The sequence below is a fragment of the Amphiura filiformis genome, chromosome 3 (assembly GCF_039555335.1).
Source record: "Amphiura filiformis chromosome 3, Afil_fr2py, whole genome shotgun sequence".
Classification (NCBI taxonomy): Eukaryota; Metazoa; Echinodermata; class Ophiuroidea; order Amphilepidida; family Amphiuridae; genus Amphiura; species Amphiura filiformis.
In genome coordinates, this window is record NC_092630.1 from 40315093 (window position 1) to 40430938 (window position 115846).

The 115846-nt window shown below is 36.6% G+C and overlaps 1 protein-coding gene across 1 annotated transcript; it reads right to left on the bottom strand.

Moving 5' to 3' along the window:
* Positions 1-15686: 15686 nt before the first annotated feature.
* Positions 15687-94562, bottom strand: LOC140148504 (constitutive coactivator of PPAR-gamma-like protein 1 homolog). Its single transcript, XM_072170489.1, is given in 17 exon segments — positions 15687-16201; positions 16756-16873; positions 19650-19743; positions 21689-21905; positions 22845-23051; positions 23698-23809; positions 25125-25386; positions 28407-28560; positions 29191-29433; positions 29991-30021; positions 31649-31806; positions 40315-40367; positions 44981-45055; positions 45058-45202; positions 49975-50057; positions 53050-53334; positions 93929-94562. Coding segments are annotated over 17 exon segments (3300 nt in total). The 5' UTR covers positions 94551-94562; the 3' UTR covers positions 15687-15760.
* Positions 94563-115846: the final 21284 nt, after the last annotated feature.

Here is a 115846-nt window from a genome sequence, read left to right on the forward strand (position 1 = left end):
ACCCCATACACAATGCGAGTTGATGCCTTAACACCTCTCTCATTCGAGTGGAACTGGTGGGCTTATTGATACAATGTAAAAACAACAAGAACTAGACTTAGCTGTGGTCTAAGACCACGAACACAGCCGTGTTGTGACCCTTATTGACCTTTGACCCCAAAATATATGAAAGTCCCATAGACATTGGCAAGTGTCAATGTACATTTGCATGTGGCATCACTATGCTATGTTACTTGTGGCAGAAGGGGCATTTTGAAGGTTTTTCGTCTCAGACCGGAAGTGACCCCTTGATGACCTTTGACCCAAAATAAAAATACCACATATACACTGGGTAACCACAATTCATATATGAACATACCGTTACTGTCCTTTGTTTTCTTAGCTAATAAAATTTTTTGAAGGTATTTCATTTTATACGAAGTGACCCCTTAATGACCTTTGACCCCAAATCTGTGTACACCCCATATACACTGGGTAACACCAATGCATGTGTGCAAGTGGTATCACTGTCCCACGTAATTTGTGGAAGAAGATGCATTTTATAAGTATTTCGTTTTATACCGGAAGTGACCCCTTAATGACCTTTGACCCCAAATTAAAAAATACCACATATACAATGGGCAACCACAATTTATGTGTGCATATACCGTTACTGTCCTACGTTTTCTTAGCTAATAAAAATTTTGGAAGATATTTCGTTTTATACGGAAGTGACCCCTTAATGACCTTTGACCCCAAATCTGTGTACACCCTATAGACACTAGGTAATTACAATACATGTGTGCAAGTGGCGTCACTGTCCTACGTAATTTGTGGGAGAAGATGCATTTTAAAGGTTATTTCGGTTTATACCGGAAGTGGCCCCTTAGTGACCTTTGACCCATATAAGAAAAATATCACATATACACTAGGTAACTGCAAATCAGATGTGAACATACCGTTACTGCGCTATATTTTGTTTAGCTAATAAAATTTTTTGAAGGTATTTCGTTTTTTACCGGAAGTGACCCCTTAATGACCTTTGACCCCAAATCTGTGTACACCAAATAGACACTGGGTAATCACAATGCACGTGTGCAAGTGGAATCACTGTCCTCGTTATATGTGGGAGAAGATGCATTTTGAGCTGAAATTACGTTTTTGACCTCTGTGACCCCTGCGTGACCTTTGACCCCACAAGTTTCATGTGACATGTAGGGGCACGGTCAGTGATCATTGTGACCAAGTTAGGTCAAAATCGATGTAAGCATGTGAGTGCTAGAGCAAATGTAATGGTTGACAGAAAGAAAGAAAGAAAGAAGAAAGAACCTGTAAGAAAAAAGACACAGCCGTGACTAACGTCACGGCTGTGTAACTAGCAAAGGTGGGTGGTTTTGTCAAAGCTATTAATGTATGACATTTTAACATGCACAGTTGACTTTGTACTTCCACATTTTAATAGGCCCATGTGGAAGTGATAACCCAGAAAAACTGATATAATAAATTTGTGAGTGCACGGAAACATCCAGTTGAAATAAAAATTCCTGAATAACATTTAATTCAACAATACAAATTCACCCCATTGTTCTTAATGACTGCATATATACCCCATCAACAATAGCTGATGACCCTTAAAGGCCCTTTCAGTGATTTCACAGGAACATTAAAAAAATGGAAATTTGTCAGAGTTGCTTAGAAATAAAGAATAAGTCTACAGAATTTCATTAAACCACTTTTCCCTGAATACATCGACAAATTAGTCAAAAACAGAAGGTTTAGAAAGGTTTTCTACTTCAACTCAGATCGACTCGAGAAAATCGAGATTTTTAGTACAGTCGCCACCAATCGACTGGAAAAACTTCCTAGTCCAGTGTTTCTAACACGGGGAAGTAGAGTCTAAATTGATTTAAAACAGAGTAACAGGCGCTTAATTTTTGTAGTAGAAAACAAAATAAGCAATTAAACGTCACCGAGGCAAACTAACGGTCAATTCAAATATGAAAAACAGTTAAAATTGTGTATTTTGTTTAAAATAGTAGCTTCTGGTGTAAGAAGTAGTAGAAACAATACGCAACGCGTGTTGGTCTGGAGAGTGAGCTTCTTTCGATCTCGAGTCGGACTTTTTGTACTGTCAGTATCAAAAGTCCAGATTCATGTAAATGCTTTATTTTGTTTAAAATACACGGCTTTCGACCGAACCACTAGCAGGCTATGTTAGCACATCTATGCCAATTACAAAGGTACCAAAATCTGAATTTTGATGATTTTTACGATCGTCCGGATGAGCAAATCACTGAATGGGCCTTTAATATATGATTTCGGTCAAATTTTTATTTGGTTATTCTTCATTACTGTCAGGAAAGTTTTTACTGATCATTTTAAGCCAAACTAAAGAGGTAAACTGAAAGAAAACTCACAATCTTAGCCACATAACTGTGGTGTTCAATGGGGGATTAAAGTCATAAGATATCCTAAATTTGGCTGAATCCAATTAGGTGCAAGTTGGGATATGTGTAAACATTACAAATGAAGAGCCAAAAAAATCGGGCTTGAAATAAATAGACCAAACTCACTGTAAAAGATAGTATATTATGGCTTCTTCGGTACCAAAATAAAATGGTGTCTAGCTCATTCACTTATTGGTCCAATGCCCAAAGTGGTATTCATTAACTCCTGCTGGGGTCCATAAGCAATGCCCCAGCAGGTGTCCACAAGCTCCTGCATGGGGCTTTACCAGTTGTAATCCATACACTCCCTATGGAAGACATGACCTTGATCTCCCACACAGGGGATGTAGATTTCAAATGGAGTCGCCCATTCTGGTAACCCCATTTGGAATTCACACTCCCTGTGTGTGAGATTATGGGCATGTCTTCTACATGGGGTGTATGGATTTCAACTAGAATTACCATTTGAGCTTTTTTGTATGGCTTAGCATGGCTTTCCTTGGACACGTTTTCTTAATTACGGTAATCAAGATATAAAAACCTTTGGAATGCGACAATGTCCCACAAGTGGCTCTAATCAGTTTAGGATTTGGAAATCAACTATTTAAATCAAATTTCTGCAATATCTGAACAGAAAAGAAAACCAAATAATGACACAAGACACATGTTACTTTCTAACAAAGCAGATTATATTCTTGCAAGGTTAACATCAACAAGCTTCAGATACAAAAACAAAAACCTCTTTGGGTTGGTAATAAACAATAGAATATATATTACTAAACATCTCAATTTTGGCTGCCTTTTTTATTTTTTTTCCAAATCATTCATTGGCTGTAGGCGCAGCAGACATGAGCTACAAACATAAAACTCTATCAACAAAAAAATAGCTCTGATAATTATTTTTCTCTCTCTCTTTTTTTCAATGCCAGCTGCTCGCTTTTGGCGAATGCTTCAGACAAATTAATGTTTTCAAAATAACTATATCATCTGAAATGATCAAATATATTTCTGTAATATATTGTATGCTAAATGTCAGAAAGTCAAGACCTTACCGAGTGAAAGGTTTTATCTAATGAGATCATCATTTGCAGATGTGGATCATTAGAAGCAATTTACACTTTTTTGTGTGTGGAAAATGTAGCCTCTCAATGATCAATAAGGAAAAGTCGCTATCAACTGAAGGAGCAAATACAGCACGAGTCTTATTACCAACTATACCATCATCATTGCCATTCATCTGATATTATGTCACACAATTTGTCTGAACCATCCTCCTTATATAATACTGTCCTACAGACAAGCATGCCTCCATTTATCTCTGTGACATATTTACACAGACAACCTTCTTACATTACTGTACTATATATAGCAAGGCATAACCCAACCTCAAAGTCACACACGATCTAGTACTCTCTCTTAGATCATCTGCAGGAAGCCAACATCATTGCTGGGCTATTCTTGACACTAATCTGCAGGATGCAAGCTTAGTTGTATAAAATACAATACTGTGCTATTCTTTGTACTAATTTCATAACCTAAGCTAAGCACTTGGGAGAGGCTGTTTACATTACCATTCAATTAGCTTCCTCAAAGTAGAATCATCAGCGCTGTGGTATGCACTTACATGTATTATCAAAAATTAGACTCAAAGAGTGAAGACTCAGAATTGACCCATGCATAACACTATGGTAAATCCGCCATGTTAGATTGTCACAATTGAGATCAAAATATCCAACAAAAATGTGCGTCTTCCATTAAAGGTGTGCGCTTGTAGCACATTCTGGGACAACAAATTACATACAGAATGAACATGACTGAGTCGGTACTCTTTGTGCCTTATCTCCTGGAGCATCATACATGTATATGAATGTCTCATATCCTTAAACATGATTCAAGCATATCAGTGGGACCAACATCACATACTGCACTGAAAACTGACATCACCAACTTGAGGAAGGGAAAGACATTTTAAAAATCATTTGGTGAACTACCTCTGGCCTTGCTTAACATACAGTTTATAATCTTCTAACACTTTGTTCTACCACTAACGCAAGTAGGGCCACATTGGGCATAGATCATATGAGCCTAACGGACACACATAACACAGTTCATGAATGTCACACACTTTGACTTGAAGTGGGTTAGCCTTGCTTATATAGTTTCAAACCCGTTACATTCATCAGTACTATCTCTTATAGAGAATAACTTTTTTTTTATCTATATACATTATATAAATTCCAATCCATACAGCTTTAAGGCAGGGCTTGTGTTTACAAGTTTTACAGCAAAATATCAAGAAAAACATTCATCACACTGTCATATTTCCTACACATAATGTGAACACTTCATGTTAATGTGTAGTATACACGTTTCTTACGACTACTTGATTGGGAAAGAAATGCGGAAAGGTGATATTCAAGATTTCCCTAGTATTGGTGAACAGAAACTGGAAGCATTTGTTCCCAGTTATTACCATGCCCTCTTCTTGCTATAAATGTATATGATTTTTAATTCTTATTTGCATATATACAATCAAAAATGAGTGTGTATAATACAATAAATTTCTTTCATTTGTGCACAATACGCAAGATTTGTCCCCTGCAAATGGGGATAACAATCTGCTTTTATAATTTATTAGCAGCACCCATACAAAGTTTTTGCACCATAGAAAAATCTTGAAAATGTATGAGAATGTGCATGTACAGTTATACATATAATACAAGAGAGGCTCTTTAAACTGTGTGGAAAGGCTTGTAGAGCAATTAATGGACAGTTCAAGCTAGATGGGTCTGTTTTGATTGGTAGAGTTGTAAACAAGTCATGACTTGTGACTCGAGGTCATGACTTGTTACAAGAGGTCAAATGAGCCAACTCAAGTGATATTCAGCTGACTCGACCCCATTAACTTTGTTTGTATAGTGTCTTGACTTGAGCTTTTTGGTGACTTGTTACAATCCTGTAGATTGGTTCTCACTTGGTCATCATTGTGTCAGATTTTAATACTGTATGCGCTGATGTTTTCCTTATGGAACATTTTGTTGTCATGAGAAATTTTTGAGTTGTTTGTTTTGCAGAATTTGTTGAGGATATTGGAACTTACATTTATTTTCTCATTTCTATGACCATTCACAGAGATCTATCCCTCACCAAAAAACAGTGTGCTCAGTAATTGACAGTGTGTGTATGGGATTGCACCTGATATTGATCCTACAAGGTTGTCACTTTCCTAAACAGATTACCACTTCAATTACTGTACCGTCCATTAAAACATCTCTTTCCACAACTATAGAACTATCTTAACCAACATACGAGTTGTAACTAGACCTTCAGGATATGACAGTGTGAACGATACAATCTTTGGCACCAATACGCAACTTTAAAATCTTATTTATGAAAAATACATTTATTACATCCTTCCAAAAACGTTATTACTTACATCGTACCAAACAAATACACATAGCAGACTGTGCTATAGACAGCCTGTATGCTACTGACCTAAGCCCTGCCTTGGCGAGTTACCTCTAACAAGTAAGCATTTGATGCTTATGCTTCTTACATGACCAACCAAATATGATGTCCACCTTGCAAAACAGAGATATTTATTATTGAGTGGCAAAAAAAAAATTGTCTACTACAAAATGAGTAATATATGTATGTAAATATTGACTTATGACTACAGGTGACATGCAACACAAAGGCACAAAGAGACACTTGTGTCTTCTCTGGTTTACGCACAGCAATGATTAAAACCTAGTCTTTCAAAAAAGTACCCCTTGGATTAGGCTGGTATGGAGCTACAGCTATCTCGTCTTCCATGATGAATCAATTCCACATTGAAGAAAGCAAGCTTTCAATTGAAAAATGATTTCTTGAAAAGTATCTTCATTTCCTGAGCTCAGAAAAATTTCCTGAAAATTTACATCTCTGGTGTTTCTACTGACAATAATGCAAAACACAGGATTTGCTGGTGCACCGTTACCAACATGCCTTTTACCATTACCATTACCCAGGCTGTTTCTCCTGAACACTATGCTGTATTCTTAGTGCTATACAACACAGTAAAAACCTACTCAAGAGAATTTGATTTGATGTTTGATTTTGGCAAGCCATGGCGATCAAAAAACCCAGTATGGGTAGTTTCTTTGGAGCTAGATAACTGTTTTTATGTCCAAAACAGTCAACATTCTCATAAAAACACACTATTATGATACAAACAGTACAATCTTGTTGGGACTGTCACATTATGAGATAACAAGAAACATATCTTCACTTGTGATGCAATCATGCTCCACTATCCTTCCCAAGAAGACTTTCTTGAAAGACGTAAAAAGAAGAGATGGATAATATGCTACATGGAAGTGCCTCAGAATTCCTGGAAGATGAGACTGTTTTTGGTCGATATTAATTTCAAAAATAGATCAATTTACTTACTGTTAATATTCCACTTTTTCTTGTCAAAATAAAGAACTATAATAGTTGTTTGCTTATCAAGTTTGTAATGATTCTTTGAATAATCATCTCTTTTAAGGGAAAATCAGATAACAATGCGTAGTAATTCGCATTTCTATACCTCCAGTTCTGTTCCAATGGAGCCTTGGGTTTAATTGGAAAAGGACAAATTCAAGGAATTCTGAACCTTTGGGATTCTTAAACACAATTAATGGAAAAATGCATAATTTGAGAATAAACTACATAGCCCAGCATCAAGAAAATTTTAAGTGAACTGCCCTCATCTTGATCTTAAGCACAGCATTTATTAACATTCTGATTGAAGTTTCCATCCCTTTGGACAATACTATCCACATAATATATATGTATACAGCATCACCTTAGGACCTCACTTAAGGTATGTGTAATGTCTGCAAGAAAATGTGAGGTATTAGAAATTGACAAGTAGCTAACAGATTTGTTGTACCAAAATTGAACTATCAAAAATAACTATAATATGATACAACCTAATGAGCGAATGAAATGTGTATTGACTACCAATATGGTCATGACCTGTGTAATTTTGCTAAAAATTACATTTAATTATGTTATGACATGTCCTCAATAATGCATCAACCCTCTGATGCAACTAATGAAAGGAATATTTGGATGTTTTGACATTTCATACACAATTCATCACTCTTTCAAATCCACTGAATAACAATTATATTATCCGAATTGAGAAGTGGTAAACAACAAACTGTTCATAAGCTACATTTGGTAACCAACTCAGCTGTACTGCTAAACTGAGATTCGGTTACATATTCAAACAATTAAAACCAGATAAAACCCCTGTCTTGAGTCTGCTAGAAAAAAGATTTATGTCACCTGTAGCTGTGCTTGAGTTTCTCAAGATGGGTGCACTTCACATATTAGGTTTAAAGTGAATAAACATGCATTAGAAGCACAATTATACTAAAAATAACAACAAGTTTGCATTGTATTTTTTTTCTTAATGCTTACCATTGCTTGAAAGTTCTCCCAACCCAACATCTTTTCTTCCTTTTCAAGTTCCCCTACGTTTCTGTACAATTGTCATCAAATGACAAGTAACATTTCAGAAAAAACAAAGTCTGTCTCAAGTCTGATAATAACAAAAAACAAAATGATGGAACAAGTATTTTTTTAATAGATGGTCTTATACTGCTCAGCTGAAAATTAATATACATGGCAGAGACTGGAATTTACATCTTGTTCTCTGCTAAATTACTTTACGACACACTTCCTTCCACATTTATCAATGACCAGATAAGAGACGAGACTGCAGAATTCTACATATTCTTCATTTAGTTACAAGTTTCAACAAGATCATACAGTTCTTTTTAGTATTTCATTTCCAGCTAACAAATGTAATAAACATATCAAAACAAAAAAATACTTTCAAGGACGTTATTTCTTCTCTACAATAGTCGACCAGTTACAGGCAAAAAACTTGGGAGGGTGTAGAATTTGGTAGTAGCCATAATCTGGTGGTCACTGTTCATGGTACCATTTATTTTCTTTCTGATTTACCGGTATTCATTTTTTTCTCCTGTTCATGGGCACTCGGGGGTTGTCGTATGGTAACTCAAACTTGTAAACACAGGAGTTCCTTAAAGCATGTCTGGAAAAGAAATTTACATTTTTAGAAGATATTATACTTACATATTTAACAATGATAATAATACTCTAGTTCAATCTGTAGGGCCTTGACTACGGCTTCCCTGATTACATAAAAAAGGACTTGCTCTCATAGACATAATGGGTAAATAAAAAGGAACAAACTATATTTGTAGCATATTGGAAACCTGTTGTGCTTATCTATATTATCAGACAGCATGGCAAACTTCCACAAGTGTTGCAAGTCATGTCACACTATGGTCTTCAAAATTGGTATCACAAATAGCAAAACTTCTTCATATGTAACATTTACATACTTCTTGAGTTGTCATGGTAAATTTGCTCCCAACAAATCACTCCAATATGCGACAACAGGCTCTTCCAGTTGAAATCCATTACACCCCCTATATGGATGGAAGACATGACCATAATATCCCACAGGGAGTGTAAATTTAAGATGGAGTGAACTGCATGGGTTACTCCATTACTCCAAATCTACACCCCCGTGTGGGAGATTAAGGTCATGTCTTCCATAGGGGGTGTATGGATTTCAACTGGAATAGCCCAATATAGAAGTAACACACTTATTGCATGTCTCTATATACTTACTAAAAAAACAAATACTATATCTATAAAGGGTAGTAGTTACTAATCCTACGTACACAAAGACTCTACAGGGAAATTTGATACTTGATAACAAATATGGGATATATCTACTGTTACTTTCCTAAATATTAACAAAAGTTATGAATACTTTTTACTCAATTTTATTGCCTTTAATGGGACTTATTAGGGTTAAACTTGATGGCATCTTTCCTTAATACATCTAAACGAACCATGTACTGGTATCATCATCAGATCTCTCTTTACACAGAAATACTCAATACATATGTGTTACTGAACTGATTAGATCTGCTGCTAGGAGTTAATAAAGTTAAGGAGTTTCAGCAACAAACTTAACATATACAGGCATATATTTATTATTAGACTACAGGCCAATTGGGCAACTAAAAATAATACAAACTCAATATATGAGAAAAATCATTTAGCGATTGGGATACATAGGATTCGTTAAAATATGTTGCAATTGCTGAACTACGCTGCAAATCAAAATTGAATGATCTCGAATGATCATCCAAGTCCTAATTCCCAAAAGCATTCAACAATATACAATGTCTAATGACCCAGAGCACATTGGTAAACCTCAGGTGCTCCTGCATTGTATCTGGTACCTCATCAGATCATCATCAGCTTGGGTACTTGCTAACAACTGCACAGCTTTGGAAAATTGGGTTATTCCAGTTGAAATCCATACACCCCCTATGGAAGACATGACCTTAATCTTCCACACAGGGAGTGTGAATTTCAAATTGGGTTACTTGAATTCTTCACCCTGTGTGTGGGAGATTATGGTCATGTCTTGCATAGGGGGGTGTATGGATTTCAACTGGAATAGATCATTGGAACCACAACTGATCCAATCTGAATACTTTATATCACATCAAACAGTCCAAGACTGCAAAGGCAAAGGAATCACATTCACAGTTCCTTGAATGATATCAAAGCAGCCCTATGGTCATTGAATGGATATTAGTTTTTCAGCTGGCAAGACAGTCCCACCAGCATCTTAAAGCTTCCAAGTTGACCTCACAATTTGTGTAGCTGATACAAAAAGAGACCACAAGTGGATATGAGGCCTCCCTATTCCTCTGCCTTAACCGTCTTGCTAAGGATCAATGCAAGGAGCCAATTTCAAAGCGGCTGATTTATGGACTTGCCATTCACCTAAAGGAAATAAAATTACATAAAATTTGTATGCAAATATAGGAATTATCAGCATTGCATATCAAAGAAAACCCGGTAACTCTTTACCCTAATTCATCAATGCCATCTCCTACAGCATAACATTTCTTTTTGCTACAACTAAATCAATCATAATCAATTTTCTTTACAATCATTGGGGCAAAACCTATTGAAAGAAAGCTTAATAACAGAGCATTTTACATTCCCTGAATAGCTAGTTAGCATACAGAGCATATACCTAAGGTCAAGTACAATCAATTTTAGCTTAGAGAAACACACAAACAGGTTATAAAATGGACTATAATATAATTATTAGATGCTTAGACATGGGGCAGCGCAACAGGCTGTTCAAGGCTTGCAGAAAGGGGGATAATTTTTGGACAGATTAGAGGAATGATTCATCACTCTCAAAGTCCAGAGCAAGGGAACGAAAGTCCATGCTTGTAAAGAAACAACTTTGCTTGAAAACCGTAAGATAGCTTTGTTGCCTGTTCACCAGGTTGAAGAAGCAACAAAATGATTGAAACATGGCAGATTGGGTGTGGTGAATAACCACACAGATTATTAGTTGCTCAATCTGCCATCAATTGTTTTTGTGTACTCTTACCCCTCCCTACTACCGGTTGATTTGGTAATAAATTTCCATGAACAGTCCAGAGCTTGAGCAACTTGATTTGAATGAATCATCCCTCTATTCGTAATCACTGTCAAATCGTATTGCTCGAGTTTCGCTGCATATAAATCAAACATGATCAAAAAATGATATAGGGTTGTTTTACATTTTTAGTATTATTTCTTCTTTTAATACATAGTAACATATAATACACAATGCAGGGACTAAGTTAACTACACATATCCCCAGGATAACACCAATTAAGCATAGCACAAGTGCTATGTTTTGAATACAATGCTTAGTTTGTCCTACAGGTTCTTTTTTACAATCAATAACTAAGTAAGGCCTCAGTTTGTTCCGACTTAATATTTTTGCGCAAAATGGACATGATGATTCCATTGATACATTGTGCAACAGATCACATTGTAACAAAGGAATCTATGAGAAGCATTTAACTGCACAGAGAAAACATTTGTTAACATCCTGTGATAACAGTCAGATAACATCCTTATGAAAGGATAATCTACCTAGGAACAAAGTGGTATCAAACGTTGCTCTGTGCAGAAAATGACTCGGCAAATCAATTCAAAACATTCTAAATTTAATGCTCAAAATGGTTTTTTTAGGTGTCATTAATTGCTACCATAATACATTAGAACTAATGTCAAGCTGTATCAAAACATACTAGTTTGACAAAAGTGCTAGTTTGACAAGAGTTCTCAAATGGTAGACTCACAATCCTCATTAGATGGAGTTTTAAGGTGGCTGTGTACTCTCAGACATGCATGTAGTAAAAGTGCAATAACTTTGTAATTATTCGCATAAAACATATAAAAGTATACATTTTTATGAAGGCAAGACATCAATAAATCTTAATATAAATACAGATTTGGGGTAAAAACAACAATTTTGAAGAAAATCACAAAAAAGTGAGTTTTTGGCAATATTTGTTAGGTACATCATAACAAAAAAACACTCTTTCCAAAATATTTTATTTTGTTTTTAGCTCAATCTTGAGGCTCCATTCCAAAAACGGTTTTTTTATTGTTTTGATATTGGCCTTATTTTTTGAGATATTGACCATATAAGGCATCAAAATGAACTTTTTAAAATTCAAAACGCCTATTTGCACAAAAATGATGCCCAAAATCGGAAATAGACCAAAATATAAAAAAATGAGAAAACCGTTTCTTGAGTCGATCATGCTTTTTACGATGATCATATTTGCTTACCTATAGACGCTGTATTTATTGAGTTATCGTGTACCTAAATCGTCATTTTACCGAGAAAATGAACATTGAAATAATGGCCGTTGAAGTTTAAAGCGGTCACATTTTGCACTTCCATCGAATCTCACAGGAGCATGCGACAGTTTTCGTTTTTGAAACTTATATTACGTGAACATCGGGTAAATCCACAGCCCCTTGAGAAGTTTGAGCGAAATCCATTCATAACTTGATATTTAAATCGGGGAAAGAACTTGAAAAAACCCACATTTTATCAGCTAAAACGGAGCCATTTGACCACTGGGTTTTTGTGAAATCAGTGCTTCCGTGGTGTTTCCATAAGATGCGCCGCGCATGCAGATAAGCGTCGCATATGCGTCAGCGTATTTGTGCGTTAACAAATTGCGCGATACGCAACGCGATGAGTTGTTGCTTGCGCGTGTACCTTGCTGGTACAACAAAGATTTTCTTTCCTTTTCAATTTCAAACACGAGTGGAATAGTGAAATAAAATCCTTAAAATATTGCAGTTGGAGTTTACAAATCTGGATTTTCATTCCTTGTATTTATAAAAAACATAACAAGGTACAAACATATCATAAAAACTCAATTTTGAGAAAGAAACAATGGCTAGAGTACACAGCCGCGTTAAGAGCTTGTTGTCATGACATGCTTATTGCTTAGGTGATGTACTTGTGCCATAAGAACAGAATTCATCCACTGATATGAAAGCACTTTCAAGCTAGCTGTATAACATGGTAGTTTGGACCCCCCTGGATACCATTATGAGCATTACAATTCAGATGCCGAAGTATAAAATACACCCAACCCCACCCTGATGGTTCAGGCCTATTAGGCATAGCATGGTTTCATTGAATACATTACTTTGTTAGTACTCAAGCAAAAAATGGAAGAATATTGGAATATAATAGTAATAATCATTACATATTCATCATCTGGACGTTGATTGAAAGTTACTTGAAAAAATGCCTGTACAAGGTTGGTCGCAAATCGTTTGGAAAGCAAGTGACAGATGGCAGTGTTTCATACCTTGCGGATCCTGAAAGTGCTTGAGAGCCTTACAATTACATACGTACGGGGTTAATCTATTTTATAAACTACAGATCAAATTTCTTGCATGCGTTATGCTAGAATTGCCAAGAAATACAAGCATAGAAATAACAAGGCTCTGTTTGCGCACAATGACCTGAGAGAGGCACTGCATGACCAATAGAACACATCAGCAACACATCTTTCATCTAAATGCATCACAGATGTAATTTTGATGGATTCTAATCATTCAGAATTTATGTCCCATTATTGTAACCTTTTTGAACCTACAGTTGGAATTTTTCATTCCCAGTCACGTAACAAGACCAACTGGTGATGGCATTACAAAAGAAAACAATCTATAACGATTTGTATCGTACTTTTCAATGCCATTCGAAAGTTGCGTTTCATTATCAAAATACATAGCGCTTATTGGACAATCAGCTTGACATTAAATCGGTCATTATCATTAAAAGCTCCTCTCATCATGGTTGCTACAAACAAAGCCCAACAATCAGATCCAAAAAAGAAAAAGAAAGCTAATATCTTTTTGGACCGGAAACGCCATGATTTAAGATACTGCCATAGTCTTGTCAACACATTTCATTATCTTCAATACGCTGGAACTTTTCCCAATTAGTGTAAATTAGTTATTTCATTGTTAATAATAAAACTCATTACCTGAGAGTCAAAGTTCCAATTTGTGCGTGATTCATATAATGAAAGCAGGTGAGTAAACTTTGGACGGCAGCTATCTTGTCTCATAGCAAAGGCACTTGTGTCTCTCCCTGGGTTGGTTTGTTTTAAATCGTGACGATTATGGGCAGAAATGTTGCATATAGTGCAGTCATTACTGCAGTCTATATATATGTGCTACCATTATGCAGCCCACCCGCCACCCTCCCAGTTACCCTGTTGGTAAATATATATTATGTGAAATATATAGTGGGTTCTTTGGTTCAAGTCCTCTTATAAAGTACAAAAGCAAACAGAAAACTCATACCCTGGGACTCAATTGCTATGACGTGCATGTATGATAACATCTCAAGTGTAAGTTGCCATCTGTTATGAGATACTGAAAACATTTGAACCACTTCTTGCATGTTTAAAATATACAAATAGATCATTCAAATTGAGTCCAAGAAAATGATTATGGGCTTACTTAACAAAATAACAAGAAATAAAAATATATCAATAAATCACTTTCAAAAAATGGAATAAGAGAGAAAAACTATTGACACAGGCAGTGCAAATTGTTTTCTCACAGTATGACACACGTTACAAACATAGTATTCCAGCATCAGTCAAAAATAAAATCTTAAGTATACTGGAAATATTGTGACATAATTTGCCTAACAATTTTCTCTGCCTTAAAACTCGAAAAGGGCAAAAAAACTATGATCCTCGTTCATTCAACATGATGGAGAGGAAACGAACTTACTGTATACAGACTTGAGAGAGAAACATTAGAAAAATTGTACATAAGGCGATTAATCGTGAAGTAAAATAAATCTTACAAATCTACAGGTTTTTTTTTTTCATATGATTTTTAAGGACAATCTATACATGACAAGAAGTTGATTTCTTGTTTTTGTTTTTTTTCTTCTTTGCTCAAGTTATGGGAAGCTGATGAGTACATATTTTTTTATATATAATCTTTCAGAGTTGTAATGTAGAAAGGATAAACATTTAAATTGGCTATATCTCTTACACTCAATTTTAATGGTTACTAATAAATGCAAAGTTTGGCCAAGTGGGTAAAAATTTTGTTTTTTGTGTGGCGTTGGTATAGTTGGTCTTGTTTATTCAGCATACAATTGAATGAACACAACAGCAGGCCTATACAGGAATTGCATGATGTAGTCACACATCATGTAAGTTGGGAAAAATATTGCTGCTGACAGAGTTATCTTACAAATGTGCTACCAAATCCATTTTAGATTTATACGGTCAAAATTCACTCAAATCCTTGAGTTCAGTGTGACCAGAGAAAAATGTGTAACTTCAGCATAACCCATCGTGGTTAGTTATTATATGTACATCACCAACCTACAGAGATGAGGAACGGTTATTACACTTTTCTGTAGCCTACACTGAAGCCAACACTGAAGAACTGTAGTTATTATGAATGTGCAATATCGCAGGGTGAATACATTTGACCAACTATCCAGGATGTTGAGATATTTAGAGTTGAGACTGAATACCACCACAAGCTGATGCTTCCTGAAGTCAGTCCTGTTTTCAAGGATAGTAGTAGTAGTAGTAATAGTAGTACTAAGAAGCATAATTGTAGATATCTCGTACAAAAAAAAAAGATTGCCACATTGAAAAATAACCCTTGAAAAGTAACCCATGCCTTACATACTAATCACTCTCATACAAATCACTTTGTGATTTATCACAGCACACCTCATATACAACATTGATAGATATGGAAAAAATGAATTCTCTCACACTTTTGCCAACCCCATGTATTACCCCATGTATTATCCCTGCCCATCCCCCCTTCCCAGCTTGGCATAAACATTGTATCAAAATAGAGTTGCCACCAGGAGGCTACGGCGTCTTCCCATACTCTGTGGTACTAACACCGCTGTCTGGACTGGTCACATGTTCCATGCCTCCGTTAAAGCGAGTATGTGTGGTGGGCAGGTCGTAACCGCCCTCATGATAACTTGATATAGGTTGTTCATGTTGTGCAAAATCTGCACTAGCTAACTGGAAGTCCCCGCCGCCACCTGAATGCCCTGTTGGTGACAGAGATTCTTTAGCGTCACTGAATGCTGCACTTGGAACGCCTTCATCAGAGCTGCTCAGGTCACTTTCATCTTCATCCGAGCTTGAAGTTGTGTCTTCTTCTTTTCCTTCATGTCTGCCCGGTGACGGTTCCTCCTGTTCTATTGTTATACCTCTCCCTCGTCCACGACCATCGCCGCTGCCTCCTTTTTCTTTCCTCTTTTGTTTCTTTGGTCTTGCAAGTCTTTGTCCCCCATAGCCCTACAAAAAGATATCATCAAGCAAACATTTTATCATCAATGCACACATGTATGGTCATTAGATTGGATAATAAATACCAGAAAAGTTTACTTCTTACATGGTGAAGAACATAAGACCAAAGCTCTGGATATGTAGTAAAAAATTAGTAACATTTTAGTCACTACATTCTTCCAAATTATTGAAACTGACTTTAGAGATTTATAGAATCTTGAGTGTAGCACTGGCTTGGTTGCTTGATCGCTGCAATTTTGATGAGCGGTGCATATACCTGTGGCTGCTTCATGGCCATCAAATCCAGCTGACATATTGGGCTGTATATCGGAGGATAACAGCCAGCACTCAGCCTGACTCCACTTGTAATCCGCTGATCTTCTTGGGTTCAATTCTTTCTTTTCCTTTGAATAGCAATTCAGCACATGCACCCATACGAAGCAGCTGGGCTATCTCAGACAGCACTGAGCCTGAGCTAGTGAAATGTGAACTTTCAAAACTGATTTTACTTAAATCACTTTTTCCTCTTTTTTATGTTCTGGAAAATTGCTTAAATATCTTACCCCTGGGCCAGATGATGTTGAGCCATTGCCATGATAGCCGCCCCTACTCATCCCACCACGGCCACCACCTCCCCTTCCACCTCGCATACCTCCACTTCCAGACACAGAATACATCCCCCTGTAAAGTCGCAAACAAAAGAGAATAAAATACTTCTATAAAAGCATGCATTTAAAATTGAAATGTTGCATACCGTTGCAGGGACTGCCTTTTGAGGTGAGCGAGAGCAAACGCTCTTTACTGCTATCCTTAAATCTGATATAGGAGAGTGATTTTTAGCTCTCCTTAGTTGACCATTCTCTCCTTACATTCTATTGTATTTGTAAATGCTCTAAACAGCTCTCCTTGAAGAGCTAATTAATGATCTCCTGTAAATTCCAAAAGACAGTCCCTGTCGTTGTGATCACAGCATGTTGCCAAATAGCATTCAACTATAAACCTACTGTATTGTATTATTATGTCAATACAGGGTAACATCACAGATTCATTTCCCAGTGAAAAGCTGTTTTGCCCTTTGTTCTGTATTGCAAATCACGTAAAGCACTCCATGTTTTTAGATGGGGACAATAATTATAATAGTAACATGCATTATGCAAAAAATTACATCGATATGAACCTCTACACTTGTAAATTCATTGCTTCAATCAAACTATTTGAATTTGTTCTACTGAAGTACTCATTGGTGCATGATAACAGGTTCAGTTAGTTTTTATATCTTCTCTTGGAACACCTGGCTCTCAAGCTGACACCTGGCTTTCAAGCCTTACTACTCAAAGTTGATTAAAACATGTCTCAAGACTCATTTGAATTTCTTTGTCATCATATCAAAATGGTTTGCAAATACATTGTATTATGGATATCAATCACACATCTGTTTTGAACAATCACAATGAATTTCAGGTGCAAAAGACATGCATACTTGATATATCCCAGCACATCAGCAAAATACATGCCTTAAATTCTCTGGAAAATAAAAACCTTACATACAGTACAAATAAATATACTTTGCAAGGTATACAATAAGAACTAGAATTTCGCGGTTCTCGACGCAAAGCGTCGGCCGCAATGCCTCCACCTTGACTTGACGCCCATCATTTTAACTGGTGCAACTTCACTTGACCCCAAAATGACATTCACATTCTTATCCTCAATTTGGTGGCTGTTCCCACCAAATTTCATGAACCTGCAGCAGTCTATGGCAATTTGACCCCAGATGACCCCAAAATGACCTTGACATTTTTTTCTTCCTACAGTAGTCGTTCCCACCAAATTTCATGAACCTGCAACAATATATGGCGATTTGACCCTGGATGACCCCAAATGACCTCACAATGACCTTGCGATTACTCAAATTTTGCGCTGAAAAGCAAATCAGGTCAAGAACTTCTGGATGTGCTACTCTCCACCAAGTTTCATCACTGTAACTCGTACAGATCTGTGCACAAGGTTATTTTGCTTGATATGCATAAATTATGCAAATTAGGTACTTAATTACCATATTTTGCAACAAAAACCTGCTAAAATTTGGAGACTGCCAATTGCCACCCCTCCACCAAATTGCATCACTATACGCCTTACCACTTCCGAGAAATTGCACTCGCAAGCTCGGACGGACGGACAACCAGGAAACATAATACCTCCGGTGGAGGCATAAAAAGTGAGAGTTAGACAGGATATTTAAAAGCCCCAAGTAGCCTGTGATTCGGGATTGTAACAAAAGAAATTCAGGTGCTGTGGGTCCATTGCCTAAACTGGTACACTTTGTATTTTTCATTCAAATAGTGCATTCACCTTTCTATATGGGGGCCCTCTTCATTGTGATCGTTACTATCCTTATAATACTCTTCCTTGGCCTTTTTGAGTAAGTTGTTGACAAGCGTTTTCTGATCATTAACCCTAACCCAACTAGGTCTCACTAAAGCTCACTATTAAAACCACTCTGCGTGCATGCATTCCATGTGACTTGATGACGCAATCAGCCCAAGACATATATACCCATGGAATCGTTGGCCGGGCCAACGTCACCTGTGTGGCTACATGCTGGGGATCTTCTGCGTGGCATGCGAGGGGTCCCAGGGTCGAATCCCGGGGGTGCCAAGTGACTTTTCTCCTCATCTTCTCTCCTTTTTCGTTTCTTCTTTCCCTTCCGATAGCAAAAAAACCATGGGTAGGGTTAGGGTTAAAGAGCTGCCTATCCGCATCCAGTCCGCTTTTCTTCCACTTGCGCTCGTACCGGCGACGTTGACGGCGTGCTAAATGAATTTTGTGGTTGTACCAGAGTTTGCGGACCTTACGCTGTTTATGTGGTTGCATGATTCTGGTAAATGGACAAAGTATGGGAGTGGCTTCAATATTGATGCAGTAACAAGGTTTGGAAGGGAAAAACCCACAAGCCTCAGCACACCTTACAGGACTTTACTAAGATTGGTATATTTCGAAACTATGCATGATAGCGTAATCCAAAATCCCACCAAGAGAACTCAAGCATTGAGAGATATAGGAATACAAATTATGATATAAAATTATACTTTTCCGATTTTTCTCACTATAGTAAAAATTTCATTTGAATGAACACAGCTGCAAACATCGTAACAATTGTCCGCGTACACTGTATGATGAACGCCCACATGTGCATAACACGTTAGTGAATCAAACCATACCAACACACTAGTGACTAGTTAGTATTGTCATTAAATATCCAAGATTGTGCGTTTGTGTTGTATTCTGAAATATGGTCACGAGTGGATATGTACAGCTGTTAGCAGTGTGTTGCTTAGGCATTGATTTATTGTTCCCTGCAATAAATGGGAAACAAAGTGTATGTACCTAAATTTCCCTTTATCACATTACATAACTCAATTATAAGAAAATAAACAAAAGTAGCTGTGACACTTACCCCCTTCCCCTGGCACCGTCACTCCCTGCCCACTCCCCTACAACAACTCCAGCTACCTCCAGACGTCCACCTCTCCCACTTACATGTCTCTTGGCTGCAAACACAACCATCACAAAACAAAAATAAAGAATAGTTTACACAACCTTGTATTGGCATTTTGGTAAGTAACAATCAGTGCTGGGCTCATTATGTGCTTGCATTTGAACACTTGATAAATCTGTATATAACACAAGACATTTACTGTTCAGTGGCAGCAGTGTTCGAAATAAGCACTTATCCTCTTGTCCAAATATCATTGGGGACAACCATATTGAGCTGTGCACTTATCCCCTGGACAACCACTATTTGGATTCTTGCACTCAAAAACATGACATATATTTTGGGGACAACCAAAATGTTTTGAGGACAAGCAGAATTCATGCTTTAGTTATCCTCGGGACAAGCTCCATATTTTCCTTATTTCAGACACTGAGTGGCAGTCAAATGGACTTGCCTTAAGATATGAGCTTGAACACTGGCTTCTAAAGATAATTTGAAAAGAAGCGAGTTTACAATGGAATCTGCCATCCATGTCACACACCTTCTGATGCATATATGACCCACCTCAAAAGGTGCATGACAAGTGGCGAGGACAATTGTAACATTTGCTCTAAACTTTAGTCATGCATATTACAAACTGGATGAAACACATGATTTTAGCATGCTTTTAATACAATGAGTTACTTTTCTGGAACAAATGAAGGTTAAAATGTTTGTTACATGTCAACAATTCAACTTTATACTTCTAAAAGATGCTTAATTTTCAATCAAAGTCAATCAAGCATACATTTCTCTTTGAAATTCTAAAAATTTGTTGGGAACTATTACAACTACAACTTTTTTAAAGGTCAACTTCTCTAAATCATACAGGGAAAATTAGTGTTAGTGTTAATACTATGACTTAAAAACAGAGGGATGTTTGGCAATAATAGGGTAAAAAAAACACTTATGAGAGTGTTCCCAATAACAATAAATGGATATGGAAATGGCATGTTACATGAGGAAACAGAACTTTCAAATAACTAGTGTGTGAAGACAAAAATGTTAAATTAACATTGCGTGGACAAAACATCAAAACTTTGGCAAATGCCAATAATAGAGCTCTGCCAATTACGGCATCTACAGTCTACATACCTATAACTGGGACCTAACACACTACATAACTAATGAGTGAGGTATACACACGTCTGCCACTATATAACTTTTTACCTCAACATATCTATACTAAGCAAAACAAAAGGCATGTTGCATCACACATTTTATGCATAAAGCTATCCCTGCACTTTCTGCAGTTAACAGAAATATCAAAGTTTCAATTTGTGTTGATGCAGAACAAAATGGAAAAAGAAAAATCAAATTAGGATAATTGGTGTCTGCTACTCAGTAACATAACATTTTGAAATTAAATACTCGAGTTGTAACAATAACTGAATTTTGGTCAACATAAAACGAAATACTCTTCATTTCAAACTGGATATATATTGGCAAGTTTTTACTATAGTTTTGTTCACTGTATTACTGTAAGTTATACCATTTTTCCAAGTATTTAACATTCGTCTTTATCAAAAAGACCTAATGATAGCAGTCAAATAACTGCAACTGATAATAGTGTTAATATTTATACCTATTTTCTTATATATCCTTGTTGGAAGGTAACAAGTTTTGTTTGAATTGTATTGTTTTCTTTATTGTGAGGGCTCTCACTGAAATTCCTCTAACAGGATAGTCAGGAATTCTTCCACTTAGCACGTGTGAGAGAAAAGTGCAGGCATTCCTTGCACCTGCTTGTGTGTAAACAATAGATCAGATTATAACCACAAAGGATTTATCTTTGCTATGAACAAAAAATAAAAATGAAGTAGGTACTCATGTCACTTCCTATGTATTGGCATTTCAGTAAGAGCCCCATTAGGAACCTCTTCACGTAGGACTCCTGATTTAAAGGTTTGGTACGAAATTCTACACAACAAGTATTTGAAACTTTCCCATGGAGCACTCACCCATCATGCCCCTCCCTCTATTCATCGGATACTGTGGCATTGGGGGCAACGGTGCTCCTGCCGGATGGAAGTTGTAGAAGAATTCGGGTGGCGGTGGTGGTGGCCCGTGTTGGTAGTGTGGGGGTGCCATCTGTGGGATCACTGGACGGGCAAAGTTGGGATGCATGCCTTCTAGTATACACTGCTTCATGCGCTCGACTTTACCAACCTGGTCCATCTGTGTATTACAAACACAATTTACATACAGAGGTTATTCACATTGATTCATTTTGTTTTGAATCTTGTACTATGCATAATCCAAAGATACTAGTTTGGTACAATATGACAAGTTGAGTAAAAAAATTAATTTTAGATCATCATGACAGCAGCAGAAGCACCTGTTTGTGGTTAATATACCGTATTGTCTGCAAAAATGCTCCCCCTCTATTAAACGCCCCCTCCAATTTTTCAATGAAAAATTGACCAAAATGCAAACATTTCCATGCCATATTTTGTGAGTAAGCTTAAAACTTGCATCAGTCATGTCAGTGACGATCACAAAATTGAATGGACAAAACTTATGACTTAAACTTCCATCCATTTCATTGCCTAATTATGGTAGAATTTCGCTAATTCCATGCACTTACAGGTGTAATTTTGTTGTAGTTTACCACAAAAATAATAATAATAAGCAACAGTTACTTTGACAGTTATAAGCAAATAGGCATGGGCAGTACTGGGCACCCATAACTCAAAACTGATTTTTTTTTCTCATCACTTCAGATGTCATTCTTAATGTGTAACTGTAAAAGTCATCAGTGGTGTGAAGAATACTTAAGATAGTTACTGTATAATGCCCTCAACTCATGCAAGCATAAATACCGAAACATCTTCATTTTATTGGGCAAGCTGCGTGCCATGAAAAATGTTAAAACAGTTGGTGCCACCTGAAAGGCAATCAATTTAGTACTAAACAGGCTGATGTCACTCAGTTTCACTCAAAAAACCTAAAAAAGCATGTGAATAGAGGCCAAAAAGCCCCAAACGGGCTGTAAATAAATAAAAAAACGTGGGAATTTGGACTCACAAAAAACATGAATTCAGGCCAAAACCTGAAAAGTAGCATCTGTGACTAAACTTTTTAATTTTAATTTTAATTGAAGTCTAGTTTCCTTACCTTGCCATCACACATGTCTCTGAGATTGCTACCTGTCATAGCCTTGGTCAACTTGGACTGGAAGAGTTTCCCATCAAAGAATAGCCATGGACAGCATAACTCCCATGGGATGGGTGCACCACAGGCATCATTGGCAAACAGGGCAGCCTCTACACCACGCATGAATATTGCAGCCAACTGGACTCCCCTAGGGGTGATATTGTGTACCTGCAGGAGACAAAGAGTTATTTAATTTGAGACCTGACAGCCTGACTAGGTTACTCCTTCAAGTAATTTACACAAAAGGTTAGGGTTAGGATTATGCTTAGGATTAGTTTATGTGAAATAATTACATTGCGCATCTACCCATGATTATATAGACACCAGTACAGATCAAAGGACATCTTAATTGTCATCACAAAATTAACATTCTTTACACTTTCAACAATAGTTTTGGTTACCCAAATTTACTTGGGTTTTGCATGGCATTTTTGTTGTTATTTTAAAAATTTAGATATCGCTTGTCAAAAACTCATGAAATTTCTGAAAAATGTACCATTGCCTATACTTTTGTACAGGATCATCTGAGCATCTGAGGGACATAACAGTAGGTTTTCCTTTCAAACCCTTTGAAACCTGTAGTTTGTAGCCCCATGTCCACCCTGTCCTGAATGAAGGCAATCAGAAGAAATCAACAGTTTACTATCATGTTCCTATGTCCTGTGCGAAGAAAGCTGTCCATCAAACAACATCACACTGCTAATAAAGGCTAATCAAATTTCTTGCTATGTTAACTTTGGTGTGAGAGATGAGATGCAATTAAGGGCTGAGTTGGCCCCTTCAAATTGCATGATAGTTAGTGCAGTCAACTTACTTTCAAATCCATGAGTATTCTGGGTTGGTTTAGTATTGGAGAGACACTCTGGGCTAGAAAAGCATCCAACTCGTGGCGTCTTAAAATCGGCGGAGTAAAATGCAGCATGTACCTGTCAATATGCAATTAATATTTAGCAATTATTAATCATCAAATAATTATTATAGTTTATGTCCACTAGCTGTAATCTACCAGAGAGTTCTGATAAGACACTATTCAGACTACATGGCATGATTTGCATCAGTCATTTTTAGCAGGCATGAGACTGCACTTTCCTAAAAAAAACTGAAAAAACTGAAAATGCGCGTGAAATTGGGCAAAAAGTACCAAAAACAGGCTGAAATTAAATAAAGTTGCGGAAATTTTGACTATAAAAAAAACTGAATTCAGTTTTAAACTGAAAATTCTCATGCCTGTTTTAGACAGCATGGTAGGATTTACATCAGTCTGCCTTGGTCCAGATGCCATGATTTGCCTCATAGTCATTGTCCACTGACGATTAGCCAGTCATTATGATGATCTGTGGCCATGTATCAATATTTTTTAAAGTTCAATTTAATAAGTGCTTCATCAGCTTCAATAAAAATTAAGAACAAGCACCAATTCATTGGTCTGATCCTTTATGGAGTGTCTCTCTCTGGAAATGCCAACTTATTGGGTCCTAATGCCAGGTTATATACTGTATCAATGCAGTTCTATACAATTCGCGCAGAGTGTACACATACGCCTACAGGGCGGTTTGTCGGCACGCTTGAAGCGCAACCGCGTAAAAGCATTGATGTCACTACCGAACTTGAGGTGAACCAAAGAATAGCATGTTATCACATTCATTTAATTTAATTTAACATTATAAAGTATGTTTTACTAAATAACCATTCTTAACCAATATAGCATACACACTATTTGGGTCTTTCAGACTTGGGCTGAAATAGTTTTCAAGAACTCTTTTTGTGAGCCTGATATCATTGGGCTACCCTGTTGGATAATCAACACATTTATACAAGAGACACTTGACTTGACTTGCACTGGGGGTACCACTGATAATATCTGGTTCTGGTAAGAGGACATTGTGCTTAAGCATATATTAAATCTCAATGCACCACTTATCACACAAAATCCCTCTCAGGCAAAACTCTCTCTCTCTCTCTCTCTAGGTGCCATATCCTAAGACGTTGGCGATCATGTCATGCCACAATTCTCTGTTATAAGCCATCTCCAGAAGCTCTGTTGCTTTATGTTCAGCTCCCCTTTCTTTTAGCCAGTCTTAGCCAGTCTTTAGCCAGGCAAAACTACCACTAACTAAAACCACCCATTCATTCATTTCTGCAGTACACCTGATATATAATGCTAACTCCATTGCTGCGTACTGGTGTAACTTCAGCTGTAAAAGTAGTGATAAAAACAATGACACAAAAACACAAGCTCACCTGAGAACGCAACATAAGACAATGGCATGCCTGGGAACATAGGCTGTCTTCAACATGGCAGGAGAGTCACTGTACATACACGATAAAAACGCCCTCAATCTCATGGTCTTGTCTTCAGGCTCTCTACCAAGCCAAAGTCTCTCTATCTGCGGCACCTTCCACTCCAAGGGTACATCCTCTACTAGGTCTGGTTTTTGGATGGTGTTCTCCCGTCGTATACTCCACTCTTTGATGACCACTTTGGGCCTCTCAAATGATGCACCTGTGGACGCAATACACAGCAAATGTTAATTCTGATCCGGAGTCGAGGCATTTTCTGTATTTATCTATTCATAATAATCAAAATTTTGATAACAATATAACTTCTTTGACCCAAAGCAACCCCATAATTGTCTATCTGATCACAACCAGGTGTTATTTAGCACCTGGTTTCAATGATTGTGTAAGCTCATTATGTTCCGGTTGTTCACTTACTACAATATGCTTTGCTTTGGACCAGACCAACATGATGAAATGGTAGTCTTCCTTCGCATTAAAAGGCTTGGATAGCAACGTTTTCAGATTTTTTGTGGGACCTGAGATACGAGGAAAATTTAGATTTTTCTGAAATTCACAATATAATACACATTTTTTACACAACAAAAATACTGTGCAAACGTTGTCATCTGATTCCTTAATCTTGCTCCTTTAACATGGTTTCTTTGTAATCTGTGCACATAGCCCATGCATGTCATGTTTCAAAGATACCAAAATGATTATTTTTACAAAATGAAACCTGCATGCTCTGAAAACAAAAATCCCGACCCGACCTGATTTCCATCATTTTATGGAAATAAATGGTAAGAGTCTCTGCTTTTTTCTAGAAAATACCACATTTTTAATGTATGTGTATCCCTACGGCAAATTGTGTGCTTTGCCACTTCCAAAATCTCATAAAAGCACCAAAATCAACCACCCTGAATCCCAGATACCACAAGAATAATGGTTTTAAGTTCAAAATTAACCAAAGTGGTGAGATATTTTTCCTCAAAGCATATACCACTTAGCTTGTCTTTCCGATACATCTACAATTGATACACTCAAACGATTCCAATGCAAGGTATCATAAACACATTGTGTTACACTTAATATAATTGAAGCAGGTACACGCCTATGATTGTAAATTGATTCTCGCAGTAACATAATTATCAGCAAGATGATCAATTGCAAACAGGTAAATGTAGTTTGATACGCCATGAATATTCCACCCATATTTGCCAGTCTGAATAAACACACCATTTCAATATACCAAAATAAAGTACATTATTCAACTCAAGACGAAAGTGTAACTTATTTTTCAGTGGTTTAGATTATCATCCCGATACACGACACTTGCATGTATAAGGCAAATTTGATTTAATTCGAGCCAACTAAATTGCACTTAGGAAATGACATCAATTTAGGTCACATGCATTAGCCCTATAGACATGCATGTACATAGTCTTATTGTCACTATTAAATTAATGCAACTGTTGTTTGCATGTTGTGTGAAAAGGAGGTTCTGATGTATCCAGAGCTGCCAATATTCTAAAACACCTTTCAGTATAATCGAGACTTAAAATCTGCATTTTCCATACAAAATCAGTATTTGTATAATTTTTTTCAGCTCATTTTTATAATTCTTGTTTTTTCCCAGTATATTTGAGTAAAATCATTACAAAATACTTCAAAATAGTATTAGTTAACAGCTCTGTATATATCATGATACATTAAATGCCAAGGGTTCATTTCATGCATCTTTCACAAACCAATCCCCTCCCACATACACCAAAAGTCTAGTGCTTCACAAATCTGTCAACTATATTGGACCATTTTGACAATACAGATATGTGACCTGTTGCCACAAAATCCAAATCGTTTTCAATTTTTACTTTTTGATAAAGCTGTATGGAATGCTTGAAAATGACACAAAATGTATTTGGTATCATATATACCTTTGAAAATATTTCATTTGTCAAGGATTCTTTGGAAATTAGTAGTATTAATGTAATTCTGAATAAAAATGGTTAATTTTTCTAAATGTACAGGACTAAATGGGGATTACACAAAGTCTCCATGTGGCAGGCACTTGCTGATTAAATAATTCTGCCTTTCTCAAACACCTGTATCTTTCAAAGAAATTCAAAAATTGGGATGGCGGACCCAGATAGGTCATCCTAATATACGAGACAATTTTTTTTTCACGACCTTAAAACTATCAAAGCTTATTTTCAGATTTTGTTAACAATCTTTTATAGCAAGTTATTTTCATAGGTGTTTATCTCTAAAGCCAGATCTGCTGCCAGGAACGGGGTCACACACTGACTTTATTGTTTCGGTATTGTGTATTAGCAATACCAAGTCACATGTAGGTTGGTTTTAAAACTTGTTCTCACTTTCTGCTGGTTTTTACTACCATGTTTTCCTTTCATCACCATGTGAACACAAACAAAGATTTCTCATGCGTTAATGAATAGCACATGAATTTATTTTGCAAGCACAGAGTTTGTTGATTTTGTGCTGCACGTACTTAATTTCAGCAGCAGTTTGCTTTCATACATGGACCAGTTTTGTTTAACAGTGATTAAAGAATACTAGGACATGTTCACACTTACTTAACACAGTGGATTCATACACTTCCAACTGATTCTATATACTGTTTTTCAATTCTCTACTGAGGGTTCCTCAAGACATAAGCACTAAACTCACACCTTCCTCAAATGAGACAGGCTTGTTAGTGCACTTACAAAGTCTACTTTTCCAAAACTCCCTCAGTGTACCGCCATCATTTCCCAATCTCTGGTCATACTTACAAATTGAGTATTGATGAAATAATGCTTCACTACTACATAAACACATAATGAATTACTTAATGATAAGGGGGCACGGTGGTACAGTGGTACGCCTTCCAACTCATGATCGGAAGGTTGTGGGTTCAATCCCCAGCAGAGCGAATGTGGTGCGCACTTGACCTTTTGTTACCGAAGTGAGTACCAGCATAATATATAGTACTGGGAAGGTAAAACAGACTTGTTGTGCGAGAGAGGAATGGCAAACCTCCCATAATAAGTTAATTCAGGAGAGTCTGGCTTAAATGCAAAGGCAAAAACTTTGGCCTTTGAGTATTGCTCCAGTATGACCTCTGCCTACTTACCTTTACCAAACCTAATGAACCAACAATGTACACGAGTTAAATGGATTGTAGTGAAAATTGACAAGAGCATAAATCTTTCCACTTAGTAGCAGGTGTCGTAAGTTACCTACCATTTTCTGCACCCTCTTTCCTGACATGTTCCCTGTGCTGGGTGCTGAATAGAATACTGTACACCTTCTGACGGATAGGACGGAATAGCAGGACTGATGGCGGAAATTCACCGCTCATCTCGTCTTCTAATGTAACTCCAAATTTCAACTCGCCCTGTATGTCGAACACAGACAATAAGAGACAAAAATTTTGAATGGGTGTAGGAAAATTGAAATGGAATGAATCCAAGAACCATAAAATCCTAATTAGCGCCCATCACCTAATAAGTGCCCCTACCAAATTTTTAAAGAGACAACTGTCTAAATACGCCCTTTTGATGTACCTGAACAAATAAAATTTTTAACTACCGAAATAAATTTACCATTAACGCTGTGACTTTGAATTATGACCGACTTTAACTTAAGATACAGTATTTTGAATGTCTTTACATACATGTGCATTTGTATGGCAATATGTACAGGGTTTTGAAATCAAACATCATATTTAGCTTCACAAAAGGCAACATATGGCGCTTGCCATGTGGTGAAATTAGGTTATTCGAACAAAAACAATTCACAATGCTCAGATTCATTCATATGCACATTTGAACTATCTCAGTTTTCTCATCACTATTAATATATTTGGAAACCTATTCCATTTAAACATTAAGTTTTAAGTGCTGTTTACACAGACTAAATGCGTGGAATATGATATCCTAATCTCAATCTGGTTATTACCCCACTACTAGCCCTTATTTTCCTACATCAACCTGATCAATAAACTCTTGACGAGTTCAAATCTTACCTCGGCCAAAGCCTGATGGACCTGTGACATCATAACCCCCGTCTCATGGCGATGCTTGGAGATCCTTAGCACCTCAGGTTTTACAAACGGCCTTGGGGGCGCTGAAACCAGAAGGCAAGGAGGCACGGGCTGTTCCATCAAGGATGGTATGGAGGACTTGCTAGAGGTCTGGGAGCTTGGGGAGGATACATCAGTTTGGTTGTTGGGAGGTCTAGGTGGGGTTAGCTCGCCGGTCTGGGGACCCTGAGAAAAACACAACACGACAATGAAATTCATGATTACTTTATCTAAATTTGTTTTTTCTTTCTTTCTTCAGCTGAAGAAAAACACTGGTTTAATATAAGTTTGGTATGAGTTTCAAAATTCTGCTTTGCTAAGGTGTGTAGTCTACTAGACTCTACAGATGCAATTATGCAATGGGCAGAAATCTGACATCGTACTCTGGTTGTGCAATTTTTTTTTGACATTACAATATTTTTACATTATAACAGCATAAATAGTGCTATAGTAACATTACTATGACATTATTTATCTAAAACTCCATATAAAAAGACACAAAAAATGACATCAAAACAACTTGATTTAAAAAAAATTATTTACCCGCTGGTATAAGGTGAAAAAAGTATATTATGATCCAAAGCAAGACTTAGTAAACATTCATTTATTGCAAACTTCTAAAACTCAAAACTTGTTCAAGAACAAATAATTCATTGTGGACTCAAATTCAGATCTTTGACATACAATAGCTTTCTAAGCTTACAATTTCATATCAATTTAACAATACCGGCATATAAACATACCTGAGTTGATGATCCGGTAGCTACTTCTGAGCTGTAACACAAGAATACAAGTGTTGCTAGTATTAGAGACCCCATGGCAAATAATGCACATTTCTTTAAAAACACAAAAACATTTGATAAAATTTGATTTTGGTAATTTGCAATTAAATATTGCAATGATGCTGCGAGTAAATTGCAATTGACCTCATTATAATCCAATTGGTACTTCTTGTCTAATAAGGGCTGTAAACAGAGGTTCTGCATGCTTTGATCGATTGACAAAGGATTTGAACTAGTGTTCCATACCATCATACCATAATGCAGTTTATTCAATAACTGTTGGGATTAATCTATGGTGCACATTATTTTCAGTGGAATAAACTTGTGATTAAGTTGTTTTAAGGGATCTAGAATGTGCGTTTATGGCGTTTCAACAGTATTTTTTGTGGGACATGAGAGCACCTCAGACGTATCGAATTGCATTCTGAATACGAAAGCATGTCTTTCTGATATCAAATAATATTCATTTTTTGAAATTCACGATATAATACAAATTTTATGACAAATTATTAAAATTTGATATTTGTCAAATTTTGATATATAACAGTCCTCGAAATAAATTTTATAAATCTAATGATATATTCTTAAAGTGTATGTAGCTAGGAGGAAAAGCCGACGATCAATTGAAAATTTTGACCTTTTATATTGAAGATATGAATTTTTTCCCCAAAAAGACCTTTTTTTTTTTTTGGTGTTTTGGGAAAAAATCCATATCTTCAATACTGAAAGGTCAAAATTTTCAATTGATCGTCGACTTTTCATCCACCCTATATACACTTTAAGTATAAATCATCAGATTTATTAAGTTTACTTCAAGTACTGTTAAATATCAAAAATATCAATTTTTAATGATTTGCCATAAAATGTGTATTACATTGCGAATTTAAAAAATCAAAATTATTTGATATCAGAAGGACATTCTTCGTATTCAGAATGCAATTCGATATGTTTGATGTGCTCTAATGTCCCACAATAAATACTGTCCAAACGTTCATACCCCTTCCCTTAAGAGCTTTTGAACAGAATTAAGCATTCTGCTATGAATGTGGGTAACAGCTTCACATGCAGGACCTCTATAATACATGTCATTGGAACTGAAAACTTGACAGGTATGATTGTGTGATTTTCCCATGTCAGTTCTAACACGAACACTTCTACATCATTTTTCTAAAATTTTAATTCTCTCAATTTTGTGCAAAACTAAGTTGCCACTTTTATATACACACCAGGATAGTTGTACACCATCCCTCCATCATATGTGCAAAAAAATGGCAGGGGAAATGAATTGCCATTGATGCCATCAACAGGGGTAGCGTTAACCCCCGATCGGGGGTGAATGACCCCCTAAATTTAAAAAATATTAATTTTTCACCCTCTATATTGGGAATATGTGCAAGCTCGGGGTGAACTCTAACCCTCTACTTTTGGACCTTACTCGTACCCCTGACTACACTGCAAAATATTTTTCACCCCCGAGATTTAATTTTCACCCCATGTATTTGGATTTTCTGAAGCTCTGGAGTAAAAAATACTGGCAAACAACCCGACTTTCGAGCCTTAATGCTACCCCTGGCCATCAACAATTAAGAACCTTGAAGTAACTAGCCAGCTAGCCTTACCTCTCTCCCTGTTCCTGTTTCACAGTTGCATAGCCTTCCTCCTTCACTCTTTCTAGAGCAAGATCTGACATGTGTTTTGCCAGGTCCTCCTCTAGTTTCTGGGCCTGGGTTTGCTGCTGCTCAGCTGTTTCAACAACTATTTGTGGAGTACCAGTATCCTGTAAAAAAGAAATGTTACACATTATCTTTTTAAGTGATTTTCCCCATAAAACAATACAAATATAATGAGAACTGCTATGTCATCAAAATTCCACACTCCTTGCACTGTGGAAATTAACAAAACAATTGTAACAATGGTAATGGTAAAAGCATATACAAAACGAGCAAGACCAATATATTGTATTGGCATATTTACGCTGGTTTCGTATTAATTTAGCTTTCTTCAAAAACGCTATGCTTGTAAACGAGGTTTTACGGTACTTGTCACCAACTGATACACCATTGGATGGTGTTCTATCATGTTCGCTTTATTATTTTTAACATACCAGTCTATCACAGCATATACTATGCTCAAAAAGCATAGCTGCACATAAGAGGCAATTTCTTGATGGAATTAGCAATATGAGAGAAAATCAATAGGTCCCATGGATAGGGAAATGTGCCTATTGATACCTCACTCCAATTCCAACTTGATTTCACCAGATATATAGGAATTTGCATGAAAAAGTAAGATTTCAACAAAAAATGACAAATTGGCCTATTCACTACGTCCCATTTGAAAGATCACACTGCAGCATGATGGCTTCAGAGGCTTAGCAATGTGTTGGTATGTTTGATGGAAAAAGTAATGGGAAATGCTGTCATTTTTGAAAGTACCTTTTGTCAATTACATGTAAATGGATACAAGGAATTAAGTTGCATTGTGACAAGTGAGGCTTCATAATGCACAAAACAAATTATATCTATCCAAAGTGCTCATAAATTTTTTATTTATTGAGTATTAAAGGGTTGTGGTCCGTTCTTTACATGTTCTGTTTTCTTACATCTTACATCGGGGCCTTCCGCCTATCATTAGAACTATTTTTTTTCCAAAATTTGTATTGCTATTGCTACAGCAGTTTTGATGTGAGAAGGAAAATTGTGTATAACAATGCCCCATATGAAACTAGTACTACTTTTGGTTGTGGTTACCACAATCCACCACATTTTTGTTCACACCAACTAAACGAAACATAACATGTGTGTTAATTTTTACTGGGGTAATGAGACTTGTTAATTTCTTGATGAATTTGCAACTTATTTTTAATATAGCAATACTTTTTGTGCCCAGTTTAGTTCTTTAACCCTTAGGCTATTCCAGTTGAAATATATACACCCCATATGGAAGACATGACCTTAATCTCCCACACAGAGGGTGTAGATTTCAAATTGAGTCACCCATTCAGGTAACTCCATTGAAATTCACACTCCCTGTGTGGGAGATTAAGGTCATGTCTTATATAGGGGGTGTATGGATTTCAACTGGAATAGCCCATCGTGCACTAACAGTGGGTACTCAAACAACACGAGGTCACTGTTTGAGCTCTTAATTGTTGAATGAAGCTAATTGAACTATGCAATTGGAAATGAGGCTATTTCAGTTCATAGCACTTTCTTCATCTCATAACACAAGAAAACGGAGGAAACCATTTAAAATACATGACTGACACTAGACACGAAAAAACTGTTACAGGCGGTATAGATGGGTACAAAAATCTGCAGATGCGTTATTGTGATTGCACTAAAATGACGGGGTTTTCCTTGCATTTATTCCACCAGCTTACAGCAAAACCATTTTTCCCCATGTCAGCAGGCCAAACCGCATTTTGAGTCTGCATATATTCCTTGGAATTTCAGATGACATTCAGCTACAGTACCTACATATTTGTGTCGCGAAATAAAACCTACCACTTTTCTCATACGAAGGGATATGATAATTCCAATATATTACCTAATTGTAAAAATGATACAACGATAGCCCCAATGTGCCTGAAACTAATCGTAGAGATAATATGATTCTATTCCATTTTTAGTGACATAATATTAAAAATTAGAGATGCTTCTCTCCGAGTGTTTATCCAGCAAAGTTTTGCACTACTATGTATCGTTTTGAAATGTTCATTATTAATTTTGTAATGAGACACCAGATATAATCAAATTATATATATCCTGGATCTACCTTGGTATCAGTACATACGTACATACTGATCTACCCAATTGAAACATGCTTGGACCTGCTTTCAAACTAGAAAACATAGACGACGAGAAACCAGTACTGCTGAGAGATCAGAAGTATTTCAAGTTTATAATTTTATGTTTCTCTGGGCATAAAGTCAATATTTGAAGTGGAACAAAAATAATACCCTCCCGAAGCCCAAAACAATTTGCATTTGGATCATAAAAATAGCTACAGCTCACAACGGGCACATTTCTCTACATGTATGGTCTCCCAGTCGTGGTAGCTGTTCAGAGTTTTTGAGCCAAGCTATATCCTCGCTGCAATCCGGAGCTCTTTGGTGTTCACTTTGTAAGTACCCTACACAACGACCAAATCCACAAACTAGGAAGGAATTGGAACGTAACAGAGGTGTGTATTGTTTGAGTGTGAAATTTTTAGGGGCATTTGAGAATCTGTAAAAAAATCAATTATACAAATTACCAATGAAAAGCAATTCCCAGATTTAATGGATTAAATTGATAAAATAACCAAATAATGAAGAAATTCACCATTAAAAGTAAAACCAAAATTGGAGTTTTGCCCCTGACCCTGACATCTATTTTACCCTTACCCCCAGGCCTGGAAATAATCTATAGAACTTATTCCCAGGAAATTTTAAGGTTTTGGAGGGAAATTTTGGAATTTGGAACAAAATGTTATTCCCCATGTAAGAAATTCATATAAAATTATGGGAAATATCTTGGGAATAAATTTTAGCTGGTCATGCTGGGAAATACACATTTTTTCCAGCCCAACTTACCCAACCTTGCAAACACCTTGAGGAACACTTAACGATGTTGGGCAGGAAAAACCTCTTACGTACTTAAATGTGGTACTTTTGGCCCTTGAACATTAAAAAAAAAACTGCCAAGAGGTTACATAGGTTTTGCTTTCAATATTTTCAGGGGCCAATGACACATAGGAGGGTTAGTCCACCCAACGACAACTACCATTCTCAAATACCTGGTCAGGACAAATCATCAAGAGACACCCTTGAGCCTCTACATCACACCTAGAACCACAAATATTGCACCAGGTGACAGTCAAGTCGCAGATCCTACATTTTTCACACATTGTACTTTTCATTGGGGGAAAAAATGAAGAAAAAATCATGACCTGACAGCATAATTTGCAAGCATCATCACAATAATGACAATGTGACAATCACACTTTATGATGTGAGTGACACTGACAGTCAAGTCATAAGAATATTTAGTGCTGTAACATCATACATCACTAGGGCTCAAATTTAGCGGGAATCACAGACAATATTCTTGTAAAACAGGACCTTTTTTGGAATAATCTAAAAACAATGCATGTTGTATGACACAACTGTCAAAAATCCATTCTCTTGCTAAATTTGTTTGCAAGTGTCGAGTAAATTGAATCTTTTGCCTCTCCCTGTTCACCCAATTTCCCACTTTACATGCAAAGCCCAAACAGTAAATCTTGTCTGATCTGCAACTTATTGCCACCACACTGAACTCAAAAATACAGCGATTCAGAGTTAAACACAACATAGTGAGTCAAATAATTGCATTTGTACAGGTGAGCTAACTTGAATATAACTTGAACTTCGGCACCAGACAACTAATCAATACCACTTGAAATCAATGTATCTTGCACACTCTGGAAGACAAGACTTTAATGTTGGATAATAAATCAATGTTCTTTGTAAGTACTCATGGTCCTGATCGATTCTACCAAAGCTAGCTACAAAGTGGGTGATTGATTACGAATGGGGACAAACCATGTTTTGGGAAAAAATATTGTGTTTTTGGACAAAAATATTGTGTTTTTGGACAAAAATATTGTGTTTTTGGACAAAAATATTGTGTTTTTGGACAAAATATTGTAAAGCTACTTAATTTCGCTAGCACTTAATTTTGCCAATTCCCAATGGCCACCATTTTTGTGGGTATTTAATTTCACTAATCCAGGAATTCATCTTTACAATTCAATGTAAATCTGCCAAATTCGCAGGTATTTAAGTTCGTGAATTAAGGCTTCTAGCAAAATTAAATCCGAAGCGAAATTGAGCGGTTTTACAGTACCAAATGAGATGTTTTAGGGTGGAATTGTGTATAATGTGGTATGATTAGCAAAATGGTTTGTAGCTTAAATTTACTTTTTACACTAAATCAAAATTTTAAATTTATCATATTTTTTTATAAGAAATGACAGTAATTATATCTCAAGCAGCACAAATCTAATTTAAACAGGATGAATGGGTTTTTTTAGAATATCACAGCTCGTTTTATATGAGCTAAGTAATGAATACACTAAATTGGTTTTGCTTGAAAAAAATGACTCATTTCTCTAAAAACTATGTCACATATGTAGGTCTACATACCAAGTACTACCACATGAAATGCAAGGACTGTATTAGGACCAGAAGCAATGAAATTGCCAGATCTTTGGGTGATATTAAATATTGTGACTTGTCATCATAACCTTTAAAAACATGATAATTGAGTTTAAACTTGGGGAGTCATCCTCTAAGACCCCAAGGGTGATGCAGCTGGGTCAATACCTCAAGTTTTGTATATTGTTTCACATACATGCAAAGAAGTTGCACCCTCATTTTTCCTGTTTCAATAACTCAAATAGTGTACCTTAAACATCCATGATTATCTATTTTAGCTCAAGAACCACAATGAAATTAAATATTATATAAAAATACTCATGAATGTCCCTGTTCAAGAAAAATGTTTAAAGACCATTTCAAAATTCAGAAGACCAATACTATTCCAGATGTGTATGCTATATTCACAACTCAATATTGAAGCACTTCATCCAAAATGTACCCCATAGCTAAAAATAGTTGCACGGCTTGTCCAATTATTTCACATTGACAAATGTGGGTTAGGTGTTGAACTTTTATCTCCCATGTTTTGGGATTAATAAGATAAAAAATGTTTTCTAACAAGATCAAGAAGAATTTTTCCTTTTCACATTGTTCCATTATGCTGACTAGATAAATCTCTTCAATCCACTATTACATAGTACCCATTTCTTTTTCCCAAGTGCCATTTGGGAGATGTCCAAACAAAATAATAAGGAACAATCGCTTTTATTCGGTGAGTGGGTAATATGTTCCTTTCCTTGTAGGGTTAAAGGCATAATTCTGTTCATTTTATTAGGCAGTTGTAACCCTCTAGCATATGTGAAGAACTGTAGAAAAACAACTCTTCTGTCAAGTTCTCTTTAACACTCGTTTTGAAAATACAATGTAGATTCCGACCACTTTCTTGTATTACATGTATACATCTACTGAGAAATATTAAAATCAAATTAAAAAAGACAAACAAGCAGACAAGAAAAAATTTCTTCATCACTATGCAAAAGGTTTTCAGATAAAATGTAGACATAGGAATTCTGGCTATGGTACAAGTATGTAAGTATACAAATGGACAACCTGAAACTTACAGAAACCAAACAAATATATTGCTGTATTCCAATATTGATTGAGAATATTTCTCTTAGTATTTGCAATCAGACACACACTCAAATCATATTTTTTTTCCGCTTCGCCACAAGTTAGATGCATGTAGGCAAAGTCGCCATCTTGAAACGAAAAAGAACGGAGCGATTTTTTCTGAAATTTCTTGTTCTGTTTTATTCCTTTTTTCTACCATTTGCACACATGATGATTGAAGCATATTGTTAAACCCTGAGCAATAATAAAGCAGAGCTTCCATTCTTCTCATTGCTGCTTGCTGCCGTTTTAATGAAATACTCTTCATCAGAACAGGAGTGCAAAGAGTTTTTTCAACAAGAGGAAAGAAAACCTGAAATCATGTTGAGACATGCGCATGGAAAAACCAGCGTAGGTAGTACGTATGTACACACATTATACCGGGTCGTAATTCACCACAGGAAGGTAAAGATGGAGAGGGATTTGGTGCAAGGCATATTGTAATCATGTCAGAATAAAAAAAAATATATGTAAACTCTACATAAATTACACACCTCCAGAAATTTGCATTTTGCTGCAAATTATATGCTATTTTTTTCTGTAAACGATCAGGCAAATAGGCATATATTAGGCGCAGTTCCTTTGTAATGCCGGTTTCTGCGTTAAATGTTCATCTTATTTTGGCTTTAACATGAAAATAAAAATAACTCGTCAACTATGTAATTTTCTGCTCACAATAATTAAAGCGTGATGAAACAGTGGTACAATTGGATAACAAATTTCGGAGCAATAGTTTGGTTTATTTTTTTGCCGATTGGCCCGATCTATCAAAATCATTTTTAAGAAGAGAGGTATCATCAATCAATGGTGGCATATTCATTCATGCTACTTGATTGGTTTGTGTGTGGGGTAGACTAGTTTGCATTTTAGAAAATCAAAATTACATATGAATGGGTTTGCTACAATATAGACCCCCACCCCACTCGGGTCTACCAATTATACCCACCCACACTATTACCAATGTCATTCAACATTGAACACATCTGCACATCACATTTGCCCATAAATCCTTACAAACACACATCCCATGCACAAAAATGTATACCACTCTCACCAAACACGTAAATATTCTTACACAATAAACGATCACCCTACGCACCCAAACCGATCACCCTACACCCTAAGCACCCACCCATCCACATATTCATTAAGAGAAAGAGGAGTGAAACATGTACAGACACATACCTTCCCTGATTCATAAGACATACATACAAATGAACACTCATGATTTCAAAAAATTGGTTCAGAATTTAGGGCACATCTTATGCTCCCACACCTCCTGTACTTATGTTCAACAGCACTTTTTTTCCCTCTCTGGCTACTTGGGGTAACGGCTGACTCATACAAAGATTAAAACCCTTTAAAACTCCTAATGATACATACAACTGTTAAGCTCTCGTCAATTATGGTAAAGAAATGCTGAATTTCGACTTGAACTAATTTCATAGCAGTAACTATTTGGTGGCAAGCTTCTGATACCCTTACAACAATGCTGAATAAATATGTTTATTTGATCAGTAAGCCGTTTGATTTCCCCACTGTGCAGCTCCAAATTTGCAAGATCAACTTGCCGATCACTGCCATATGACCTACTTCTGTACCTATAAGGCTCTTTTTGCTCCACCCAATATCAAATTGGGCTATTCCACACACAAAACCCATCCCCTGTGTGACCAAAACTGGAACTAAACACTGTTCCCATGTGAAATCGGCAGAAATGGATGCCCGGCATACCCTTCAGCTGGGTAAGTCACACATTTCACCTTTTCTCAGCCAGAATTGATTAAAAAATGTTTCCAACAGGAATTTGGTATGAAAATGATGCCTTTCAAATGCCTCCAGCAAGGGAATAACGGCTAGTGTGCCTGCTGGAATTGAAGATGCGCTATCAGGATGGTGTTTTATTCCAACACAATGGTGCATTTTTTTTTTTATGGCTTGCACTTTCTGTGGGGGTATAGAATTCGCGTAGAAAAGCTCAACTTGGGAAGCCATTGTTGCATCTCAAATGACAAATCTCGCTATCGTGCAGTCCCTTGCAGTATTGTAATGGTTTGTTTCTTGCGGGATTATTAGCTAGTGACACAAATTGACCCAATTAGCCTGATATTATCTCACAACCCTATCTTAAGGGAATGAAGTTAAGCATCGGCAACGATTCACAGGACTTATTGAAACCTGCACAGGGCACAAATCAACTAGTAATATCCACACCTATACGACCCACAATTCAAGTTACACTACTAGCAACACAAAACGACAAACAGTATTAACGCAAGTATCTAATTCGAGTATCAGCAATGAGTTTCCAATAAAATAAGTGCAGATTTGTATGTTTACCGAATCCGGTGATATTTGATTACTTTGTATTAAGCTGACTTTGAACACATCACACTTTCACCTGTTGGCAAACAGCTTCATCTAGCTTGATTACCAGTAGTTTGACTTGAACAGGTGCAAAATGTGCTAATTATGGGAGGTGGTCTAGTAACACAATTCATGTAATGTAGGAATCTTTGGCTTGTTATAGTCATTGATTGTACAAGTAGTCACTGTACTAGTAGGTCTTGGAAGTTGAATACCTACTCAGTAACAATATCCTTTCTTGTATCTATTGCTAACCAACAGCTACCTTTGGGTTATTTGACAAAAAGACAGCAATTGGGTTTACCACTTGTCATCTAATCTGACATCAAAGCAATGAATACCAATTTGGTAAGAGTGAAACTATTTATTGGTACCTTATTTGCTTGATACAGTGACCAACCACAATAGATAAAGTTGACGAATCAATGATTTGAATAAGATCCCCCATCACAAACCTGACAACCAGGGACAAGTAAATTGCGCGAAACTTTTTTTCCGTGCAATTGGCTATTGTTTTTCCTATGGGCAGGGATACAGGATTTGCACTGAAAAAAAGTTCTGTGCAATCTCCGCGCAATTTGCTATTTTTTTCCGCGAAGTCGCCTGTCCCTGCTGATAACCTACCTGTGTCTCTCCTACATGGTTTGATCCAGCAGTATGGAAGTTAAACTTGGAACCTGTTGGGGAGAAACCAGAAACAATTCATATTAAATTGCTATTTCAAACCAATGACAGGCAAACAGAGAACAAATTCACTAACATTGTAACTTCTGAATACTTTAGTTTATGTATCAAATAACACAAATTTTGTTTTTATGATGACATCCTATTCCATGATGGATAAAAGTTATGAAAATATCCAGAACCTTTCATTGAGTGTTTATACAATCATATAAGCAAAGGTGCTCGGAATATTAAGCATTCTACTGTATGTGGTACAAAGTACACAAGAGAACAAAGGTAAAGATGTTCAACTGTGACATAAAAAACATCTTATGGGAGAGAGAAGATGAAACTATTAATAAGATTAAACAGACAAACATTGGGGTTTGCTTGCAACTTGATATATCCAAACAGAATCGCGAGACTCGATCTCGGCTTGTAGAGTTACAAATTTTGTTTCAGGGCCATTACACTCCATCCACTTGAGGACACTATCAAAAGTGAACAGGATGCCTCGACTTTGGATAAGCAACAGGAAAAGCAAAATGGTTGAAAGATGAACCATTAGGATGCACACAGCATCCTCTTTGTTTCATGGGATTTCCTGAGAGGTAGTGGCAAGTGGAAGTTCAACCTTGAGTTAGTGAGTGTATGGATATGTCGGACTTCTTGGCTCTTATTATGATATGCTGCGCAATAACTATACATCAAAGACGTTCCGGTAAGATTGATGCTACTCCGTCTCTGTTATGACCATGGTCTTTTGCCATTTTGCACACGTTTTGTTATTTTTACAGCAATGTTTGGTAAAGTGTTATTTTAAACTGTTAATGTTCCCCGTCTCAGAGGGCATAGACCTGAATGAAACCCTTAAGGGGTTGGGAAAGAATATGATATAAGTAGTTTGTGGTTGTATGGTATGCAGTGAATGTAGTATGTGGTTAAATGATCCAAAATTGACTTCTTTTGTTAGTATATTTTGAATTAAATAAGAAACAATATTGTAAACACTATCCAGTCATTCCAAAATGAGTCCCCAAGTAACTTCTGTAAATATCAAAAATTACTTCAGAAATACTAGAATACCCAACAATCCAATACTTCAATATCTTGATTCATACCTCCTCCTCCCCTCTCATTTATCATTATCCCTTCAGTGCACATGCAAATGTAGCAATGGACAAATTATCACCAATCTTAATGGGTACCATTAATGGTCTACCCTTAAAAGGTTTATCAACCATGATAATGAGGCAGGATAATTCATATGTGGTACCATCACAAAAATACTGAATAGATAAAATCACTCATTTCCATTTCTAAAAGATGATGGTGTTGACAGATTCTCATCAGTGTCAATCCCAGTCTCAGTGATTTTCTGGTCGCAATTTGACCGGGAAATTTGCAATTCATGAGCCCTCCAAGACACAAGCATGCTTGATAATCATGCCTGTTCGTATACCCAGCAATATTTCCAACTCAATCGCTTACCACGGTATCAAAGGATATTATTTGAAATGAGATAGCTTCTTCCTGATCCAAGTTTGAATTGGAACAACATTACCCCCTGAGGAAAATAATTTGGTATGACCACAGATGTACACTTGTTTGTCCCTATTTTGTCTCCTATTTTGAAAATGATCAGCTGGTTAATCCTTGTCTAGAAGACAATCTTGAAGTTTCAAGATGCACAATTCAAAAGGCTAATTTTAGTCAATTAAATGCTAATGAGCTTTTGAATTTCCTAAAGCTATAATAAAAAGAACAACCCATGTTCTCTTGTCAAATGACAGAGTTGGTTAACAAATTTGATGGCAGTGTACCCAACACTAGCAGCAACTGCACAAGTGGACGAGCAGATGTGGTGATCGCATCTCACTCGCAATTTTTTTGCCCGTCACCGTTTGCCCTGAATACCTAATTTCCCCCTGACAGTCATTGCCATGTAAATGTCATTACATTTACCCCCAGCGCACCTGTAAACTAGAACAATGAAACCAACGGGCTTTACAATCACTCATTCATTCCTTCCATTACCAAATCATAACATGACAAAAGCCAGGCATTATTTAAGAAGAGGTCATTAACAAGCCAATCTGTGCGCAACATCTATTGTCGATCTATAAGCTGGCTAGCGACTCTTGGGATTAATCTATGCCGATACCCTCTAGCTATAATACGGCGATACTATCAAAAGGACTGTTCCCCTGGGGGGCAACATAGCGACAATTTCAAAGTCAACATGGAACTTTCTTTTTTAAGGGGCTCAGCAACAAACCAACATTGAATCAATTGCCTTGGGTTGCATTGCATGGTCAGATTGAGTGGTTTGTTAGTTAGGAAGCAGGGCATACTTTTCATTAAGTCAGCTTGCCTGCCTGGCTGGCTGTCTCACCTGTCTGGCTAGCTGAATATGTGGTGATAGGGTGGGTTCTATGTACCGTCAATATTAATCCAACTTAACAGGTCCAACAAACCACAAAATGATACCTGACCACTGACTTCTATTTTGACAAGATCACTTACTATTTTAACCTTTTACTGGGAGCTTGAAGTCAATAAGAAACTGGAACCATAGTAGCTTTATCAAATTCTCATCTAAATAAGGACAGATTTAACGGACCATAATCTGGCTAATTATGAAGTAATCGAGAGCCCTAGAGTGTCCAATCAATTTCATCAGTTTTGCCTTCACTCTTTAACATGGCTAGACTGGAAAGACTACTTGTCAAAGCCGTGGACTTGAGATGGTAAATAATCAAGAAATGAAAATGTGTGATTTAATCATTTTTTAAACTTCTACACTAACGACCACAATGAGTAGGTTTGTATGCCTACTTCACCCTATTCAATGATTCCACTCCTTTGGGCTCCAATTGGTTCAACTGCATTGAGCAATCAATGACTTTACATTACAAAAACACACCACGGCTGTGCGCTTCTGCAGATAGCGTGTAGGGGGACGGGAGAGGAAAGGGATGTGTGTGGCTATTCATACTCATAATTAAGTGAACACTTCTGATTTCACCTCTCTGTGCGGGCGTCAAATAAACTATAGGATATTGTTGCCAGCTCTTATGATTATGCAATATCAATTTGATAATAAATTAATGTATGTATGTATGAGCTTATGTGGGGGTGTGTATGTGCAAGCAAATTTGTGGATGTGCAGGGGTGAAAATGTGGGGGAGGGGGAGGGGGTGAGTGTGTCTGTGTGCATCTGTACGCATCCACAAAAATGCACATCAATCGCTCCTTTGCACACGTATGTACACAGCAATACCCAAGACATTATCCTGTGACCTCAATATCAATATCACATTCCCTTTAGGCAAGGTTGGAATAAATGGTTCCGTGGTTTGAATAGGAAAATCATGTTAGATTGTAAACCAATGTGTCCCCTCAGGTTTCAAATAACGCACTATGGTTTTTGTATCTAATGTTCCCCAACATGACTGGCACTGAGTAAGTGTGCAAGGTGGCAAGGGGGATATATCAATGAAAATAAACACCACCCTATTGGATGTTTTCTCAGGCTTGGGCGCATATTTTGTAGCCAAAAGTAATTGCTAATAAAGTCTATTTGGGAATGTTTTCAGGAAGTAAAACATTTTCGATTTATAGGAAAATATTCATTCAAAAAATCAATATTATGCTTTAATTATAGTATTTTTAAATTAAAGCACAATATACAGGCTGCATTATAATGATTGGTACCCATCAGTTTCTAGCAATTATGGTCAGACTGCAACATCATACCCACCTAATATGTAGATCAATGTTATAAAACGATATGAAACTTATAAGTCTCTAGTCATTTCAAGAGTATCCAATTTTGCATTTGGAAGCAGCAGACTTTTTCAAATAAAATAAAACCTGATGGGTACTGTACCTATCCTGTTCATACAGCCTGTATAAATGCAGATAATATTTCCTGGTGATAACGGTACAGGCACCGACTCATGATCAAAGGGTTGCTGGTTCAAACCCCAGGTGGTGCTATGGTGTTATGCACTTAGACAATGCCATTACATCTTGTTGTCTCTCTCCAACAGTAATAAATGGGTACCGGCATATAGTGCTAGGAAGTTAATTGGATTCGTTGTGCGGGACTAGTAGTGAACCTCCCACATGTTACTTTGGGAGAGTCTGGCCCATATACCAAGTAAAAAAAATGGACAGTTCGTCCTGTAACCATTACTCCGGTACAACTTGCCCTTTTCTTATCTCCTTGTCTAAGATGGGTACAGGTAGCTTAAGCTTTTCCTCTCTTTTTTTCTTCGACTTAAATCAATGAGGTAGGACAAACCAGTACAACATTTAACTTCAAATTTTGAAATAGGAGAGAACAAGTTACACCACAGATCTTCAGTGGAAATTGTACGCCCCTTAAAAAACGACCTAAATCCTACAGTAAATGGACAGCTTTTTATTTCCAGATGAAAAAATAGAACCCATTCAACCTTTCCAATGTAAGCAAATATCGTGCAAAAAAGTGTGGTACCAACAGCTGGGATGGGACGTGGGTTGAGGTCCCAGCCCAAGTTGTGCAGTTTTTAGTGTATGTAATATGCAGTGCATTGCAGGCAACTAAAAGAAAAGTATGAGTGATTTGGGGTACTGTTACCTTTCCCTCTGGGTCTTGTCCACGCCTCCCTCGTTCCATACCAGTAATACTCAACACTGGTCTTAAAGCGTTGATCTTATCCTCTGTCTGTGACTGCGACTGTTTAAAGATGTCTAACCCGATGGCATGAAGGTCCCTATAATCTCGGATGTTGCGCCGCGTGGCAGTAACTACGCCGACGATGGCATCGAGTGGGGGTAGAACTAGATGCTGAGCCCTCATCTAATACAGTAGACATGAAAAAAAAAGGAAAAGAAAAATCATATAACGTTGCCATACTGAATAACTGCTACGTCAAGTTATGGCGTAGTATGTCGGGCTTTCTCACAATTCCTATTTTTGACATGCATTTTACGTATAACTATTGCACAAATTTCCCCGCATTTCTGATTAAAATGTTGCCAGTTTTGACTGACACTGCCAAGAAATTGATGGTGAATTATAATAACAACATATCTCACACTATGACCCAATTTTCATGACCAAAAAATGGCAGATGCCGTTTGAAACTAGTGCAATGCAAATAAAACCTAGCAATATGCCTCAAACCATACACAGGGGGTAAAAAAAATTCACCTGATGTCCCTCAAAAAATGTGTAACTCTGAGAGACCCCAAATAAGTTTTTGACTCTGCATGCTTGTACTCGTTTTCGTACCAATGTTGGCCCTACATATGGGGACAAACCCGTACATAGTTTTTTGGGTGGAAATTGTGAAGCGATTTCTGGGGATAACATTAGCAGACAGCACGTTGAGACATGAATTCCTACCTTACCATACGTTGTAAAGGAAAAAAGAAAACCTAGTTTGCTCGAGAATCGTATTGCCCAAACCATGTATCGGAACATGGATTAATGTGCATGAGGTTGGTATTGCCACAGCCAGAGGCCGATTTAGATTATTTATTTGGGGTGCTTGAGGAGGAGTGACATGGTACCCATTTTTAACGCTTTTAATTATTTATAGTACGAAGAATACTCATGTTGTGAAACCATTCTCTTAGCTCATCTAGTTACATCTTTAAACTCAACATTATGCATACATGTCATCAATTCATTTTCAGAATGTCAATGAACACTTGCGCCATCTTTTCTCTAATGGCTAAACGCGGTAAAGTGGCCTACCATGTTCCTCTCTACGGGCCAATTTTGACAACGTGGAGTACGGAAATCCTAGTATGTGAAAAGTTTGGGGTAGTTGTACCAGGACGCACTCCAATATGTCAAACTTCCCAGGGGTTCTTAATACGACCCTATCGGCACACACACACAATACATATGTCTCACACCTGCTCGGTAACTTACTACTACGCCATACTGTACAGGTACTCTTAATATCATTGTGTCAAACAGTGCACTCACCATAAACATACATACACGCATTTGCTAGAAGTCGTCTGACGGCGGAAATGTGCACATGGTCCATATGGGGTACAACTCCCCAACTGCACCTGGCTACATTGCATAATTCAGAAGACTAGTTGTGCTCCTATTCTATTCAACCCCCCAAAAGGGCACCTAAGGTTGATGAATCATGACAAGTGAGGCGTCCCCCTCTAGAGTAGTTGCTAGGACTAGCAATTGCTAGCTCTTTGCATGGGAAGGCAGGTATGCATACAAGTGTTTAGAGATGTATTCCACACTCCATTAGAATTTTCTCATCTTGTTATAACATACTCATGGATCATAATGTTTACTATCCGTTTTCAGTGCTGTTCAAGCCCTGGGTTTTTGTACGAGTGCAAAAGCAGTAGGTGGCGAGAAACACGATGGTAAAGTCGCGACTCCATCTTGATTTTTTCACACGTACGATATTATGCCTTTTTCTGTCATGTTTCTTCTAAAAAAGAATAATATTGAGACGGTCTCGTAGAATTGTGATCATGATCACTGAACTGTGAAACACTCGATTCACTGTCTCCAAAAGAGTTTAAATATAAGTTTTCGTCATATTGATAATATATATGCTAGATCACGTTTGTACAAACACTTGTCAGTTGTTTTATTAAAATGATTGCACATATTTGCCATACACACATACTTCTAGAACTTTGCCAACAAAAATGAAATTGAGGACCAATAGCATGTAGGCCTAAATAATTTAAAGAGAAAAACAGATTTGGGAAAAGTTTGGAATCCAAGACAAACTTGGTATTTGGACGAAACTTTGCTCTCCCAAATTATGGAAATTTTGGTATCTTTGCTTTTTGGGTATTTACAACTATCTAATTAACAATTACCACCACTCCTCATTGTTTCAGTACTAATCAGCACTTAATTGGTCATTAATCTTTGACTTAATCAACAGAATCATACAAATATCACATATTACATACTGTGCATCTTCCCAACCTAAGAAACTTTAAAAATCTGAAGCACTGCATTGCAGCACAATATCATCAAACGACTGACCGACTCCAGGAAACACAAAGTTAATCAACCCTGTCTCGGCAATTTGGTTTATATATTCACACTTTTCTTGCCAATTTGCTATGCCAGTCAATTTAGTCCATCCAACTGTGTGTGGTACATGTATGACCACAAAATACTGCCAGCAGATCGTTGTCATCACATCATTCTATTGGTTTTCCATTTTTATTCTCTCTCCAAGGTTCACAAACTAAACAAGACAGTAGCTTAGCTGGCTTTTACCTGATTCCCCAAATGACCCATATCTTGCCTGTCCACCTCAGCTGGCCTCCAGGCCCAAACATACTTGCTATTCTTTCAAACATACGATTCAAGCTCATCACTCCTGACGTCGGTATTCATGATGTGTCGCTAACACGGGTCATTAGAAAATGGATATTGTCGTCAAGTTTTTATGGTGCACTTTCTCATACTAATCGGGACCATTAATGAGCTCCCTGAGCACATGAAAGAGCCAGTTAATCATTTGGGTGTTGTTAGTCAAACGGGGACCATGGACATACAGTTGTCTATGTAAACTTGGATAATATTGTACAAAGCACCTTGATATTAAAACACAATGAGCACATTCATATGATTTGTTGCACCGACAGGGTTGTTTCCAATGCAAAATTTGTGCCCAGGGATGCCAGTGACCTGAAGTGACTTTGCAAGAAAACCCTGAAAAAGTGCGCAAATTTGCTGAAAATAAATAAAAAGTGCAGAAATTTGGAGTAACAAAAAGTTGTAAATCAGGTAATTACCTGAAAACTGGCATCCCTGTGTACCTTAGTTGTACTACTTATAATATGTTAGGTTCTAGGGCCTAGAGCAAGCTTCTAGGGTCCACAGTTGAAGCTAGGGCTCAATTTTTCTATCCCACTTTGAAAAGTTTAATTAAAACATGGAAAATTTGAAATGCAAATTTCACTGTAATTGAGTTCAATTTAAGAAACTACACTGGCATTTTTGTGTTATTTTTGCCTTTTCTCAAAATTGTACTACTTAAGTAAGATATGTATATAGGGGCCTAGGACTGCAACTACTGCAGAAATTCAGCAACTCAAGGCAAGTAGTTATTGATTTAATGATCAAATATTGGTTTTCCTCATTTGTAAAGTTATAACTCCACAACTGTTGTCTGTGCTGAAATAAAATTTTCAGCGTAGTAGTCGTAGTTCTTGCCCCTATAATATACATATCTTACTTGTCACCAATGCGCTAATTTGAAAAAGTGCAAAAATAGGCACAAAATGGTTGAGGGTCAATTTAACATACATTCATAAATCCATGGCTGGTTTGAGGGTGTTGGTCAGCCAGTTAATCATTTGGGTGTTGTTAGTCAAACCATGGACATGCAGTTGTCTATCTTGGATAATATTGTACAAAGCACCTTGATATTAAAACACAATGAGCACATTCAAATTTGTTGCACTTAGGGTTGTTTCAATTTTGTGCCCAGGGATGCCAACCTGAAGTGACTTTGCAAGAAAACCCTGAAAAGTGTGCAAATTTGCTGAAAATAAATAAAAAGTTTTGGAGTAACAAAAGTTGTAAATCAGGTAATTACCTGAAAACTGGCATCCCTGTGTACCTTAGTTGTATTGGTCAAATGGCAAACTTAAATGTTAGTTATCCATAAACTTAAAATGTTTATGTTGGTCAAATGGCAAACTTAAATGTTAGTTATCCATAAACTTAAAATGTTACTTACTTTCAATCACAATTAATAGCATTCAAAATGGGCTATTTCAGTTGAAATCGCATACACCCAAAGCTTTAGCTAGAGACCCGTACGGCCGTAAAAAAAAAGCCTTTTGCGATATATACAATGACGTTGAATGTTACAAACCACTGTTAGAAGCCTCCAAATATCTATAAAGAGGTTACAAACCACTGTTAGGAGCCTATAAATGTCATAAAAAGTTACTTTATGATGCGTTTTTCGCAAGTTCGACCATCAATGGGTGCCAGAGATGCCAACAAACCCAACATTAACATCCAGAAAATAGGGAGGATTCGGCAAACCGAAAGTAGGGAGGTTTCCAAAATTATATGCAACTTCAAAGGCACAAAACTTGCCAGAAATAGGGAGGTTGTCAAATTTTGGTGTCAAAATGGACAAAAATAGGGAGCCTCCCTCTAAAATAGGGAGGGTTGGCATCTCTGGGGTGCCATATTGTTTTACTTGTTTACTTCTGGTTTGGTGAATAGCCGGTTTCAGTCGTTGGCGCGCTCTTCCAGTGGGCGCCTACTTTCAAATTCTGGCTAATGCCCTGCATACACACTCATGTGAAAGAAATGACCATACTCTTCCACACAGGGGGTGTAGATTTCAAATGGAGCTACCCATTCAGGTAACCCCATTTGAAATTCGCACTCCCTATGTGGGAGATACAGGCCATGTCTTCCATAAGGGGTGAGTGGATTTCAACTGGAATTGCCCAATGACACAACCCAGTCTTGGATTTGCTGTCACTGGTCTCTAGGTTGCAGTGACACCTACTTGCTAGATAGTCCTACTTCACAGTGAAGCAGGCCTGTCAACCTGTAATGTGACAGCCCTAGATATATATAATACATACCCTCAAACCATTGAGTGGATGATCAGGCCCTAGGACGTGCCAGTGAAATAAGGCAAGGTCTTCTGCGGACAGAATATGGTTACCTGAGGGAACAATAAGAGAACACAAAAAGTCATCATTACAGTTAATATTTATTACCCACCATTTCCAATTTCCCACTGACAAATTTCTCTTGAAGCCCTTGCCAGAATTCAATTCACTATTTCATTCATCCTTTAGGAGGTCTTGTATTATTTATAAAAAAACCAAATAACTTTAAGGCATAATATCCCAAGACTAGCTTCATTAGTCTATTGCTCGATACGATATCATATGGATAGCACAGAGAATCTCTTAACACATAGTACATGCCCTGATACTTCTTGATTTCAATGAAAAATCTTGAAAATCTGTATGACACGATGGATTAGAGGAACTCATACTTTGCGCTTAATATTTCCAAAGTTTTCATCCAAATATGATCCGGAAAGGTACAAACTTATAAATCTTTTGGCTGATGTCAATTCCAGAACATTCATAGAACAATTGTGAGAAATATTGCAGACTACCAAAATCATTGAAACTGTCGCTATGAGGGTTCATTCAATTCATTACAAATTACACCAGCACTGTTTTCCGACAACGTTATTTTATTAATTTCCCACCCTTCCTCTGGTGCACAAAATGCTGAAAAAGAAAAGTTATCAAAACTCATATTGGAAAACATGTGAGCGAGGGCATGTGCTGGCATGTGTGTGGTAGTTGGTACCATACGTAAATTCGTTAGGTTATAAACATCTATCCTCTCCCATTTTTTCACCCATTTAATTTTTTCCCTTGAACAGGACTTGCTAGAAAAAAAAAATAAGGTATTAAAATCATATACAGCAAAATTGTCAAATGCAGTCATGTAAAATATATTTTTTAATGCAGTCATGTAGAATATGTTACGAAAGAAAAAACTAAATTATAAAAGCAAGCAACCTGCGTAGTCACCACTCTTGAAATCTCTGTGATCACAAAGCTAGCAAAGTAAGGCACACATCTAAAGTCCCTTCTTTCAGAGAGGAGTCCTGGACTAGAAAAGGCGGTAAAATGGAAACCCTGGGGTAGCGTCTTAATTCCATCTGCTAACTGAGCTCATGAGAAGTACTCAGATTACTGGTAGCAAAAACAAATATGACCCAATTTCTAGATTGTTCTGGGCAGACATACAAACAAACACGCACACATACACTCATGAATTTTCATCGGAACATGTAGTAAAATGTTAGAAATAAAAACCCATGCGTTCCCTTTCTGTTAGTTACATTGACATTGTAACATACAATTCTCTTACTTATTAGCATACAGCTGACAGACACCCTGATAAAATTCGTCATAAAATCTTGACAGAAGAATGAAAAAAAAGTACTTTTACCTCTTTTGACATAATCTTAATGTTCTGTAAATAGGGCATGCACAATGCCTATTGTGTAAAAATGTTCTTGCCTGATAGTGTTATTACATTTCAAACACATGCTCACTTTTGTCTCTTCTTTGTCCAACTTCCACACATTTTGTATAACTTACGTATTATAAGCACTGCTTTTGTGGTATAAAAACTGAGAACAAATCGAACCAGTTAATGACAAAATATCTTTGAATAAATATGTAACAAATTTGATCTTTAAAAAAAATCATAACGCTGAATTCTTCCTTTTGACCGGCAATTCAGAGTATATAGCCGACACTAAAGACATTTATATTGTAGTGAAAGGCACCACAAGTGAATCTTGCACGCTAACTCTATTAACCTAGTTGTAATGTATTTAGTCTGGTGCATGTCAGCATCTCTGTCCCCCGTCTGATTTTATGAATTTCTCTTACCATGCCAAGATATGGCCACACACAATGGGTTAAAAAGGAATAAATAATTCACACAGCCAAGAAAAATAATCGCAGAGTAGGTGCTTACAACTGACAATAAAATATGTTGCCATTCACACTATTCAATCATGTGATGCACAATTTAATGTTCAGTAATGGCAACATTAAGACTGGTCACACATTAAGCTGTTCTGATATCGACTCATTACAGTGGGCAGTATTCACAATATAGGCAATCAATTTGAACGAGATTTGGTTTGAATCCAACCCTGCATAACTATTTACGCACACGGACGGTTTGCATACAGAGTAAAATCATTGCATTGGATGAATGATAAATGATTTACCTTTTTGTACTTTTGGCTTCTGGAAATATTTTCTTTTCAAGTGTAAAAAAGTTTTATCTACAAATTCAAGTGTGGTCTTCTTTATCGAACTCGTAATAAGGGAACCATATACCTAACTTACCTCTCTAAAGCTGGTTTTATACTCCTGTTACTAGCCATAGGCAATTGTTTTTGAACCAATGAAGTAGATTGTTCTTTCCATAGCAACAATAAACAATCCAGTTCATTGGTAAGATCTTGGTCTCTCATCACTATACTTTGTTTTACCTCGAGATTGGTAATGACCTAATCCTGCACAACGTGTACGCACAGGTACAAGGGTGGTTTGTTGACACTGATATCACTACCAAACTTGAGTGAAACAAAGTATAACTAGCCCGGGATAACAAGTAGCCACTACAATTGTTTTATAACCAATGAAATAGATTGTTCTTTCCATAGCAACAATAAACAATCCAGTTCATTGGTCAGACCTCAGTCTCTCATCACTATTACTTTGTTTTACCTCGAGATTTGGTAGTGACCTAATCCTGCACAACATGTACGCACAGGTACGAGGGCAATTTGTTGACACTGACATCACTGCCAAACTTGAGTGAAACAAAGTATAACTAGTCCGGGATAACAAGTAGCCACTACAGTATAAATTCAGTCAAACCATCCATGGGGTAAGCGCCTCCTGCAACTCAATTCTTTATGAGATGGTATGAAATATTTATCTCATTTAGGTTGAATTTTGTTTTCCGAGTTTCTTTTGAGGTCGGTCAGCATAACCCTACCCCTGTCTTCTTCCTTACCTAGTAATGCAGCAAATATGACCATTCTCTCTGGGTTGAGATCTATTGCACAACCCTCCCCCTTTCCCCGTCTTCTTCCTTACCTAGTAATGCAGCAAATATGACCATTCTCTCTGGGTTGAGATCTATTGCTTTGGCAACCTCATCCATGTTATACTGTACAGACAATAGCTCCCCTTTCTTGGTAAGTTTCATTAAATGTGAGGAGAATAGTAAGGGTGGGTCAAAGATAGCAAACTCTGCCGACTGCGCCAGAATGCCGTGGCAACCATACTGTCGTAGGTACGCAATGGCCTCTCGAGCATGGTCCCGAAAGCTGCATATGGTGGTGATTCCGCATTGACGGAGAGCTAAACGAATACATGATTCTGTAAAGACAAAACAGAGGGAAACAATTAAGTTCAAGGAGTGTTGTTGATAAATCTTTGCGTTTTATTTATTGTTTTTCATAAATAAAAGAGTGCAAAAAACTTGTGCACATCATTAAATGCAAGTCATTTGATAGTTTTCACTAATGTGTCTCACCTCATTCACTGTTATGTTATTCTGAATTGAATGTCCAACTGGAATAATTTGATTATTTTTTAATAAAAACTGAAATTTTCTATCGTCTGACAAGGTGGACAACTAAACGGATTGCACATCATGCTATTCATATGCATCAACACACATTTTTGTAAGGAACATACATTTTTGCGATCAGTAAACTCTCGAAGTAGCAATAAAATTGAAAATGTCACCCAAATTATATTGTTGCTGTACATTATCCAGTTATCTGGTTTGTTAAGGGGGTACTACACCCCTGTCCAATTTTGCGCCTATTTTTGCAATTTTCTCAAAAATTATAGCACATTGGTGACAAGTAAGATATGTATATTATAGGGGCAAGGACTACAACTACTGTACTGAAAATACAGCAACACAAAGCAAGTAGTTATTGATTTATTGATCAAATATTGGTTTTCCCTCATTTTTGACTGTAACTCCACAACTGTTGGCTGTGCTGAAATAAAATTTCCAGTGCAGTAGTTGTAGTCCTCCCTATAATATACATATCTTTTGTCCCCAATGCGCCATAATTTTTGAGAAAAATGCAAAAATAGGCACAAAATTGGGCAGGGGTGTAGTACCCCCTTAAAATTGGCATAAATTAGGGCAATAGTAATTTTATAATGGAATGCCGACTTCTGGCTATATTTCCAGCCTGACCCACACCTTTTCAAATTAACCATTAGTAACCGGAACAACATCCACAGAACGTTATTTCTGTCGCCGAGCTATGTGCATTCACATGAAATGCCCCAATTTTACAAACCTGTAGAGATCATATTCTACATCTAGATTTGTAAAGCTGCGGCAAATTAAACTTTCACTCAGTGCATGCACTTCAATCACAGCCACGCTTTCTAGATAATAGATTGTAAGAACAGAAATACCAAGTGTCGATCAGTCCTTTGTTACACACAGCCCCTGGTTCACAACTATACTACAGAATCTGGTGTCACTTCTGTGACCCAGGTTTCTGAAATCTAACTCTACAGCGAGTACAAATTCAATAGTAATGTAAACCCCACATTCAATGTAAAAGAATTAAAGAAATGGTGCTAGCAAATACCCATCAAGACATGAACAAGGGTAGCAGATAATTTGAAACAAATTACTTCATCGATAATTGGAAACAAATTACTTACTGCAGTCTTACAGAGTGTGTTAAAGATACTTATGTCTGGTATTAAATGTATTGACAAATAGCTTCTTGTAATTATGTCTATTAAAGTGTTTAAATTTTCTTATGAAACTTGAAGCAATCGGTAGACTTGAGTAGTTTTAATACATTTCATAGTAGCCATATTATAGCTAGGCCTATTAGACATAATGCAACAGATAATTATGGTTTAGAATTGGCGATATTTGATGTTAATTGAAATAATTACAAAGTTTTGTCAAACAATAAAAGTTTATAGACTACATTGTATGTCAATGTTGTATTCAACTCTTTATTTCCTATTCATTAAACATAAATATGACGTGATGAAGTTACAAAAAATTGGCTGCACTTGAAAGTATATAAAATCAAATCTCAGCACACCAACTTTTTATTCTCTTTGTAGTTTTTGCCCTTTGCAAGTTGAACAAAAGATAGTACAACTACAATCTGTTGACTTCCCAGGATCATTACAAATCATTTGCCCAATTTTAAACTGCAATTGCACCATAGCTTTAGGCCAATCTTGGGTCAACATTAAATGTTCACTGGGACTATGTTGAGACAGGGAAGGGGGAGGTAGCTTGTTTACTTTAAAAAGTAATGTCAATTGTAGTAACTACTTTTTCATGAAAAAAATATGAATAATATCAAGTAAAAATAGCCCCAACACCGAAATGCAATACATGAATGGTACACAAAGGACAAAGCAGTTCTACTCCACTGTTTATTCCAACAAAGAGGAGTTAAAGATATATTTGATATCATTCTATTTCTTTGTCTCCAATTCGCTACTTGCACGGTTCCGCCATTATGCACTATGTGCGGGGAGAGCCTCGAACTGGCAGCATACATGAATGGGAATTGAACTAGTCATAACGTTTTGTGTAAGGTTACATAATTCTTCCTTTCATGTATGCTGCCAGTTCGAGGCTCTCCCACATAGTGCATAATGGCGAACCGTGCAAGTAGCTAATACTCCCACCAGACTGTGCAATTTGTTCCAAACACCAGAAGAAACAACCAGTTGAGCTTTGGCGTGGATTTGATGATAGAATGGTAGGACGAGGCCCTCATGTTGGCATTAGAATAAAACTTTCTAAATAAAGCATTAGTTCAGTTGTGAGCTTCTCTGTATGTTTGTGATGTCCTTGTGCATTGATTTGTCTCTCCCCCACCCCTTCTGTATGATTACAGAGCAAACAATTTTGCTTACCAGTGTAAAAAGAGAACAACTCTTTCAATATGCTTTCAAATTTAAATTTGATGAACACCATTTATCAAATGTTTTTCAGGAAATATTTTAATTTACAAATTTGATATATTTCAAAACTACCCCTTGAGCAGGTTCCTATAAATTCTGACCTGACGAAATATCAAATTCACACATCCACATGAATATTATTTGAGTACATTAATCCACATTCACATCTTGGTGTAGATTATTCATTCAGTAGCTCAAAACATTTTGTAAATTAAATCTAATACTGGAACTAAAATTTGCACTCACTTTGCTCATCTACTAAATAGTACAAAGACCTGTATACAGTCACCCTTCCTCGCAGCAGACCGACATTCTGTCATTATCTACCCATTCAAACTCAATCCCAGCTTAAATGTGTTCACATTAGGCCTACCTATTGAATTTCAACAGCGGAACCCCGATATCACATTCCCCGGAAACCCCCATAAAAGCTGCAGCATTTACCCACCCATTTATCCCTCCCTAATAACTAGGCTCAAGTGACCACACTGTGTAAAGTGATGTTTGAAAATTACCCTCCTTGTACAAAAGGATCTACACGTGCTCAAAACATTATTAACATGATCAGTCATTTCATGCCCTAGATAGTGGGCATTACAAGTCGAACTATAATATCACTATTAACCTTCTTAACATTATGTTACAAAAACCACAATGTTGTTCTTACTTGAGTTATTATTATCTCATGGGCTTCATTGTACCTAGGGGGAACATTGACTTGTTAGCAGCCGGTCCAACCAGAGATCAGCGAACAAAGGAGAGGAATACAAAAGTGCGGCACAATATCCCAATGCACAGCTGTTGCACTGCTAATGAACAAATTCAAGAGACTAGTCTTGGCTCAAGGCCATGTTTAATGTGTGTCAATGTCAATGCTGCAGATATTGATTGGAACTGACCATGTTTTTACATATAGCAGATTTAAAATGCAATTTGTTTCATGCAGTGAGCTTGCACTTTCTTCCTCTGCGCTGTCAATACATGCAGTAAGCTTCCTCGCTATATACCTTAGATATATGTAGGTATATTTACCTACATATTTTGATTGTATTTGTGGTATGGTATAAAACCAATATTGTTTTTAAAAAATAATTACTGTAGTCGACCTAATTAGCACCCCAGGTACTTAAGTCAGTTATTTTGGGCGCACTTATATAAACGATGAAATGACGGTCAAAATGGGTAATTTACAGACATTCAGGATACAGTGTATCTGAAGTCAAATTCAGTCATAAATCACAGGGAATAAATGGTAAATTTATTAAGACATTTGGCTAATTTTTTTTGTTCAGGCACATCCAATATAGATGCACTGTTGCCACACACTAATTTTTTTTTTTTTTTAGGAGCGCTAGGGGAGGGCGCTAATTAGGTCGATACTGTTGCATTAATTTTGTATGCTTATAAAATACACTCCGATGCAAAGAAACTATTATCTCACAAATTATATCACAGTATTCTCAAGCCATACATCAGTAGGGGGAGAAGGGGGTGTGTTTGAGTTTTGTATACAGGTTTATAAAATAACAAGTGATTTTGCCATTCTGGTGTCATGGAGTAGTCCTTATATTTTAATAGCAAGTTAAAATTTCAGTTTAATATTACATGCACAGCAATGATCTCTTACAAATTATCTAAAAAATCTGTTCCAAATTGAAATATAATATGTTCTTGAGGAAACTTTTATAGACTCTTACCCCTGTATGTTTCTAACTTTTTACACATCAAATCAATGTTTTGCATTCATAGAGTACATGCCTATTAAAACAAATCCAGGATACAACGGAACAAAAAAATGAAACAAAACCTGTTGTCCCCACACAAGCATAGCCCTATGAACACGTACATGTGTAGGTTAAATGACACCATGCTTCTCACACTGAAAAAATGTTTTGGATGTACATGCACGGTACTAAACATTGAATGGGAATCAGGTTGTCTGTTTTTCCTTGTCCTGGTGCTTATCTCTGCCAACAGAGAGAATCTCAAATTGAGTGTTGCGTAGGCGCACTTACTCACTGGCAATCGGCCAACACTAATTCACAGTAGAACGGCACGGTTTCAATGTAGTTACTATGTAAGAGATGGTAGATGGATGGCACGCAGTTCAAGTGCATCTATACATAAAATACTGTCCATCCTGATGTTTGGCAAAATGCGTTTTATGGAATATACTGCTGACGATACAGCACAATACATCTAGGCAGCTGTCAGGGATCCTATTGACTATCTTTTATATTGCAGTATAATCTTCCGGCCTCATACAGCTGGGTTCTGTCATTCGCAGCAATGAAAATATCCTTCCTACAAAATTCTCATTGTGTTTATAACTCTTGCAGCTCTATCCAGTAATGGTTACATTGGATGAATCTGCTTCTTGCTTTGGGGAGATTTCTGGGAAGTCCATTCGCATATAATGGGGCCAGATTGCAATACTGGTAGCCTAAAATGTGTCATCAAATTGATTGGAGGTGTTGTAATACTGTGGTTGTATTAGGTCAATGACCTACAATACATGTATGAATAAAAATAAACAGGAGAAAAGAACAATACTTTCACAAATTGCACAGCTATTTAACGTTGAGCATACAAATTTGAAATCAGTACAAATTCATATGATCAATGGTAAGAAGAGTGATTGATTATATTCATAGTTATGTATTTTTACTGCTTAATTTAGACCTGTCAGTAGACATGATTGAAGCTAGACTACTTTTCAGTCCCTTTTTTAATTATAACCCTTCCACAAACACAACACATCCCCAATTGACTATGCCCACCTCTCCCCTGGAAAATTATCTGGGCATCACAGAATTTGGAGAGGTTCTTGTTCTGCATGTACATGTATGTTTTCATTGTTTAGGACTTCATATCAGAATATGAATATCAAAATGGGGCTAGAGCAGCCTTGATTGAAGCTGTTAAGTTGCGCATATCTAGGTTTTTACACCTCTCAGATGAAAAGGCATGCACTTACTGATAAATATGTATCTCATCTAAACATACCAGACAGTCAGACACACTATGTTTATGACATATCCTCATACCCATGGAAACTTCCACCCCTATGCACACACTACTACGCTCACATAAAACAAGAGCATATCAGGGGTCAGATCATCTCAGATGTCAAGGGGAAGGGAAAATATTAAAATTGACATTGGGACGATGGACACAATGGAGGATGGGTTAGATTTCATAAACCTACTAAAACCATAAATTGATCAATTCTCAATGCCCTCTACCGACCCTACAGTAGGCCATATACTTAAATGCACAACTCCAAAGGGGGAAAATGGCAAAGTCATTCCGCTTTTTCTGTACGAATTGAGGGAAAATGGGCAATATTATTAACAATTTGGTCATAATCAAGATGAATTTCTGTGTTAAACTGTCTCCATCCAGGGGAGCTTTTTTAATCTCTCTCCTTGAGCATGTTGAGTGCTACAGGAGAGCACTACAGGAGAGCACTACAATAGACTAGCACTAGGAGAGCATTTTTACTGTACCGTATATGTGGTTATTATTGTTACACCAAAGGTAGGTGAGCAATAAAAAGCTCTCATCTTTATTTGAGGGGAGTGATGGGGAGCAATCGCTCTAGCTCTCCTCAAGCGGCAAAGCCTGCTCCATAATGGTTTGCTTGGTCAAATGCAAATTTTAATTTGTACACTAATAAAATTATTGCCTAAACACACTATCAACATTATAACTTAAAACAGGCTCTCCGCAAATTTTCAATTATCCAGCTTTTAAGTCCAAAGTGAATTTTGGCCACAAACAGGTCCAAAAGCAGCAACCTTCTTATCAAAAATTCACTTCAATTGTGGCTAAAAAGCTATATTGAACCTTATAAGAAATCAAGTTTCCAACTATGGAAAATATATCAGTTGCAAAAGGATGTTCTAGAAAAATTCAGATTTTTTAAGAAATGGAGATTGTAAAATAACCTGACTTGGTGAAATATTTTTCACAAGACATTTTTTTATTTTTTATCTCTTATAAAAACCGCAATGCGTAAAACGTTACAAATGCACTGCTTTCTACAGGAAACAAATTTGTTTCTTCTTTACTTTTTTTCACACAAGAAATCATTTCTACAAAATCACAAGACATCCACTAAGGTTAAATTAAGTGTACGAGTTAACTTAAAATGGGCAGCAATTTGTTCCAATGATGGAAAAAGGATGAGTGACCCAAATAATACACTACATAGCACCCCTGAACAAGTTCTTACACGCAGCACCTATGCTACCTATTCTAATCTGCGTGTACACCACCACAGTGGGCCTGCGGCAGCAAATATTTTGCCAAAAACACACACACATATATACATACATGCACACACACAACCAACACGAACCCTTGGGATCAACCTGCCTAGATGTCACTCCACATGAAACCCACGATTGCTTAATATTTGGCTACAAAAAAGTGTTTGGTTTCCATGGTAACTGAACCAATTTATGAGTCACAGTGAGTATAGCTGAAAATGAGGAAAAGATGACTGTGTATAGTTCATACTGACACTTGGAAATATCCGTTATTTTTCTGCTTTTTGCACTCAATTCCATTATGATACGCTGACGCAATCCATTCCTTTTGATTGGGCTATTCTTTCATCTTGGGTAGATTTCAAACCACAAGGGACACTAAAGTAGCCTGTACTCTTTCACTGTATCATCCCGATATTCCATGGTTATGATTTGGGCCCAGTGATATGCTGTCAGGTTTATCCAATATGCTATATAAAGCACAGCACACAAAAACACTTCACTCATGACATCAACCCTGGCTACCTCGCTTAATATTGGAGTGTGTCCAAAATGTCATCTTTCCTTCACGTAATTTATCAAACCTAAATCTCTATTTTGCAGATGACATTTACATAATAATACACTAAATCATACAGATATGAACAGTTTGTGATGAGTTATGAGTCAGATACATGTATTTATAGATTAGAAAACAAGCTTGTGTTAAGTTCCAGTCCACTGTGATACCATAGAGTCTTGTAGTCGCCATCAGTGCATTGACATTTCAGGAATTGTTTTAACATGTCATTGTGACGCGCAAATTGAATAGCAATTTTAAAAAAATTGCTCTCCACCATACATGCAGAAAACATTACGTACAAATATTCACTCGACATCGCCAAAACACTTCCTGGATGAACAAATAAATACATAAATAAAAGCCTGACCTCCCCTGTATCAACACGTCTCCTAAGTCGCCCTTCCTTTACGAAGCATAGCAATATTACAATGCGAAAACATCTTGAGCCAACTCAATGTATAGAGTAGAGCGCAGACAGCACGAGTTGCTTATGTGTCAATGACTTAGCGGATATTCCACCCAACGTCACAAGAAAACCCATAGATCTAGTCAACATGCCAATACCTCATATTATTCTACTGTACACACACGCTTACATCAAAACGTATTTTACACATACTGGCAATGCGATTGTATCATTACGATTCAAGCCAGTTCTCAGTCAAATACACTGTGATCCCCCTTCCCCTAGTCTAATGGGACATTTGTCCACGTAAGTACGTAATAACAACGTTAAATATTTGACAGTAGTAGCCAGCCGGCTACAAATACAAATTGCAATGACACTTCTAAACGAGTTCATAATCTACAACAGCAGTTTATAGCACACGAAAGCACATTCCAGTACACGCAGCACTGCCCGCACACAAGCCGTATTCCGCCATCTGTCGCCCATAATAGCTCTCTCCTCCTGACCACAACATCCCCTGCCGGTCATCACACTATGCAGTTCCCATCATAACATGACACTTGGGCAATTCACAAAAGCCCAGTGGCACGTGTACCTTAATCCGTGGGACGACCAGTCAATGTAATCGACAATCCTCAGGATCAATTGACACACACAGCTACGTAAATTGTGACTCGCAGCATTATCAGCCCGTCTGTCCAACAAAAAAACATTCTCTATGAACATTGTTACTACTGTCCGTGTGGCTAGCGTAGCGTCTGCCCTCTGGCGTGGCTGGTCAGTGATTCTTCCGTATTTCATTGTTGTGTGCGGACGGACTTGGTGTGACTGATCAGTGATATACGAAACTGCACTGGGAAATCATCTCATGAATTAACAAGTTCTGTGCCTCGCTGACCACTAAGACCGTAAAGCTGTCGACAGATAAAACGACTTGCTGCGAAATGACAAACCTAGTAGCTGGATGATGCTTCAGATTTCACAAACATTTAAATTGTAAATGCCGTTTTTCCCACTGTGACCGATACGGTCAGGGCATGTTTGAATTTCTTTTGCTACGTGATTTGAACACTTAAATTGAAACAGTGCTTATATAATAATGTTCATTTCATTCTGCTATGTCCAAATTGGTTACGAAGGTTTGACGGAATAGATAACACCTCAAGCCAGTTAGCACATCGTGCGAATAAAAGATGGTGTTAATTGTCCTTTATCAACATAGCATGCATAAAACCACACGTTTCCGTGCTTCACTGACCATCCGATCACAACTCTGCTTCAAGTAGTATCGGATATCACTTTAAATTCAACAACTCCGCATTAATCAATGTACTTTGACAGTCAATAGTATTCTTTCGTATCGAGCGTTTATATTATAGTCAAACAACATCAGTCCCTTGGCTAAATTGACCTGTGGTGCAATGCATTCTTCATTCACAAATTCCGTCATTTATTTGGTTAAATCGCCTGTTGGTTTCTTTTTGTTTTTCAAAATGGATGAAACTGCTGAGAGGATGCCATTACATTTTATCTTTCTTTTTTTACTATTTCACTAAAATTAATGGGAAAAAGATTATATTTGATTATAATGGCTTTGTAAAATGGAAAAATTGCTGAATAGAAATTAAGGTTACAATCAGGCCTGTAGCCTGGGGGAGCAGTGGGGGTAAAGCACCCCACCATAAATTTGCAAAAGGTCTGTTTTGTCTGTAAAAAATGAGCAAAATTGGACCAAAAATTTGATAAATATACCCCAAATCATGAATTTTCTGTTAAAAAAAGTAGGATCCAAAAATCAATTGCAGATGGGATAAATGCCTACTTTTGGTCAGAATGAAGATTTCTTTTGCAAAGGTCTACAAAAATATTCTTCTGTATTGGGAAAGAAATTGGATCTGATAGCATTGAGATTCAGTGATGTCAGGTAACTCGGGTACAATTGCCAATACCTGTTGTATCAAAATTATTGTTCTCCACCTGGGTTTTTGTTTTGGTATTTTTGAAAAGCCTGCCTCTTCCATACACAACATTGGATCCACATGAGATGACCAGACTATTCTTTTTCTGTATAGTGGGATATTTTTGCTGGGTTAATTTTTTTGCGATTTTATCAATTCTGGACAGTTTAGTGGGTGTTTAATTTGCATTTCCAAATATATTCACATTAAGTACAGTCGCATGTGTAAAATTATTTTCATGGGGTTAAAAATTTGTGGCTGCCCGTTCGACCATGAAAAGTGCAAAAATTAACCCCACATGAAAATTGCTTGTAGTGCAGGGTGATATATATTCATACAATTGTTTTAACCTATTGCTATGGTAGTTAATCCTGTTACATCATCACTTCTACGGCGAATACATGGAGAAAACAGACCTCAGCAATCTTTTTAAGAAAGTGTTTTTTTGGGTTTGAGAGCAAAGAAAATGGGTTTTTTTTGGGGGGGGTTGTAACTTTAAAATCATCCTGCTGACCTGCTCCCAACAGGATTTGCTATTTAGGTCCATGGGGTTGAATTTTTTTGTTGTAATGAATTCTTTCTAGAGATGGCATATGTGCCACTGAAATGTTTACTGTGTTCCAACTTCAAAACAATCTACTTGTATTATTATAATAAATACACAAAATTCAAGTTACATTGAAATTACCATATTAATAATTTTATCTTCTCTTCCAATCAAACATTATATTTGTAATTGTATGCATATATATGCATACTCAAGGTGTACACTCACTGCGAGTACATTACTTCGTGCAGAAGTATAGTATTGGAAGGCGACAGGCTAGTCACTACATGTAGCGCACCTTTTTTGCGTAGGCCTTAGATAAAAAAGATGTACGGTACCTGTGTGTGTGCTTGTCGCACAGATCATACTGTACTTGTATGATATATTTTGATTTTACCCTATGAAATTCCTCTCATAAAAATGGTTGAATTAAATTTTATGACATTTTTTAAAGTATGTTCTAAATTGGAAGTCGGGTTTTGGTAAGAGTTTACTTTTTGAGAAACCAACGCAAAGTACGGATATTCCATCTTTTAAAGAATCTTCTCACGTCAAAAGATATCCCTGAAATATTTACGGTATTGCAAATACAATGTATGCGCGGATGCGTTTTGATTTTATAAATGATGAACTACAGTGAAAATGACTAAATGAACATAACAACAAAATGGCAAATAAATGAACATGTGGGTAACAATTTTAAAACCAATAAACAACATCAGATTTCAACCTACATGGACAAAATGTGTGATCAATCAAACCAATAAAATAACAGATATCAGGAGCCAACATACCAACCTGGTCATGTATCATAACCAGGAGTTTGATTCACTTCCCTCCACACAAACAGTCTGCCAGTTATATGTTACATCCAAAATGCTCTGGTCATTCATTTGCCATTCTGACTGTAGTAGTAGGCAACTGTGGTAGTAGGAGTTAGTAATGAGTCAACTAGTCATATCTATTTGACATCAGTAAGCACTGATGATGTACCTACAATACATCTACATTTAAATGAAACACTTAATATTAACAATCTTTTAAAAATGTACCTGGCTCGATGATTTTGGAATTTTGGACCAGGACCTATGACCATCAAATTTCTGTGGTCAAGTGAAACTTGAAAACCTTCATACACACATGTTATCAAGTAAAACCCACTTATTTTCAGGGCCGGGAAGTTTTGCCAAATTTCTCCAAAGGCAGCAACATTCCCTGCAAAATATGTATTTTACCTTCATCTGACCAGCGGAGGTCATCAGATGAAAGAGTTTCCTGCTAGGCTGCTACCACCAAACCCAACATCAGTCTGCATTGAAGACCAGTGGGTGCTGAAGTGCATTGAGCCACCTCAACAATGTAAAGTTGTGAGAATTTTTTTTTTGCCTTTGTCTTCTCAAAAAGAATTTATTTGAGACAGCAGAATTTCCTAAGGATCCTGAGCACGTTTTCTGACCTGTTTCACCACAGTAATTCCTGCTGGATTTTCTAAAATGAACACAGAAGCCCAAAATCAGACCAATTCAAAAGTATTTCTAAGTCTTGTCACTAAACAGTATACATTGCAGGGGCACATTGCTCCAGACTGAAGAGACAGATTGGGCGATTTAAAATAATCCATATTATCCAAGGGCCCAAGAGGGCATGTCCTGAACTGCAATCGTTGTCTGAGCACGTTTTTTGCTGACCTGTTTTACTGCAGTAATTCCCTGCTGGATTTTACTAAAATGAACACAGATGCCCAAAAAATCAGACCAATTGAAAAAATGGTTTTTTATTTTATGCAAGTCATCAGATCTGGAGGATATGTTCTCAATACAGTATACAAATGACATTGCAGGGGTTACATTGCTCCTTTTATGAGACTGAAGAGACAGATGGGGTTGATTTAAAAATACTGAAATTCCTATATTATCCAAAAATGGGCCCAAGAGGGCATGTCCTGAACTGCAATTTTGGTAACAAAAGTCTTGGTGCGAGCCCATGGAAATCTCAATCTAAGCACTTGTCTAGTGCCAGTGTTTTAATTGTACTGTATTGAGCCCTATATTTCATCAAAATGGCATAAAATTGCAACATTGAAATATAAACAAAATGGCATAATTGCTGCTAAAGATAAATAACGGTTTAAACCTTCCACATCCATGTTTGAATTTTTTACTGAATAATTTATAATTATATGCGTGCAAGAGCTTTTTTCCTTGCTTGTTAGAAATTAATGCTTGGACCTACATGTATTTATCAAATTTCTAACATGCGAAGAAAAAAAGCCCTTGGATGCAAGCAAAAATTCAAACATATTCATGAGTGAAAAAAAGCTTTTGCACTCAAGGAACTTAAATTGGAATTTTTGCAAGTATTTCCAAAATTTTCCAAAAAAGCCCATGATTTTTTTTACATCGGTGGTTTATTTGATTCCTTTCCACTTTTTGTAATACCGATTATACCTACAGCCTACAGGTAACACTGTTCAGTGCATCCATTATTTTATAAAATGTTTCCAATCTTTGTAACATAGAATTTCAACCTGAAATTCAGGCTAGTGGCCTTCACAACACATCCATGTCCAACTACATTTAAAAATATAATACTGTAACGATACCTCTCAATCTTAAGTGATAAGGAAATTGATCTTCCTGATGTTTTGAATGTTTTCCTTCTTGACCATTCAAATCCAATTATCCTCCGTTCACGGATATATGACCATCGGTAAGCCAATACCAGCTACGTCCTCCCTTGAAAGTACGGCCAGTCGATTTCCACTGACCATTCGCTCAACATCCAGACCGAGACATATAGAGTGACACACTTATCTCGCTGGACAGTAATTTGGAGAGCACATTTTCCTCAGCGACTCCTTACTTTAGCCAATTGTTTACTTCTTGTATTTATTGACTTAATGACCCACAATGGTATACTTGAAAAGAGTGTAATGCTTTCACTTCAAAAAGGGACAACAATTTTTCCAAGATTGAATTTCATTACTGCTTTTAGAGCATTCTCAAGTTCTTTTCCTTGTTTTCAATACATCTATGGGATTTTAAATTTTCTTGGTCATTGATGGACAGAGTGGAGATCGCATACACATTTTGGGCCCATCACAGGTTATAGTAAATGGAATTTTACAAAAATGAATCTTCTCTTGAGCTCTTGAGCTGTAGATGACAGCTTTCAAATTATTAGGGGAACAAACCAAAAGTTCAATGACATCCTATAATTCCAAAATTATAGGTTAATGATCGCGTATTACTTGTTGGAAGATAAATTAGACGCATTAACATCAGCACAAGTGCATTATTTTGTCCAATTTCTTGAGCGACAAGTAATACGCATTCAAAACCTATTTCATACACAAGAAGAAAAAAAATAATTTTGCTGTATTTATCACAAAATTATCACTGAAAATATTGGAAAATACGAACCAAATATAAATGCATCAACTCGCCCAACAAAATGAATCAAGCCTACGCAACGTGAACGTGTGCGAAAGCACTGCGCGGAGTGCACATTATACACAAATCAATCAATGCATGGTTTGGATTTTTGCTTGCTCTGATTGTTTCTTGCTATCCAAGAGTGTATGAATACACTCCCATCTTCACCAATAAAATATCTAACTTACTGTTTGTGGTACTATCAACACAATTTCTACCTGGTGGAAAAGTTAAGTTATTTGGTTCCAAGAATAAAACTCTTTAGCCCATTTTGGATGTCAAAAGAAATACAAAGCCCAAACCAAACATTTAAGCTCAATCATAAACCATCTCTGGTACCATCCCTCCAATATCTCCAGAGGGGTTTCACGCTTATGACAGAGATCAATCAACATATTGTAAGGGGGTACAGTAGCGGATGTACAATGCAGTAGCAATTCAGTGTCTCAAAGTGTTTTACACCGCATTTTTACCATCATGAAAGATGTTGCAATCAACCCTAACCCTTACCAAATCCAAAATCTAAAATGATGATGACAACTGAATAGGTTCTTTTTGCTGTTTTACAAATTCAAAACAAATTACAAATCAAAGTCACAAAATACCTTTTTAAATAAAACCTAAAATACAAACTGGACACAAAATGAAATTAATATTCAAGTTTGTTTTCATTATTGACATTACTCCAGCTATATCATTACATCAAAAGCAAATGAAATAATGTCAGCAAAAACATCCATTAGCTATGCACTGATTTTGGAAACACAATGCCAGGAACTAATTTTTACCCTTGCATGTAACCATGGAAACATTTAATATGTAAACACATTGATCCAAAATGAGGAAATGAGAATGTTACAGAATGAAACCTCCAACAATAATTAAATTTCTGGAGAAAAAAAAAAAATGCTAGGTAATATAACGTTGGGCAACACTTTCATGCTTAGTGAAACTGATCTCCTTTCTCGCCATCCTTGACATTTCATCCGGCCATCTTGATTACATTTTTTAATTTCTTTAAGTTTATTTTCTTGAATTGGCCACCGACTAGCCATCAATGTTCCCTTTGCATACTGGTAAGTCAATATTAAGTAATCAGTAATTAAGGAGCCAGACTATTTGCCAAAATTCCTCCTCCTACGACATGTTTTATTTTCTTAAAATTTATAGTTATCTTTTGATTCGTTGATGCTGCCAAGTCTCAATTATTTTGTAGTGGCCATTTGCGGTAGATATCATCAATCCCTATACCAACAAAATGTGAGCTGCTCACCAAATTATTCACCTTGTGATTATGAAGACACACCATCCTCATTTCAACTTGATGTATTATCGGTATCACCATAACAATTCCATCTTTCATCCCACGGTCCAGTCAGGCCATTGATTGAATGGTCAGCGACAACGTAGAATGTGCGTAGTAAAAAAAAATGTGTTGAATGTTTTGCCAGACAGAGAGCATGATCACAGATCACACGTGTCAACACTGGAGGCAAACAAATGCGGGGTGGTTAACATTGTAATATGTCTCAATAGGAAATCCCCACGTAGGTAATGCAGCATGTGTACGTAAGGTAGGACGAGTCACTCGGGCCATTGATCGGATGGTCAGTACAAAGGGAACACCTTGCGCGGCGCTGCATTTTGTATGTAACTACATGTATACATACCTGTGCAAACCAGAAATAGTACAGTAGCTTCAACCTATGAATGTATGTATGATACAAGAGTCTGGCTGGCCCTAAGGAAAATGAGATGGATGATGGGCTCTCTGTCCTGTGATCTGGTACCTGACCTTTACTGAATTTAATAATAGCATTATTTCATTTCAGTTATGTATGTTAAATACCTTGAGAAGTTAAAGACACCTAAAGACACATCAATCCTTGGAAATCATAAGAGAGAAAACCAATTGCTGCTTAACCCTAACCCGCTGAATACTACAAAATACTACTTGATATATTGTTAGTGCATCATCCCACGTGGTGTGATGTTTAAGTGATATATAGGCACGGTTTCGCTAATTATCTTATAGGGGTCTCTCAATCCCACCCAGCAAACAACTTTCCTTCTTTTCTCTCGTTATTCTTTCCTTCTTTCCCTTCCGTCGCCAAAAGCCCTTAGGGGTTAGGGTTAAGAAGTTTTGATCTCAAGTTTATCTTCTTATATCTCTATGCTTTCAGTACGAGATGCGATCTTCTTACATTTTGCTGCCACTGTGGAAATTCATGGGACTAAAGATCAATTCAATGAATATATTCTGATTACTAATTACATAATTTGACCATTGATGATGAGCACATTATTTGAGTTATTGGGAAACTGTTAAAGAATAGGAACATTACCCCAAGAATGGGTTTAGGGCAAGGTTTTAGAATTATGTTAGTTTACAGCTACGGGATATATGGTCAGAATTAAGATTTTGTTGTATTTGTTGTTGAGACTTAAATTCTGTCAAGTAATTTGGCAACAAGACGTTTTTCTGCCCTACACGATATGTAGGTTGTTGAGCATGTCTTAATAGGAGATTAAGATTAGGACAAGGCTTAAGGGTTAAGGGTTAGGTTTAGGATCAGTATTGTAGCAGATTTCAGGTCAAATTAAGCACAGATCCTGGACTATTGACTTGAGACTAGTGTTGAAATATTCAGGTTAGGGTTACAATAAGTGGCGTCGCGTCATAAGGGCACATGGAGGGCACGTGCCCCACCAATTTCAAAATATAAAGTATCCCATAAAATTGCTGGTGTCTGCCCCCCCCATCAGGCCTGGTGCCCCCCATAGGATAGCTCGCATTACCCCACTGTTAAGGACAGTCTCCAGGTATGGGTGTTGTCATTGTGGATGAACTTCACAAATTGCATCCCCATTACCTCTGCAAACTTGACCAACCCAAATATGATGGATTACGTTCAAGCATAAACTTTCACTGGGTTCCTTGAGCTTGCAACCAATTTGTTTATTTACGCTTCTGTTGACCCATCTTGGCATAAAATGATATTTGTATCACCTGTACACAGGCATCTTCCTAGCTCACATTTTCAGTAACACCCGGCGTTGAAGCGTTTTGTAGTCAGCAGTTTTAAACTTTAAATTGAAATCAGTTCCTGATTTCTTTTGTTCATATCACAAACACATTTGACATTTCAACTGGACTAATTTATAGTTATTGTCATATTCATTCACTCACATAATCAATGCAGTGCATTTTTATACACTTTCAATCAAATCCATAAAATTGATAGGCAAAGGTTATGTTTCCTCTCCACAATTCAGTCCAAATTAGATCTAAATATTTGATGTGATCAAGTATGTTTTATAAGAGCTGCTTTCTTGGCCAAATGCTAGATTTTCTCCTTGCATTGAGTACGACTACATAATGAAGAATAGAATTAATTCAGCATGAATTGTGAAATAGTCATCATGTTACTTAATAGGAAATGTTTTGTGGCACATGTTGTATAATATTTTCATTTCATTCAACAGTGGGCCTAGAATTTCCTCTTCATGATTCTTATTAGATTTAATGAAATTTGCTCTAGAGGGGCTGTTTCATCATGCAAGAGAAATTATTAACCATAAAACTAAATAAGAGTTCTGTCAAATGGTGTGAGATTCAGTCTTGCAAACAACTTTTTGTTGATTCTTGCAAATTAAAAAATTGTGTTAACATTTGAAACTATTCACGATTACAGCTTTATAAACTCTGCTGGCCGAATTATAAACCTGATTGGGGGTTCAGTCTTGAAAGGGGGCAGGAAGGATCGGATATGATATCGCCATATTTGACGTCCGCCATTGGATTTTAACACATAATCATGAAATCTTCAAACAATTTTGTGTTGCTGAAGTAAAATTATGTTATTCGAAAACTGCTGGGATTCGACAAAGTACTCCACTGTTTTTAAAGCATGTTGTTTTTCATTTTGTGACTGCTAATCGTCTAACGGATTTCCTCAATTAAACGCCCCCGATATGATATTCTGTAGACCAATACAGTGATTTTGACATTTTCGTTTGTAGTACATGGTAATTAATACAAAAACCTCTCCATCTAGAATCGTTTCTGTGATGAAATTGATTTGAAAATAAGCCATTTCACTCATTTCCTGTGGTTATTCTACATTTGTATGTCCTGACACTTAGCATCACTACAACTGCATCACTGTTAGGTGGCTGGCTCAACCAATCTCTCATTGACCACTTAGCACTTTTCAATTCCAAAAAAACTAATGCTTTCAACCCCGCTGCTTCTAAAGCGTACTTAATGTTCCAGTCAAAGAAGACTTGGAGCCAGAGTTCAGTGGACATTACTTCTAGTATTTAATGACCGCCGCAGGCTACATCGGCCGTCGTTCATCACTTTGCTACACTTAGTATCATCTTGTAAAGCCTGTTCTTATGAGCTATGTGCTAGCTTTGCATTTTTGCAAATCTTGTAAAATTAAAATATCCAATGGATTCACTCAAGACATGAATCCATTGGGCAGCATGTTGGCACGTCCACTCCCACAATCCAATTAATGGACACAAATGGAAAATAATTTTATGGTTAAGAAAAAATCATGTCAAGTATTATTTAGTGGCAATATTTCACAATGGAAGCTCTGCTTAATACTTTATCAATATGCTATTGGTTGCAAGATTCACTTTTCTAATTTCAAGTTATTCTTACAGTTACTTTGTTTAAATTGCATTCATTTCAAATTCCTATAATATGCTGATTATTGAATGATTCAATGTACCCACTAGCATTTTCACACAATTATTTTCACAAAGTATTACTGTATTTTAATCCGAGTATGGGGAGCCCGATCACTATCCCTGTTCCATTGCACATGAAACAGGGCCCAATGGAAGATGTGTCTCTATTAAATATTGAATTGATTACAAGTGGACAGATATTTTAATCCATTTACCTTTCAAAACGTATTTAGCCACTTGCAAACTACTCAGTCCAAGTATTAAAACAAGAGCTGCTTAATCCCGAGAACATTGTGGGTGGAGTGCCCCAAAATAATCTACAATCCATGCGGTTGTAACAATATCTTCAAGTTTTTTGAACCATCAACAGGGCTCAAAATAAGGAGGGCCCAAGGGCCCTTTTTTAAATCAGTGAGGGCCATAAAAGACACATCCATAAAATTTGGCCTGCAAAATTTGTGGCAATTTTTCTCCCTTTTTTGTGGGGTTCATAGGTTAAAACCAATGGCCCAAATTCGGGCCCACAAAAATTTGTGAGGGCCCTCAAACATTAAAGATCAAGGGCCCAAATGGCCCTCAGAAATTCAGGCTTATTTTGAGGCCTGACCATCAACATTTAGGATAGCATCAAATATTATCTTGTCCTAAACTCCCTTACCTTAAACGTGTACAAGCACAAGAGTCATCTTAGCTCACCTCTATAAAACTTCAAAACAATGGGAATTCAAAGTATATACTGGGATATCATTGAATTTTTAGGTTGTGGCATGTTCATTTTGGGACACCCTGTAGATTTTAAATCAGTTCATTTTGGGACACCCTGTAGATTTTAAATCAGTGGTCTCATAGTGCCCGTGGCCACTTTGACCTGTAACTTGTTGTGATGGACATCTTTAGTTAACCATGAACTTGAGATGGCACACATTCTTTAATAATATAGGTGGTATGCACAGGTTACAGTTCTTTTAGTTCAGGTCTCCTCTGATAGGTGTCACATGTTCAATTGATGCTGCTACAGGGTGCGATTGTAAATTCACTCAAAATTGCCTGGGTGAAAAAATCAATGTTAGTGCAAAACTTCCTGAGTGAACAAACCACCACTTCAGGTCTTTGGCTGGTCGGTGCCTTTATTTTCCGGCTCTTTCCATCCACGGCAGCCCCCTGAGAGCGAGATGCTATCCGCAGGCATTTGGCTATCTCAAAAGCTCTTCTTGTTTGCCAAGTGAACCTGAATGATTGAATCCAATCCCCACTTTGCCATTTCTCACCTCATCACCAATTTGCTCCTTTCCTCACTTCAAAATTGAGATTAATGAACATTTTCTTACATGGCTAGAATGCCATCACACCATGAAATGGAGGAAAGCAATCAACTACGTAATGCAAATACTACGCAGTTCATTGATAGAGAATCATCTCAATTCCATTGCATGCACAGCAATGGACACCAATTACACAAGGTATATTTTCATTTCATTTGGTTTAAATTTGAGATATTGATGTCAGTATGGAGTACTTACTTTTCGAATGTTTCCATTTATTTGGATGAGATTATAATCTTATTTTGTTCTGGTTTTTCTGCGGCATTTTCAAACACGCTGAGCCGCAAAAATTTACAATTCAGCTCCTAATTTGGAGGCGAACCTACTTAATTTCCTTAATTATCTCAATTCACCTGTTCTGCATTTCACACACCAAGATCAAGTTCAATTCACACGTACCGTGAATGTATAACACTTAAACTCGCCTACTGGATCAATGATCAAATGCAATTTAACAATCCTGATGAATGTTAAAGTTGAGGTCTTTTACCATTGAAAGTACACTGACATTTCAACCAATTTTTTTGCCAGTTTTAGATGTCCTACATCATCAATTTGTCAATGTTCTCAGGCATAGTTTGGGTGGAACTAATTCAGACTCTGTTAGTACATTTATTGTATGTAGATTGTAGAGTATTTTATTTTTAAAACCAGATTTTTTCCCAGAAATTTGATTAAAAACCTGATGTGTCCATGGATACAAAGTGATACGATCATTTCTTCCCTTATAAGGCCAATTTTCTTTAAATTAGCATCAGAGGCTTGTACAATCAAATACAATCATTTTTTTAATTGATACACAACCCTCTTATTAGTATTAGTTATTTTAAAATAAAATCTGTTCATATGGCATTTGCTGCAAAAATTGAATAAAAAAGTTATGACACAAAACGTTTTGGTAATTTCAAGAATTCGCAGCCACCAAATATCGATTGTGTACTAAAATGTCAGTTTATGCTAGAATTGTAATCATTTCAAGATGGGCTTATGATTTGTTAAAATGAGTTCATATCAAGCTTATCTAGGGCTACCATTTGCAAGAGTCAACTCTGCAGTATGACAAGCAAGAGAGGTGTGCTCATGACACGTAGGTCCTGCGAGAAACGTGCAGCAAGGTAAACCCACACCTTCCCCGCATGCAATTCGGCATGCACAGGCTTGTCCTGAAAGCACGCTAACGTGCCCCTCTGCCCCTTGTTAAGTCATCACATAATGACAAGAATGGCACAGGAGCAAACTTGTCACCAATTTTTGCCCAAAAACACTAAAAACACAAGAAAAAAATTGGCCAGAACATGCCTGGGCATGCGTTTGCGAACGAGACAGAATTGTGGGGAAAAAAAGGAGGAAAGTTTAAATCTTGGCTGGTGAATTCCTTGTGGATAAGGATAGGTGATGGCACCACATGATGAATGAATCAAGTCAATGAGGAGCCGGTGTACAGGTAACCTGGTTTTTTACCTGGCATGTACCATGCACAGCATAAATTGCCTTTTGCTTAATGACAACGACAAATTTACTCTACCTGTTATAGATTCACACTCACTGCCAATGCCCACGATTGAGTTGTTCCTTGTAACATTAATCAGTGATACATTAGGGAAGCTATATGCCATTAATGGATGGTATTGTTAAAATAACAATGACGAAAAGCTATTTCAATTTAATATATTAAAAATAACTTAGTTGTGGTAATAATACAGGATGTGGAATTTTTCCATTAAATGAAGCAGAATTAATAAATTGTGTTTTAAATTCCCAAGAAATGATGCATTTACAATTTTTACATCATATCAGGACAGTAGAATAACACTTGTGACAAACTTTATACTATACAATATTACAAGTGTGACAGTGTATTTTCTGGTTACTGAGTCACACTGCAAGATCCGTGCTTGGATACAAGCCAATGGCCTATTTTGGCCAGGGTCACATGTCAGATGTTATCTTTTAATGTTTATGTGTGACTTTGTTCTTTCTGTAATCTAGATATACATCCTTTTCCCCCCACTACAATATTGAATCATTTTGAAGTAACAGGCATAAGATATATCTAAAGCAACAGAACCAGTGAACTATCATTACAGTCCAGGGCTCAAAATAATCAATTTCAAGCAGGCCATTGCCTTTCAGATAGATAACTGACAAGCCCATTTGAGCAAATACTGTTAAGCTTTTTTGGTTACAAAAATTATAGTCTTTGTACTAATTTGCACATTGGCAACTACAGCAATTTTGGTAACAAATACAATATAGGCCCTATTGCAATTGATTTGCTGCCACATTCCCTCATTCCTCATCTTTTCTATGCCCTGATATCGAGGGCTGTTTTGAACAGAACAAGCTAGGAAAATAATTCGTCACACTAACTCCCATATCATCATATGACTGCGAACCACAGCTTTTAACAACAGGCAATACCAATTTAAACAAAAATGATCTAAAAAATAAAGTGATAATACTAGTAAAATCAACATTGAAAGTATCTGGTACTCATCTTGAAAGAAACACAATGTCAATGTACATTGTGTATAATGCTAGAGAGCCCAAAACTCCCAGCAAATCATACTACTAGTAGTACTATAGTATCATGGTATGGGTTCAACTTACGTACACTTTGGATCAGAGTCTGGTAAGCTGGTCGTACCAGAGTCAATGAGTTCATACCAATTTGCATGCATAGCTTGTATTGAGAATCTACATGTAAATTGATTCTGGCAAATCTTGTTTTATGAGGATCTTTATCAGAGTCAATAATGCGGGTTCTTGCCAAGTGATCAAATGTGAAAGTCTAGTGGAAAGACACTAGCATTGGCACTATTGGTTACAGATCGATAGTCTGAAGGGTCATTAGTCCAAAAGCCCAATATAACTTAATTATAAACATAGCCCTTACTCTAAACTTTACCCTAAGTTCCTACTCTATATAACTTACACGCCTAGAAATATGTGGCAGTGTGGGCAAATCCATTTGGATTCTCGCAAGAATTTAGCAAGGATCCTTGATTCAAACAAATTTAGGATTGCCTAAATTTACGTACAATACGTAGCTACCTCCTGCTCCGGCTACAGTCTGCAAAATAAGGATTCTGAAGGGCACCCATTTCAAGGCAATTTTGAAAGGGCGCATCTATTTTACAAGGCAACAATGTTTTAAAGAAAAGCAGCAATCAAGGCAACTGATAGGGGCACCGAAGGCAATTGCCTTCAGTGCCTTCACAGATTCCTGAGCCTGTCTTACTGAGCATATTGCCATTAAAAATAGCACAAAACCTAGAGGGTTACTCTAATGCTAACCCTAAACTTATCCCAAATCCTAACATAAAATGCTCTAAATCCTAGCTTTGACCATATGCATAGCCTATTGCTAAATGTAAATGAAATTTAGGTTTACAGGTCAAAGTACATAAATGTACGTCGTACGATGATCGGTCGCCCCATTGTCCATATGGAGCAACTTGATTTAGGATAGATTGGGAAATTCTATGTAACTTATGGACACAATGTTTTGAAGGCTTTTTGCGGGCTTTATTGAACCTTTTATGCATGCTTTGCCTTTACAACAAATTTGTTTTAAAAGCTGTTAGCCTGTCATGTGCAAAAGGTGGTCCCACCTTCGATGGTCTATGCCACAATAAGCGTCTGTATGGTAATTTTATACATAAGCGCTATAATTTTTATAATATCCCTTATGGAAAAACGAACAGAATCCACAAATTCTCTTCTTTTGAGATGAACCATAAATATGTGTGAATAATATTTCATAACAGCACAGATTCAGAATTCATATATCATAATTTTCATTAAATATTGATAGCCGTCTTCTCGTGTGATTTCTGAATATATAGACAATGGGTTGTGGATTCTGAATAGAGGGTTGTTATATTAGGGATGGTAATTTTTCGTGATTTTTCAAACAGCCACACGTTAAAGCCTAGATATCATATGGGTCAAAAACATTTGTTGATTCTTAAATTTGCAGTTTGGAAATTACCCGCAAAAATAAATAATTTGTGAATATTTCCCGCTGTAATACAGTATCTCAATATGTACAGTGAGTCAGTGACAAGAAACGAGCGTACATAGTCCTAGCTTGGCCTATCATTATTATCTGATGTTACATTACGACTTGCCTCTGTCTGTAGGCCAACAGACAATAGACTCACTCAATCAACAGGCTACAGCTAGAGCCAGACAGGGGTGAGTTACCCCAGTCTTGCCAACAAGGGATCAACTACAAATTTGGTCTTTTATCTTTTCTATGCACCATCTACTCGAGACAGCACTGAATGGAAGGACACTTTGATGGAATTGGTAACCAACAGTTGAGGATGGGTGGGTGGGGTGTCATGATGTCAGCACTGCACAATACTACAGTACATTTACATTATCATGATTGCTAGTAACAAAAATTAATCTGACTATGGTACATGAAAACTTGTATGTTGGGCTATTTTTCTGGAATTTACTGACTTATGAAATAAATTTGACAGTTAGGCACAAGGAGGAATTTTACTGTAGTGTTAGGTGAAATTGCCGGCAAAAAGTTACCGGTTTAACTGGCAAAAACTCACATAGTCACTCAAACATTAAAAAGTAACACAGAAAGCTCATAAACAGTAGCACACAACTTTTAATGAATCATTCAACATATTTTTTGTGTCATCAAGCCCTTAAAAAGAAAAAGTTTTGAATTTGATGACTCATTTTGAAAAATGCACTTGAGCAATGAAAACGTATGCCTTTAATTTCTTGATGTTATTATAATTACAAAATCTGGTCTTGTTACACGCAGGAAATTATTTTTGTAACTTAATCATTTGTTTTGAGATGAAAAAACTGAACTATAAATCACTTTTTTATTTTTTTCTATTTTGCCGGCAAAAACTGGCAAAATTGTTTTTGCCAAGCGATTAAAACCACGATTTTTTTCCACCTGCGGCAAAAACCTGCGAACCCTGTATCCATTCTGTGGTTTTATTCCATTTATTCTGTCTCAAGTAAATGGTATACATTTGTGTATAAAAGATAAAATACCAAATTTGTAGTTAATCCCTGATGATAAGCAAACGCTTGGTAATGCCATATTGAAGGAAATGCAAAAACACGTTTTTTACATCACAGAAAGTTTTTTTTAAATTGTATCCCGACTACTACTACCCATCTAAATTATTAATTAGAATCATCATTAAAATTTCAAAATTAGCCTGGTAAAGACAACCTACATAGAGAAGGCTGGCTATGAATATTCATATTGTTTTCCCATGACAAAATGAAGCCGGATCAACGCAAGTGTAAGCTTTTTAGACTGGCCAGCATTCATTTTATTCAGAGATATTTATCAGATCTAGACATTTGCTTGGTACTTGAGCTCTATTTATTGATGAATTGGATTTATCTGAAATATTTGATTTGATTTCGTCAGGGTTGAGTACATAAGTAATTGCATTAGATCTATAATCCAATTATTTTCCACTAGAGAAAGTTTACTATCAACACTATACAGTTATCCAGTGTCGACTCGCTAGTATCACAGTACTACAGGCCTGTTGGATATTTACTTGTCACTTGTGTCATCTTATTCCCTGTATTGTTTGTTGGGATGGATGCAGCAGTATCACTATCAAAAGCCATGTCTTATGGATTGGTTCAGGGTTTTTATAGGGTTATGTGGTTAACACCAAAACAGGTTGAGACTTCTGAGTAGGAGTCTTGATCAGACATGATTTCAGCAGTGAACTATCAAATCCTTCAAGAGAACTAACTAGACTTAGTACGCCTCAATACTGCAGCTCATTCTCCCAGACTTTTCAGGATTTTTACGGAAAACCCTGATCATGCACGACTGGAGTAAACAAAAACACCACAACCAACTAAGGACCGTCGTCCGTCGACCATTGATGTCGGGATTTTAAAACAATATATTGGCCACTCAATATCGATTAAAATTGATAAATCGATTTTCCTCCCAATTTTATATCATCATATCTTCTAAATTCATCTATAAATTTATTATGACATAATCCATACCTATAACAGGATTCATCATGCCGTTTGGACTCACAAATGCACCAGCCACTTTCCAGTGTCTTATGGAGCGCTATGGCATTTGGACTCACAAATGCACCCGCACCCTTCTACCGACTGATGGAACTCTTATTTTACATGTAGTCCTTTACTCCTCTTTTCCCAATTATTCAATATTTTTTTTATTATCAGCAACTTGGATATTGATTTTCTTCAGAAAGTGAAAGTGATTTAAATCTGGGGCAAGACAATAAATGCCTGTACTATTATTACTCTTTTTTTTATGTGGATACACATCATCTTCATCTGTCACTAAGCTTTTTTAAAGACTGTTCTTGTACACCCTTTTAATCAAAGACACCAAAAACAAACTGAGGACTATGTGAAGACTGTCCATCTCATCACCTCACCACCTTGCTATGGATGATATATTGCTATTGATGATATATTGCTGTATGCACAGCAGAGTAAGGGAACCCAATCAGTGTTCATCTGCACTTTTAATGAACAAATCATCTGAAAAGGGAGGCGATATAACGCTTCGGGCTGTTTTTGAAAGCTGTCCACCAACCTGCTTATTAACATGACTCAAAAAAGGGCAGCTCATCTCTCAACCTACCACCACTGATAAATATAAAATACGGTGTATGTCAAACAATCCTACTCAAATGGACATATCCTTGTCAATTTAAGCACATTCAAGAATAGAAATGAGTTTTAAACAGTGATGTAATTAAATTTTAGATCCACGCAATGTACAATGTAACAACTTCCTTTTCAAATGTATGCGTATACCATTACACCAGTTCACAACATGTTCTAGCTGGTATGGCTTCACTGGTACTCTTCTCCATTCTGTGGCAGGCTAGAGATGCATCCATCATGTTCAAATGATGACTCATTCTGTGAAAGAAGCTAGCAATATACCAGGTTCACTCCATGACCCATTTCTGCATCAAAACTTTTTCAAGTCTTGAAACCAAAACCATATCTTTGCTCGACACATTAATTAAACAAATTTGCTTAAAAATTGCATGTTGTTATATTTTTCTTTGCATTCATATTTCTTAACCTTACATGTAGTGTACCTTGTAAAAGGCTAACATTTAAATAGAGGACTAGTACAGTATTTCATGTGCTTATTTAGTTTTACCAAGTTATACACCAATATCAGTTTTTGCAGGCCTGTAGCCAAACTACCAATTAGGCTCCTAACAGTCAATTTTGAGTTTCCCGTCACATAATTTCTGAAAACAAGTGAGGTAACTTTTTCATTATTCATTATTTTTCTGCCTTTCATTATATGACCAACACGCATGTAAAATGTGTTGTTATCTGCCGCTAACTCGCTTGAAGATGGATGTTTAGCCCAAATGAGATTCAAAAGTATATTAAAAAGAGTCTGCAAGGTTGACAGCAAAATGTATGTTTTGATTTAGATTTTTCCACAAAAAATAAAGGGATATTCATAATTTTTTGGCAAATATAACAAGTTTTTATCGGTATTTTTTGGAAAATCACAATAATGAATTCAAGTGAGGGTCAGAAAATGAAGTGAGGGCGGGTGACGGGAAACTCAAAAGCGACTTTGATTGGCCTTATCCTTACAAGCGCAGCCAACATGTATGTGGTTGGTACTCGCTTGTTCATAATGCATGATGCGTGTCACACACTTTGCGAGACAGGTTTGATTCTGAGGGGGATGTTCCCCTCAAAAGTGGCGGAATTTTGAAAAATAAGGGTCAAAATAGAGTGATTGGTGCATAGCCTCAATTTGAATGAGATGGATGCATTTGAGTTCCTTGCACATACAATGTAGAGAAATCATGAACCCAAGGGGTCTACTTCCCCCCTTTCTAATTTTGGCTACCCCGGTACATGTATGATATGTTGATATATGTGACCCGGCAGCACAAACGAGCCGTAAATTCCCTAAATTGTATTCTGAGTTATGGTGTAAAATGTGTACGAAGGTCGTATTCATCGGTCACTTAAGCTGGCGCGACATCCGTCTTATTTTTATAGTCACAACACCAATCAATAATCCTATTATTGAAGTGGATAATAAGCTTCTACCTTAGATGGCTATAGAACTTTTAATAGCTCTGGTCTTTGTTTGCTTTTGCTAAATCCTTTTCAAGTGGTGGGTTATTTGTATAGGTATGCATAACCAACAATTAACAATGAGAGAACACTTCTTAAAGCTCGTTGACTTGGGGATGATTTGAAATGACCGCCAATTATGGCTGTTTGATATTTATTGCGGGCAATGTTGAAAAAGAGACACACATAGAAACGAAAAAAGCTATAATTTTGTTGAAGGCGCAAAGTTTAACTAACCATAACTCCGCTTCTGGATATTGTTTGAAGTCAAATGATATACCATTTTTAAGTTTATGATGTTTATTTTTAAACACGAAATAAAACAAAATTGACCGGGGAGGAATTTACGGCTCATTCGCCGTGGACGGTCACATATTATTATGATGAGAGGAATACATCCTTGGTATGGTTTTTAACCAGATTTGATCAACTTTGAAATTTCGAAAGATCTGTCAAACATTAAATTGTAACAGATTTTCCGCCTGGCCTACTCTGGTACAACTTGACTTCACTTTTATACAGTTTTATGTTCAGTACATTGTAGGCCTTGCCTACACCTAAAACACCACTGTTCTTTGTGTGTATCCACCACACAGCAGGGGTACATAGGTCTTCCCTCCAGCATGCTTCAGGAATAACAAAATACAAGCACACCAAGGCAAGAAATGGTAAACATGACCCTACTCAGGTCATGACCCACTTTTGTAATACGACCTTCCACATCTAGGTCATATTTCCAAATTTGGAATTTCCACTGCACAATGGGTACAGCCTACCAGGGCGCACACAGCAGACAAAGCGTCCTATCATGATAATAGCTTGTACATGTTCTCTATCAATCATACATAATACATTCAGGCACACATGATACAATGTAGACTGTAGAGTTGTAGACATGCACAATAACAGCATCGCTAGGTCTTGGTTTCATGCAAGTTTGAACGATGCCAAACTTTACTTCTCCCACATTGGTATTGCCGTATTATGCATGTACATTGTAGCTATAGTATACACTTTGTGAGACTGAGAGCTGCACACTGAGCGTTCCATACACGTTGTTGCCTGTTTATATTGCTTTACAGGCCCTACTAGTATCAAAATTGTGCTGTAGTTTCAACAACAGGGCAGTATGCAATATACATTGTACGTTCTACTTGAACACTGTCATACAAGGGCTGCATTTGATTTATATTACAGAAAAAGAATTTAACATTGAACTTCATTTAGCTAATTTTTAAGGACGCATTTTGCTGTTTTCACTACCCTGTGCGTATCAACAGTTTCCTAAATATTCTGCAGCTCTCAAGCAATACCACATGCGTACGATGTGTATAAAAACGTTCCCCTTCCTCCAGCTGGGTAGCTAGCGGAGGATTGACCAGTGTAAATTTTAACCTGTTTTAAAAGGGTATATTTTAAATTATTAAGCTTTGGAAACTGTAACAAACATGCAACTGTTCCGATTACCTGCAGGGAGGGGCACTATTTTCTTGTACATCCATGGCCAAACCCCACCCTACATACACTGCATGACCTCTCAAGACTCAAATCACTCAAAGAAGCTGGATTCCCCTGGTAAATCAATAGAACAGATCAGTGTTTCTCCCGCATATGAGTTTTCACAAAATTGCCCCCCCCCCCCCTTGGGAAAAAAGTCCACTTTTACAAAATCAGCACCCCTCCCCCAAAAAATCCTGCGTACGGGCCTGGTTGGTGCTTTTTATTTTGTTGTTCATGTAGTTAAGATATTTTGTTGTCGTCTACAGATCTCCATCAACCAGCTCTCCTGTTGCTTTGTTCTGTTTCTGCTGATGTTTGGAGATCTGTAGATGTTTTTAATATTTTGTTGTTTTGTTTTAAAGTGCTTTGAGGTCTTCCGGCTGAAAGCGCTATATAAGCGGGTTTTTATTATTATTATTAATATTATTATTTATACGACCCTGCATTTGGGAGTACTTGTGTAATGTCCTGGCCCTTTGGAGATGCATAACATGATTTACATCCCATATAAGTCCAAGCAATTGGAGGAACACATTGAACTGTTACATCCCCGGAACTGTTACATCCCCCGGCCAGTCAAGTGCTGGCTAAGTTCTTGTTAATGCCCAGGTTGAGGGGGGTTGTGATTGCAATTGACAACAGCATTAGTCCATTTACACATCCTAACTTCAACCCAGTGGAACATTGTTAAGATTTTGGCAGGCTTACATAAAACAAAGTATGACAATATCAACAGATGATCTCAGTAACATTTTGCGAGTGAAGTTTTCTGATCATGAATGAATACAAACTGTCTACCAGTACCACTAAAATTCAGAGTCATTACATGTATAGCTTTTGTAGCAAGTAAAGGTAGGAATCACGGTAAACTTGCCAAAATGCTTTACATACATTAGTTTGTATGCACACTTGGCTTGCTCATTAAATTTTCAAAACAAAACGTAGTACATTATTAGTAAGTTAATTAATTTACCAACAATGTACAATTTGTTGACAAACTCTGCAAAACTCACACAGAAGTTAAACGCAACAAACGCACACATGAAAACCACACACACAACATTCAAAATGCAATTATACTTTGACATTTGGCTTTTGATATTCACAGTGTTAATTATGTCAGCAGCCTAGTAATTAATCAATTGGCAGCGGCGACCAAACTCAACTATGTATACATGTGCACATCAGGATACGTGATGTCTCAGCAGTATAGTGGACCATTTCACAGTTGATTTACTGCACTGGATTTCATATTTTGCAAGATGAAAAATAACATCATGTACAATGTACATTTTACCATTGTGACCGTATGAACTTAATGTTCCAGAGTAAATGGACTGGCTGAGTGTTGAATCGCCCATGAAAGAACTAAATATAGGGCCAATTTCACACTAAAGTGAATTTTTATGTTGTTTATTACACTCATCTTTGACAGCAAGTCACATTGACCTCATGTGTTCATGGTACATTTTGAACATACAGGTTACATTATGTGTCTGGCTAGCGCAGTCTACTCATCAATGTGAACTGAAATCGCACAACTTGAATCAAACCTACAATCAGGACTCTCCCAGACCCCGCCTAGAGACTGGAATACAGGCTCTACATGTACCTACCGTATCCCGAAAGCCTTGAAACCCTAAATAAATGTCACACCAATATGCACATCGTTTAAAATCGAACATGCACAGATGCTTGTATTGATTGCAAAGGATTCTGCGAATTGGCAATTAGCTCAGTCCTAAAAACACAGCAAAAGTGGTAAATTTTACTGACCAGTCATTTTCCACACAGCAAGAAGTTTCAAACATTTGCCTTTTTTCACCCCAAGTCTGGTTTCACAAACCTGCAGTTGACTTTACACTAAATATTCAAATTTTGCAAAGGCTTACAAGAGCACAAAAAATGAAGCAAAATCACTGCAAAAGTTCTATTTGCATCACTCTCGCTTGAGCAGCATTTTGTTGTAACCTGCTCAAGACTTGGTCAAATTATATCATTCGTTGAATCAACATGAAGATGCAAACTTCATTGTTTTGTCAAAAACAATATTACATTCAATTGCTTGATTCCGATTAATTCAATATGGCAGCATCAGTTGCAAAACCCAGCAATAAGATTATCCCAAGCCAGCTACAGTGGAAAAAAGCCTTTTGCAAGAAGATCTATTTGCATCACTCTCACTTGAGCAGCATTTTGTTGTAACCTGCTCAGAACTTGGTCAAATTGTATCATTCGTTGAATCAACAAAAAGATGCAAACTTTTGTTTTGTCAAAAATATTACATTCAATTCAATTGCTTGATTCCGATTAATTCAATATGACAGCATCAGTTACAAAACCCAGCAATAAGATTATCCCAAGCCAGCTACAGTGGAATAATACATACTGATGTACGATGATATGTCGCCTGAAAAGCATTTTTTAGCAGATGCGCCAAAATCTACACATTTTTGGCGGAAGACATGTGACACTAGCGCTCCTCGTCATGCCTCCTCCCCCCAACAATGCAGCCAGTCGAAATGATTGGCAGCAATCCCACAGTGCATTGCAATCTTGGCACTATTCCTACACTAACACAAACAGCTCAAAATGCCCAGATCTGAGACTACATCATGGATTCATGTAGTAATGAATTGATGCCTAATCTGATTCCAGTGCATACAATACATGTATAAAAAACATTTTAATATCACAAATCATTACATGCTTTTTGCTGGAATATAAAATATCAGGCAGCCATGCCAACCTTTGAATAATAACCATCTCATTTTCAAATCATTTTGGTTTATGGGATTAATCCAGCAAGCTGAAATCCAGGTAAAGGTCAATTGAGATACGCTTGACTGAGCACACACATAAACAACATGGTATTCATCATTAGAAGAGGCTGGCTATATCTTTCACCACTGGCCACAGCGTTGGAAGGTCTGCTCAATCAAGTGCAGACAACTAATCAAGCAGAGCAATACATCAAACGCCTTCTTTCACAATGATTCATCTATCTGGGTGTGAGGTGGTAAGATGGACTCAGTATGCCAGGTTTTATTGCCAGTGATGACATTGATGACCAAACTGTATAACAATGCTGTTTGCAGGAAATGTTGTCATCTGCCAGCCTGAATACCTTTGACTTGTCCATATTCTTATCTGTCTTTGCCATACAACACAAGTTTTTCAATCAAAAACGTTGATTTCAATTCTTGTACAGGGCTGGATAATGGGTATCCAGGATAGAGGAGAGAAGCTTCCACCCTGGAATTTGGCATTTTCATTTGGTTGGAAATTTTGCTTTGATCACAAGGTTGTTTTGTATTGGTGCTTTTCACAGTTAACATAATTTCAAAACCAGAAATTTAAAAGCCTGCAAAAATATTTTTACCCTCGGTGTAAGCTGGTTATGCAAATTATGTAATTTCTTAGTTCCGACCAAAAACGGGTCAAACTTACACAGGCGTAGTGCTCAGCGTTCACATTGGCCTGGTGGAGTTTACACCCTTATCTCGCTCCTCTTGACTTTTGTCAGGAATAAATTGTTGGACGTATGCATGGCGGAACTTATGCTGATTGCTGACCACCGTTCACTGCCATTACTCCTAGCAGCGCCTACCGCTACTCCTAGCAACTTCCGCAGACTAAGTTCCACAGCCGCAGGGAGTACGTCCGACAAATGCGACAATATGAAAATAGCTTTTGTAGAAACGTACATCCTACGCCTGTGCATTTATTCAAAATCACTGTCACAGGATTTTTTGAATGAATGCACGCATTGCATGGGCATATGATGTAACATTTAGAAATCGCAAGCTCTCTCCTGTCTTTTTCCAGTCCTTTACTCGGATTGTTGATGTCAAATTATTATGAGGAAGAAATACCCTACGGGGAGAGAATTTGGGTATAGTACCCCAACTTAATTTTGTGATGAAACAGTGGTCATCAGTTATTGAAACTGTTGAAAATTTACAAAATGCATTGTACACATAATATGCACTTTCATACATTTTCAGGGTCACAATTTTGTTTCACAGTGCGAAAATCAATATTGATTCTTGCAGAATAAATTTGCGGGAATCAATCAACTTCTGTGTAAACTACAAAAGTTTGCAAGAATCAACTTTGATTCACACAAATCTGTTTAGAAAAATCGATTCTTGGATTCTAACCCGACATTCTGACCCTGATTTCGATAATTTTAAGCTTCACAGACTGAAAAAGAAAGTTCTGTAATTACCAGATGTTGCAACATTCCTCCACGCATGGGACCCTAGACTAGGCATTCAGTCGAAACCTGCACAAAATCAAAATACCTAACACTCGTCCAAGTGATCTCATGTCTCTATGCTATGCTCTATATTTGAATGGCCTACAGTAGACTGCAGAGTACACTGGTCCGATGCTGGACATGCTAAATGCAAAGAAGCACATACTGTTACTGAACTAGTAATATCATTAGTGGTTAGAATTCTCCCTTCTGGTGCATAAGGTCCCTGGTTCGAATTCCGGCAATGGAAAACATGCTGGGGTATAATTGAAAGGGTGAATTTAATACTTGGTTGACAACATTTACTTAATTCAGACTCTCCACTCTCCTAATGTAGTGCATTTAGAGTTGGGTACAGTACCTGTCCTGAACACCCCAGACTGTCAATAAGGCCCCACAAAAAAAACTTCGCAAGAGGCTTTTGGTTAATCCAGGGTTGTCAAACCAGAACAGATCACATGCGCACCAACCACCCTCCTCCTCCTCTCCATCCAGCATGCTCATTAACCCTAACCACCCTGAATGCTACAAAATCCTACAGGCTGGGTTCCTCCCCCTCCAGCAGGAGCAGGCAACACACCCCCTCTTGTAGATGGTGCCAAGTGTGGAGGTGTGTGTGTTTTCCAACTGGGGAGATTCACACACCCACATTCAAACTGGGGAGATTTTTTTACACAAATCTCACAGCAACCACCATACTGTGGAGGTTGCTCTAATCAGAAAATGACAGGTGGTATACCCCCCCTCTATGGCTCAAAAACCCCATTTTTGAGGTTATCTCCAACTGTGGAGCTCCACGGTTGTTAGCAGACTCCGCAGTTTGAATGTGACAAAACACACACACCTCCACAGTTAGAACCATTTACAAACGCATAGGGCACCTGCGACCGATCCCCACAAAATGAATGTGTGAGGAATGAGGAACAAACTTAATGATTGATAATGAAGCATGGCACAATTTGAACAGTGTAGTGCAGTACCTTGTGCTCTAGTTTGGTAGTGACATAGCTCTGCGTATTTCGCTGGTCAGTAGTGATCGCAATATCAAATCATGCCTATTCCGCAGAGGGTATACACATGTACACACACATAGAGTGCCGTTTTGTCCAGGCGGCGGATGACATGATCGAGCCGGCAACTTGTGAAACCGCCCGGCCGTATGGCATTTTCCAATACAGTCGGTTAGTTTTGTGGGGTTCATTATCGAACCCCAACGGTTTTAGCTTGTATTTATATTATTTATCAACATAGGCCTATTTGTTTGTGATATTTCAAGCGTTTTAAAATTTCAAAATAATCCCATTCAATTACACGGTTGACGGCGATGAAAATTTACTGAATTTAGAGAATGCAATGCGGCCACCACCTGGTTTTGTCAGTATGCTCGTGCCGCACCTGTACTGTACAGGCATTGGCGTCACTTCCAAACTTGAGGTGATACAAAGATACAAAGGTTTACGAATTGTTGGGCCTTGCTTAAATCACAACTCCCTCCCTGCTTTTTACCTACATGCAAGTAGAAGGAAAGAAGGAAGGAAGGAAGAAAGAAGATGAAGAGAAAAGTGGTTTTCCCCACCTGACCCACTGACCCCTACAATGTAGGGTGCTAACCAGTGGAACAGTCGTTGCAAGTCATACATATGACCGTTACCCGGCCAACGGTAGTTCGGTAGGATTACGCCATCAAATCATGTGGGATACATGATCTTGCAGTCGCTTTGTGCTAGGTACGGTTCTATATGGTCTAGTAACGTTAGGGATAAAATAATGGTCAGGTGATCAATGAAAAAAGCTAATTTAGTACACTGGTGAAAATTTTGACTTTTGTGCCACATGTGCTCAAAAATTTAGTGCTCATAGTAAACCTGTCACTAGCTCAGTGCCCGCTGAGATCCAGTCCAAGATGTGTGAATAGACCTGTACTGAGCATTAACTAAAGCCCGTAATCTGAGCCAGGTTTTTACGAGCTCAGCGGTGAAAATTCTCATCGCGCGGTGGAAATTTTGGTCCGCGAAAAAGTTGAACAATGTTCAACTTTTTCGCATCAAGCCATGCTTGATATCGCAGCCGTGTATGCTTCTGATTGGCTGCTGGAAAATCAAGGTCGGTAGAATGACCTTAAAAGGAGATGCAGACCCCACATGTTTTTAAAACATCGCAACATCGTGCGATGAAATTAAAATGTACATTTTAATATCATCGCGAGATGCTGTGAAATTTGAAAAGCATCGCATCGCGCTGTGAAGTGGAGTCAGGATCGGGCTTAAGACCGCGTTTAGACTAGACAAAAGTCAAATTCAAACTCGACACTGAATTTGATTAAAACAGAGGATTAGCATAAATTAATTTGTGTTTGTGGTTTTTACTGGCTGTTTACACTATGCACCCGAACAGTTCGACTCTGTTGAATCCGATTAGGACTATTTACGCCCTCTTGTCTATCAACGCAATATTCTCGTTTTCAGTCCACATTTTACCCTGAGCTTCTGTGGTTTCATCTTGTTGTTGGGAACCTTGCGAAAAATGCCAAGCCATTTCAAATTCAGTTTGATCAATTTAAAGCAAAATTAGCAAAAATTATTCCTGCAAAAATCAAAAAAGATACGATCAGATACTTCGCATGGATGTACGTATTCACCGCAGTATGATGCACATGTGCGAAAATACACAAGAACAGTTGTTTTTTATCGATGTCACAGTGCCATTTCTTAACGACAAATCGACAGACCAGAAATACTCCTTGCCAGGTCAGCGACACACATGAAAAAGTCAAATTCAATTTGACTTTTTGGACCAGGAAAAATCGCACCACTCGCAATTCAACCATGACAAGGTTGAATTGAATTCGCCTGAACCTCAGGAGCACTGTTGAACAGCTTTTGAACTTCAGTCGTACTTGAACAACGACTGTACCTGGTTAGACCTGAATTCGACTGAACTCGACTTCAAAAAAGTCATTGTTGAAGTGCGACTTTTCATTAGTCTAAATGGGGTCTTTTGTTTGTTTGTTTGTTTGTTTTATTTCTTCTTAAACCTGGGACACTCAAGCAGTTGATAACACAATTAATCACCTTAGTATTTATTAACTCAATTTTCAACATTTCCGACTTGGTTCTGATTGGCAGAGCCAAGATCCAAAAACTGCTCTGCTCATCTAGTCTCCACTGCTCCAGACACGATCATGACCATTCCGACCTGGGATTTAAGCTGCCAGTGAGTGCCACCGCCATGGCTTGAAAAAGTGGGGAATCTGGGATTGGAAGCTCACTTCCCAGGAAATGTTAGTGTTTGGAGGGAAATTCTGGTATTTGGAGCCTTTGGACTGGAGGGAAATTGTGTTGTTTTTGATAAAAACATGCTATGAAATAAATTGTGGGAATTTACTTTTTAGCTTGCTTCCAGGGAAATTAACATTTTATAAGCCCTGGCCACCGGCAATTGGCGACTCTTTTACAAATCCATCGATCGTAACTGTATCAGATACATGTATCACCTCCAGTTAGAACTCCCGGTTAGAACTCTTTTTGGAGCACAGGAGGATGCACTACCAAGTACCAAGAAATCAACTTGCATCTTCTAAATTTTATAATCTAACATTTAGGCTTTAATTAAGGGGGTACTACACCCCTACCCAATTTTGTGCCTATTTTTGTATTTTTCTCAAAAATTATAGCGCATTGGTGACAAGTAAGATATGTATATTATAGGGGCAAGGACTACAACTACACTACTACAGCACTGGAAATTTTATTTCAACACAGACAACAGTTGTGGAGTTACAGTCAAAAATGAGGGAAAACCAATATTTGATCAATAAATCAATAACTACCGGGTACTTGCTTTGAGTTGCTGAATTTTCAGTGCAGTAGTTGTAGTCTTTGCCCCTATAATATACATCTTACTTGTCACCAATGCGCTATAATTTTTGAGTAAAATGCAAAAATAGGCACAAAATTGGCCAGGGGTGTACATGTAGTAGGCCTACCCCCTTAAGGGATCTAGAATGAGCGTTTATATCGTTTATGGCGTTTCGACAGTATTTTTTGTGGGACATGAGAGCACCTCAGACGTATCGAATTGCATTCTGAAAACGAAGCATGTCTTTCTGATATCAAATTTTCATCTTTTGAAATTCACGATATAATTATAAATACAAATTTTATGACAAATTATTAAAATTTGATATTTTTCAAATTTTGATACCGTATATAACAGTCCTCGAAATAAATTTTATAAATCTAATGATATTGGATTTTTTTTCCCAAAAGACCTATTTTTTTTGGTGTTTTGGGAAAAAAATCCATATCTTCAATACTGAAAGGTCAAAATTTTCAATTGATCGTCGGCTTTTCATCCCACCTACATACACTTTAAGTATAAATCATCAGATTTATAAAGTTTACTTCAAGTACTGTTAAATATCAAAAATATCAATCTTTAATGATTTGCCATAAAATGTGTATTACATTGCGAATTTCAAAAAATCAAAATTATTTGATATCATCAGGACATTCTTCGTATTCAGAATGCAATTCTATATGTCTGATGTGCTCTAATGTCCCACAATAAATACTGTCCAAACGTTCATACCCCTTCCCTTAAACTAAGATTGTTGAATACAAACATTTAGACCATTGAAAGAAATAGTACAATAAAACCATCTCATAGTCATAGGGATTTTTAGTGGACAGATTTATATGGACAGTCTGGGCATTTTTGGGGGTGTCCAAGTTTGTGAATGCACATCTTGATTGAACATGGGAGAATTGTTCACTGGTGAAGCCTGATTGGGTCAGATCATGGCACAGAACTTGGTACCAGTTTCTCATCTTCTCTGATATAACAGTAGGCCCTACCGTAACCAAAATTTCTCCCTACAAAATAAATTTATTTGAATTCAATTTGAGCATTTTTATAATAAGTTGAGCTCTTGGTTTAAATTTTAAACTTATTTTTTTTAAATTGGGATGGCTTTGCAGCAGGGGTAGCATTTTACATGTAAGGGGGTCCAGGACTCCTCGATTTGGCAGGTCCCTGTGATTTGGACCCCTTAATTTTGTATGTCTGTCAGTCTGTGTGTGTAGCCTGGACAGTGCCAATTTGGACCCCTGGACTCAGCAGGTCACCACTAACCCTGCTTTGCAGCCTTTGTGATAATTAGCTAAATCGGGATCAGAGACAATATTGATCTGATCCCACCGAAATATCTGCAATGAATTCACTTTCGAATGTCTTGGCTAGATCATCTGATACAATAATTTCAAAAAATTTATCCCTACATGTATTGGCCATTTCAGATCTTCAAATTTGAATTAAATTACGGTTGTAGGTAGGAGCCGAAGGATTAAATATCTCCTGCAATGTGGCAATGTGCGACTGCATGCATTATTTAATATCCGCCTACATCATCAAGTATGGTACATGTACATGTACGGCCTACAAAAGATGACTGTGCCGCCTGTAATTTGAATACGACTTTTTTTTTGTTTTTTTTGCCTCCCGCAATATAAATTTGGGGCCTACGTGCAAATGTACAGTACCGTAGTATAATTTATTCAATTCTCATGTTCCGGTAGCTGTAGTATTTTAGAAGTTACAACTTATAGCAAACAATGCCTTCTTTATATTTTAACCGAGCAGCATTTTTTTTCAATCAAGATTTGCGTCGTCTAAATTTTTCCATGTGATATGTGTGCAAAAAAACCTTGAATATATATCCATTGTTTTGACGGAAAAACAACAATTTTGGGATATGGCCTAATGGAAGGTTCGGTCTCGAGTCAACTTGGATGCAGTGCAAGATGGTGCGATTTACAACCATGCAGAGAAAAGGGCATGGCTTGGGTGTTTCTTTGGGCCTTGGGGAAAAAATTAATTCTCATAGATTTGGTAGGGCTAACATGTTCCCAAAATTATTTCTATTTTTAGCGAGGACCTACAATTAAAAAAATCTTAAAAGAAAATATGAAAGTAAGCGACTGTCATAAATCGCTATGAAAAGTAGAGAGCAATATCTGACGCTACGTCATATAATCTGCAAGTTCTTACATGCTCACCACTAAACGTTCACTGATTTGCTGTGCTATCCATGTTAGTCTGTTATTGCAAATAATTTTGGGAGGGGAAAACACTGTTTACTTTTTCACCCCTGAAGGGGATTTGTTAATGATACTAGAATTAGGGTAACATTGACACATTCAATAATCCATGACACTTCCTTTTTTCTAATCAAATTGTTGATAAACTAATAATAATAACATGACAGATGTCAAAGAACATTGAAACCACACAACTTTACCCAATTTGCTTTACATACAACAACAGTACTCAACATTGTCATTCATCACCTACTTAAACCCAAGTGCACAATGCCCAATTACCATAACACACCCTAAGTCATGATCAGATTTCCTCCAATCCCATTGACGGACATTCATCAATGATAATTATGCGGGCCATACAAAACCACAGGCCAATTGTTTCCTCTTGTTTTGCGGTTTCACAACCCTGGGATTTGGATACTCGGGCAATCAAAACCGCGCAACATTCTGACGGTCCCAGGGTATGTATACAAGCGAAACCGAGACGTGGTATCCGAACGAAAACATGGACGGTCATGTTCAAGAATTCCACTCTCAGTACTATGCAATATAGTTTGGCAGTACAGAGATATTGTCGAGTAAACACATTGACCAAAGATCGTGGGCCAAGGCCAAAAGCAAAACGCACGTGTGTTGTTGTTCGTACGCAAACAAAAGCTCCCCGCGAATGACACAAAGAACGGACTATACATAACACACACACAGCTGCCATAGCTCTCGGTATAAAAACAAAGGGGTTGTGCATGGCTTGTCGTGCCAAAATAAAAGCTTAGGGTTGCAGTAGCACTCACCTAAACACACAGGAGGGGTAAATAGGACCTTTGGTGGTGGTGTCCCCTTGTTGTGAACATGGTGTAATACTTGCAAGGCCGTATTTCTTGCCATAGATTGGAATTTTATCCAATCATTGATGCGACCTCGCTCCAAACTCCCGTTGAAAAACACTATCAACTTGATGTTGTTGCCCCGGCATGTTCGCGCGAGATTGTCCACGAAATGGAACATGTTATTCCACTGTCCACCGCATACCCAATCTGTAAAACTTCCTCCATACAGACGGTGAAGGCAACTTTCGGCATCAATGACCAGGTAAAGGGGATCTTGCCCTACCAAAGCTCTACCTCTTCGGCCAGGTCCGGTGAGACGCTTACGGGCCAACTGCCCGAGATCTACCTGCTGCAAAGCCTGCGGGCAGTCGCGTTCAATATAATCCAAAAATTCAGAAACCCCCATGGTTTCCGAGGCCAAGGGATGTAGGTGGAAATCAAGAAGGCATAGGAGATATAAAATCCTTGGCAAAGTCGTCGGTTCTGCAAGGAATTTGCAGTGGCTTCTCAAGAATGTACCCCTATCTTGACACAGCTCGCGCCATGTGCTTGCTTCAAACCCTAACAAAAGCACATCACTACGCATGCGCCGCGTGCTTTGGTCCTTCACCCGTATTGCATCTTGGGTAGTCCCGATTAGAGCTAATCGAGAAAATAAACGGTGTCGCCCTCATAATATAGGGTGTACTCGTGAATGTTCATGTAGATAGATGAATTCAAGTAAAAATTTAACTTTTTTTCTGGACTAGAAGACTGGACTGCCATCATAAATAGTATTAGTCCAGATCAAAAGTTTAAAGGCTAAGAGAATAAGTGAATTTCTTTCATTTTACCTCTTTAGATTGGATTAGATTGTTATTGATAATAATGATATTTTTGCAAAGAAATTAAAATTTAACCGAATTATAAGTTGATAAAGTATTTTGTAAATGAGGCAAAGCCCGAGATATAGTGCACGTAAGTAATGATCACCGACGGGTCCGGCATGATGACCCTATCCGTCCAAACTGTCAATTTTATCAATAGTTCTAAATTAGGCCTGATAACAAAAATAAAATCTTTGGTTTATCTTGCATACAATTTCATTTATGATTACCACAGTTCTTTCCATATCCTATAAATAGTGACAGACCGGTTTAGGTAATCCAAAATTAGTAGCCCCCCCCCCCCCACCCACCCTACAGTACAATTATTATAAAACACATCTGATTTTTCGAAATTTGAGATTCTTTAAACTTTGAAGATGGTGTTTTTAATTTTTTGTTTTGTTTTTTGTTTTGTTTTGTTTTGTTTTGTTTTGTTTTGTTTTGTTTTGTTTTGTTTTGTTTTCTTTTGTTTTTTTGTTTTTTTTTGTTTTTTGTTTTTTGTTTTGTTTTGTTTTGTGTTTTGTTTTTTTTTTTGTTTTTTTTTGTTTTGTTTTGTTTTGTTTTGGGGTGTTTTTTTTTGTATGGATTAACAAAACTGTTGATGATTTCTTCGAATCAGATTCAATTTTCCTAATTTCACGAACCCTTTTCTTTTTATTTATGACACTGTTGGAGTGATGTTCACATTATTGAATAATGCTGCTGTTTAAAAAAAATCTATGTTCAAAATAATGTTATAATACATTTTTATACACTTTTCGATCTTGCACAAAATTATTTACCGGTACTTTTTAGTAGTGAACGTTCGTGGATCACCCTGTGGTCACCCTAATCGAGATATATCGAGCGAACTTTAAAATCCCGATTAGCACTAGTTATCTCGACTAGCTATCCAGTCCTCGATGAGCACTTGTTCAAGCGCCAGTTACAAACTTTTTTTGCAGAAAAGTGATTCAGAATTTGTCATGGCGATGATGCGATATGTACAAATGCTAAACTTTTGACGCATTTCAGTCATTTTGTATAACTTAATATGCTGTATTCCTTTAAAGAAAAATCCAACGAGCGACTCATGTCTAGGCCTGTTTAGCATGGTAGGATTAAGCTGGATTAGGCTATGCCATGCCCCTCATTTATACCAGACCGTCTCATTCAACTTCGATGCACCTTTGAAAGTGTGGAGCACCAATGATAACTGATACTATAGTCCGGGAAGTTAGGGTTTGTGGCATTTTAGGATAAGAGTTATGATTAAGTTAAGGTTAGGGTTATACAGGATAGTAGGGTATTGGTTTAGGGCTTATTAGCATGATTGGTGAATATCATAAGCGGCGGAAGCGGGGCGGGGAAACGACCCCCTCCAAAAAATGGGAGGGAGACGATCCCGTTCCCCCTAAAATCATAACAGAAGAAACATTAAGAAGATTTTCAACATTTGGGGGGGGGCTGAGCAAATAAAAAAATTGGTGAACCATCCTTGGTGCCCGAGGGAAGGATACCCCTCGGTGTGAGGAAATTTTGTGAAAAATAGGTCAAAAACACCCATTTTCCCGGTAGGCTATCTTGTCACATTTTTTACTTCATCTGGATTTATTGGGTGGCTGAGCCCCACACCAAAATTATTGAGGGACTGAGCCCTGCAAGCCCCCCCGGTTAGCCTATGACTGCCCCTCAGTGCATCTTACTTTTTAGCACGGAAAACACTGTTTTGGGCCCAATTAAATATACAATTTTAATTTATGTTTGACTCTGGACGGAGACTATGAAGTCCGAAGCCGGGGTCCGAAGGACTCTGAGATCTATCTCTGAGGATCTCTGCAGTGGCGGTCTGTGGACAGTAGCGGGAGAAATGTGTGACTTTGCACAATAACTAGGTAATTCATTTTTGGACGCCCTCTCCACCACACCCTCACCCCCACACAAACATTTACACACATCGTTCGCCCCCCAGAAAACACAAAACGTTTTCGACATCATTCGCAAAAGGTTATAAAAGGTTGTCAGAAAACGTTTAAATGTCGGGTTATATAAAGGGTAGGCCTATGGTATAAAACGTTTTCATAACATTAAATAACATTTGTTGGTAATTTACTGCACAGCAAACACAAATGTTTTACAGAAAACATTTAAATGTCGGGTTATATAAAGGGTATAAAAACGTTTTAATAACATTCCAAGAACATTTTGAAAACTTGGTACAAATCATTCTAAACAGAATGTTATTTTGGGGTTGAAAAATATTTTGCAAAAAATGTTTGCCCAAAATATTTACAATAACGTTTTTAAAACACTTTAAGAACATTTCTGTGTTTGCTGGGTGCAAATATTTTAACATAATGTTATTTAAGTGTTGACAAAATATTTGGCCAAAGATGTTTGCAAAAATAGTTTATAATGACATTTCGAAAACATTTTAAAAATATTGTTGTAGTGTGTTTTCATACAAAACGTTTTAAAACGATTTCATGACCTTCATATAACCCGACATTTTAATGTTGTTAAAACGTTTTTTCTTGCTTTTCTCTTCTCCTTTTCTCCATTTCTCTTTCTCTCCTTTCCCCTTTTTACGGGCGGGGGGGGGCGTGCGCCCCATCTTTCCTACATTTTTGAAAACTTGGTACAAATCATTCTAAACAGAATGTTATTTTGGGGTTGAAAAAATATTTTGCAAAAAATGTTTGCCCAAAATATTTACAATAACGTTTTTAAAATGTTTTCACGACCTTTATATAACCCGACATCTAAATGTTATTAAAACGTTTTGTAAAAAACATTTTAAGAACATTTCTGTGTTTGCTGGGTTCAAATATTTTAACATAATGTTATTGTTTGCAAAACTAATTTACAATGACATTTCGAAAACATTTTAAAAATATTGTTGTAGTGTGTTTTCATACAAAACGTTTTAAAACGATTTCATGACCTTTATATAACCCGACATTTTAATGTTATTAAAACGTTTTTACCTAAACCAAAACCCAAAATATAACTTATATAAAACGTTTTAAAACGTTTTTGTGTTTGCTGGGCCTGTCCTGCCTGTCGATGTTGTGAAATGAAAGTCTATACGCTATTTATAGTACTGATTTTCACAAACAAGAAGTGGTGGCGCTATGGTGACATTCCCCTCCCGGTTTTTATTTTCCCTATACCCTGCCTTTAGCAAATGCAATTACAGCTAAGCTCATGCTCTTTCTGCCTGCACAAAATACTATTTCATAATTTCACTAATTAAATTAAATTAAAAAACAAAAACAAAAACCGATAGCAAAGCACTAACAACATCTTAATTTGCTATCTTCAGTAGATAGCAGTACGATCGGTCATGCATTGTTTATTAATTTCACGATGTGCAAATAATTTGCAAAGCATTTTAACTGCTCACGCTTTTGAGATAACTTTCAAAATCCAACACAAACACAATCTTGCTGACTTTGATCATAACGCTATAAGAAACATCATAACACATCTAGATTTTAATCTGTTTGTAATTTCACTTTATCTCTCAAGTAAAGTCTGCTCAAAAAGTAACTCAGCCGTTGTAAATACGCCTATAGCTTCAGAACTAATAATTGTTTCCACAATATTTCAACATAGAAAGAAGGACGATTTATTTACGCGCATTTTGATACCCCATTTGTCTAATTTCGTTCAATATTAACATCACAGCAGTGTTTTTAAAGAAAATTACCCGAATTTAAAAGTTACAGCTATTTGTATTGATTTGAAGTCAGCGCGAAGATAAATGGAGGGTGTTACGTGCCACAATGCTTGTGTAAAAACCATTGATCACTGTAAACTGCAACTTTTAAATTCGGGTATTTCGGGTACTACTGTGTTGTTAATATTGAGCGACATTTGACAAATGTAAATAAATCGTCCTTCTTTCTATGTAGAAATATCGTGGAAACAATTATTAGTTCTGAAGCTATAGGCGTATTTATAACAGCTGAGTTACTTTTTGTGCAGACTTTAGATTAGCTCAATGTAAAATGTACTATCAACTTTTATTTAGAGGCAGATTATGTATGCTAATTGGTGGAAAGCTCACAGAAGAAATAACTTAAACAGAGAAAACAGTTGCCCATGTTCACTTCATAGAGCAAAACACATCAAATAATCTCCTCACTTTATTAAGATTTGATATCACAGCATACCGTTTCCTCCTTCTGAGTACAGGGTGTCCCAGAATGATTTATACCGGGAAAGTTGTAATTTTTTTAGGTATGAAGGGCATTACTATTGCCAAAGACTTGAGTGACAGTGCAACAATTGTGTTCAAATGTTTTGAATCACTGGACATCAGCAATACAGTATCATTATGATAGTACAATAGGTACTCTGGTACAATAGCATGCAGCATTAAATATTATACGCTATTAAAAGCAGATCAAACGTGGTGCTATGGTAGAAAATACTATTCAGAAGTATATAGAAAACACATTGTTATACTATCAGCAATATGGCTCACGCGCGCAGCAGTATATACCGCAGATAAAAAAAAAATGCTATCATCAGTAGATAGCACAATGCTATAGCAGTTAGTTATAGCATGTGAAAGAGAAAACGATACGCAGTGTAATTTTTGTTCAGGGTGCATGTCCAGTTATAGTTGGGTAAAAATCAGTTTGACTAATTCTGTAGATAATACATTATGATATCGGCAATGGATAATGGATATCACAATATTATATTATCATCAACGATATCACAATATACCCAGGCGGCGGATGACATGATCGAGCCGGCAACTTGTGAAACCGCCCGGCCGTATGGCATTTTCCAATATAGTCGGTTAGTTTTGTGGGGTTCGTTGTCGAACCCCAACGGTTTTAGCTTGTATTTATATTATTTATCAACATAGGCCTATTTGTTTGTGATATTTCAAGCGTTTTAAAATTTCAAAATAATCCCATTCAATTACACGGTTGACGATGAAAATTTACTGCATTTAGAGAATGCAATGCAGCCACCACCTGAATATACCATCAGCAGTAGATAACAAATTATGCTATCAGGAGTAGATAGCACATAGTGCTATATCAGCAGTTGATGACATATTGTGCTAAAAACAGCAGTAGATATCGCTTTGCTGTCGTGGATAGCATAATTGTCATACTGTCATCAGTAAATGTCACATTTATAAACTGGGCTCAAAGAAACTTGTAACGTTTTACAAGGTCATATCTTAAAAATCATTTCCATCAAAATGAACCACATATCGGTATAACCAAGCTGTTGGCCAACTGACACATCAGCAAAATGTACCGACATGGAACAGCTTCCTGGGACCACTTGTCACAGGCCATTTGCTGTTTGTAAATTGTAACTGCAGTGTGGACTTTCCTGAAAGAACACACTGTAAGTATATATCCCACCGATAATGCCGAGTCAAAATGATGCAACCGGATTTTGTTTCGTCTTTGCCATATCTTCTGAAGATTTTACGTAATTAATAAAATGTTATCTTCTGAAGATAGCACGTTATTAATAAAATTTTATCTTCTGAAGATAGCAAGTAATTAACAAAATGTTATCTTCGGAAGATAGCAAATAATTAATAAAAATATTACCTTCTGAAGATAGCACAAAATTAACAATGTTATCTTCTGAAGATAGCATGTAATTAATAAAATGTTATCTTCTGAAGATAACATGTAATTAATAAACTGTTATCTTCTGAAGATAGAACATAATTAATAAAATGTTATCTTCTGAAGATAGCAAATAATTATTAAAATATTACCTTCTGAAGATAGCACGTAATTAATACAATGTTATCTTCTGAAAATAGCATGTATGATTTTAAATAAAATGTTATCTTCTGAAGATAGCATGTAATTAACAAAATGTTATCTTCTGAAGATAGCATTTAATTAATACAATGTTATCTTCTGAAGATAGCATAAAATAATAGAACGTAATTAACAAAATGGTATCTTCTAAAGATAGCAAATAATTAATCAAATATTATATTCTGAAGATAGCACGTAATTAATAAAATGTTTTCTTCTTGATATATTTCTTGATATTTTGATGTCGTGATTATTCTGATATCTTGATTAAGCACCATATACATTATTGAAATTTAGCCAATCATATCTGGGTAGGCCTACTACAAATGAAGTTGTTCTGGTATATCAGTTTGGATGCTTTTGATTATAATCAGTGGACTTCGGGTATATATAAATGCGCATTTATAAATGCGCACGTGACATCTACACGTCGCCATACCGTGTTCAACGATGTAAGGTACCCGGATGTGCACAAATTCCACACGCAAAAGTATAGGCGAAAATGACAGGTTACAAGGAAAATTGGTTTTGCAAAATAGTGGCATTGATTGCAAAGGGCAAAAATAATTTGACCCGAAATATAAACTCTTTCTTTGGATTTTCCATTACGGAAAAAAGAAATGATGACGGAAAAGCTAGATATAGCTGATTTAAAAAGTTATATTTCATTATTTCCGTGCTAAATGGGCGTGGCAATTGGCCATATTGATGACGAAATGTGATTCTTACTGGCATTAAGGTCAAAACTGGGTAGCTGCCGGTGATGTTATTTGATAATGTTTGCACGTAGGGAACTTAGGGGCTGTCATTTTCTTCGGAAGGAAGGGGTCATGGATTTATTTATTTGGGAGTCAAGATAAGTACCCCCCCGTAGCGCCGCCAATGAACATAACTCTGACCCTAATTTTAACTCTAATTATAACGTAAATTGAGGAAACTATAACTTTAGCCCTTTTCGGTATAATGACCCTCTCAAACTTACTAGATGTCCCCGCCCGACCTCCTCAATTCGCTCGCAAATGGACGAAAAATAAATTCAAAATGGGTTTTAAGCACCTTTTTGTGTTTTTTTGCTAAATCGGTAATCTCTACACCCTTTGTCACCATTTGACGTACAATTTAGAGTATAAACACGTAGATGACTGTATACATGATCTAATCATCCCGGCCGCACTTCGTGCGTAACCGTCGATGCGTAACCGTCGATCTTCCTTGTCCCGGCTGGAAGATGTTGAGGAAGACTCGTATACTATACATCACGCTCATACGTTATATGACAATATGACGTACAATCACGTATGTGATGCATGGTTTGAGGTTTATTCAGCTAGTAAGTTAGAAAAACGTTAAGAGTCCCACGTTACATCGCATGGTAAAAATTGTAAAGAAACTGAACAAAAAGGTGTTGTTCAACGATGTATTTAATATAAAATAATTCACTGACGTTTCGTACAAAAGTACTTTATCAAAGTGATGAAATAGAGAATGTCTGCGAGCGCGGAAAACAAATAATTATGAGAAACGCGATGTTAAAAGGTGCGTACTAGAAATGGCGCAACACGCAAATTAAAGCAGCGCGAGTTTGTCTGCGATCGCGTATGCTCGCGCTGCTTTAATTTGCGTGTTGCGCCATTTCTAGTACGCACCTTTTAACATCGCGTTTCTCATAATTATTTGTTTTCCGCGCTCGCAGACATTCTCTATTTCATCACTTTGATAAAGTACTTTTGTACGAAACGTCAGTGAATTATTTTATATTAAATACATCGTTGAACAACACCTTTTTGTTTAGTAAGTTAGATCTCGTCATACACATTATTGTCATGGTATACGGTATTGTAATTGTATACGTCAATTTTGTTCAGTTTGATTCAACCGGCTTATAAAGTTTTACTTTACACGGAAGGGGAAAGTTAGCAAAAAAACAATTAATTTATGAGTGGAGTATTTAAGGGGAGGGTGGTTTTGGGGGAAGGGGGGGACAAATAATATTTATAAAATTATAAGTAAGGCGAGAAAGAGAGAAACTCTGTTCTACGGGCGAACGGACCTTTCAAGTAGGGTCGGTCGGTCGGTTGGTATTTAAATTTTTTTTTTTTTTTTAACCCAAAAAATCACAAAAATCTGTAAAATTAATAAATTTCAATTTGAGAAAATACAAAAAAAAATTGTCCTGAAATTTCCGAAATTTGAGGTCGGCATTCATTTGTACAGGAAAAATTTGTTTCCCAATTTGTTCAAAATAGAACAGGGTTTTCGTTTTTCGTCGCATAAAAAAAACAATCCGACCTACCGACCCAACTGTTTCATAAGCCTCTATGGACAAACAAACAATTTTTTTTGGCCTAATGTTACGAATTGTCAATTACCGTTGGCATTAAGGTTTTTTATGCTTGCTTTTTTACATGGATTAATGATTTGAAGTTGACAACACAACTATCTACTGTAGATAGCACATTGCACTGATCTTTCGCTATAGCAATTATCACTGTCTACACAAGACGTACGTTCAAGACATTTCACGAGTAACAGTAAAAATCTGCAACTCTTATTTTTTACAGCACAATTTGTGAATAAACAATTAACTTGATCTAATTAAGCCATAATACAGTAATGTATAGGGTGCGAGTTTGTACGTGAGAGGTGTAGTAGGGTGGGATGTGTATGTGTTCAAGGTGTGGTAGTGGGGATATGAGGACGAGAATGGTGTGTGGGGAGTTGTGTAGTGCGAGGATGTTTGAGGGTGATATGAGAATATGAGTTCAATATGAGTTTGCTTTTGATTCGTATTTGTTCAATATATTTGCTTATAATGTTGTGCCATGTTGAGTTTCCAATATTAGTACTACTTTGTAATGATTTGTTCTTAATATTGTATTAGTTTAAGTACTTGTAAATTGGTGTACTCTATTTAATTATGTTTTATGTTGATGCTTTATATATTACTCATGTATCTGTATGGGTTTTTAATGTTATGCAGAGCCCCGTGTAAGAACATCATTTTAGCTGCTCGGGCCACCCTGGGTAAATTATGATGCAATCAATCAATCAATCAATCAATCAATCAATCAATCAATCAATCAATCAATCAATCAATCCATCAATCCATCAATCAATCAATCAATCAATAAATAAATAAATAAATAAATAAATAAATAAATAAATAAATAAATAAATAAATAAATAAATAAATAAATAAATAAATAAATAAAAATAAATAAATAAACATTAGTTATGTTTGTACATGGGGGTGCTGTGCAATAATCATGATCCTTTGATATCCATGATTTATCCTTGCAAATTTATAGCATCGAACCTCCAGCCAATGTTCCTTGCCAGTGCTAGCCACGAAACAAGGTCACAACTGTAGCCACTCCTTCAATGGTCGCCATTTCAGTGATGTAATGCAAATATGGCGCTGGCCATCTCGTCACGTGCGCATTTATAAAAGCGCATTTATATTAACAACCGAAGTCTACTGATAATAGGCTACATACATGACGTATATGGCTGTGACACCAAGCATTGTGCAGCTAGTTGCTACATGAAGACTTTCGAGGCTCAGACCTTGGAAACCACGATATGTCGGCACAAAAAAATACCATTTTACAATTTTAATAATTAAATCGAAATTAATATTCCAAATCCAAAACAATTATAGCACAGTAGGCCTATTATAACAACACAACAAACAAAACATTATTATATGTGCTATATTGAGTAGATAGCACAGCGATCGGTCTTGCATGTTGTTAATTAGTTCCACGATTATGCAAATCATTTGCAATGCATGCATTTTAACATGTTTAAATACACTTATAAATGACTTTGATCATAACGCTATAAGAAACATCATAACACATCGAGATTTTAATCTGTTCGTAATTTCACTTAATCTATTAACGTTCTTCTTAATGAGTGAATTCAGTGGATTCCGAGTGGATTAGCTGTGTAAATTGTATTATCAAATATGTTAACATGGTTAGAGGCAGATTATGTATGCTAATTGGTGGAAAGCTCACAGAGGAAATGACTCAAACAGAGAAAACAGTTGTCCATGTTCACTTCATGGAGCAAAACACATCAAATAATCTCTTCACTTTATTAAGATTTGATATCACAACATACCATTTCCTCCTTCTAAGTATAATTACGATCCGATTGGGATGCATGCTTACAGCTGAAGTTAATTTATTGGCATATACGCCCAGTAAATTGTGCCATTACCGTTAGTAAATATTGGAAGAGTTATGAACGGCAAAATTGGATAGCCGATATACTAGTGGTTTGAGGACGAAACTGAAGAAGGATAATTGCCAATAGGATAGTATGAAATGGGCAATAATATAGTTAAACAGATTGGCAGTCAAAAACGAAAGGGAAACAATCATCAGTAATAGCACATTATCAGCACTTGTAGATAAAAATATGCTATCATCTGTAGATAGCACAATAAGCTATTTAAGCACTGGTTTATTTTATTTTCTATAAGCTCAGTGTAATTTTTGTTCAGGGTGTCTACATAAAATAGTTAGTTGGATACATATCATTTTGACTCATCCTGTAGGCTGTAGATATGCATTAAAATATCAGCAGTATGGCACATTATATTAAGCTATCAGCAGTAGATAGCACATTATGCTATCAGCAGTAGATAACACATTATGCTATCAGCAGTAGATATCATATTATGCTATCAGTAGTAGATAGCACATTAAGCTACAGTAGATTATCATATTGTGCTATAGCAGCAGTTGCACGTTGATGACATACATTATTACTACGAACTTACTAGGAGTAGATGTCATAATTTATGCTATCAGCAGTAGATAGATATATCATTCTTAGATATAAACCTAGGCACATAACACAATGCTATCCTCGTGAGAGGACAACAAGTAGAAACAATTTTGTCAGAAAACGTTTTAAATAAGTGGTATAAAAGGCTGAATAACATTTGTAAAAGTTGCTGCAACACAATAACGTTTTTGTAGTGCCTTTTTATAAAATCGTTGACCAAACCCGAAATGTAATTAAACGTTTGTATCAAATGCAAAACCAAGAAGCCCAAAACGCTGTTTAAAAAATATTTGTTGGGATAAATGCTATCAGCAGTAGGCCTATAGACATGATAGATAGCACAACATCAGCAGTAGATAGCATGCACATTAGGAAATATAAAAAATATTTTGAGTCGAACTTCAGTGAAGAAACATTAAAAATATAGGAGCAGTACAAAAATCACAAATCACCCAATCGTAGCCGGGGTGCGAATCGACAAGGGGAAATGCTAAAATTACCTCAGAAGGTCCAAATTAAGAAGAAAAAGAACAAAGGGGCCACTTTTTTTTTATGTTGAACTGTTCAAAATTGTGGAAAAGGGTCCATTTAAAGAAATTTCGCACCCGCATAAAATCCTGGATACGAGCCTGATCATGCCCACACCTAGTACCTATGCACTCGACGTATGATTCAAAATTAATCCCCACACTTTATAGAAATTTGACAGCACGTATGGTGATGGGGCTATTCCCGAGTCTATTTTAACATTAACTGGAAAATGGGAGCGTTTTCCGTCTTTTTTATATTTTTTATAAATACTTCTCAGAATCATTGCCATCAGGGCACAATAACGAAATGGTCTGTGTAATCATGGTTTTGATCTTCATGATAAAGCATTGTGACCGGGCTCGATACGATTTCAGGATTTCATAAAACCAGCGGCAATTCGTAATACGGATATGAGCGCAAGAAGATAATGGACTGAGCATTATTGTGATTGAATCAGCAACACATATCAGAAACAACTGAGAATACATAGAAAAGGAGTATGTGTCAATATGCAGGCACAGGTCAAACTTTGTCCTATTTTTTGAATTAATATAATGTTTCAGTTACCTTTGGGCAATCTTTGACAACGATTTATCACGCACGGGATCGCTTGAATATTCTTCGTCGGGTTTCATCATTCTTATCGATCAGAAAACAAGCTTCGCACTTAAAACAAAAATGCCCGGTGGGCATGAGAGGAGGAAGAGCATACCACTGGTCTATTGGTTACTCGCTGCCAGTTATCTGAAATACATATTTCATCATATTGTGTGACTATATTATCCTGTTTGTTTTGACTTTGCAGTATTAAAATTTCATAATGAGCTTGATATTTCTATGCTATACCGTATTTGCCCTAATCGCGCATTTTGAGACAACTTGGGGTACGATGAATGGCAGGCCGTAGTTTGAGAGCAAGATATATATTTAACAAGCGAGTTCTGTATTGGAGATTTGCGTAGGTCCAATGAACTCATATCGACTATAAAATTTGAAAGGGAAAAGTATTATTTAAATTTAAATCACGAAATTCTTTTTACACTTTAAAAGGATACAAAAACGTGAATTTTTGTTGGTGTCACCATACCGTATATATTGGGATATACTGATGGGGTTCACTGGCGTTCACTCATAAATTATGTGGAACATCTTGCTCACATGCGGGATGCTGGCCGCAGTGAAACGTTAAATTTCTAGGCCTTTTTTGACATTTTTTGTCAAATCCCTACCCCCTCAAAAAGTCACCTTTGCCCCTCTGGAAACTTCTTGGCTAGTACACCACTGCTCATGGCACATGCTCATTTCAGTTGTACGAACAATATCATGTAAGAATGAGTAAGGAATCGGATAGCAACGTTTGCACAGTATTTTGTGAGACCTGAGAGCACATCAGACACTATCAGATCCCTTAAGTTAATAACAATTTGTTGTTGAAATCATTGTTACGAGATTCAGTGCAATGTGCTATCTACGGTAGATAGAAGTGTTGTCAACTTCAAATTATTAATCCATGTAAAAAAATGCATATAATACGTCAAATTAATTATTTTCGATATAGCTATATTGTTTAACAGTGTTTCTTATATGCAAAGCGTACAATAATCCTCATCATATATCAAGCGTAGGCTAAACGTAATGCCAACGGTAATTGACAATTGCCAACATTACTCTATGTGATGGCTTATTAGATCAAGTTAATTGTTTATTCACAAATTGTGCTGTAAAATAGTAGTTGCGGGTTTTTACTGTTACTCGTGAAATGTCTTGAACGTACGGTATGTCTTGGGTAGACAGTGACAATTGCTATAGCAAATAAAAAGGTGTGTTCATGACAATGTGCGATCTTCAGTCAAACGTGATTCCTTGTCACTTCATCTTGACTTTAAAATAACAACAGATTTCACTCATTCTACATTATACCATTTATAATATGCAACCATCAGTAGATATGAACGAACGTGCTATCTTCTGTAGATAGCTGTGTTGATAACTCATTAACCATTATTTAGTAGGTGTCCATGTCATCTGCAATAGGCACCTGCGAAGTTCAAACCACATGCCATCTTTGGTTTGGTAGATAACGGCGGCATTGGTAACTCACGGCCCTTGATAAATAAATGTGTTGATAACTCACAAACTCTGAAGTGCGCGAGTAACGCATACAGCGTGCTATCTTCAGTAAACATGGTAAATAATATTATTGCAATAATAAATCATTCACATACCATATTATAGGCCTACTAACAGTGTTTTTAACTCACAAACTGTGAAGTTGGTAACTGATAAACCGTGCTATCTTCTGTGGCTACACAATATAGATATTATCTGTTATTTAAAATAACAGATAATAACCGCGTATCTTCATAACTATTAACTCTTTCAAAAGATAAGGAGGGAAAAGTTGTGAGGTTATCCTCCGTCGCCAGCACCAAATTTTGAAAACTATAAAAGTTGGAGTTTGGGGGACTTTATACTGTACAAAAGAATACCTTTTTTTTTTTTTTTTAATTCTATAGAAAAGGTTATTTTTTCCTTTTCACAATATTCTCGGCATTTATTGAAATTCAACAATTTTTTCCTGGCAAAAAAAAATTTTGCAACCCTACTTCTGTATTTTGTCACCACTGAAAAACAAAGAAAAAAAGTCAAATTTATAAACATAATGAACTCTAGTAATGGTAAAATGGTTGCAACTCATCTTTTTAGTTGAATTTATATGTGAATGACTGACAGCTATTAAACATATCAAAAGTTTCTCTTTCATTGTGAAAAACAGTTACTGTGATCATTGATTAGCTTGCCTTTTTACAAACCTTTTACCTTTTAAATTAAAACTCATAGCAAGACCAATAAATATTGGGCGTAAAGCATCCAATTTTATCATTATTATGTTTTGGATCCAATATTTTCACGCACTTGGACTCATCAAAACATAATAATGAGTTAACAATATTTTCTTATTGTCATGATGGTAGGAATATGAAGTTGTTTTTAAAATATTATAGAGCTATCAAGTTCAGCCTCCCTTTCAGCCATTGTTCAATCAGCCGCTCAAGATTCTTTACACTAATTGCGAAATAAAAATGCACACACACGGACCATTAACAAGAGATGGCGGGCACACGCTTACACGGTTTGTCAGGGTTTACATTTCATTAAACCTGGAACGAAATGTATGATTACTGAGCCGTTAGAACTGCGCGTATACGCTTATTTTGGTATTATAGTAAGTTTATCTGCGTCAAGATATTTCTGCATCAGAAATGGAGAAAAGTCGTAAGTTGAATTGTTTTGTATACTCGATGCCCAATATGGAAATATGCAGGGATTTCCAAATTTAACTTTCTTAACTTAGTCTAAAACTGTACGGAATGGAAAAAACATATTTACTTGCAACCCTACTTCTGTATTTTGTCACCACTGAAAAAAAAAAAAAAAAAAAGTCAAATTTATAAACATAATGAACTCTAGTAATGGTAAAATGGTTGCAACTCATCTTTTTAGTTGAATTTATATGTGAATGACTGACAGCTATTAAACATATCAAAAGTCTCTCTTTCATTGTGAAAAATTGTGATCATTGTTTAGCTTGCCTTTTTACAAACCTTTTACCTCGATGATATAAGAACTTTTTTCAATATGCCCAAGAAAAGGTTATATTATTATACAATATGGTTTGATTTTGATAAAATAGTCTCATTATACATTATTAAAGGTATTGTCAATGACCACTAATAAATCTAAAAATCAGATTTTTTGCATTTTTGTAAAGAGAATTAGCATGCTAACATACCCTGCAAGGGATACAACTTGAAGGTTAAAATGTCACATTTTGGTCAATATTTGGTTTGTCTGTATATTGCTACTTGCATTTGAACATTGCTTTGTACTTATCAAACTGCTGTTTTCTTGTTTTTGCCAATTGTTTTCTATGAAAATAATAAAAGCTGACTTATCCGTCACTTTTAAGCAATTCCTACAAAAATGTTTTTTTTTTTTTTGCTGGGATCACTGATGATGGGCTATTCCAGTTGAAATCCATACCCCCTATGGAATACATGTCATTAAGCTTCCATGCAAGGTGTATAGACCTACAAATGGATTCACCCATTCAGGTAACTACATTTGAAATTTACACTCCCTGTATGAAAGATTAAGGTCATGTATTCCATAGAGGGTGTATGAATTTCAAATGGAAGAGCCCAATAGAAGTTTCATGTTGTACAAGTAGAGACATAAAATAGACATTAACAAACTGAAATATCAAACACACATAAAATATTAGAATCATCGTGGTTTATTTTTAGAGGGTGGCAAGTCCACCTTTAATACAAAGTTACAGGTTTATTGCTTGTATTTTGATTACTAATGAAATATTTACAATCTAAATCCACTCTTTGACTTTGGGTTTCAGTTTTTACTGCATTCAAACATGGAAAAGTGTTCAATAAGATTAGATATAGTATTCATCATAAATTTGAACATCAACATTGAGATTTCTGGTATGGTTTTAGTAATTATACCAGCCTGAATTAAGGGCCATACATACTCCGAGTATTCGACATATAATATTTGATGTATTGTGTCTTTGTTATAATCTATCCCCATTCTATTTCCAGAAATGTTTAACTTCTAACAAATGTTTGATTACATAAAATCAACAATATTTTATGTAGAATGATTCCTCAACCCTCGACATGTTACTTCAAATATTCCATATCCACTAAAATGTCTGTTGTGGTCCTTATACCTTATTTATGTAAATTGTGATGCAGTAAAGCAATATACAAACAAATTACTTGATTATTAATACCAAAATGTTAGAACATGTATCGTGTACCATAATGTAGCTTGGAGGAAGGGGTACGGAGGGGATGCAGCAACAAAATAGACATAACCTCTGCAACTAGTAACATGTTGTTACCCAGATATCTATATGATTTTGCTAGATTTTCCCTACACTGGAATGCATCACAAATAACATAAAACAATAACAAACCACAAAAGGTCCTTCTTAAAACTGGTCTTAACCCTGGAATTATGGCAACCTTTGGACCTCATAACTGGTAAATAAAAGTATAGGCCTACATAATAGAATGGCAACGACTTGGGGAATCCATCTGGGAAGTCAAATTTAGGTTAACATACTCAATTTTGGAGAAAATCCCAAAAAAGGTTTTGTTTGGCCCAATTATTTTAGGGAAATGTAACAAAACAATTCTTGAGTAAGAAAACAATTGTTTTTAAAAACTAGATATAAAAAAGCCTGATTTTGCCCAAATTTCAAATATTTTTGGTGAAATTGAACAAAATTAAAAACAAAAATGGTTCTGGATATTCATATCAACTTTTTAAAAATTAATAAAAAAATTGTTTACTCAAGAAATTTTTTGTAACGTTTTTCCAAAAAAATTGATTTTTTTTTATTTTCCAAAACTGAGCATTTTTGCTCAAATTTGACCTCCCATTCTAATATGTATACCAATAATATAGCAGACTCAAAAGTTTCCATAATTCCAGGGTTCAAACCACCCTTATTCAGGCTTACATACATTTGACAAATCTCTGAAAGATGTGAATCTACATAAATCAGGATACAAAATGAGCTACACCTCAGTTGCTAACAGAGTGCCTTGGTTCATACCTCATTGCCCAGGAAGTTACTTAATATTAATTGCTTATAACTTATTACCGATTCATAACCTCATTAATATATGCAGCAAGTGCGATCCAATCACAGATAATACCTTTTAAATACGCGGACGCAAATGCAGGTCATTGAAAAAGTATAATGACCGCGTCTCGTGACGTAGCTAAAAAGTACGCTCTACAATGACCGCGTTACGTGGCGTGTTAGAACAATTTACGCGGACGCTGGCGCCGTATTTGGACATCGCATGATTGCGTGCTAGTGTGATTGGTCGCTAGCGGTATTTCCTTAATGGGCTATTCGATTTTTTACAGGGAAAACGACAGATAAAGTTAAAATTGTGTTCTGTTTTCAAAGTAACGGTTATGAATGAGGTTAATGACTTTGCATCAGTTATTTTTCTGGTATTGTGAAATATCTAAACATTGTGCTTTGGGCCTCGGAATACCCCTCGGGGCGCAGCCCCTCTGGATATTCCTCAATTCCAAAGCACAATGTTTAGATTTTTCACAATGCCCTCCAAATAACCGATGCGCAGTCATTAACCTCTAAACAATTCATTCAGCTTCATTTTATAATCATTCATATCTTAAAAATCAAAATACTTATCTCCTCTTTTATTTGTGTATTTATGCATAACATGTTTAAGCATAGCATGTTTTTATAATCTACAGTTTACCTAGTTCTGTATGTTCTACAACATTTTGTATGCAAAATATTCTCTAATTTGAAGTGGCTACATCCTTTAGCAAAGAATGTGCTACTTATTTTATACTCTTGGCAAGAATAACCAATATTGACATAAAATAATGAATATTTTAAATTCATATAAATTGATATGAACTGTTTTTCAAGTTATTATTACTGAGATTAAGGTTAAGTGATCATTCAAAATAAAGTGGGAAAACAAAAGTCTTGACTTTGTTTTTGACAATCAAACAATAAAACTGATATAATTAAGAAATAAAGGGTAATGCATTATCCTTTACACCCAAATAATGTGTCTGAGGTAGTAAAAGCATAAATATGCGCCTCACCCATTATTTAAACATTTTTACTGCCGAGGATACATTATTTGGGTGTAAAGGATAAGTGTTATGATTATGCTAAAAGCTTATACCTGGCAATATTACATGTGTACCCAAGAAACAGCAATAAAATCAGTAAAGCATATTAACCTTAAAAAATTACACAAGTATCCAATTTTTACTGTTATGTCCGACACTCATTCAATGGTAGAAATTAAATTTTATTTTTAATTCATTTCGAAGCTAGATAAACCATAGGTGATAATTATGGAAAATATGAAAGGGCTGCTACCTCCAGAAGCTGAGATATGACGGTGGAGGCAGAACTTTTTGAATGACCCTCATACTTGTTCTTATAATGCACACAAACAGTACAATTACACTTAATTAGAGATAAATGACTGCACATCAGTTGTTTTGAGGGTATTGCGAAAGATCTTAACATTTTGCTTTTGGGACAGAGGAATATCTTGAGTGGCATAGCCCAGAAGGATATTCTGTGGTCTCAGCAAAATGTTTAGATTTTTCACAATACCCGAAAAATAACTGATGCAATACCACTGACCTCAACCCCACTTTTCAATTTTCCATTGATATAATATTATCAGTTTTAAAAAGAAATAAAACTTTATCTTTAAATTTCCCTTAAAAAATTCAAATAGCTGACAGCGCTTAATCATGCTATGTACGAATATGGTAATTGTGTGCTTGAAAATTGTTTGTACGCATAGAACAAGCATGCCGAGGTTACTAATGTTATGTGGTGGTCCACTGTTGTTTATTAGTGACCATGCATCTCATTCGTGTTTGGCAAATAAATATGTTTGATTGGGTCTCATGCATTGAAAATATTCAGGTTATGAATAAGAGACACAATCTTGAAGTATTAATAAAATTATTCAAATTTCTATGGGTATGTAAATTTGTTCTGTTCTTGATATCTTACTTGTCATTATGCAAGTAAAAATTCCATAACATGTTTCCAGTTAAAGGCTCTACCAGTGATCCCAGTGAGAGTGTTAAAAACATTTAAAGCAATAGCTTAAAAGTGAAGGATAAGTCAATACCGTATTTCATCAAATAAACGCCCCCGGGGGCGTTACATTTTCCCAAGGGGGGGGGCGTTTATTCAAGGTAAATTTTAGAACGATAATTCCCGTTAAAATCATTAGGTAAACTAAAAACACACGCTAAAATGACGAACTATGAACTAGAAACACTGACTTCGCCAATTATTGACGCTATTATCGACCATGTGCGCAACTTGGTAAGCTTACTACACAAGATAGCATGGAAATATCGGCATTTTGAAACATCTTGGTTGAAAAAAGTGGTGGGGGCGTTTATTTGAGGGGGGGCGACTATTTGACGAAATACGGTAACTTATTTGTCATTATGTGTGTATTTCATACGAAAAAATTGCCATAACAGGTGAAAACCGTAGTGTTGATAATATTATGAAGCTCCATTCAGTTACATCTACAAGAACAAACTCCCAAAATATTAGCCAAAATGTGTTATCACTTACAAGGTATGTTAGGACACCCATTCTCTTTACAAAAATACAATACTCTTGATTTTTGAAGACTTTTTTTAAATTTTCTGATAGTGCCTTGAATGATAGCAGGCAGTATTTCAAAAAGTGTAACAATTTCATTGACCTTTCCTTGCAACACACCACTAACGAACACATGACAAAGCCTCTTACATCATCACGCTGCAATAAGTCTGTTTCAAATGGGTGGGAAAGTAATTTGGAGTGCAGCAACTGCATCAATTTGTCATTTTTTAAAGGCTCGATCAAGGATTAATTCAATCACAAAAATAAATCATCAAAAATCAGATTTTTACATTTTTGTACAGAGAATGGGTGCAGTAACACACCATGCAAATGATAATACAGAACAAAATGATAATACAGAACACAACACAATAAGGGCAAAATGTCAATTTGTTTGGTCCATATTTGGGGAGTACAGACACTTGTAAATGCAATTGAATGGAGCTCCTTAATTATCAACACCACTGTTTTCTTTCATTTTACACATATTTTCATATAAAAAGGATACATGATGACATTTGAATTGAATTATCCTTCACTTTTAGGCCTATCCTACAAATCTTATCAGCACTTCAGCTGGGATCATGATACAACCGATTGTTTTTTATTGGAGGGGTTCATGAAAAATGGCTACATCTTGCTCAAATCAAGTCACATGGAATTAAGTGCTCAAGGTATCAAAATAAGATCCATGAAACTTTTTCTTTTCTCATTTCATTTAGTGTTAATTTCATCAATATACTGCTTCCTATTTAAAGGTAACAATACTTTTTGTGTACATTTTATCAACATAATTATTAATTAATTAATTAATTAATAGTGTACTATTAAATTAAATATAAGAAAATAAATAATTTATTACATAATTCACCAGCTCTGATAAATGGAAAATACATTTACAAAAGATATTCTGTATTATTATTTATATCAGGCTTTTGAGCGATACAATAAAACCGGATGCAATACAATATTTCTTAATATTATGCAGCGTATCACGTCTGCGTCATAGCGTTACCATGGTGACGGCACCAACACGCGTCATGATACAACAGCACAACAATACACTACAGACATCGTGAACGGCTCACAGGAGATTTACGTAATATATAAACAAGTAAAATCACAAACTTAATTCGCGGCAATTCTGGATGATGATAACCTTAGGAAATATAATCCACATCTACAAATAAACCTATATATAATTATTCCAAAATTGCCTTTGGAGAGTAAAGAGCAGAAAACAAAAAGGTCAAAAGGTAAGCTTACATTACAATACACATTGGTTAAACCCAGTGGCTAGGTAAGCTTAAATTTTCATTTTACCGCATAGCAAAAGCCTGATATAAATAATAATAATAATAATATTGAATGGCTTATTTTAGTGTGATACAAGAATATATTGCACTTTCGATAGAAAAATATTGCACTAAATGTCTTCACTCGTGCAATATTTTTTCTATCTCGTGCAATATATTCTTGTATCACACGAAAATAAGCCATTCAATATTATATAAATATTATTTTCAATATAGCTCTACAATTGCACATCCATATCATATTAATGCTCTGCATACTGGCCGTAGGTTTCAACATAAAAAGTTTGAAGATATTTCTCAAAATATTAAGAGCCATTTTAAGAACCACTGAACCA